This window comes from Myotis yumanensis, unplaced genomic scaffold, assembly GCF_028538775.1.
Source record: "Myotis yumanensis isolate MYYU_CA2020_CCGP unplaced genomic scaffold, mMyoYum1.0.hap1 SCAF_17, whole genome shotgun sequence".
Lineage (NCBI taxonomy): Eukaryota > Metazoa > Chordata > Mammalia > Chiroptera > Vespertilionidae > Myotis > Myotis yumanensis.
The window spans coordinates 30,636,671-30,778,095 of NW_027223768.1; the positions used below are offsets into that span (position 1 = coordinate 30,636,671).

Below are 141,425 nucleotides of genomic sequence, written 5' to 3' on the forward strand. Positions count from 1 at the left end.
GCTTTGCCTCAAAGAAAAGTATTGAAACAAGAATTGAACAGATTTTCCCCTCCCACAAAGAGACTCCAGTGATTCAGTGTTCTCTGTGTAAGAGTTAAGAAGTCTTTTCCATCAAAGTTATAGCTTAGATATTAACTCCCCCTGTCTCCTGGCAGGTAATTAACAATCTAATAAGTAACCAGAAGTGTAAACATTCCTGAAGAAGAGGTCGTTTGTCCCACTCCCCTACAGACATCCAGTCTCCTTCCTTATAGCCTGCCTTTCTCTGCTTAGACATTGGCGCCAGACTGTGAAGCCATGCCCTTCAGACAATCGGGGTGCAGTAACTCCTCAGGGAATAGATCAGTGATGGCAAACCTTTTGAGCTCGGCGTGTCAGCATTTTGAAAAACCCTAACTAAACTCTGGTGCCATGTCACATATAGAAATTTTTAAAAAAATATATTTTATTGATTTTTTACAGAGAGGAAGGGAGAGGGATAGAGAGTTAGAAACATGGATGAGAGAGAAACATCGATCAGCTGCCTCCTGCACACCCCCTATTTGGGATGTGCCCGCAACCAAGGTACATGCCCTTGACCAGAATCGAACCTGGGACCCTTGAGTCCGCAGGCCGACGCTCTATCCACTGAGCCAAACCAGTTAGGGCTATAGAAATTTTTTGATTTTTGCAACCATAGTAAAACAAAGACTTATATTTTTGATATTTATTTTATATATTTAAATGCCATTTAACAAAGAAAAATCAACCAAAAAAATGAGTTCGCGTGCACCTCTGACATGCATGTCATAGGTTCACCATCACTGGAATAGATAAAAATAGGAGTGGAATCCTCATTGTGTGTGCCTGCCCGCCCTATTGTTGCTAATGGCAGCGCACCCTTTTGCGCAAAAGTAAGTCTGCCTTGCTGACCCATTTTCGAGTGTTTGTCTCATTCCCCCAACACCATTGAAGAGCATTTCTACACATTTCTCAATTATAAACCCCTTAAGCAATAACCTAGGTGACTTATAAACCATTAGGGTGATCTCATCAACAGGAGCATGGATGGTAGAGGGGAGACAGGCACCTGCAAGAGGATCCAGGTAGGAACAATAATTCCAGCCTGATTTACACCGATTAGTGATGGAGCATCATACCCAATTCAGAGGCTTTCATTCTTTTGGACTAAGGCAGTGGTCGGCAAACTAAGGCTCTCGAGCCACATGCGGCTCTTTGGCCCCTTGAGTGTGGCTCTTCCACAAAATACCGCGTGTGGGCGCGCACGTACAGTGCGATTGAAACTTCGTGGCCCATGCGCAGAGGTCGGTTTTCAGCCTGGGTGAGTCTATTTTGAAGAAGTGGCGTTAGAAGAAGTGGGGGGTGTTGGTCAGTCCGGCGACTGGAGACGTGGCGCAGGCGGGCCGCGGGATACGCAGCGCGGGGGAGGAACATTGTTTTGAGGTACGTTCACTGAGGTCGACCCCTTCCAACTCTCCCATCCACACTCATCTATCTGAAACAAGTATACAAGACGAGTGTGGATGGGAGAGTTGGAAGGGGTCGACCTCAGCAAACGTACCTCAATCAGATTGAGGACGTTTTTAGCAAAGGCCAGCTTAGGAGTACCCTAATTAAGTTAATAACAATGTACCTACCTATATAGTTTAAGTTTAAAAAATTTGGCTCTCAAAAGAAATTTCAATCGTTGTACTGTTGATATTTGGCTCTGTTGACTAATGAGTTTGCTGACCACTGGACTAAGGCATAGATAACAGTGTGTCAACAAAGAGGTCATTCTCTTCATCCATTTATGTATTCACCATTCAACAAAGAGTTGATGAGCACCTAGTCCATGCCAGGCACTGGCATAGGAGCCGGGAATAGAGTGATGAGCCAAACTAAGCATAGCTCTGCCTTGACGGTGAGTATAATTGATGTGGTTGCACACTGGTCTCTCTGAGATTTGGGGACTTCAATGCAGAGGAAGGGTTGAAGTTGTTGGGTGCTAATGTCTCCTTTGGAGCAGCATCACTGGACAGACTTTAGATGGTCATCTTTCTGTTTCTTAGTCAAAAAGGGACATTGGTTCTTCCAATGACCCTTCTGCTCATACAGACAGTCCTCGGGTTATGTTGGTCGGTCCGTGGTTATGTTGCCATCTTTCATTTATTTATAGAAAAAAAAAGTTCCGTCATTTCGACGTATGTACATATGTGCTTTATGTTTTTTATTATTTATTTATTTAGCACAAGTAAAGGTCGGGAATTGTTATCTTTCTTTTAATTTTTTTTTTTTTTACTGTTTCACTGCATTACTGCTGTGTATGTGCTCCATGTGAGTGATGTAGGTGCTTATGTAGGTGGGTTCTGACTTAGGGCGAAAATCTCGTTATGTCGCACCGTAGGAACGGATCTCCGACGTAACCCGAGGACCTACTGTATTATCTACAAGTGTATTTACCTATAGACTTCCAATTCTCAGAGGATAGACCTTCTAGTCTTGTTTTCTTTTCAGAAGCCAGTTGTCTTTTCTGGAGATTTCTAGCTCATTTACTTTCTGAGGCTCTCTGAAAATGTCCACCCACATATTGAATATTTTCTAAACAGTTCATTTTGGATTTCAGTTATTTTTTTCTCATTAAATCCTTTTATTCATTTTGAGCCCATAAGAATAAAAAGGAAAAAAACCAACAAAACAAAGCAATAATGAAAAAGAAAAGCCTCCTTAACTTCAACTATTGTTCTACTCCAGAATATTCTTTTAAAATTTCTTGAAATTTGTTTTTATTTTTATTTAGTTTATGATTTTGAATCTTTATTCAATGTAACTTTTTAAAAAAGGCTTCTGGAAGTGTCTTTTGTACTGTATTTTAATTTTTTTCTTGCTCTCTGAAGACCCTGTTTTCTTCATTTGACACAGATGAGTTATCACAATGTTTTTTTTCTTACCCTTCTGGCTTTATTTTTTTTCTCCAGTTGAAGGACTAACAACTGAACTTGTACTAATCTGTAGTTCAGAACAATAATTATCTAATAAAATCTTGAGTTATGTAACAGATTTCTACCTGGCTTCCTGCGGATTAGGAAAATCCTTAATTATAACTCTTAATATGGCTCTATCTAGACCAAGGTTTAAATTTAACTTCTTTTTTAAAAACAATTCTATTTATTTGGACTAAAAACATCAGTAACAGCAAAACAAACAAACAAACAAAAACCAAAGAATGGTTCATTCAACTTCTTTAGAGCTGCCTTCTGATTTTGCAATTTTATATTGTGATTGTTCCCCCCCCCCCCCACCCCCACCCCCAGTAAAACTCTGAAAAATGAGTGGCTCACATCAAAGGTCAGGTAAAGATGAGTGGAAAGAGAGAGAAATTAAATTAGGGTTGGTTTCAGAGTCTTTGAAAAGACCATGCTGGAGTTCAAATTTTGTTTTTTAAACCTCAGCATACTAGCTAAAGAAGCAAACTTGACTTTTTAGATTTCTGGGGTTCCTCTTAAATGTATTCATTTATTCTGGGGTTCCTTATAAATGAATTAATTTGTTGATTTTGACATGCCAAAAGTTCTCCATAATGGCCATTGTTATTCTAAATAAAATGCTTTTTATCAAAGTAAGTGCAAGAGTTAGGCTTACAGTGAGACTTTATATGGAAATCAGGAGTTTTTCCAAGAGGAAGTTGGGGTTGTGACACAGGAGAACCCAAGAGAGGCAATTTAGTGAGAGTGTGTGCCTGCAAATGGTATCTTGGGTTCCCTTTATAAGCAAAAGTTAGGAGTGGGCCATGCAGTTAATGACCTGACAATCTGACCCTGGCATGCAGACTAAAAGTAATCTGCCACACATGGACCAGACAGTGCCCACATGAGTGTTCTGTAGAACCTAAAGCCAAGTTTGACCAATTGCCCTTTCCCAAACTGTAATGGACCTCCTGCCATTACACCTTAGGACCAGTTTGGACTAGATCGGTGACTTATTGGGCCATTCCATATGAAATACGCCCTTATTCATCTATGAGAAACAATGTATTCCAGAACAAAACAAAAACACATATAATGAGACTTTTTAATATAGACAAATAAAAGCAAAAGAAAAGTGAGCACCAGGAGAAGAAGCAGTTGAATGGCAAAAATAGTTGTCAAATGGTACACCTCCAAAACAAAAGGTCTAATATACAGAATTACATCTATTCATTCAATGATCTACTTTCCACACCAAATATCAAATGACCTTATACGAACACCTAGGTATAATGAACCAGAATGCACATCTGAAACTAAAATTTCCAATTACTTTATACAAAGATTAAGGGCTAAGAATTTTATACAATGACCTGCTTGGTTAAAAATCATCGAAATGGTGAGAACTCAATGAAATTAGCTGGAACTCAGTAAGTACATTGCTGATTTTTGGGAAGCATGGAGTTCAGGGAGTGGTGTCCTTCCTGAGACCTAAGTGGGCTGACATCATTTATGGAAGCATTTACTTGTTGATGGCTGGTACTCTGAAATTTATTTATGTGTGAGTTAGTTCCTGGTTGGCTGACCCTCAGGGATATCACTGATTGATTGGCTTATAAAAGTGTCTTAACTGAGGTGAGCTGTCATTGATTGAGCCAAGGGGTTTAAAACTAATTCTGGGTACAATGATTATAGAGCAATCAAACTTTCCCCAAGAATGTGGTAACTTTTTAATATTCTCACAGTTGATTCTTACTATTTGTTTTCACTAGAACATAGTGCAAATTGGCATCTGATAAAACATAAAATAATATGTTTATTTATGTTCATAGATAAGAGTTCCGTGGAGTTTTGTACTGAGCAAGGTGACCAATAAGTGTTTCATTATGACAAAGTTTGAGAACCATTAGGTTCAGCCACTAGGTTTAGGCATTTTCTAAGAGGCAAGAGTATTAGTTAGATAAATTTAATCAGGAAATAGTTTATTTGGGGGATTAAATTCATTACTTTTAATAGTCATCTAGCAAGAAGGAAAATCTTTGTCAGCATGCTGAGAAAAAGAGCAAAGAGGCATTGGAAACAGAGAAGAAGGGATGGTGGGTTCTAGAGAAGCAACCCTTATTTGGTGGTTGTTCTAAACAGAATCCTAGCATCTTATAATTGGATGGGACCTCAGAGGCCATATGACGAACATCCCTCCAAGTTCAGAAATTTCCTCTCCATGTTATACCATCCCTGGCACATGATGTTTAACTTCTGCTTGGGTGCCTTTAGTAATGAGGCTCTTACTATACATCACAAGACAAGCTGTTGTTTGGAAATGCTCTGATTTCTCAATGACCTAAGATCTGTTTCCTTGCTAGTCCTAGTTCAAGCCACATATAATAAGTCCATTTGATTGTATTTCATTGGACCAATAGGGCAGCCCTTCAACTATTTGAACGCAATTGCTAAGTGACACTACTGTCACTTATTCTCTTCTCTAATGATTTGATTCTTCTGTATGTAAGAGGGGTTCTGGACTGTTATCTGTCCAGGTCACTCTAATCAAAGCATTTTTGTCTTAAATTATAGCAACAACAACAATTACAATAACTGTCATTGGTTGAAAGATTACTACAGTTGACCCTTGAACAATATGGATTTGAACTGCATGGATCTAGTGAGAGAGAGAGCAACATCATTGTGAGAGAAACATCATTCGGTTGTCTTCTATATGTGCCCAAACCAGGGTTGGAACCGGCAATCTAGGTATGTGCCCTGACTGGGAATCGAACCCGCAACTTTTTTTGGTGTACAGGATGATGCTCCAATTAATTTAGCCACCTGTCCAGGGCCGAGAACGTCTTCAATAAATACTTATACATTTTCCAATCCGTGGTTGGGAGTCCACAGACTTGGAGGGCCTACTGTATGCATTTATCTACGCTATTTTATATAGGGGGGTTGAACATTCCCAGATTTTGGCATTCACTAGGGGAGGAGGGTAGCTGGAACCAATCCCCCATGGATAATGAAAGTAGTTAAGTTTTGGGGAAGTCAAAAATTACACGTGGATTTTCGACTGTAACAGAAGTCAGTGCCTCTAACATTGTTCAAGGGTTCGCTGTATATGCCAGGTACTCTCTAAGCACTTCACTCATTTAATTTGCAAAATTATGCCACGAGGAAGGAACTATTTTATAGGTGAGAAAATAGTTTACGTAACTTGAGGTAGGCAGTTAATAAGTAACTTACTTGTTCCAGGCCTTAGAGCTCACAAGTAGGGAGTCAGATTGCAAATCCAAGCGCTCAGGCAGTGGGACTTAACTTCTCTTGTTTCCCACCTGCGGACTGCCAAGTGAAACAAAACCACCTCCTCTTCCCTCTTCCTGGACAGTCTGCTTTCACCAATAAGGTGTTGCCTTGTTTTGGCAGCCCTGGCACCAGCTCTTGTTGGCTCATACTGGACTTGTAATTGGTGAAGATACCTATGTCTTTTTCCACATGATCTGCTGCTAGAATAAGCCTTCACAATTCCGTGAGCATGCAACTGGTTTTTCTGGACCGAAATTCTGCGCTGAATCTCCTTCCCTATTTAGCTTCAATCAGTTAGGTTCACTGCATGAAGAAAGAACAGTCTGGCAGCGGATCAGTTTGGGGGGAATGTCCTAAGGGGTGGTTTCAGCTGCTGAGAGCTGGACACAGTGGTGGCTAAATGGGAGGAGGAATAATTAACATAAAAGGAGAGGCACTTGGGTAGACCAACTGGGAGAATAAGATTGGACGTTTAAGGTGAGGCTATGTCTTAATATAGGGATGAGGTTCCCAATTTGGAAACGGAGAGAACAGGGGTGCCACTGATATTCTTTTCTTCCTTTAAACATATCTCTTTCCCCTCGATTATTCTCACCGCGTTCTGGTTGTTCTTTTGTTTGGCGCGATAAGGATACATTTCAGGGAGAGATGACATTTGATCAGGGCCAGGAACCCTGGGTAGAATTTGAGCTGGCAGAAATACAATGGTGGGGTGTGTGAGAGGGGTGGTGGTGGAGAGGGTCTGATCAGAGGCAAAGACAGGAGCCATTGGGATGTTTGGCAAAAACGCATCGCTATTGATGGCGAGTGACGTGTCTGTACCTGGCTCAGGCAGGAGACACATTAAAATCGCAAGGAGAGTGGCATCAAGCCCATGTCCCTCATTACTTCTTTAAGAGTCATTGTTCAAAATTTCCTTTGCTGAGCCCTATAGACAGACACACGGAATTAATTATTACCACAAAGCAAGCTTGGTCCCAGAGGAAGAGGACTCAGATCTGTGACAACGGGTCTTTTGTCCTTCTAACCGCAGGGTCTCTTACTGCAATTTGCGTTTCTAGGGAGGAAGGCTGGGTAGAACTAGACATCCAATTAGGGGTTCTTGGGAGCTTGCCTTCCCTGGTTTCCTACCAGCTGGCTGGTTCCCCCTCCCCTCCCCCTCTCCTTCCTTCTCTCCCTCTTTCTCTTGCTAACATATGGTTAGGAAGAAAGAGGTATCAACCATAGGAGCCTGTGGTGCACAGGTGAGAAATGGCAAATGCACTTTCTGTCCCAGAACTGATCAGTATCTCCCATTCATGTCCCCTAGCTCAGAAGCTGATCTTCTGCTCTTAAAATGCCAAGTCTGGTGGGACTTAGGGAAGTTTCTCGCTTCCCACTGCCAACGTGAGACAAAACCAAATCCTCAACCGACTGAGAAGCATGGGACGTGAATACCAGAGTTCCCAGCAGGGCAGGGAGGGTAGCCTGAACTGCAGGACGCTGGGCTCTGCAGGGCTCACTCTGGGAGACCCCTCACCTGCATGCCCACCCCCCTCTGCTGCCCGCCCACCCAGGGAACCATGCCCCCCCCCCCCCCCAGGAATCAGACACAGATATAGTACAAAATGTTTTCATTTTCAAAATGCAAAATAATGGTCATTGTAAAAATAATAACAATAACAATAATAATATAAAAAGCATCTCTCCTCCTTCGGCCCCAGTGCAAAATGACAGGTGCACTCAGCTCAAAGACACGTGGCTTTGGACATGCCATCCCTCCGCAGTGCTGCACGGCAGCAAACCCACCCCAAACTCCTTTTGGTGAAATCTGTGAGCTCCTTCAGTTCTAGCAGGCAGCGGCTTCTCCGAGGTCCACACAGCTCAGGACTCCTGCGCTCCCCTGCTGGAATCAGCGTCGGTCTCCGTCTCCGTCTCCGTCTCTCTCTTTCTCGCTCGCTCTCTTTCTTTCTCCTCTCGCCCACCCTCTGCGGGGCTCCCACAGTTTCTAGGAGGCGTGCTGCCGGTTGGAGAGGGCCCGGCTGCAGAGGGTGGCTTCGTGCTGCTTGCCTTTCTCGGGCAGGGCCTGTGTCTGCAGGGCCTGGCGCTCCCGGGCGGCCCGCAGCTCGGCCACGGCGGCCTCCTCGTCCCGCAGGCGGCTGGCGGCCGTGAAGGGGCTGCACACAGTCTCCACCAGGACCAGCACCACGCCGAACAGGGCCAGCACGCCGCCCAGCACGTACACCTTCACCAGCCTCCGGCTGGGCTTCTGGGCGATCATCTCCTTGACCAGAGGAATCAGCTCCTGCATCGTCTCCATGCCGGCTCTCCGGGACAGAAGGGACCTGGGGAGGAGCGGAGCAGAAGGGGGGCCGTTAGTCCCCGAGGGATGGCTCGCTCCGGTGGCCGCAGCATCCTCCCCGAGCCCCAGAGGGAGGCCCCCGCGCCCCGCCGCGCCCAGCCCAGCCGGCTCACCTGATCCGCACAGCGAGCTCCTAGGAGGCAGCGCGAGCTGGGCAGTGAGCGCGTCCGTCCGCCCGTCCGGCCGGCTCCGCGTTCTCCTCCTCTGTGGCCGCTGCGGCTCGTCCAGCTGGAGACTCCACAGCTGACACCTCGTCGGTGTCCCGCGGTCGCTTAAATCTTCCTCCTGGACCCGCCTCCAGGGCTCCCTGGGTTGGGGCCAGCGCCGGGGCGCGCGCTTGCCAGAGAGGCGGAGGAGGGGCGGGGAGAGCCGGAAGGGGGGCCGGGGGGAGGAGCGGGGCAGGGAGGGGGTGGGGCGGCCACGAGCTGTGCACGCCGGGGCCGTGTGAACCGGGGCCTGGGAGGGGGAGACGGCGCCAGGGTGCAGGGGAGGGCAGACCTGCACGTGGGAGGTCCTGCTCCAGGTGCGTGCAAGGGTGAGAACCCGAGCCCCGAGGTAACTGCGTGCACTTGCCACCCGACTCTCTCTGGGCGGTGTGGGTGGGTGCACAGCGTCCCTGGTCCCTGGCAGCCTGAGAAGGACCCCTAAGGAGGACATCTGGGGTTCTACCTGAGAGGAAAAAGCACTCGTTTTTATCCAGAAGGGTTGTCATCTTCCCACAGTTGGGGGGATTGTAGGGGAAAAGGCAAGGGGGAGGGATGGGGTACAGAACAGAGCAGGTGTCCAGGCTCTGCCTAAGGCCTTGTGCGCGGATACCACCGTTTCTGTCTGGCCTGACTGGTTTTATTCACAGGTGCTTGCATTGTGAGGGTCACCTGAGAGGTAACTTACTCATTGAGGGTGCCCTGTTAGCACAGGTGGTGTCTGTGTGTGTGTGTGTGTGTGTGCCTGCAGGTGTTTGTGTATGTATTTCTGTGTATCAGGGAACTGCCATTTAAATCCAAATCGTCCCCTTTCCCCAGTGAGAAGTGAAGTTGGGGGTTGGGGGAGAGGGAGATGGAAGAGGGGTTTGTGTAAAAGTTAGCCTGCAGGTCTGGAATGTTAGCATTTCATGCTGTCCTCGAAAGTTATTTGCCACTTCCCTGGATCTGTGGGTGCAACTACCGTGCCAGCTCAGCTCACCATAGTTTAGGGGAGAAGAGTGAGAGTAGAGTTTGGTAAGAAGGTCAAGAATGGAGAGTACTCTTGGAAGTGTGAGGATGGTTGGACTGATTGTGACTAGGATTAAACATCATCGTGTGTGTGTGTGTGTGTGTGTGTGTGTGTGGCGGGGAGGGGGTGGAGGGGTGAGGGAGTAGGGGTACATAGGGGGGTTCTGATTTAGCTTTGTTCTCCATATGCCAGAGTCAGCAAGTGAGGAAAAGGAGAAACTGGTAGGCCAAAGGGCTTTAAACTAGGAAAGGGAGAGGGCAGGGGGAGGAAGGGGGAAATCGGAGTGGCCAGAAAATTGCAAAGGTCAGTGATGCAATCTTGCAACAGCCTGTCACAATCATTCAAGCTAAGCCCCACAGGGAGGGATAGGAGGAAGAGCTGTTTCTGGGATAAAAAATTTGAGTCTCTGAAAAATTTAACAGTAATCTCTCTTGGAGGAGAGGATAAGGCAGTTTCCCAGACAATTTAGTTAAAAATAACTACTTTTTGCCTGGGCTATTCATAGTTCAGGAGATATATTGGTTTGTGCAGATTGGTCAAGGTTACCTAAATAGCTAATTTAACATTATACCTTTTTGTCTGTACACAGTGGTCAAGGTGACAATGGTCCTAATTGGGATTATTTCTGGGAAGATTGTATCCCCTGCTTATTATCCTTTTAACCTTGTCAGGCAGGAAAATTCTAGAACAAGGAGAGATTGATATCATTCTTGGCATTTTCTTTGAATCTCTAATAACTGGCAGAAATGATTTGTAGGCTTTCCCAAGATCTGTGAGTGTCACAAACATGGTGGCTTTTGGGAGAACGTGTTACGTGCATCTTAATATCAGGGCCTTTACCTGGTTTCTGCTCTGAAGGTGAGTCAGCCCAGCGATGAACCCAAAACTCTGAAATTAACATGTCAGTATTTCCGGTGTTTCTGTAACTCGAAGGACGCAAACCACATGTCCTTCAAGGTCAGCAGACTGTAATTTATCTGGGGTTCCCCTTTCTTGTGATTTCTGGTGGCAGGGCACATCGTCACCTCACATGAGTTCTTTTCCTCTCTGATAATCTGACTTCAACCCCCAGACCTCACCAGCTTGCTGGCCAGGGCTGGGCAGAGAGGGCGGCAGGTGGCATGCTATGGGGTTGCCCGTGGAGTTGGTGTTCTGATTTAGGTGTTAGCTGGGGCTGAGAGAGAGAGATGAAGGGAATACAAGGCCGAGGAATCCACGATCACCCCCTAGCTAGGAATTGCTGACACAGCTCCTCTGTCCGGGTGGGGAAAGAGAACCCAGCCTCTAGGGTGGGGGATTAGGTAGGGCTTAGGAAACTAAGCCCATGCGTTAAAGCACTGATGTCACTTTAGAGGTGGAAAGTCTTGTGTTGCAACACGCAGGTCAGTCACAGGTTATTGCTGTGAAGGTCTGAGCAGCCTTGGTGACCAACTGTCCCTCTTTGCCCAGGACTGAGGGGTTTCCCCAAGATGCATGACGTACAGTGCTGAAACTGGGGCTGTTCCGGGCTGTCAGGAACAGCTGGTCACCCTACCCTTGAGTCTACCCCAATATTTAATTCTTGACATTTCTAGGAAGACAAAGAAGGCTAGTTTAAAATTTATTTTGCTTTCCAAATCCCTTTCTTCCAAACATTATGGTACCCAGAGCCACCTGCAGAGAAATCAATAAAAAGGGGTAACGTGTAGTCCAAGGGGGAAGTAGGGAAGAGAAGAGAGCTGTCCCTACAACTGTGCCTTGGAGACTGAAGGAGCAGGGGACAGAGGTCTTTTGGGTGGTTGGTTACGTATGGACCTCAATCATTAGTAGCATTATTTTGTTATCCCATCATCCCATCACCCAATGCCCTGCTTTATTCTTCTCAGTAGCCCTTAGTACTGACTTTATATAGATATGATGATTGATTTGCTTTTTGTATTGTCTTCCATATCCTTTGGAAAATGAGCTTCATAAGGACCAGGACTTTGTTTATTTCTTCCCTGGGTCTCCAGGGCCCAGTATATTTCTTGGTACAAAGTAGATGCTTAATAGGTAACTATGGGATTAATGAATGTCATTCCCACTGGACTGTGAAGCCTGGTGTGTGGGGAACCATGTTTTTTAAGTTTGCATGCAGTAAGGTTTTTAGCGGATGTTCAAAGAAGCATTCAGCCATTTTTTTTTTTGGCGGGCGGGGGGGGGGGGGGGTGCGGGGGGGGGGGGCCGAGTTTGTTGTTAGTCCCCTCCTCTCAAATCGATCTCAAACATGACCACCAAATAAATCTTCCTAAATTACATTTTATTCTTCATTGCCTGTGTAAAGCCTGGGGTGATTTCTCACGCACATGATGAATTTCTGGATTCTGCATGTTGAATTTCTTGGAATCCAGGACTTCTATGATCTGATCTTCTCTACCCATCTAACTTTCTCCCCTGCTCATCTCCAACAAGAACCCTTAGCTCCACAGGTGGGCTTGTCACAGCCAAAGAAGTAACTCGTTTGCATTGTTGCTGCCTCACCTTGGCTTATACTCTTCTTCCTCCCTGGAATGCTGTTCCTTTTCTATTCTGTCTTCCCTCTTTCAATTCATTTGCTCCAAGAAGCCACCACCGCCTGTGCCAGCACACCCTGACCACTCCTTTCTGTGAACTGTAGCTGCCTTTGTGTCTTGTACTGCACAGGTTGGCACTTCGTTGTGAACTGTGCCATGCAGTTCTCCATTGTTTCCCATGGGCTTGCCCTGGATCTGTGTAAAACCAGATCTTTGTACCCTTCATGGTGCTAACATATAATAGGGGCCCAATCAATGCTAGTTTCCCAGACCTGGAAGTCAGTACTGGGATAGAGACTGCAAAATGATCAGTGAAGACTCTCTTGGGAAGTTATTTTGGGCACATTGGCTTGTCCTTAGGGTTATAATTACCCAAGCCCTGGCAACTTGGCTTAGTTCCCTCCACTCTGGGTTCCTCACCTTTCACTTGCACTCCCAGCTTAGTGTCTGACGTGGCAGCGATTGGCTCACTCTCGGGCACCCCTCCAACCTGCTCCTGGGACACCAGGGCCTTGTTAAATCAACTCTGAGGAACAGACCCTTCATAGACATTTTGCTTTGTCCCTCATGACTTCTGGTCACGCAGAGCCACCAGCTGCCAGTGCATGCAGATGTGCTGGGAGCCGTGGGTAGCCATGGGCACCGTGCTGCCCACATACCACATCTGAATTGCAGCGCTATACTTTACAGATTGCAACCAGCACAGGGGACTTCCCCCAAGCTCCAATATTAGCTGGACTTGAGAGTACAGGGATCTGGAGCCAAACAGACTTGGTTTCGTTTAAGTCTTGGCTCCTCTTCCCAGGGTCTGACCTTGGAAAAGTGACTTCACTTCTCTAGCCTCCATTTTCCTATCTGTAAAGTGAGAGTGATGGTAGCCCCTATAAGATGGGGTGTGGTGAGGCTTGAGTGAGCTAGACCACTGTAAAGGGCTTAGTGGTCTGGCACCAATGAAGCAATCAATACGTTATTGATTCAGTTATTATTCTTTTATTATTTGGTTGTCTTTACCTCCTGCTCCATGTCAGCAGTTCCCATGGTCCTTTAAGGTCCAAAAACCTTTGTTGAAGCTAGCTATGTATTCAATACTGTGTTAAGTATAGTTACAAAAACAGAATACAAAATTGTCCTTGCCCCAAAGTAGCTCATATTCCTGTTGAGGACACAGACATTAGATAAGTTGGTACATTATACCAGGATAAGCACAATAATGGAAATATATACCAGGTACACAAAGAATAGAGTGAGAAATACATTGATTCAATTCAGGAAGGAGGTAATCAAAGAAGGCCTAAGAGTGGATGATGACTGAGCAGCTTAGGGTATTAAAGGATGGATAGTGTTCACCAGGGAACTCTAGGGTAGAGTGGGGGCCAGGGTTGGGAGGTTGGAATGAGAAAGGACTGCATATGAAAATGGGAGGATGCGTGAGAAAGCATTGCATGGTCCAGGAGAAGTGAGGCAAGATTGGTGTTAGAGCATAAAGTATGGGTTTCGAGAAATGGGGGAAATGAAGCAGTGGTAGGCAGGAGCCAAATATTGAACAATTACATGAATGATCAACTGCCTATGCCATACCTAGCAACTGCTGACCACTCCCTTTGCCTAGGAACACCTTCTCCTTTGCTTCCAGGATATCATAGTCTCCTAGTTTCCCTCCTGCCCTATTCTGGACACTCAGTTCTTTTTCTCACTTTTGCTTTTTATACAACTTATAAATGTCAGCATTTCTCAGGACTCAGTGTTGGGGCCTCTTTTCTTACTCTACACGCTCCTTTAGGTGATTTAGTTTTCTCCCAAGGCTCCCATTACTGCCTCAATGCAGATGACATACAAACCTGAGCTCTAGCCCTGTGTCCCCTGTCTGTGCTGCATCTCCACTTGGATATCTTGCAGGTATCAAGCTTACCTTGTCTAAAGCCAAATTCAACATTTCTACCCCTTAAACTTGCACCGCCATCTTTTTATTTTAGGCTTCATTGTCTTCCTAGTAGCTCAGGCCCTAAGCCTGGGAGTCATCCTTTATTCTTCTCCCTCTCTGTCACCTGTCAGGTAAACAATCACCAAGACTTGTCATTCTACCTCTTAAGTATCTCTCGATTTTATTTCCTTTCTATGCCAGTAAGGAAGTGAATTATTCTGCAACGACATCAGCTTGAAGGAAGACCCCAAGAACCAGATGAGGATGCAACTCACCAGACAACTTGATTTATTAGCTTCATGAGACCCCGAGGCGCTGTGCCAGACGTCTGACTACAGAAGTGTGAGTTAATGAGTGCATTTTGTTCTATTGTTTGTAGTAATTTGCTACATAGCGATTGAGAACTAATATAAGCTGCATGCTAGGAGCTCCTGCTGGGTTGACAGGAAAAAACCCATTCGAACTTGACAAAGCCCTTGCTGGTTTGGCTCAGTAGATAGAGCGTCAGCCTGTGGACCAAAGGGTCCCGGGTTCGATTCCAGTCATGGTCATGTACCTTGGTTGCAGGCTCCTCCCTGGCCCAGGCCCTGGTTAGGGCTTGTGCAGGAGGCAATCAATCAGTATATTTCTCTCACATCGACGTTTCTCTCTGACTTTCCTTCTCTCTTCCACTCTCGCTACAAATCAATGGGAAAATATCCTTGGATGAGGATTAACAAAACAACAACAACAACAACAAAAACTTGACAAAGACTAGGAAGACTAACCAGGATGGGAAGAACCTGGCTTAGATTCTGTGGTCCATCGTCACCTTGAACTCTCTTGACTTTCTCTGTTTCTTTTGTTTTTACCCAGAAAGACTTAACCATGGTTGGAGTCAGTCAGCTATCTGTTCTATATCAATCTATACCCAAGAAGTTTATTATTGCTGGAGTAAATTACCCATTCAGGCTGACTGTATTTTCTGTGAATTTAAGACCACAAATCTCAAATGGGCAATCTGCTATAATTTATTGTGTTACCCAAGTCACTTATCTTTATTCCTCTCTGAAAAGACAGCTCATGACCTAGTGAAATAGAAAGAATCAGACAGGAGCTACTTAATTTTCCAACCACCAAATCTATCTGCTCTCCTTTCTGTCACATTACCAGGGAGGAAGCATTCCTGATTATTTCTATAAAGAACTGCCCCTCCATCTAATCCAGGCTCATCTAATTAAGGTTTTGGGAGTCCATGAATAACTCAGGTTGCTTTAGGCTACAAGTAAGAAAATCTAATTCAAAATGATTAAATAATAAGAAAAATATATGATTTCACTTAAGCAGGGATTTCAGGATCAATTAATTCGGTAGTGTAACATTATCAAGAACCTGGGTTCTTTCCATCTTTGCAATCTTATATCCCCAGCATGGAGATTTATTATAGTCTTCACATTCTGATTCCAAGATAGTTGCCACAGTGCCAGGCATTTCATTCAATATGACAACATCCAGTGAAAGGAGAGAGGATGTTCTTTCTCTTTTATTGCCAAAGAAAGCTTGCCTAGAATCCTTCCAGAGACTTCCTTTCATGGCCAGAACTGGGATGAATGCCCATCCCTAAGACTACTTGAAGGAAAGGATTACTATCTTAAGCTTAGACCAGTAGTCTCGAAGGTTGTCCTTGGGAATAGCGGCAGCAACATCATCTGAGAACTTGGGAGAAATGGAGACTTTGGGTATGGATTTTGGGTAGGGAGTGAACGTCCTGCCATATCTCTCCCCTTTCCTAAGTAATTATTTTCTCTTTTCATTATAGTATTCTGTTAGCATACAAACATACTCTAATATATAAATTTTTAAAATATATTTTTACTGATTTCAGAAAGGGGAGAGGGAGAGAGAGAGAGAAACATCAATGATGAGAGAGAATCATTGATCGGCTGACTCCTGCACACCCCCTACTGGGGATTGAGCCTGCAACTTGGGCATGTGCCCTTGACCGGAATTGAATCCAGGACCCTTCAGTCCTCAGGCCGACACTCTATCCATTGAGCCAAAACAGGGAGGGCATACTCTAATATCTTAAAAAGTCTAGTCCACGAAAAAAAAAAAAGTCTAGTCCATGACCCCAAATCACTATCCAGCTGTTGCATGGTTTTTTGCTCCTCTTCATAACTAAAACTATTTATTATCAGTTGTCTACAATCACTGTAACAGTTTCTTCATCAGCCATTCACTCTTTTACCCATTGCCATATGGTTTCCATTCCCACCACCCCACCAAAATCTAATAGGCTGCAGGCTGTCTATTGATTGAAGTGATTTTTCGCATCCAACAGATATAACCCTTTCTTCCTTTTTATTTTTGCTTATTGCTTTAGGGACACTGCACTCCACTATTTTTCATCCTACCATATTAGTTTCTTCTCTCTAGGTCTCCTTTGTTACAACTTACCCTCTTTCAGTCAGTGGTTCTCAGCCTTGAAAGCACATTAGAATCATTGGGGAGCTTTTTAAATTTCTGAAAACCAGGTAATACTAAGAGCAGTGAAATCAGAAAGCCCTCTAAGCAGGATGCAGACATCAGTAATATTTATTTTATTTTTTTCATTATTTTTTAAAATAATGTTTCCATTGATTTTTAGAGAGAGTAGCAGAGAGAGGGAAAGACAGAGAGAAAGAACGATGTGAGAGAAACACATCGATTGGTTGCCTCCTGCACGAAGCCTGACCAGGGTCCGGGCCGGGAGGGACCTGCAACCGAGGCATGTGCCCTTGATCAGAATCAAACGTAGAACCCTTCGATCTGCAGGCTGACGCTCTATACACGGAGCCAAATTGGCTAGGGCAATATTTAAAAGTCTAAAGGTGATTCCAATGTGCAGCCAAGTTTGAGAATCACTGCTCTTAGTGTTGGGGCACCCTGGGTCTACCATGATCCCTCCCCTCTGACTACATTATTTCCCTAGGTCAGTGGTTCTCAGCCCTGCTCCACTTCAGTCATCCGGGGAGCTTTTATAAAAGACTGTTTTATAAATTCATCTTGGGAGTTCCCCAAGATGAACCGGCTCTGAATCCCTGGGGTGATTCTAATGTGTAGCCAGAATGGTGAACCACTTCCTAGATGATTTCCTGCAGTCCCATGGTGTGAGGCTCAGTGCTGTCCTATAGAAATCTCAGCAATGCCGAAACCGGTTTGGCTCAGTGGATAGAGCGTCGGCCTGCGGACTGAAAGGTCCCAGGTTCGATTCCAGTCAAGGGCATGTACCTGGGTTGCGGACACATCCCCAGTGGGAGGTGTGCAGGAGGCAGGTGATCGATGTTTCTCTCTCATCGATGTTTCTAACTCTCTATCTCTCTCCCTTCCTCTCTGTAAGAAATCAATAAAATATATTTAAAAAAAGAAGAAATCTCAGCAATGATGAAAACGTTATATACCTGCATTGTCCAATATGGGAGCCACTAGCTACCTGTGGCTATTGAACATTTGAAATGTAGCTTACGTGACTGATAAATTGAATTGATAATTTAATTAATTTTAATAAATCTAAATTTAAATTAAATCACCCTATAATTGTGGCTAGTGGCTACTGTATTAGACAGCACAGCTCTATACGATAATGACTCTGAAGTTTGTTTCTTTCTCATGAGCTTCAGGCTTACATATTAAGCTGCCTAATAGGTAGCTCTTCTTAGATAGCTAATGGCTGTCTTTAACTTAATACATACAAAAAAAGTCTTTAATTTTTTTCCTTTACAAAAATTCTTATTCCTTTCTTAGTCTTATCCCTCTTGGTAAATGGCATCACTTCCCATCCAATTCAGAAAGTCCCAATCATGGAAACCATCTTTTATTCCATTAAAAAAAAAATTCTCACCCGAGGACATGCTTAGAGAGAGGAAGGGAGAGAAAGAGAAACATTTCTATACATTCCCCAACTGGTATTTGCCCTGACCGGGAATCTAACCAGCAACCTTGTGGTGCCAGGACAATGCTCAACCAACTGAGCTACTGCGGCCGGGTTTATTCCCTTCTTTTCTTCACCTTTCTCAGCCAATTTGTCAGAAAGTCCTGTTTGTTCTACTTCCAAATATATAATTTAACTTTATCCATTTCTCTCCATTTTCATTGCATCCAACCTGGGCCAAGCTGTCATCATTGCTCACATAGAATGGTCAAAGCTAAAGCCATTGCATCCCTAGTGCTTTCTAATGTATGTATTAATTTCTTAATCTTATGAACAACTCTACCCAGTGGGTAAATTATTATTTCTGGTTTTCAGATGGGAAAACTGAGGAATAGAAAGCTTAAGTAATGTGTCTCAGATCACACCACTAGTCAGTGGTTGTGTGATCTGTTAGTTTTCCCTTGCCCTAACGATCTATACTAAAAAATCAATATCTATTTATTGAGCACTTACTATGTGCAAACACTGGGTTATGCACTTCATTAGGGAATAAAAAGAGTGAGCAAGAGTTGTCCTTATTGTCAAAGAGTTTGCAATCCAGGTTTGGGGACAAATCACAAATTAACTAAAAGTTGCAAAACTTTTTTGTCAAGTTGAGACAGAAGGGATTCACACAGCAAAACTGAACTGATTGCTAATTGAATGGTAAAGGTAAGTTCTGCTGCTGGTGTTTGGGAAGAATTGACAGAGAACAGCAGAGTAGCAGCACTGGCCCAGGAACCTGAAGCAAGTCTTGGATTTAGGACTTAGCCAAGGACACCGAGGTGAAGAGGGCAGCGCAGACAGAGCCAGATGACTCAATTCCAAGTGTGGTCAAGGGGACGGCATAGCTGGATCAGAGCACTTGAGTGAAGGAGGCTGTGTGTTAGGGCCAGAAACACAGCTTTCCTCAGCAGGATTATGGGTGCCTGGCTGTGGACTCTGGACTTTAATCATCTGGAGATAATGGAGTGTGTACAGGTCAAAGTGCATTCTTTTTAAAAAATATATATTTTACTGATTTTTTACAGAGAGGAAGGGAGAGGGATAGAGAGCTAGAAACATCGATGAGAGAGAAACAGCGATCAGCTGCCTCCTGCACACCCCCTACTGGGGATGTGCCCGCAACCAAGGTACATGCCCTTGACCAGAATCGAATCTGGGACCCTTCAGTCCGCAGGCTGACGCTCTATCCACTGAGCCAAACCGGTTAGGGCTCAAAGTGCATTCTGAATGCAACTTAGCTAATGGAGCAGCAGGCCAAAGCTAACAAGACAATACGTCATACGTAAAAGTGCAAGGGATTTGAGTGTTTCTACATGTGTGCCTGTGTGTAAGGGTGCATGTGCATGTCCGCCTTAAGAATAGCTCCAAGTTAAGAAGGGGCAACCTGTTTTAGCAGTATTTGACTCAAAAAAGACAGAGGTGTTAATGCATCTATAAGCTCAGGATGGGTCTGTGGTGTGCTCTGGCTGGGAAAAGCCTCCTGTCATCAGTCCACAGCAGCAGGAATAGAGTCTCCAGAACAAAAGTCCTCTTGGCTACTATTTCCTTCCCTCAAGTCCACAAAAAGGACTGCTTTAGCCCGGCTGGTGTGGCTCAGTGGTTGAGCTTAGATCTATGAACCAGGAGGTTACGGTTTGAATCCAGCCAGGGCATATACCCAGGGTTGTCGGCTCAATCCCCAGTAGGGGGTGTGCAGGAGGCAGCCGATCAATGATTCTCTCTAATCATTGATGTTTCTATCGCTCTCTCCCTTCCTCTCTGAAATCAATAATAACATATTAATAATAATAAAAAAGAGGACTGCTTTACTAAGATGGCTAACATTCATACAGGAGCTTCCTGAGTTCCTGCCTATGGGAGAGTTCTATTCTCATGTGCTGTTTCCATCCAGGTTTTTCTTGGACTCGGAGCCAGCTTCACTTTCTCAAATCATTATGCATCTTCACGCAGAGCTTGCTGAGCCATTTGGGGTGACACTTTTAAAACTCGCCTGGGAGAAAAAAGTATCGGTGACCAACCAAGTGACCGAGCATTCGTCTGGGACTGAAGGGTGTCCTGGGACATGGAACTTTCAGAGCTTAAACAAGGAGAGTCCTGGCAAACTAGAATGGTTGGTCACCCTGCAACAAACCGGAATTGTCTCCTTGAAGATTTGCCCTGACCCCGCAGTGGTTTTTCCCTTAAAACTGGAGTGGCATGTATGTCTCATAGATATTTACCCTCCGGGTGCAACTTGCAGAGATCTCATTGTCTCTGTTTCCAAAGTTTTCCAGAAGGGCAAACTTGTGATGTTTCAGGTTTTGCAAACTAAACCCTTCACCATGGCCCCAGGAAAAGAAAGTGCCTTCTCTCTGTAGCCCTCACTTCACATTTGCTGGACAACGGCCCCAAGTTAAGTAACAAACCTGCAACCAAAGAAGAGCTTTGACTCTTATCTTAAGCAGGTGTGGACTCCCGAAGCCATAAAACTATGTCCCTCTTATGCTTGAAGCCAGCTCGCTCCTCTGTCCTCTGTTTGTAAACAGCCCCTACCCCCACCTTCTGTCCTTCCCTGTTCAGAAAGGCCAGAAGCATGGCCTTTCTTTGGCAGCTCAGTCTTCCCCTCGAGTTCCCTGTTTTTCTTTCTGGCCCAGGTCATGGCTCCTGGGAGTCTGCAGCTTTATGGGACAGAGTGGAATGCAGAAAGCACAGATTCTCAGGTTGGGATCTGGGGCCCCCTGAGGGGAGTTGGAGAGGAGCAGCCCAGCTGCTCACTGCCCGGTGAGTGAGCTATAAAACATCTGTGATACTTGCTTTTTGTTAGAACAACTGTAAAGGCTGCTGATCATGGCCCCAAACACCTTTGTGTGGCACACACACTTGGGGACAGGCACCCATTATAGAGCAGCACCTGGCCAGGCATTTGCTGAGAGGTTTACACGCGTTGTTTCCTTTCATCTTTACAAGGACCCATGAGGTCGATGGTTAACTGTTCCCAGTAGAGGCAACTTGCTTTGCTCCTCCACGGTCAGACGGTCAGAACTGGTGAGTGTAAAACCAGACTTGAAGCTTCACCTCTCTCACGGTAAAGTCCAGGCTTTTAACTGCTGTCCTAAACCCCTAGTCCCTGAGAACAGCATCCTAGAGCTGGAGGGGGCTTTAGGGCAGCTTGGCAAACATTGAATGTCCTGCCCCTCTGCAGGCCAATTCAATCCCTGGGTGGGGCCTGGCCTGCAGATATGATCTTACAGGTTCTGTAAGTAATTCTAAGGGGTGGCCTGGTTGAGAACCAGGAAAATCCAACACCTTTATTTATGAATCATGAGACTGAGGCCTGGAGAGGGACTTGCCTAAGTTCATGCTTCTATGGAGCAGCAGAGTTGAAGCTAGGTCTCGGATTTTAAGAGAGGTTCAAGTTCAAGCACAGACCCCATGTGACCACAGGCATTGCAGGGACATGCTGATGAAAGGTCACAATGATGGACTTAGATCTGGAGAGCCTAATTCCCAGAGGGCACAGGCTAGACAGTAGAGGTGGTTGGGGGTGGAGGAGGGGGCGTGGTCATGAGCTGGCCTGTCTGCCAGTGGAAGGTAGGGCAGTGGGTAGGGCAGTGACGGTGGTAGAAATGCCAAGATACTCCTCCCTCTTCTCTGGGAAGCCAGCCAGCCATGCGCCAGCATTTGACTCCTGTTGCAGGCTGCCCTGGGCTATAACCCTCTGGAGGGAGGGGGTAGGACATTTTGGGGGTGTACCCTGGGAGATAGAACAGAAGAAGCTGAACCTCCCCGCTGCCCCCCCCCCCCCCCCCCAGGTGACTCAAGGGCCTGACCTCAGGGGCAGGGATCTCCCTTCCTGAGGTGAGGAGGAAGTTGTGTTATCCGTCATCACGCCCTTTGTGGTCATCACGCTCACCGCGATGTTTGCCTGGTCACCTTCGTGTCTTCTCACTCCTTCTAGGGTGCTGTTGTCCTCACTCACAGTGGCTTCCTGTTGGTATGAGCGGGAAACCCGGATGGTATGTACCAGAGTCTCCAGGATAAGGGATCTGGGGGCCAGCACTTTCTCCATCGGAGCCCACATAAGAGGGGCGGTCAGTATGGAAAGCAAACAAAATGTGGTATCTGTTCTAGATGTTTCTGCAGTGTCTCCCCAGGAGCCCTCAATCAACATCAGTGCTCCAAGAGAGGGATCAAGGTCTCAAAGAGACATTTTTAGATTGTCTTGGTTAGGTTTGGGAAACAGGAAGTTCAGAGTCTGGACTCTGGTCAAGGGTTCCCAAGGGTGGAGTCAGGTAATTACAGGTGTAATTATAGGTAAGGGTCTGGGACCACTTGCTAGCTGGGAGCAAGCTATTAAAAATGTGCCTCATTTTCTCCATTTGTAAAGGGAGGAGAATTGAGTGTCTACCTCCAAAGAGATGTAGTGGGTGTTAACTGAGTTCATAGATATAATGCCTGGCTTGCTGTGAGCACCCGGTTAAATGTTAGCTGTTGTTAATTTAGGCGGACTGCCTGATTTCTCCCAGACCTCAGGCCTAGGCCAATGTGCACCGTTGTCCATTGGGCAGACATTCAGGTTGGGGAGGTGAGAGTGGGGGTAGAGAGAAGGGTCTGGAATAGAGTCACCCCATGACAGGCAGCCCAGGCTCTTCCTGTGCTTGCTGCTGGCCTCTGCCCGAGGCTGGTGGCTGTCTGCTCAGTAACACAGCAGACCCACTCTCTCTGGTTCCTGGGGAGGAAACAGAAGAGTGACTGATTGTCTGGGCACTTGAGCGGTTGTGCTGGAGTGAGGGCCACGCCAGCTTGAGTCACGTGGCGAATCCCAGCACCACTCCTGGAGCCCACCCTGTCCCACAGACAAGGACTCAGCCATGACTCACTGTATGCAGGTGAGGCCTGAGCCTTAGTCACTGGCGCCCCTTCCTCCAACACCTGAGCATCAGCATGCACAGCCTGGACCAGGCTCTCTTATCCTTCCTAACCTCTTTTCTCCTTTCCCTCCCCCTTTCCTCCTTTCCTCGCTCCTTATCCTTTGACATCTCATTGATCAGATCTTGACTGATCTCCTTAGCAACTGGGACAGATGGATAACGGAGACAGTAGCTTCCAATGCCACTCCGTTCTCTGTCAGAGACACTGCCAGGAACGCTGATGAGCAGGCCGAGGAGGAGCCTGCCTACATTAGGGCAGTTCTGTCATCTGAGGGAAGCTGCCTCAAAAGAGGGCCCCCACCCCCCGCAGCTGACTGATGTATGAATTACTACTATTAGCTATTCATTCTAGTGACCAAAAGCCCAGACTGTGCCCTCTGAGAGGCAACTACACCGACAAGGGCATGGAGACTCATTAACCACATCAGTGATTTACTCTTCATTGTGAATCCATTCATTCTACATCTATCAAACACCTAATATGTGCCAGGAATTATTTCTAGGCTGTTGAAAAATCGTAGTGAACAAAATGGACAAAAATCTCTGCCTTCTTGGACACCACATTCTGGCGAGGGAGACAGAAAATAAACATGATAGGTAGGTAAGTTAAAGAGTTAGTTAGAAGGAAGTAAGTGTTGAAAATAAAACCCCACAAAACCCCACCCCCAAATTCCAACCTACCAATAATGTAGGGTAGGTGGGCTTGGGAGTATTGGGGTGGGGGACAGGGATGGGGCAGGGAGCTTGGCTGTCATTTTATTTTATTATTTTCCAACGACAGTTGACTTTTAATATTATATTAGTTTCAGGTGTACAGGTGGTTAGACATTTATATACCTTACAAAGTGATCCCCCCCGATTCGTCTTAGTGGTCATTTTAAAGAAGGTCATCAGAGTCGGCCTCCTTGAGGAGTTACTATTTGAACAAAGAGTTATAAGAGGTGGGAGAGTTAGCTTTGCAGACATGGGAGGAAGAGTGGTCCAGATGGAGAGAGCAGCTGGGGCAACCCCCTCAGACAAAGCAGCCAGCTCATTCAGAAGCACAGCAAGGAGGCCATGTGGCTGGAATGGAAGGAGAAAGGGGGAGAGCAGCAGTTATGTAGAAGAGTGATGGGAAGGGGGGTTGTATCATGTGGGGTCTCTTTAAGGGCTTTGGCTTTGACCTTGATTGCAATGGGGAGCTGGTACAGGGCTCTGAGCAAGGGAGGCCGTGACCTGGTATGTTGGGGCTGGACTGCAGACCGGTTGGGAGGCCACTGGAGAAGTCTGGGGAGAGAGGCTCAGCTGGGAGGGTAGCCGTGGTCCCATTTGCCTTTGGAAGGGGAGCCAGCAGATTGCCTGATGGGTTGATGTGGGGGCGAGGGAGTCAGGAGTCAAGGATGACTTGGCAGCCACTTTCCTGAGGGGTAAGTTCACATGAGCCAAGGCTGGGTGGGCACTGAGTGCTGAGGGCTCCAGTGCACACAGTGGGAGGCAAGGGGAGAGGAGGCTGCAGTGTTGGAGCCACGCCCCTGCCTCCCCTGTAGCCCTGGCTGGGTCCCAGCCCAGCCTCTGGCTCTGTATTACGCTTCTTGTGTCTGAACAAATTGGGTTCTGAAGTTCAAAGCCTGGGGCCCTGCAGGCCTGGGGGCACTAGATCTACGGGAGGAGGGCTCAGTGTCCCTAAGGAGTGAGGCTGCCTGGGCTGCTCTTGGCTACTGCAGAAATAACGTCCTGTTCCCTGTTCCGGACTTGGCAGGAGCGCGTGGGAGGCCCAAGCAGAACAATTGCCATTTCCCTCCTGCAAAGCCCAACCACTCCCTGGACTTGCCCCAGCCTGTGATGTCTGAGCCACTCAAGGCTTGTTTACCTGGCTCCTGCCTCAGAACAGGGGAGTCGGAGGGGATTGAAAGGTGAGGCCCACCACCCGCCCGCCCACCTCGGCTGAGCATCTGGAGTTGCCACAGGGCTCTTCTGCTGAGCTAACTGTTAATGAGCGGTTTGTCACGTCCTCCTGCCTGGTGGTGGGCAGAGGCCAGGCAGCTCCGGAAGTGGGAGCTTCCTGGAAGTCTTCCGTTTAGGGAATCGGAGAAGTGGAGAGAAAGCAGCCAGGCAGGTGGCCTCAAAACCCAGGGTGTCAGCACCTCTGGGAACCCCATGAGGGTCTCTGTGTTCTTGTCGGGCCCACGAAGGGAGGCTGCTGGTACCGACTCAGGCGTGTTGGGCTGAGCCAGATTTCACTGGAATGCTTATAGGGGTCAAGGTCAAGATGCTCACGTTTATCGTTTATCGGAATGTCCATTATGCATGGAAACAACTTACTACCCATTGGCTCATGATTCCTCCTGCCCACCTAGATTTCTTGGGCTGAATTAGAAACGGAGGGTTAAAGTGCCCAGCTCAATCCAAGAAATGCTACATTTTCTCCTAAAGGGTTCTCAAACTGATTTCTTGGACTGAACCCTCCATTGTAGAGAGAACTTCCTGCTCAGGAGAGACTGACCGGCCAGGATTCCAAGTTAAGAGTCTCCTTTAAATAGAAACTTGGAGGCAGTACTGTTCCCGAACAATGCCAGTGCGAGCTCTCGGGGCCAAGCTGAGCACCGGTGACCTTCCAGATATCTCTAAAGGCCTCAGACGCCAACCTGGGGGAAGAGTGTCCTCTTGATCTGGCCTGTTATGCCATTTACAGTGGCTCGGCCCCCGTGGCCCTGAGCCAGGAGCCGGCCCAGGGTCCCACAAAGGAAGCTGTGTTCCCCAGCCTGGCGGGGGGCCAGGGCTCGTCGGTCCAGTTAGGCAGCAGCCTGGCCCTCCACCACTTGTGGTCAGGCCTGTGTTCGGGCCCTCCAGGCTGGCATTCCTGTCCAGCAGGGAGAGGCTAGACCAGCCCTCCTCCTAAGCTGGGGGCAGTGACTCACAGGTAGTTACCTGCCCTAGGGCTCCCTGCCAACCCAGGGAGGGAACCGGAGGGGAGGCATTTAGAGTTTAGTCCTGCTTACTCCTCTTAAGCTTCCTCGGGTGAGTTGGGCCTTGACCCCTTCCTGATGAGCTGGAGCCTTTTCAGGCTCTCCCAAATTCCCCGAGAAGCAGGGATTTTCCACCATTTCTGTTTTCCGTGGGGAAGGGGCAGAGCTGGTGCTTTCCGGGGTCCTGGGTGTTTGGGTCTCCTCACCTCCCAGCCCGTGCCAGGTCCGGGCGCTAACACCCTATCGCCAAGCCCTGATCTTGTGTCCCCTGCTTGGTCTCCTGTCCAGGTGGTCTAGGACACGAGAGGAAGCGGACCCCTCCGAGCCTTGAGAAACGCCGAACACAGCGCCTGCCACAGATGCCGGCGCCCTGCCTGCCCCCCGAATTCTGGTCTGGAATGCCCCTGAATACTTGCCTGGTGCTTTCAGCAATGCTCCCTCCCCTCCACCCCCAAGGCACCCACGGGCAGGCGGGTACTGCCAGGCTTGCTGCGAGGCCTCTGGGACCGACCCACTTGCCCAGTCCTGTCCTGGGGCTGTGGGGCTGTGGGGCTGCAGTGACGGCAGATGGGCGTGCCAGCTGCCAGATTCCTGAGACCCGCCCTGCAGTGGGCTACGCCCAGCCTGGGAGTCTCCAGAGGTGAGGCCGTTGTTTAAAAACTGGGAGCCAGCAGCGGAGACCCCCACATTCAAGGGGTGCTCGCAGAGAGACGATCTGGAGAAAGGACAGTGGCAGCAGGGAGCCAGGTATGTGTCCTGCCCTTGCCTGCCCAGTGGGGGCGGGCGGGGAGGAGAGCTCTGTTCTGGGCGGCTGGGGCCTGGCTGCAGGGCCCCGTCCTTTCTCTTCCTGCCGCCTCACCTGAATGAGCCACCTGCAAAGGCTCCATTGAATGTCTGCCTCTGTTTGAATTGCCTTTTCACATCTGATAAGCGGCTCAGTGACTTGGGAGAAAGCAAGTCCAGACGGGGGGCTGAGCACAAAGAGGAGTGGGAAGGGTGGGCTGGCGGGGCCAGGGCTCTTCTGAGGCGGCTCCCAATGCCTTGTTCTGGGAGTGAGGGGCAGAGACAGCTCTGGAGCTAAACCAGAAGATGGGTCTTCCTCTTGGGCCATGATTAGCTGCATGACCTCAGGTCACCTGTCTCCTCCCCGGACCCCTGACACTTCTGGGGATGGATTGGAAGGAAGGATTCCAAAGCATTAGGATGTATAACTAAAGATGCCAGGAGAGCCCCAGTTCCCTCTCTAGTCCTGCCTTGCCAACCTCCCTCCCCCAGCCAGCGGAGCTGTGGCTGACAGGAGCAGAGGGAGCATCCAGGCCCAGGCAGAGGCGGGTGCTGCATGAGCTGGGCAGGTCTGCCTGCCTCTCGGACCCTTCCGGCATCCATCCCCGGCCTCCTTCAATCCTCCCTCTGTAGCCTCCAAGCCCACCCTTCCCGCACAGCCCTGGCCCATCATTAGAGACATTTAGGATTGCTTCCGGTTTAGATCAAATCCTCTGGGCCTCCCCATCACATTCCAGCTAACTGCCTAGGCTGGAGTCGTGGCCACCACAGCCTTACCCTCGAGGTGGCCCTCCGTGGTATCGAGGCCGTGCCCATGGAGGGACAGGGCTCCCTCCAGACTTTCAGCCAATTTGACCCACTCGCCTTTGGACCTGTGGGCCGGGCCGGGCTCTGAGAAAGGCAGTCCTCTTTCTTGGGCAGCGACAAGGCCTCAGACCTCTCTGCAAAGGGCCCAGCTGTTTATTGCTCCTCATGTTGTCCTTATGACTGTCTGGGGCAGGGGAGGAAGCTGAAGTCTGGGAGGAGATGGCATTCCCCCAGGACACCCCATGAGTCATATGCCAGCTGGGACAGCAGTCTAGGGCTCTGGCATTTTCCAAGCTTTTGGCTCCAAATGTACCTGCTGCTCAGAGGTGTCCTAGGTCAAGACCCCAGGTAAAGACTTCTGAAAAAACCTGAGCCCAGAAACAGGAAAGGGGCTAGTGTGCCCTAGCGGTTTGTGTGGCTTTACCCAGGCTGCTTTGCTCTGTCTCAGGTGAGGTCCTCTCTGGGGATCACCCCATTGGCTGAAGATGAGGCCAGTCCTTCTCCTGTGTTTCAGTAAGTATCCCTCCCCATCCTCCTGGGATCTGTCCTATAGCAGGGTGGTGATAGCTCTGGGCAGAAGGACAGCTAACCAAAACGTGAGCATTACCTGTCACCCTTTAGTCCTAGGGTTTGGCGCACTTGTCTATTGGGGACACCCATGAGGTTTCTCTGCTCCTTCAGGCCTTCAGGAAGATGACTTGCTGCCTCTCTTGAGGTGTCTTCCTATTCCCACCTGGGGGTGGTTTCTGCTCCCCAACTTCCCTGCACAGTTTCTTTCCCACCCTTCCACCCCCAGGCTGGCTCCAGACCCATCGTTCATGGCTCGAGTTCTCGATTTTCCAGTGAACTGGAGCGAGGCACTCACCAAATGTGGGTCAGCTTTGCAGATAAGGGGGCAGCAGGAATGCAGGTGTCTCCCATTGCCCCACAAGTGGCCAGCAGCCAGCCCTCCTCTGGGCTGTTGACAGAGGCCATGCTGCCAGCGAGGAGAGTTGTGGACTGTGACCTGGTGGCCAAGCGTGCGTCTGAAGCTTGACCTGAAAGCTACATTTCAGGGTCATCCATGAATGTTGGTTGCCAGTTTCTCCTCCTTTTTTTCTTTTTTAAGTTGGGGTTACAGAACATGAAATCAGCTTTTTTACAGAATAGCCCCAGGATTATAATAATTATTATAATAATTACCTTCACCAGCGAGTGTGAGCAGGAGAGAAGGAGAGGGTCTAGTCCTGTCGATGTCTGCTTCCGCTGCTCTTCAGGCTGACCCCCAGCACCCTTGTGATTTCAGTCTTGCCCGGCTTCCTGTGCACCCAGCAAGCCTGCTCCCGTGGGGCCTGCTATCCTCCTGTTGGGGACCTGCTCATTGGAAGGACCCAGCACCTCCGAGCTTCATCCACCTGCGGACTGACCAGGCCTGAGACCTACTGCACGCAGTATGGCGAGGTAGGCCCGAGCTCCGTGGCCTCCAGGGCTGGAGGAAGGAGAGGTGGGTGGGGTGGGGAGCCTGCCATTGTTCACTGAATATTTACAGTGCACTTGGTATAGGCCCAGCCCCATGCACTATGGGGGGTGCAAGAAAGTATAAGGCTGGGCAAGAGGAAAGGTACTCAGAAGCAGCTGAATAGCTCTTCTCTCTCTTTTGCTCCATAAAACTGGAGCGTGGGTAGGACAGTCATTTAAGTCTTGGGGACAGGCAATCAGATAAGTAGTGATGCTTTATATGTAGGGTCTGATGTGCCATGTTTGGTGGACAAAGTCAAAGCTTGTGGAGCACAGGCGCTGGGATGTGTGCACTGGCTTGTGTCTTGCCAGGGGGTGAACTGAGTGGCACCATGGTCACTCTATTGCCATCATCTCTTTGGCCAGCGTTGGGGGATGGCTGTGGACAGAGCTAGCAGGAGGATATATGGTCGTAGGCTGGAGTTTACCTTTTGTGCTTTGTAGTTATCATGCATGAAGATCCAACTTTCTTACCTCTCGGCCTCCTTGGTCCAAATGCTTTGTTCCCCGAGGCAGAAGGGGAAACATCCAAACTGTTGTTAAAGGACATAGATCAGTGACATAAATGAGGAAGTGATGTGAGGTTAGCCAGGAGGTGCAGGGGCTCAGTGGATATGTGAGAAAATGAGCTGAGCGAATCCAGGAGCGCCAACACTTAAAGCTACGCCAATTAACGTCGCCTGTAAAGTAACGGATTTATTCAAAGAGCAATTGTGAGTTTTCTTCTAGATTTTTCTTTTGTATTGCCTCTGGAGCTTTTTTGGTAGGAACTTCAAAAAGGTCGGGGCTTTTCTTTGCTTTCATGTTCACTAAGGTTAAAACCACTCAGCGTTTTCTTGTTTCCCAGCTGCTTATCTCATTGGACCATTTTTTCTGCCCTCAAAATACAGGTTTGGGTGAAGGAGTTGGTGAGGGTGTAGTTTGCCTTGAGTCTCTGCAGCCTTTTGGGGGAGGGAGAAAGAGAGAGACAGAGAGAGCAAGGGAGTGAGAGAGATTGATTGCCGGGAAGGAGACGTGTGTTATCTGTGGTTTCCAGAATGTTCTTGTCCTCAGGACCATGGCGATGTATCTGATACTGCATCTGGGCCTCACGGCCCTCCTAGTCCCCGGTGTTCTTTTGGCAACTTTAAATCACAGATGGTATTGAGTTGTCCTTTGAATGTGCTGAGCCAAGATGGCTGTGGTTTCTGCATCTCACCCACTTGGAAATGGGAGAACCGTCTGACAGCGTTGGGTAAGATGGCCAGCATCAGGCGAGGCCTCCCCGTGGGCCCAGATTACTCCACAAGCATCCGGGGACCTGGCCGTATTGAGCTTTCTGGGCAATAGAATGACTGTAGCTGTCCCTTCTCAAAATCCCATGCCACTGAGCCACATCTAGAAATTTCAGGGAGACCTCTGCCTCTCTTCCTTAGGCTGACCCACCTCTGGGAGAGGAAGCAAGGAGAGATCAGAGGCCCTGTCTGGACAGCCTCCCTCCCTCTGGGCCTGGGGCTTTGGGTTCACCCTGGCTCACCCTCTGAGTCTCGTGGATGCCCCAGGAAGCCAACTGCTTTCCCTGCTTTTAAGGCGCCCCTCGAGAGCGAAACAGGGTGCTTGCAAAAGAGAAGTCTAGACTTACAACCCTGGGGATAGATAAATCTCAGCTGTTTTGTAGCTATGAATGTCGAGAGGCATCGGCCCTTTTTCTTTTTTCTAAGGGGAGTAGATCCATGGGCGCTCTTGGAAAGAGTAGCAGACAGGGCATCTGGAGTGCAGGGTGCAACCCCAGGTCTGCCACTCACCTGTGATGTGGTCAGATGCTACCCCTCTCCAAATCTCAATTTTCTCTTCCGAGAATGAGTGTCAGATGAAATGGTCTTCAAGGTCGCTCCTTGCTCCAGCCCTCTTTGCGAATGAGCTAACTTCCAGCCAGCTTCTCTCCTACCCACTCTGTGTCTTGTCTGATTTGGCCTTCCCTCTCCCTTACCTGCCTAATCTCACAGAGGCCACGGGTTGCCAGTGGTGAACCCACACACTGAAGGCGCAGATACTCCCTTCCTGTGATGTACCCCAAGTCCTCACCGGGTGCAGAGGTGGCTGGGTGATGAAAATTAGAAATCCCCCTGCTGAGTTCCAATTTCAGTTCTTCAGTTTATTTTATTAGTAGATATTATAGCAGCTATAATTTACTAAGCACGTACCATTCATCCCAGGCACCATACGAAGAGGCTTATATAAATTATCGCAATAAATTTTTCACAAAACTCCATGAGGTGGCTCTTGTTATCCCCATGAGCTCCTGGGAGGGTGTGTGCTGGGACCCCAAGCCTCTGATGGAAACACATCGGGGTTGAGTTTTCTGAGCAGCCCCAGCTGGAAAGAGGGTGGCATGATACAGAGATGCGTTGCTAATGCCTTCCTCTCCCCCCACCCCCTGTCCCCTCTCTACCAGCTCCCACTCCCATATACACACCTTCCTTAAGTCAAAGCCTCTGGTTAGTGCCTCTGTCCTATTTCCATCCAGGGGTGACATTGTGAGCCCGGAGCTCAGTACAAGATCACCCGGCACCTGCTGCCTGCCCACTGCCCTGGCACGGATGCAAGTGCCATGGGGATTGGTGACCTTGGACATTTCTGCAATGCTCACTCCCCACCCCCCAGCCGCATGGGGACTCAGTGGAATAGGAGTTGTGGAAGCCGGTGGGACCCCTTCCAGTTCCAAAATGGTCTGTCCCAGCTCCAAATATCAGAGTGTGCCTCTTTTTGTGTGGGCCAGCTTAGCCTGTTGGCATGCTACCTCTGCCCAATTTTATCTCAGTGGCTAAATCCTATTGGCTTCGAAGGCTAGCTTTGGTGGGTTTGGGGTCCATATTGCAACCCTCCCGATGGACATAGAACTTGCCCGGCTTTGCCTGTGGCACTCCTCCCCACCCACTTCCAGGCTGCCTATCTTGACTACCCATTAGCTGTCTGGGCTGGGCCCAGGCAGTGTTTACCTAAATGGCCTGAGGCTGCAGTACCATCCTGTCCCCTTGTTCTCTTTCTTCCAGCTTCTAGATAACCTCTGGGTAACCTCACTGCACCATTGTCCCCTGAAGCTCAAGCATGAATGAAAAGGTCTGTGACTGTCCCTGCTCCTGTTCTCTTCTGTGCTTTCCCGGAGCCTCAGTTCCTCATTTGAAAAAAATGGGAGTAAGGACAGTATCCACTTCAATAAGTTGTTGTGAGGACCATATAAAAGAATGAGCCACCTGGCCACTGGCGTGGTGTCTGGAAGATGCTAAATGTTTCATCCGGTTTCCTACCCACCTCTGGGACCTGTGTCTACACGGAGACCACTCTGTCTGTGAATCACACTCCTGAGCATTTCTTCCCTGATCAGGATAAATATTCGCATACTTGTTGAAATGAACCCATCCTTGGGCCATCTGCTCTCTGCCGCCACGGTGACAGCTACTGATCTGATTTGCAGTGGGTGTTAGAGGATCTGGAGGAGGCATGGTCAGTGAAGTCGCCTGCCTGGTCCTGGTTGTTGCTCTGGTTCTGGCTCTGACACTTAGAATAGAAATGTGACCTTACAAAGGCCATGGCTCATCTCTAGACCCCACTTCCCCATTTATGAAGTGAAAGAGTTGGGTTAGTCAACCTTTACATTAGTTCAGCTTTAATATCTCCGCCAGCTTCTTGGAGTTGGCTGGGCTGTGTGTGTCTATGTGTGACCTTGAGGGTCTGCCGTGTTCTTTCTCAGGTGAGCACTGGCAAGGCCGGAGCCATGCCCTTTGGTTGTCTCTGGGCTGGTGCACGCTCCTCAGGAACCAGTGGGCTTCACCTGGAAGCTCTCCAGCCCCATTTCTGCTCCTGACAGTGTCTCCAATGTTGTGTCTTCTCCCCCAGATGCTTTATTTACCCCCCACTCCCTCCTTGGTGGGGGAAAACTTAATTACCCAGCTGCCTTAATAGCAGTCTTATGCAGTGCATTCCTCAGGTTAATTAGCTGTGTACACCAAACAGCTGTCTTCTTCTTCTTTTCTTTTTAAAAAAAATCCTCACCTGAGGATATTTTCCCTTTAATTTTTAGAAAGCGTGGAAGGGAGGAGGACAGCAAGAGAGAAACATTGATGTGCCCTTGACTGGAATCAAACCTGGGACCCTTCAGTCTGTGAGCTGATACTCTACCTACTGAGCCAAACCAGCCAGGGCCAGCTGTCATTTTTATCACCTGGGAGCAAGCTGAGGGGGCAGTAGCCAGTTGACTTCCCTTCCTCCCTAATACACACACACACACACACACGTGAGTACACCCACACCCACATGCACACACACAACAACCACTGTCTTTCTTTAGTGATTGTTTTCTTGACCTTTGACATGGCTAATGTGTAGACAGAGGATGGTGTTCATGTAGGTCTTGAGGGCCTCATCCTCCCTGCTCTCAGAGGACTTGGAGACTGTCTCTGAGTCAAATATCTGCTCTCCTGTTTTCCAGAAGCTGTCAGCAGGTCTGAAACTCTCAAAGCAAAGCTCTAACCACTGGGGATGAAGCATCGTTGAGTTCCTTGTTTAAAATGCAAATACCCTTGGGAAAGGCACCATATGAGTCTATTATCAACCGTTTATAACTCAGCAAGGGTTTGCTTGTGAGAAAATTAGCTCTGGATTTTGCAAAAGGTCCCAAGAGAGTAAGACCCAGGATGGGTGACGTTTGAGGGGACAGAAGAAAATGGAAAGGGAACGTTGAGGAAAAGAGTTGCTGTCAGAGGGAAGCAAAACTTGGGTTGGTGGAATGTGAGATTCTTGGGTCCCAGTTGTTATGGGCTGAGGAGTGTGGCTAATGGAGCTAAACGGAGAGATGAGAGGGGAAGGTGAGATGGGAAGGCCTGGACACAAACCTGGGTGAGCTCACAGCGTTGCTGGCCTGACCTTTCACCCCATTGCTCTAGGGATTCAGGTCACGAGAAGTTTCTGGGCAATTTCTTGCAGACCTACTTTGTGTTTTTGTTATCAGGAACTGTAGGAACCATTGTCACTGGTAGAGTCTGCAGAGGTCCAGGACAACTCTCTGCACTCAGGTGTGAGGGGACCCCTCCTTCTGTGGGCGTCTGGGCTGGTCTGCCCTTCCCAGGACAGAGGGGGAAAGCCTCTTGACAACCAGTTTTAGTCCCTGCGGTTTTCCATGGTTGCCCACCTGCCACTGTATCCCTTGACTTAGAACAAGACAAGAAGGTTTGGAGGCAGGTAGCCGGGAGCAGAAATCCCTGCTTCCTCTCTTCCTAGCTCTATGGACTTGGACACATTTCTTAACTTCTCTGAGATTTGCTCTCCTAATCTGTGAAGTGAGGATACCTACCATTTAATATAGTACATCTACCTCAGAGGTTTGGGAAGGATGAAATGAGGTAACACAGAAGAGAGCACGGTGCAGTGCAATTTCTGGATGTGTGATATACATCATTTTTATAATCAGCTTTAGAAAGTGACCTTTCTGAACTTAGTTTGGATGGAGATGAGGGTGGTATAGAATTAAGGCTTTGGTCAAAATGTACCTCAGAGCATTGGGGCACTCTTACCCGCACCCCAGCAGGCCCTGACTTTTGATCTTTGCTGGCAACATCCATTGACATAGAAGTGGTGAGGCTGGTGGATCTCATTGGGGTCTAAATGAGGCCTTGCTGACCAAAGGCCTTTAGGGACCTTTCTTTCCCTGTCCACTTTGCCGGAAGAGTGTTTCTGCAGTATGGGGTCTGGCCAATGGCTTATATTTCTCTTGCTTCCTTCCCATTCTTTCAAAAAATTTTAAAAATATATATCTTATTGAGTTCAGAGAGGAAGGGAGAGGGAGAGAGAGATAGAAACAGCAATGATGAGAGAGAATCATTGATTGGCTGCCTCCTGCACGCCCCCTACTGGGGATTGAGCCCACAACCCGGGCACGTGCCCTTGACCGGAATCGAACCTGGGACCCTCTCAGTCCACAGGCCAATGCTCTATCCACTGAGCCAAACCAGCTAGGGCTCCTTTGCTTTCTTGTTTGGAGTCTCTAACTTCTGAGCTAATAAGCTGGACAGAGTAAGGGAGAATTCTAATAGAATGTTAAAGCAAGGAGGAACTTCATTATCTCATCCCACCCCTGCATTTAACCAATGAGGAAGCTGAAGTGGAGGGAATGTTTTTTTTCTTGCAGAGAGCTGGATTTTTAAAAATTTTATTATTTTTTGTGTGTCCTGTTTTTTTTTCTTTTGGCCTTGGCTGCCAGCCAAGACCCTGACTGTAGCTCCTTATATAGACACAGGTGGCCTCTGGTTGCTCTTGGGAGGGAGCTGGGCCATGTCTAATCAGGGCCTGTTTTTCTATTCCCCCCCCACTGCTAGCCCCCCCACCCCTACCCCGAATTAGCTGTGTTCTGCAAAGACACAGAGCTTTGCTTGCATTGCCGTCCTTTCCCCAGCCCTCTCCACTGTGTTTGGCTCCTGCTGGCTCCTGCTCTCTCCTTTGCCCTCCCTGAGCTCTCTGGGAGGGCTTGTCTTCTGGCCAGACTGAGCTGAGCTTCTAGAAGGCTCCAGGATAAGGAAAGAGGCTCAACCTTGCCAGATGGAGAGCAAGCAGGAGCCAAACTGGCTGGAGGCCTGACAGGCTGGATTGATATTAACTCTGTGTCTCCGAGGCAGCGCTGCCAGGAGAATGCAGCCAAGTGACCCCAGAGAGAGCAGCTGCAGCTGTGAGCTTCTATCACTCAGAGAGACAGAGGCACGTACACGTAGCACACACCAGGGGACGAGCCCCACCAGGACACACACACACACACACACACACACACTACATAGAGACATACAAGAATGAAGTAGAAAGGGACACTGAGGCCCAAGGGGGAAGAAGAAATCAGCAGCTTGTCCTCATGTGGGCTTCTGCCATGAGCAGTTCTATTTCGGGCCGCCATCCCGCTAGCTAGTGGGCAGGCAGAGCTACTTAAAATACCTGTCGCAAGCCGGCTGGCTCAGCCTGTCTCTAAGGATTGAGATTAACCGCTCCTTTAGCCGTGTTACTATGATAAGCAGCACATAGTGTTAGGAGTACGAGCCATCTGATCCCTCCATCAGTGCCTGCACACGTGGAGGGAAGGTGGAGGAGGCATAGGTACCCTAGACTGTGAGGACTGAGGGAGGCGGCAGGGTAACCAGTCCACACTGAACACCTGGGACATTTTACAAGAATGTCTGTTTTCCTGAGTATAAAAGTTAATATATATCCAAAGTATGAAAGGTTTAAATTATTAAAAAATTACAAAGACGGAGGAAAAGTTACCTATAATCCATTTCCCAGAGATATTAGATTAAACTACATGCAGTTGTCATTTCTGTGGGTCAAAATGGCTGAATATCAGTGATTTTATAATATTGGTGTATTTCCTTCCAAACATTTTTCTGTTCCTTTTATATATAAGGAGATCATGATGTATATTCAAGTCTATGCCCAACTTTTTTCATAAAACATTATAATGTAAGCATTTTCCTCATATGTCAACGGTTTTTAGTAGTTACATAATAGTCCATCATTTGGGAATATCAAGGGCATTTCCAGAGTCCTGGGTTGAGCTGCTCTAGCACCCATTCCCGTGGCCCCAGGAAAGAAAGAGCCTGCTTCTGCCGCTCTCTTGGCCAGGGAGCAGCTGGGATCAGCTCCCAGCAGAGCGGGGAGACAGCTCTGGTGACAGGCCACCGGAAGACAGCCGCTCTTGTCTCTGTGGGACGTGTGCGGAGTGCAGAGGGTGGGGAGTAGGAACGTTTGCCCCTGAGAAGCTGGGCAGAGTGGGGAGAAGGGCGTGCTCTCTGCCAGGGACCAAAATAGGGACCTGGAGGAGAGTCAGATCCCAGCAGGAGGCTGCTCTTGCCCAGAAAGGATCATTTGAGGTGGCACACCGCTATTTCAGCCACGGACTCATCTGCAGTCTCCGTGCTAACTGAGCTGGGTCAGCCAGGGAAGCCGGCTTTCTTCCCAAGGTGCTGTCTCTGCCTTAGCCTCCCCCAGGGTCAGCTTCAGGGTCAGAAATGACCTTTGGGTGAGACAGACATTGTCCCTCTTCTTGACCATGCTTCCCAGGATGGCTGTGCACTGAGAGAGAGAGAGAGAGAGAGAGAGAGAGAGAGAGAGAGGAGGGAGGAGGCAAGAGGGAAGGGGCCCTCTCTAGTTCTGATGCTGATACTGCCCATCAGTCAATAGGAAAGTCACGTAACCTCTCTGAGCCTCAGCATTCTCACATGTAAAATGGGAATCATACTACTTACCAGGAGAGGAAGACAATAAAATACTGTAAGCAAATAAATAGATGGCGAATGCACAGCTGTCCAGTGGAGATATGTACTGTGAAGAAAAATGTGGCAGGGCAAGGAATGGACAGGGACAGAGAGGGGCGGGGGATGGTGGGTGCTGTGTCTTGCAGGCCACATGTGCCAGCCATAATGGGCGCATTAAATGTCCAAATATTATTATTTTAAAAAGCACTTTTGGACATGATGAATCAGGATGGTGACAATTCTCTTGCAGATGGGAGGTGAGAGCTGGAAAGGGGTGGGAGGCAGAGGCTCCGAGAGCCAGGACACCTGGCAGCCCTTCTGCGGTCACCATTCCAAGCTGTCAGCTAAGGAGTTTATAACTAAGTCACAGGCCTGACATACTAATTAACTGGGTGTCCCTTTGGGACGGAGCTGTGGGGTTAATCAGTTCAGCAGACATGACCTCAGTAGCTCATCACCTTTCCTGGCAGGGCAGAGGGTCAGCAGCTGGAGGGCCTCAGAGGAGGAGGCCCAGGGGGAAGTAGAGGCACGTGGGGGGGGGGTGTGTGGAGGGACAGTGGTTTCTACCCAGGAGGACCAGCAGGCCAGGGAGGTTCTTGTCCAAGCCTTGCTTCTACTTCTGGGTAATTTGGAGCCCTCGGCACAGTGATCTTTGCTCTGGACACAAGGTGTGGGCCCATGGTTACTCTGAGAAAACAATTTTATGTGTGTTGAAGGGGCAGCTGGGACAAGGTGATGCTCGCTCTGAGAGGTGTGCTCACACACAATAACTAAAAGAACAAGGACCGTGTTCTTTTTCTTGGCCATCCCTGTCCTCCTGTGGAGCCCATGGCATCAGCTCTGTCTCTTGTCTCACTCCAGCGCACAGGCTAGGGAAGGAGTGGTTCTGGGACCTCCCCGTGAGGCTGTTTCCTTCTTGGCTGCCCACTTCAGTCCCATCTTCAAGGGCAAGAGCCACTGTCCTCAGCCCAGGGCTGCATGCCTAGAGTCCTATTTGGTTGGCGCCACCAGGATTCTCTCCTGGGGTGGGGGAAGGCCAAACCTAGGAAAGAGCCTCGGGTCCCAGACATCAGTGTTGGAAGGCCCTAGGGATCCCCTAAATGTTACCAGAATGTGGGCTCCCTGATGGCAGGGTCTTTGTGTTGTTCGTTATTATAACTCCCAAGGCCAGAGCAGGGTCTAACACATAGTACATGCTAACACATAAGTATGTGTTGAGTGATTCAATGGCTCTTCCAACCTCCCCTCAATTTACAGAGGAGAACACTGAGCTCAGAAAGTGAGCTCCCAGAGCAAGGGCTGGAACCCCAGATTCCCTGGTCCCTCTCCTTGATCCTCAGACATGCAATCCCCCCAGGCTGCCAGCATTAAGTGAGATGCGATATAAAACTCTGTAGCCTGCATTTAGCACATAGTAGGTGCTACATTAATGTGTCCCCCCCCCACCCCTTGGCATCATTTTTAAGTTTCTCTTGGAGGCAAGGTCATATACCAATGATTTTCTACCACCTCACACTTCTTTCCCAACCCTAACTTTAATTTATTATTCATTTAGCGATGTCTTAGGATGGACACAAAGGAATTAAGTTTAAAGATGACCAACATCCTTGGTTTAAGAGGTTAACCCTTTCAAGTGTATCCATGGGGAGGATGTCCATGGAGGGAGTGCTCTGGGCTCTCAGGATCCAAGGGGAGACGTCCGTCTGGACCCCACCCCTGAGTCTGCTGTCTCCCTGTCCCCACAGTGGCAGATGAAATGCTGCAAGTGCGACTCCAGGCTGCCTCACAATTACAACAGTCATCGAGTGGAGAATGTGGCTTCGTCTTCAGGCCCCGTGCGCTGGTGGCAGTCACAGAAAGGTAAAGGCCGCCGCCTCTAGGGGACCGAGCTTGAGAAGGGTCCCACAGGTGGGGTGGCCAAAGGGTGCCTGGGAACTCTTTGGGCTTCGCGGGCATTTGTTAGGGCTCTGGGACGTGGTGATTGACAAGCAGACTACTTCCTCCAGGCGTGAGGTCTTGCAGATGTTACAGGTATTTTATCCCACTAACCCGCATGGGCTTGTTGGAGGAACTGAGGTTTGGAAACGGGTCTGTGTTGAATAGACAAGTTGAAACCCCTTTAACGTCTCAGGGGCAACAAGTCATGGTGAGCAGGGAGTTTGGCCAAAAGCATACGGGATGCTGAAGAGATAATATAAGTAGAAACGTGTTGGTGCCATTCCTCACCGAGAGGGACATCGGAGATTCAGGGTCAGCGAGTTCTCACTGCCTAGAGCTGGGGCGGTCCAGAGCCTTCTTCAGGCTGCGAAGGTGGAGATTCCCTGGCCTGAAGTCCCTCCTTTTCGTCCTTGCAGACGTGAACCCTGTCTCTCTGCAGCTGGACCTGGACAGGAGATTCCAGCTCCAAGACATCATGATGGATTTTAAGGTGCGCTTCCCGGGATGGCACGGAATAGGAGAGGGGGCCCTGGGTGATGCGAGCTGACTCACGGGGAGCTGGGTTGATGGCACCACGTGCTGGGTAGGCCTCCCTCCCCTAGGCTGGACGACACTTGCCCTGAGCCTAGGTCGTGGTGACAGCAGAGGCCCCATTCCAGGGAGAACTCCAGGCTCCCCGTCTCTGCCGTGCAGGGGTTATCAATCCACTTCCTCACTCCCCCCTGCCCCCCCCCACCCAGCACATCTAACTGATTCAGCACTGCCAAGTACCAAGTCCACTGGGCCCGTCGCTTATATAGTTGTGCCCTCTTGATTACTCTGCTCTCACAAGTTTGCTGATGAGGTTGAGTTAACAAACAGCCAGGAGCTGGCCCATCCATCCACGGGAAGGTGCACTCTCGGAGCTGCCCTTCTGGTGAGCTGACTGCTCACCAGCATGGTGTCCTCTCAGAGTCCACTCGGCTTCTGCTGTGGGACTAGCCTCCTGAGATACTCCTTTCGGAGGGGACATTTGTATTCCTTTGTGATGGGTCATTTTTTTGTTTGTTTGTTTCAGAGAAGATTTGATTTTATATTTCTACAGAAATGGTGAAATATTTAAGGATCAAGATTGGTGATTAAGATTAGATGGCCAGGAAGGGGGATACCAATTTCGGGAGTTAAAATGAGCTGAGAATAAAAAGCAATGGAACCGAATTTCTTGTGTGACTGAGGAAATGAAGAGCCTCACCCCAAGAAAAGGCCAAAAGTGTTTTGAGAAATGCCAGTGTCGTTGAGTAAATGCCCCGTCTCCAAGGGCACCTTCCTTGGGTTGGATATGGTTGTTTCGTTGTTTTATTATCACTCACCCGTTCATATATATGTCCATCCTTGCTACAGACACATAGGACACTGATTATGTTGGGTTTGGTGCCAGCTGTCAGGGATAAAAGATGAATAAAGCTAAGTCATGCTCCTCACGTTGGCTTAGTACATGCAGGAAAGCAGCGAACCAGTGGCGAGAGAGTGTGCTGTGATATTGCTAAGTAGGAGTTCTGGGGAGCATGGGAGGGGACCTCTAGCTTGCTGTGTCTTGTAGGGAAGGTGTTAGAGAATGCAACCACAGGAAGATAAACCTTCCTAGACCACTAATAGCCAGGGGAGGGGCAAAGTTCTTTCTAGGCAAAGGGAATAGTAAAGAGCAAAGATCAGGAGACAAGAGGCTAGAAGGTATATCATTGGGGAGGGGGCAAGGGAGTGGACGTGGGGTCCAGAGGGAAAAGTGTGTGTTGGTGGTGAGAGATGGGGACATGGAAGGCAGAAAACTGGAGAGAGATGAGTTTACAGATATAAATGGGGAGGCGAAAAGCAGACTGAAGACTCACCCATTCATTCAACAAATGTGTTCTAAGCACCTACTATGCGCTGGATGTTGGAAGTACAACTGTGGATAAGACAGACAAAGGGGTGTGTGGTGTACGGTAGTGGTACTCAATCAATCGGGATATCTGGCAATCTCTGGAGGCATTTCCGGTTGTCATACTGTGGGCATTGATGTCTGGTGAGTAGAGGCCCGGGTAGAGGTCAGTAGAGGCCAGGGATGCTGCTAAGCATCCTGCAGTGACCAGAACAGCAGCCACCAGCACATCTCTAGGAGCCTGTTTCTGTGACTGTGTCCCCAAGGTCCTCCCCTTCCTCCAGGCACTCAGGCCTCACCCTGTCTGTGTCTCCGCAGGGGCCCATGCCCGCCGGGATGCTGATCGAGCGCTCCTCGGACTTCGGGAAGACCTGGCACGTGTACCAGTACCTGGCTGCCGACTGCAGGTCTGCCTTCCCCCGCGTCCGCCAGGGCCAGCCTCAGAGCTGGCAGGACCCTCGGTGCCAGTCTCTGCCCCAGAGGCCTCATGCGCACCTAGACGGGGGCAGGGTAAGTAGACGGGACCCTGGACATGTAGCCCGGAGGGGTCTCTGACATGGCATTGCTCACACCTTCACCCAGACTCTTGAGAAGAGATGAGAGCCCCCTCGGGCAGTGCGCCTCAATGTCTCTCCTGAGCTCTCCACCCTCAAAATATTCGTTGCTTGTCCTCTTTGTGCCAGGAAGGGTACTTCAGAAACATGTTGAGCGCACTGCTGACCCAGCCCTGCCCTCTGCCATGGCCCCTTACCCCACAGCTCACCGGCCTGTCCCCATAGTGGAGAGGGCACAACCGACTCTGCTCCAGTGTGAGGATTTTGAGATGGCTGCTCAGAGTCAAGTGAGCAAAGACACACATTTCATCTGATCTCCGCTTTCACCTCAGTAGGGTATAACACGAGAATTAACTTTCCCATTGAAGCCATTCACGGAGCCCCATCGTTGCCTTGGAGGGAATCCCGGTCTAAGCCACAGTCCCCTAAGCCTAAACCCTGGGCTGGAAATGAGAACCTGCCCCTGGAAACAATCCAGTGCCTCTCCTCCGAATCCTCCCACCCGGGTCAAATCCCCTCATTTCTTCCATCACTGCTTCCCCCGCCACCAGCGGGAGGCTGTTTGTCCTTTCTCTGGCCCAGGCTCAGGGGAGCCCTCTGCGCTGCTCTGACCTGCTGATGTGCACGGGGTGCTTGGGTGGCACCTTCCCTTCGCTGTAACAGCTGCTCCCTGGTTATCACATCCAGATCCTCAGTGACCACCGTCTCCAGACCCCAGATCAAAATACAGGGCTTTTTCCTGATTTGTGGAGGGTTGATGTGAAAGCTCTCCTTAGGGTATGAGATGAAGTCACATCCAATAAGTGACTTTTATGAAGAAGACAAAGCATAGTTAAAATTGGGGTGTAGAGAGTGATAGCCACCACATCCATGTACCCCTGGGCTCCAGATCCTCTCGTTCATCCTGGGTTTTGGAAAATTAGTATCCCCTAAGCCCGTGCATGTGCAGTCCATCTTTTACTGTAATTTCTGGTCCCAGGAAATCAGGAGGTTCTTGGAATCACTATATTTTCAATGGAGTGGAGAGACTGTACACACACACACACACACACACACACACACACGCTTATTTAGGGCCCAGCGATCATCTCGCTCTCCGAGGGCAGTTGGCAGGCCTCACGTTCATGGTGGTCTTGGGTCCCAGGTTAGAAGGACCTCAGCGTAGCGTGAGGAGGGTGGGACATTGAGTGGAAAGGAGACTTCTGAGCCTGGGGACACATTCTACCTCCTCCTCAGTGCCTCTCTCTTTCCTCTCTTAGGTCCAACTTAACGTTATGGATTTAGCCTCTGGGATTCCAGCAACTCAAAGTCAAAAAATTCAAGGTCAGTGTGGCTGCCCCTCAAGCCTGTGGGACTGTGGGTGGAGAACGAAACAGGGGTGGGACTCAGGTCACGGAGCATCCCTGCTCTTTCCTGTTTCTGACAACATGGCTGGATTGAACGCTTGCCCTGCTTACCCTGTGGGGTTACTGTGGTAGCCCAGAGCTGCAAAAGGCCTGAATGTGTGTGTATGTCTTTTCTGCCTCGGAGGGTTGAGGATGGGGAGGATGACCCTTGGGATAACCTTATAAAGGCAGGGAAGAGGGTGGGTAAAACCAGAATTTCCTTCTTTTCCCACCTTGCCCATGGAGACACTCATGGCCTCTAACTTCCTTTCCTTATTGTCTTTTCCTACCCCCCTCCCTCCCTCCCTGTGTTTGCCCCTCTCAGAGCTGGGAGGGATCACAAACCTGAGAGTCAACTTCACCAGGCTGGCCCCGGTGCCCCAGAGGGGCCACTATCCCCCCAGCGCCTACTACGCGGTGTCCCAGCTGCGCCTGCGAGGGAGCTGCTTCTGCCACGGCCATGCTGACCGCTGCGCTCCCGAGCCCGGAGCCCCCACTGGCTCCTCCACCGCCGTGCAGGTGACAGTCCAGGGTGGGAAGGACGAGGGGCAGGGGCAAGAACAGAACAATTAGGGACACTTATGAGCCTCCCGTAAAGCAGGGTGGGCACTCCATTTAAGTCCTGAATATTTCACATTTTAGCAATGGTGAGAAAAGTGTAAGTGATTATCATTTCAAAGACCAGGATTTCATAGCCATGCCTGAGATCTACAGTTTGGTGTTTTCAGTTACACGCAAGCACGCGTGTGGGCGTGGGGGAGTTTAAGGCAGTGCTTCTCAGCCCTAGCCACACACCATCAGTTCCTGGAAATATTGCCAGGCCCTTGTCTTCTAAAGCTTTGAGGTGTTCTAATATCCTGCCAGGGCTGAGCAGTCCTGACCTGGAAACTCTGAAGTCCCATTTAGTGGTGAGCGATGGGTAGGGTGAGAGAGAGAACATCTAACACGGATGTCACGTGTGTCCCAGACCAGTTGAATCGGATGCATCAGGGATGGGGTTGGAGGCTCCAATGTATCCAGCCACCCAGGGGCTATTGCTGGGAAACCAAACAGAGAACCACCAGTGGAGGGGAACCCTGGGCCAGGAAGGAGGGAGCTGTCATTTCGCTTTCAGGGCTTCCATTCTACTCATATAGGCAGCCTGCTATTTGCCCTGTCCACAGGTGGGCACCAGGCAATCGTGTGACCTGGCCCGAGAGGGAAATACAGGCGAAATGAACATCGGTCAGCGTTATTCTTTCTGCTTCCGGGCCAGCTCTTGCCCCGGCTGCAGAGGAGGCCAGAAGGCCCATTGACTAAGGACCAGAGCATGGGTTTGCCAACATGGGGAATACAGCGTGCTGTGGGCTGGAGCTCAGGGAGAGGGCTCGCCTAGCCCCAGTGGTTCGCAAATCTGGCTGTACAAGGAAATCGCCACTCTAAAAAGTACTGATGCTTGGCCTTTGTCCCTGAGATTCTGATTGAATTGGGCCTGTTGGTATTTAAAAAAAACACCTCCCCATATAATTCTGGAGCACATTCAGGGTTGAAATCCACGGAACTGGAGGGGCCAGGGAGGCCTGCGAAGGAGGTGCCATTGGAGCTAGCAGGGTTTCATGGGTGCACGGGGAGAGAAAGGTATTCCAGGCAGAAAGGAGAACACCAGTAAAAACCAAAAGGTGAGGGAATAAGGGCCTGTGGAGGGTGCCACTCCGGAGCTCAGCTCGGCTGTGCTGTCAGGAGGGAGTGATGAGAGTGGAATAAACATACAGGTCCTTGAATGCCAGGCTGGGGGTGTTGGGCTGAATTTGGAAGACAATTAGCACATAATAGCTATTCTATTTTTATACCTTAATGAGTCGAGTAACGATTCATCATGCGGTCCATTAGCCAAACAACCTCAGTCATAGATTGTTGCAACAGAAAGCTCTACAGGGCCCACAAACTTCTCGAATCACAGTTTACCAGTGAGGGTAGGGTATCTGGGTAACTTCCGGGTGCTGCTTTGGACTGGGCATCATGGGGTGTCCAGGTGCAAGGAATGGGTTTGCAGAAGCCCAGCTAGAGGAGCAGAGCAGACACACACACACACACATGCACACACAGGCACCCCGGAGGAGCTGGGGTCTGAGCTGGATGCTGAGTGGTGGAGGAGCTGGGGTCTGAGCTGGATGCTGAGTGGTGGACCTAGAAGAAGGTCAGAGGGAAAGGGCAGGTCCATCCTGGGCCATTCCTTTGAGAATCCTTCCTGATGACTGACGGCCCCTCTCCTAGGTCCATGATGCCTGTGTCTGCCAGCACAACACTGCCGGCTCCAATTGTGAGCGCTGCGCGCCCTTCTACAACAACCGGCCCTGGAGACCTGCGGATGATCAGGACCCCCACGAATGCCAAAGTATGACTGAGTGGGGTGCTGGCCCCTCTGGGCCTCAGGGACCTTTCCTGGGACACAGGGAGGATGGATTCTTTATTATTTAAATTTAGTCTTAATTGCGCCCCTGCAATTGAAGGTCTCCTCGCTCTGTGGGGATGGAGAGAGTATTTGGGTTGCTACCTCTGTGTGCTTCCCCCTCCTTCTCCTCAGCCAGGCTGGGAGAGATCCTTGCTCTCTGGCCTCTTCACTTGCCCTCTCCTGTGTAGGATGTGTCTGGGTTCCTGCTTCAGCTGATCCCCTAGACCAGTGGTTCTCAACCTGTGGGTCGCGACCCCTTTGGCGGTCGAACGACCCTTTCACAGGGGTCGCCTAAGACCATCCTGCATATCAGATATTTACATTATGATTCATAACAGTAGCAACATTACAGCTATGAAGTAGCAATGAAAATAATTTTATGGTTGGGTCACCACATGAGGAACTGTATTTAAAGGGCCAGAAGGTTGAGAACCACTGCCCTAGACTCTAGGGCAGGGGTGGGCAAACTTTTTGACTCGAGGGCCACAATGGGTTCTTAAACTGGACCGGAGGGCCGGAACAAAAGCATGGATGGAGTGTTTGTGTGAACTAATATAAATTCAAAGTAAACATCATTACATAAAAGGGTACGGTCTTTTTTTTTTAGTTTTATTCATTTCAAACGGGCCTGATCCGGCCCGTGGGCCGTAGTTTGCCTACGGCTGCTCTAGGGTCTAGAGTCAGGGCCTTTCCCTGCATAACTGAGGGGACGGAATAGGGGTCCCCAGTCCAGGAAGAGGCAGTGACTCAGCAGGAGACCCACGGTGGCAATGGGGGAGGGTTGGGATGGACCATTCAAGGAACTCTCTCTTTGGTCCAACACGGACATGATTGTTGGGTGAGTCCCCACGCTGGGAGTCAGGAGGCTGAGTTCTCCCTCTAGTTTGCTCTGTGACTGACCATATAACCTTCAATGAATTACACAAATTTCCCTGGGCCTCAGCGTCCTCATTTCTCAGACCTGAGCATGTTGTCGAGTTGTGAGAGATGCCAGCGAGGCAGCAGGGGATGTGCTCTGCAGATGGCGAAGGCACTGGCCCACCATCGGCCCTGGGAACTCCTTTTTCAGGGTGTGACTGCAACGGCCACTCAGAGACGTGTCACTTCGACCCAGCCGTGTTCACCTCCAGCCAGGGGGCACACGGAGGGGTGTGTGACAACTGCCGGGACCACACCGAGGGCAAGAACTGCGAGCGGTGTCAGCTCCATTACTTCCGGAACCGGCGCCCTGGTGCCCCCATTGAGGAGACCTGCATCCGTGAGTAGGGGCTCCCTGGGTACCGTCTGTCCACGATGCTCCATCTGTGCCGGACACAATAGAGCCCATGTCCCTGGGACACACAAACCCACAGGAAGACTTGGTTGTATGTCAGGATGGTGGGCCGTTGTTTTAACTTAGCTGTGCGCTTGCTTCTAAGCAAGTGACCTGGACCACTAGTCAATTGGTCAATCAATCATATGTAATCCTTATTTGGGCCCAGGAGAAAAAAATGTAAATATCAGATACAGTTCCTGCTGTCGAGAAGCACATACACGGTTTGGTAATATAAACCATACACACAGGAAAAGGAAGGGCACAGCCCTTTGTCTTTATATAGGTCACTGCCTTTACAGGCTATAAGGTGGTTTGCTCCATATTTTTCCATTTCCCCCAAACAGTGAGAATTCCTCCATGGCAGGGATTATATCTTGTATCCTCGGAACCTCGCACAATGACAAGCAAATAACTGAGGCTCAAAGAATGTTTAGTGAATAAAGAAATGAGTGGCATGTTATGGGATGGATGCCCAGGATGACTTGACTCGGCCATAGGTCCAGGGGTTCCTACGAGAGAGAGCAGGCTGGACGGAAGCCATCCGACTCAGGTGGGGTTAATCAGGAAAGCCGTTCTAGATGCAGGGAGTCTGTGTACTGAAACACAGGCAAGAGGTCTCAGTGTGGTGGTGGGTCACTTCCTGTTGATATCATTAATTCATGGAGAGAGGAAAACTTGAGTTTGACTTCTGTTTCCAGCACTTTCTTGCTGTGTGACCCGAGTACATTGTTTACCATCAGTGAGCCTCAGTTTCCTCCATCTGCACAGTAGGGATGCTCATAACCTTTCATAGTTGTCATGAGGATGACCTAGGGCAGCATGCCAGAGTGCCTGGCTCAGTGCTTGGTGTATAGTAGGTGTTCAGTAAATAATGTGACAGAACGTGTATAGTGCATAACACCTGCCCAGCCCTGGTCCCTGTGATATTACTCATTTATTCCTCAAAAGAAGCCTCTGAAGAAATAGGCACAGAGGATTTAAATAGCCCTACTAAGGTTTTCACCACGAAGCCTGGCTCCTACAATGGGCTCATCACTCTATGCTCTTCCTTATTCCTCCTGTGGTGGCCGCTTTTGTCTCTCAGCCTGCGAGTGTGACCCGGACGGGGCAGTGCCGGGGGCTCCCTGCGACCCAATGACTGGGCAGTGTGTGTGCAAGGAGCATGTGCAGGGGGAGCGCTGCGACCTGTGCAAGCCGGGCTTTACAGGACTCACCTACACCAACCCGCAGGGCTGCCACCGTGAGTAGGGGGGCCCAGCCTGGCATGGCCTGGGGCAGGCTGCATGGAGACACCAGATCCATGACTTAACCTGCTCACTGTGCTATGCCATCCAGCAGGTGGCAGCACAGGCCCAGTTTGGAAGGTGGGACTGAGTCAACCAGTGGGAGGCAGGGCGGGCAGCCCAGTGGGCAGCTGCTGGGACTGGTGGGAACCCCGGTGGCTTCTGAGTCAGCCAGGTTATCTGGAGCGATCGGCCCTGCCTGTTTCTTCTCCAGGCTGGGCCCCTCCTGCTGCATGTTCTCTGGGGGTGAGCTTTTGGTGGGCTGACCCCCAAGCTCAGCAGCCTTCCCTCCTGCAGGCTGTGACTGCAGCATCCTGGGGTCCCGACGGGACATGCCATGTGAAGAGGAGAGCGGGCGCTGCCTGTGCCTGCCCAATGTGGTGGGCCCCAAATGTGACCAGTGCGCTCCCTACCACTGGAAGCTGGCCAGTGGCCGGGGCTGCGAGCCGTGTGCCTGCGACCCAAACAACTCCCTCAGCCCCCAGTGCAACCCGGTATGTGGTGGGGGTGACCCCGTGGGTCCCCGGACAGGAGAGGGGACCTGTCCACCAACACGTCCATATCTCCTCCCACTGCCCTTCTGGGCCTTTCCAGAGTCAGGCTGGGCTGCTCTGTCGCCAGCGCCTTTGGGAGGCCACCCACTCTTAGTGAGCTTTGGCTCTGGAAGCTTCTATAATTAGTTTCCATCCCCAGAGTCCTCACCGACGTCAGTGGCCAGGCTGTCCAGGTGTGTGACTGACCTAACTCTCACAATTGAGCAGTGAGCTCCCTCTGTGGCTGGGAGCATTGGCATTACCCATGCGCCACCCCTTCTGCGGGGCCATCCTGGGCTGAGACTGAAGAGCTTGTCTCTGAGTGGAAGCCCTTGTGTGGGGCCACACCAGGGGGGTTCTCCGAGGCTGGGGCTCCAGGGAGGCTCCCTCATGGTCTCCCCCTCCCCACAGTTCACAGGGCAGTGCCCTTGTCGGGAAGGGTTTGGTGGCCTGAAGTGCAACGCTGCAGCCATCCGCCAGTGTCCCGACCAGACCTACGGCGACGCGGCCGGGGGATGCCGAGGTTCGTGCCCACGGAGCAGGGGGACTGGAGGCTATGGCGGGATGAGCATGTGGGTGGGCCCGTGGTGGGGGCACGTGGTCTGGGATCTGGGAGGATGCCATGTGCTTCATGTGGTGGACCCTGAGGGCCTTGGGAGAGCTCAGGCTCCCCACTGCTCCAGCAGCCGGCTTGGCTTCCCAGCCCTGGGCCAGGGACATGGGGTCCTCCCCACGTCCCCATGACAGGAGGGTGCTTTGCTCCCCACCTCCCTGAGCAAGCATTTCTCAGAGCCATCTCCAGGGCTGCAGCTGGGAGGGGCGATGTTTCGTCCCTCTTCTTAGATGGAGACAGTGAGTCCTGAGGGAAAGGACTACTTTGCTCAGAAAGTTCATTTGACAAGTGGCCAGGCTCGCTCGGCCCCTCTGCAGGCCTCAGTCTTCTCCTTTGGGGAAGGGGCACTCCGTACCTAACCTCTCTGGGCCTCAGTTGCCTCATCTATAAAAATGAGAGCAGGAGGGTGGCCAGCTGTCGTGGAGCAGCTGTGAAGGTTAAGCGAGTTCCTGTGTGTGTGGTGACTTTGAACAGTGCCTGGGACGTAGTAGGTGCTAAGACAGTGCTGGCTTTGGTTGCTGGCGTCACCATGATTTTATTCTGGTCTCTTATTCTGAGTCAGAAAGAGCTTCTCTTCAGACTCTGCCTACTAGACCCCTCTGTCTCCCTGACCCCGGCCTCCTTCCTCCTCCCCAGCCTGTGACTGTGACTTCCGGGGGACGGAGGGCCCAGGCTGTGACAAGGCCTCGGGCCGCTGCCTCTGCCGCCCTGGCTTGACCGGGCCCCGCTGTGACCAGTGCCAGCGAGGCTACTGTGACCGCTACCCGCTGTGTGTGGCCTGCCATCCCTGCTTCCAGTCCTATGACGCCAACCTCCAGGAGCAGGCCCGGCGCCTCAGCGGCCTCCGCAATGCCACCGCCAGCCTGTGGCCCGGGTCCGGCCTGGAGGACCCCCGCCTCGCCTCCCGGATCCTGGATGCAAAGACCAAGATAGAGCAGATCCAGGCAATTCTTGGCGGCGCCCCGGCCACCGAGCGGGAGGTGGCTGAGGTGGCCAATGCCATCTCCTCTCTCAGGTAATCCTCTCCCTGCCAAGCCCTGAGAAGAACTGGGCCACAGGGCCTCACACCAGGGTGCCCCCGTCTTTCATCACATGGGTAGAGCCCTTTGCCGTTTACAAAGCATTTCCACAGACTCTCTCTTTTAACTGTCACAACGGTCCTTGTGGTTGGTGTGATGAGTGTCATCACTTCCATTTTTCAGGTGAGGAAACAAGCCCAGGTAAATGAGGTGACAGAGCCCTGCGGCCACAGGGGGAACTCTGAGCCCAGGCCCGAGCCCAAGCCGGGTTCTTTCCAGGGCCGGGCCTGCCTGAGAGAGGGACTCAGCTCTGGATTAGTCACCCGGCGGGCGGAGGGCATCCGAGAGGCAGGGGATCTAAGAATAACTTGTCTTTTTCTTTGGAATGGGAGCGGTCCCACCCACACCCCTCCTACCAGCAGAGGCGCCTTCTTAGTGAGATTTATCTCTGGAAGCTTCTATAATTAGTTTCCATTCCCAGAGTCCGCAGGGACGTCAGGGCCCAGAGCTGTCCAGGTGTGTGACTGACCTAACTCACAATTGAGCAGCGAGTCCCTAGGCGTTTGGTAGACACAGACAGGCAGTCCGTGGATGGGCAGCCCAGGCCTGAGCACAGCCTGGAGGTGGAGCACTCGAGGCTTGGAGAGAGGCCTATCTCTGAAAGCTCTATGGCTTGGGTCTGGGCAGGTGACCTCCTTCAGGTGCAGCCAGCCAGCAGGAAGCAGCTGTGGGAGCTCAGTGGGCAAGTGTGGCTACCGAGGAGAGCCTCAGTTACACAGGTGGTGGCTGAGGTCAACCTGTAGGGACCCCAGGAGGAGCGTCGGGGTGCCCCTTAAGGGAGCCAGCTGTGGGCAGGTGCAGGAGAGTTGGCAATGTCAGGGTCACAATCAAGGTTCAGGGGAGTCAGGAATGTTGGGGTCACAATCAAGGTGCAGAGGAGTCAGGAATGTCGGGGTCACAGTCAAGGTGCAGGGGAGTCGGGGATGTCAGGGTCACAGTCAAGGTGCAGGGGAGTCGGGGATGTCGGGGGCATGGTAGTCACGGAAGGAGAGTTTTTTCTGGACCTGCTGGCAGAGGGAGGGAGGGAGGTTAGGCTGCCCTCCCAGCCTTTGCCCAGCAGAATCCTCGGCCTGTGACATCTCTGTCCCATTACCTTCGCTGAAGGCCTCTCTGTCCTTCCTGACTTGGTAGCCGTTTCTTGAAAGGGAGGGCTGTTTCTGGGGAGTCAACCCCTCCTGTATGTCAGTGCACACTCCTCTCGCATCTCAGGCGGACCCTGCAGGACCTGCAGCCCGCTCTGCCCCTGGAGGAGGAGACCTTGTCCCTCCCCGGAGACCTGGAGACTCTGGACAGAAGCTTCAATCACCTCCTCGTTCTGTACCAGAATAAGAGGGAGCAGTTTGAAAAGATCAGTGGTGCTGACCCTTCAGGTGAGGAGGGGGAGCTTAGCCCCGTGCACAACCACACCACACCTCGCCTCCTGCTCCTCCATCTCCAGACCTCCGGGTCCAGGGTGACTCAATTTCCCTCTCCTCTTTCCACAGGAGCCTTCCGGATGCTGACGGAAGCCTACCAGCGGTCATCCCAGGCTACCCAGCAGGTCTCCGACAGCTCCCACCGGCTGCTCCAAGTCAGGGACAGCCGGAGAGAGGCTGAGAAGCTGGAGCAGCAGGCGGGAGGCGGCGGAGGAGCCGGGGGCCCCCAGCTCGCAGCCCTGAAGCTGGAGATGGCTTCCTTGCCTGATCTGACGCCCACCATCAACAAGGTGAGGCGAGGCATGGCATGGAGCCCCACTTCCCTGAGGCCCGGTCCCAGCTTGTCACACACCCCAGCTTGTCACACACCAACTACTTGAATGCATTTCCTGTTAGGGCAGTGTGAATCTACCCCACTTCCCCACCCATCCTGACCCTTGGCCCCTCACGGTGTGCTCAACGGTTGCCAAGGAAACAGATTTCTGGTGCCCAGTTGCCATGGAGATGCCTGGCTCTTTGTGTGGGATGGGAGTGGTTGTTGAGGAGCCTTGGGTACCTCTGATGGCCCCTCTCTGCACAGCTCTGTGGGGGCTCCAGGCAGACACCTTGCACCCCAGGAGCGTGCCCTGGTGAGCTCTGTCCCCGAGACAACGGCACAGCCTGCGGCTCCCACTGCAGAGGCATCCTCCCCAAGGCCGGTGGGGCCTTCCGGACAGCGGGGCAGGTGGCCGCGCAGCTACAGGGCTTCAACACCCAGCTCCAGCAGACCAGACAGATGGTAGGTGCGACCAAGGTGAGGTGGGCACCCGAAGGAGGAGGCAGAGAGGACAGAGTTCCCGGGAGAGGTCAATTCCCATTTTACAGACCAGAGATGTCCCCTGACTAGCCCCGGGCCCCACAGCAAGTCAGAAGTAGACTTTGGTGCCAACGTTTTGGGCTTTTTAAAAAAAAAATCTGACTCCACATCACTTTTCTCTGGGACCAAATGTTTCAAATGTTTCCCAGGGAGCTCTTGGGTAGTGGGTGTCCTCAGAACCCTGGGGTCTGCAGGGAGGCCCTCCTGGGGTTCTGGTGATCGCTGACCTGTAGCGCGTGTCTGCAGATCAGGGCGGCCGAGGAGGCCGCCTCCCAGGTGCAGTCAGATGCTCAGCGCCTGGAGACCCAGGTGAGCACCAGCCGCTCCCAGATGGAGGAAGACGTCAGGCGCACGCGGCTCCTCATCCAGCAGGTCCGGGACTTCCTCTCAGGTGAGCCTGGCCTTTGCCCACCTCTGGGCTGATGTTTCCACTCCTGCTGTCCTGGCAGGTCAGCCAGCCACCTCCTTCCCTTGCCTCCAGGCCACCTGGACCAGGCCCTGTCACTCCCCTAGCTGGCTGCTCCCACCTCCCCTCCTGCTCCCTCAGGTCCGTCCTCAGCAAAACTGCCAAAAACAACTTTAAAAAATGTGTGTGTGGGATGCCACTCATGCCTAAAATCCTCCCCTGGCTTCCCCTTGTTCTTGCAATAAACTCCCAGCTCCTTATCGTGGCCTCTGCTCACCTCTGGGGTAGGCGGCCCTGTGTCTTCCTGCTTTGCTCACTGATGACCTTGAACAGGCCAGGCTCCTGCCTGTCTCGAGACTTTTGCTTGGTCTTTCTCTGCTTGGCGTGCTCTCGCCAAGGCTTCGGATTCTTGCCCTCCAGGTCTCAGCTTAAATATCATCTCCCATGCGGGGGAAGGGGGAGGGCTTCCATGACTGTCCTACCTGGTCCACCCCTCCTTCCCACTCCCCTTTGGCGTCTGACCTTCATCACGTTGCTCCGAGCCTGTGTTCTAGAATCCATTCATCCAGGAGTGAATTGTTTATCTCCCCACTAGACTGTAAATTCCAAAGGGCAGGGATGGCTGTCTGTCTTGTTCTCTGTGTCACTGGCACCTAGGATAAGGCCAGACACCCAAAGCTGGTTGAATGAATAAATGAACCAGAGCCCCTCCCACGCCCCCCGCAGGAACCTGGTGACTTTGGGCAAGTCGCTCTTCGAGTTGCCTCATCTTTTGCTTCTGCAAACTGGGATGGTAGTATTTCACAAGTGTATTCCGGGGATCGAGTCACTGATGTAAAATGTGTTTTGAAAAATTAAAGGTGCCTCAGGAATGAGTTGATATTAGATTTCTGGTCCCCGCCAGGGAATTTGCTTGGCTGGGAGCCTCGTTAAAAGGAGCTGAGGGCTTGGTGTGACGACAGTGGTTCTTCTTGCTACTATTGAACTGCCTTTGCTCCAAACAGGCGGAAGCCCCTCCTGAGAGTTGATAGCAGGTCAGAGAGGAGCAGAAAGGATCCCTTGAGGTCCCCTGGCTTCTCTGTGGTCATGCTGGAGCCGCCCTCCCAGGGAGCCCCAGTGGGGAGAGAATTACCTGGGGATGCAGGGAGATGGTGCCCGATAGACATGGACAGAGGGGCAGGGCAACGTTTGGGGCCCAGACTCAGACCAAGTCTGTTCTCAGGGTGCAAGGCTCCCATGAACAGCAGGGAGTTGCGGGCTGGGGGGCCACTTTTGTCCTCTCAGTTATACTTGTGTCTCAGGTCAAGTCCTATTACAGAGCCAGGGGCAGAGAGAAGGAGGGACCCAGGACAGTTCTCAGTCTCCATGGCAGGGTCTGGTCTCCGGGGTCCTGGTGCTGGCACTCAGGGTCACAGCGTGGGGGCGGAGACCTTGGGGAAGCGGGGGTGTCACCTTTCCTGGCTCTTCAAATGGGAACTGACAAAACAATAGTTCAGGTTTACTGAGTTCTTACTAAGTGCCTGGCGTTGTTCTAAGTCAGTGGTTCTCAACCTTGGTTCACATTAGAATCACCTGGGAATCTTTTTAAAATCCTGATATCTGGGCCTCGTCCTCCGGAAATTCTGTTTCTTTGTTACTAATGTTGTGGCCCCACCCCATAACCAAGAAACAGAATTTCCGGAGGACGAGGCCCAGAAATTAGGATTTAAAAAAGATTCCCAGGTGATTCTAATGTGCAGCCAAGGTTGAGAACCACTGTTCTAAGTGCTTCTCATGTACAGTGGGGCCTTGACTTACGTGTCCCGACTAACAAGTTTTTCGAGATACGAGCTGTCTCTCGGCCTATTTTTTGCTTTGAGTTGCGAGCTAAAATTCGGGTTATGAGCCAGCTTCAGATACCCCACCGCTAGTTGGTGCAGCGAACGTCACAGTGAACGCCACAACATCAGCCCAGCATCACGTGTCTCACTCGTTCACTTTTGATTTGACATACGAGTAATTTGAGTTACGAGCTCCGTCACGGACCAAATTAAACTCGTAAGTCAAGGCCCCACTGTATTACATCATTCTGTCCCCACCGCCTACCTCTTTGCAGATGAAGGAGGCTAAGTAACTTGCCTATGTGCATCCAGCTTGGAGTGAGTGCAGAGGACTCATCTTACTCTGTAGTTCACATGGACACACGAGCATGAGCACACACACTAGCATGAGCGCGCACACATATTAGTACACACACACACACACACACACACACTCTTGCCTCCTTGCCTTTGCTAATGTTTTTCCTCTCCCTGGATTGTCTTCCCTGCCTCACCTCTCCTTACCTGCTGATTCCTCCTCATCCTCTAGGAACTCTCCAGGTATCTTACTCTCTAGGAAGCCTATCCCGGACCCTTTAGATTGGGTCCTAGGGCCCCAGAGGAGTTCAAGGTCAGGGCAAACCATCTGGGTAGGTGGGCTCCCCCTTCCCTTCACTACTGCATCAATAGCAGTGGAATCTGTAAAAAGTGAACAGGGAGAGATGTGGAGGAGATGCTCTCTCTGGGCTTCTGAGCTTAATCTCTGATCCAGAGATGGTTTGTAAAATTCTTGCTACTTGATTGTGTCATTTCATCCCTTCAGGTTGAGGATGGTTATTCTCATTTCACAGATCAGGAAACTGAGCTGAGAGAGGCCATTTGCCTTGCCCCAGGTGGCTCGACTAGCAGTGGGGAGGCCTGGGTCTGGAACCCTTGCAGTCATTCAGTCACTCTGCAAACACTGAGTGTCTCTACGTGCTGGGCACTCTGCTAGGGGCTAGGAATAGAGCTGTGGATGAAACAGACCCTGCCCTCATGGAGCTCAGATTCTAGTAGGAAAAGAGACAGAAAACAGATAAATGAGCTACGTGTTGGCATGTGGGTGGTGATAAAGCAGGGAAAGATAAGCAGAGAAGAAGGTAAGGAGGGTCAGTGTAGAGTGGAGGTTGTGATCTGAGATTGGATGGCCAGGGTTGGCCTCTCTGAGAAGGTGACCTTTGAGCAAAGACCTGATCATTTTCATCTGCCTTTGCCAAAAGGAGCACTCTGGTCTGAGGGGGAGCACGCGGAAGGGGTCGTATTGCCAAGGGAGCAGTTCCAGTTCCTGGCCGCCCTCCCCAATTTAGGGCTGATTATGTTTGTGCTCCAGCATTGTGCAGGACCAGCTGTCTGGCACCGCCTCCTTCTCCCCAGCCTGCAGTTTCCTGTGCCACCAGACACTCAGTTGTCACAGCTGTGCCGACAGTCATCTTCCCACATCCCGGAAACCCTCAGAGAATGGGCCGCTGAGTGTGCCTGAGAGGGGGCAGCAGGGCCTTGGGGCACCAGGCGAGATGCCACAGTGGTGCCGCCCCCGTCCCCCCCCCCCCCCTCCCGGTTGCCGCTCAGCCCAGAGAGGCCTCTGACCTTGGGGGAGGCGGCGGGGCTCTCCCAGTCTGACCGCCGGCTGTCTTCTAGACCCTGACACTGACGCAGCCACCATCCAGGAGGTCAGCGAGGCGGTGCTGGCCCTGTGGCTGCCCACAGACTCGGCCACGGTCCTGCGGAAGATGAACGAGATCCAGGCCATCGCAGCCAGGCTCCCCAACGTGGACCTGGTGCTGTCCCAGACCAAGCAGGACATTGCCCGGGCCCGCAGGCTCCAGGCCGAGGCCGAGCAGGCCAGGTAGGGCCCTGGGCTTGAACTCCTCCTCCCTGCCCAGGATTGGGCTGGCGTCCTGCTCCCCAAGTCTGTTGCTGGAAGTGAGAGAAGAAGTTCTCTGAGCCAGAGGGGTGCAGGGGGGCTGGGAGACAGGAGGGGGTGCTCACTGTGGTGGGGGATGGTGACGTGAGACACAACGGAACTTTATTCAAGGTGACCCTTGCCTTCCACTTGGGAAACCGTGCCCACAGGGTGTCTCTGACATAACCTCCCATTCATCATATCTGCTGGGTGGGGGGCCTGGCATGGAAAAGCTACTGAGTTAGTTCTGCCTTGTCTTGGCTGAGAAGAACATTCTCTTGGACTGGTGAGTGGGTGGAACCACTTGCCTCTTCATTCCTGCCCACCCATTCTCTTGTCTCTGCCCTGTCGGCCCCAGGAGCCGGGCGCACGCAGTGGAGGGCCAGGTGGAGGACGTGGTGGGGAACCTGCGCCAGGGCAGCGTGGCGCTGCAGGAAGCACAGGACACCATGCAGGGCACCAGCCGCTCCCTTCAGCTCATCCAGGGCAGGGTTGCCGAGGTGAGGTGGCCTCCTCCCCTCAGTTTGGGAATGAGCAAACAGATTCAGGCACAAGGCATAGAAGATGCCAGAAAGTGACCTGGATGGGAACCGAGCTGGGGCCCCGAAGACGGAGGGTTGTAGCCTTGAACCTGGCCTTAGGCCTTGGAGCCAGGTGCAGAAAGGAGTGGGGTCGCTGAGCTGGAGAGGGGGGAGGCCGGGATGCCCTGGACAGGCCGGGGATTGGGATGTTCTGGTTGGAGAAAGCTGTAGCTGCCTGGTGCGTTGGAGAGAGGAGGGGTCAAGACCACTGCCTGTGAGGCCCACCACTGAACCAGGTCTCCCTCTTTCCACAAAGGTCCAGCAGGTGCTGGGGCCAGCGGAAAGGCTGGTGACGAGCATGACGGAGCAGCTGGGTGGCTTCCAAGCACGGATGGAGGAGCTCCGCCGCCAGGCCAGGCAGCAGCGGGCACAGGCAGCCCAGGCTCAGCAGCTCGCGGAGGGCGCCAGCCAGCAGGCGCTGAGTGCCAACGAGGTACCGAGAGGTCATAGTTGGCCTGAGGAAGCACAGCGGTGGGGGGCTCGAGAGCAGGAGAGGGCCCTTTATAGGAGATACTTGTACACTTTGTAGGACGAGGGGCTCAAGAGCAAGTAGAATGACAGTTATTCTAGAATAACCAGAAGGGGCTTCAGGATTCACCCAAAACTGGCCAGACATCTGAATTCTACTTCTGGCTGCCTTGTTCGTAGCTGACTCAGACATGTTGGACACGATCTAGTCCAATCCTTTTCCTTTTGCAAATAAAATGGTAATTTTGTCCAAAGCAAAGCTCATCTACAAAGCAGATGTCTTTTCTTTTTTAAATTCTTTATTGTTGAAAACATTCCATATGTCCTTTCCCCCCCATTAACCTCCTCCAGCCCCCCACCTCCACCCCAGGCCTTCAGCACCCTACTGTCTGTGTCCATCGGTTATGCATATATGTGTGGAGAGCGGCTACAGTGTTTGGACAGGTTCAAGCCGCGGACTAATGAGAGGGCACAGTCCTCTCATGGTCACGTGCAAGTCCCAGCTTGGAGGGCAGAGCCCTCCCAGCACAATTATGGCCAACAGCTATCGTTGTAAGCTTGAACCTATGGTCCGAACACGTGGCCCCACGTGCCTGAGTGATGTAGGGTTGATAGAGTTCAGGTGCATGTAGTTGAGTAGGATTGAAACCCACTAGAATGCTGTAAACATCTTGACCACGCCCTTACTTTGCCTCGTGGCATCCGCTATGAAATAAAGACACGGCTTGTAGTCCGTGGCGCTGTCTCTCCATCCGGGAGCGCATCCCACCCAGACTCAGCTTTTTCTCTTGTCTGTCTTTTCTCAATCCTTCACCGCCCCCTCTCAGGGTCACTGAACCTGGCTGAGCTGGCGAGGCACATACGGCGCCCTGGGGCTGAGCATGCCATGGCCGTGCCGGCTCCCCACATATATGCATACAAAGTCTTTGGCTGATGACCTTCCACCCACCCACCCTCCCCTGCCTTCCCTCTGAGACTCTGCACTCTTTCCATGCACAAAGCAAGTCTCTTGACACCCGATCCAGAGCTTGTCCCTGTCATGGCTGCCCAGCCCAGAAACACTCTTGACTTAGCCTAACCTGAGAGCTCCCTCTCTCTCTCTCTGGCCAGTATTAGACCAGAGAGAAGATCAAAGAGCTATTCTCAATGTTGTCAGTGTACCAGGGACCTTAGTACTTAGTCCTGGTACAATGGCCAAGCTGTCAAATACTGCTAAGGGACAGTGATATGCCCGACACTGTGCTGGAGGTGAGTGGGAAATGACAGGGACTATAGATGAAGGGAGGGACATGCAGAAGAAGTTTAAGATCGTTTATGGCCTAGATTGGTTTTTTTTAATAGGCAAAACCAATCCACTGGGGATATTAGGTGATGCCGTATCCCTCGGTGTTGATTTGGGTGACATCACGTGCTCTAGCCAAAGGTCTTTTGGACTTTGGATGATGATGATGGTGACAGAGACTGTTCTACCTTTTTCAGGGATTTGAGAGAATAAAGAGAAAATATGCGGAGCTGAAGGAACGGTTGGGTCAGAGCCCTGCTCTGGGGGAGCAGGGCAACCGCATCCTGAAAGTCAAGACGGACGCAGAGGAGCTGTTTGGGGAAACCATGAAGATGATGGACAGGATGAGAGGTGAGGGCTGGTCCCACCCCAGGGCTTCTGAGGCTCAGTCTTGTTGGAGCTCTCGGTGCTAAGGGAGCGGGGCCATTCTCAAGTTCCTGAGCCTATAGCAAGTATGGGCCACAACAGTGGGGCTGTGGGGAATGTAGATATTCACACAGTGTGGCCTGTTTTCAAGAAGCTTGCAATCCAGATGTAACTGTTTTTCCTATTATTCACGAGGTGCATGGCACTGTATTAAATAGCATAAGGGGGTCTATGACAGGATCCCAAGTAATAAGAGGTCTGGGGATTCAGAGACTAAACAATGTCAGAGAAATGTTCAGTAAGGGATGTTCAGAGAAGATAAGATTAGACATGGGCCTGAAAGATGTGTAAACATGGGAGAGGCTGTGAGGAAGGGAGGGATCTCAAGACAGGGTGGGCGGGAAGAATGAGGCATGTTCTGAAGATGGGGCAGGAGCACCCAGCAGGAGAGGAGGGCCGATGAGGCTCAGGGTGGGATGGAGAGAAGTAGCAGGGTCTGTGCACCTGGCCTCCACGCCAGGATGGAGGCAGACTCAGCCCTGGAGGCTGCAGGGGCCCTTTCAAGGGTTTCAAATACGGCAGAGGCGTAATGAAAGGAGCTTCCGAAAGGGTTTGAGTGTCTCAAAAAGGAGGACTGGGATTTCCAGGGAGCAGGCTCTGTCCGTAAGATGTGATGCTGATGGGGTCGCTGCACTGGTGTGCCAGCGCACGCCTCAAACAGTTCCTCTGAATTTCAGAGCAACAGGCAAAAATCTGTCTGGCTAACCAGGTGGATTCTATGGAGAAGGTTGGGCTGTTGGGTCAACAGTAAGTAGATGTGATCGGTCAGATCTTAGGCTGAGGTGAGAGGAATTGACCTTGATGGAGGAGCCAGGGGCTGGGTCAGTGGGTGCCTGGTCTTGCCCATTGATGTTTCATAGGAAGATAAAGAATATGCTAATCAAATCTGTGTACAACAGGTAGTTAATACACTGGATAAGAGAACCAGTATCTTAGGATATCTCAGACGTCTAAAAGGATGGGCTGAAACACTATGAAATTAAATAAGGAGAAAAGTTATCTTCCCCTCTGGCCTCATTTGGGCCTAAACCCACAAGTCCAGCGCAGGTGAGGCCTGGCTTCTCAGTGGCTAATGTAGTGAAAACACTCTATTAACCAGTAAGTGACAAGCAAGTGTGAGTTGTTACTCACCTGAAAATGACTTGAGTGTTGAGTAGCTGTAACCTTGATATAAGTCAGCCATGCATTGTTACTGGCAAAGAGCGAATACATATAAAACAGCCAAAATAAATACTGGCTCAGGGATGATATTAAAAATATTTAGAAACTATGTAAGTGTGTCATGCAGTTACCAATCAGTAAAAGCTCAGGTTGTAGCCTTGGGACAGCCATTTAGCTGGAATTTACCTTTAATTACAAGATCATAGGATGATCATGCATAGGGGCCCTAAGGATGGGGACCGGGAATAGGACAGCAGCTGTTAAAATTTCAGTATTTTATCAGCCCATAGGCCCACATGAGTGCTCCCCAACTGAATGTCGGCCCAGGAACAGCCTTGTCACACTCTGCTGATAGGATCTCACCTGGGGGTGCTGTGCAGTGGTGGCTGCTACACCTTCAGAAAGGATAGTGACAAACCAAACATCAGGGGGAGAGTGGCCAGGGTTGGGAGGTAGGGAAGGGCTCTATGATGACATCAAATGAGGAATGGATGAAGGAATTAAGGAGGTTTAATCTAGAGAAGAGGAGCCTCAGACATTTGAAGGACTGCACTGTGGGAGGCAGAGCAAATATATCCCTATCCCCCCCAGGAGATAGACCCGGGACGAGGGGTATAAGCAAGAAGTGGTCAGATTCTGGCTTAACCAGTCTTTTTTTAAATTTTTATTGATTTTTATTTTTTAAAAATATATTTTTATTGACTTCAGAGAGAAAGGGAGAGGGAGAGAGAGACAGAAACGTCAATGATGAGAGAGAATCATTGATCAGCTGCCTTCTGTACGCCCCCCACTGGGGATCACGCCCACAACCTGGGCATGTGCCCTTGACCAGAATCAAACCCAGGACCTTTTAGTCTTCAGGCCGACGCTCTATCCACTGACCCAAACCAGCTAGGGCAACTAGTCTTTTGTTAAACAACTAGAGATGCCTAACGTTGGAGCCTAGGGAGGCAGTGCACTCCCTCCCTATTCCTGGAAAAGTCCAGCTGCCGGGTCCCAGCTCTCATGAATGTGGTAGAGGGTCTTCTGCCTAGGGTGACAGGAGGGACAGGCCGGACTAGGCCACTTTGGAGTCCTTCAGATCCTCCATGCACAGTCTGGTGGTGGTGTGCAGAATGGACTGCAGGGAGAGGACTAGATTTATCTGGAGTGGCATTCTGGGGAGAAATTCTGCTTACTCGGCCAGCTCTTCACCATGGGGCCCACTTAAGGATCATTGGTGGGATGGCAGGTCTCTGGGTCCAATCGCAGCAGGTGCTAATCTTGGTGCCAGTGGCCTCCCCCATTAGCTGGGACAACGGAGGGAGCCTGGAGCAGAGGAGAAGGGTAGGGGCCATGGGATAAGTGGGGCAGGGGCTTCCTGGGTCTGGCCTCTGCCATGTTTGTTTCTCCAACAGTGGGACAGGGTTGGAGGGGCATGGAGCTCCCCAGAGGTGATTCCTCCTGCAGGTGCTGCCTCTAGGTGGGTGGGAGGGGAAGGAAGGGTTGGGAGTCTTTGGGGAGTCTCCCAGCCCCACCTCCTCCCCCTGCTGTTTCATCTGCCCTCAGTCATGGAGTCGGAGCTGCTGCAGGGGAGCCAGGCCATCATGCTTCGCTCCGCGGACCTGACGGGGCTGGAGAAGCACGTGGAGCAGATCCGCGACCACATCAATGAGCGGGTGCTCTACTACGCCACCTGCAAGTGATGCTCCAGCTGCCAGCCCGGGACCCACGCATCTGCCCTCTTTTTTTTTGGTGGGGGGAGCAGTCTGGTTTGGAATGCTTTCCAGTTCCTTTTATGCTGCTGAAAGCACCGCCTGGACCACCCCTGGTGTGCAGCTAATACTACTCTGGGCCGCCGCTGAGGCTGAGCGGATGGACAGCCACATGTGAGGGACAGGAATGGCAGAGATGAGCCATACCCTTGTGACCAGGAGCTCTCAAATGGAGGGAGCTAGGCTGGGAAGTGTCCTCGCTCTTCATTCTCCATTGAGGCTGAATCCTGGGCCCACACAGAAACTTAACCCAAATGATGTACACGTGAAAAGGCCCAATAAAATCTTTGGAAAGGAGCCTGGAGGTTCCAAGAAGGAAAATAGTCTGTCTCCCATAAAGTGACGCTTTATCACGTGTGTCTGCCTCCCCAGGCCTGGTGGTGTAGGAGGTGTCGGCTGCGCCACGCTGCTCCTCCAGCTTGCTCATCACCCAACCGTAGGGGGACCCAGCCCCTTTGTGCCAGGGCCTGGCAGATTCCATCCTCTAGAGACCCAAGGAGCCCTTTCATCTTTAAACAATGACCTGATTTTACGTTTATAGACGAGGAATAGAAATCCAGAGAAGGGAAGCAAGGTGTCCAAATTCACACGGCTTCTAGAAGTAGCACTACGACCAGAACCTCTGTGTTTTGGGATCTCAAAGAGAAGTTGTAATGGACGTGTATGTGTGTGTGTGTGTGTGTGTGTGTGTGTGTGTGTATGGGGCATGGATATGGAAATGGCCTGAGGGTTTGTGTGCTGCCATAGCCCAGGCACCGTGCTAGACATTTATCTATAGGAACATATTGATCGTTATTAGGCATATTATTTATTGACACTGGGCTGGACACATGGTCTGCACTATTTCGTGATGTAGGTGGCGCTGTTGTTCTCATCTGACAAATGAGGAAACCAAAGTGACACGGAGGGTTCCATCACTTCCCCAGGGTCATGGATGTGGCAGGGCAGGGCTGGGCCTCAACTTCATGCTCTTCTCATACAGCCATTAGGAGCATGGAGACTGCAGCTGGACCACCTGGGCTCCAAGGGGTCCTTGTGAGGAGTCAATGGGTCAGTATGTTAACTCCCATTGCCAGGTGCCTGGCACACCGAGTGCTCCCGGTCCATGTTCGCTAGGTCCTTCCTGACCTCAACCTCTCCATGCACTTTCCTCTCCACACATGCTCACAAGTCCCCGAGCTGCTTCTGACTTTAGAAGAACCCAAGGAGCCTGCCCAGCATGGCTCAGTGATTGAGGGTCCATCTATGGACCAGGAGGTCATGGTTTGATTCCCGGTCAGGGCACATGCCTGGGTTGCGGGCTCCATCCCCAGTAGAGGGCATGCAGGAGGCAGTCTATCAATGATTCTCTCTCACCATTGATGTTTATATCTCTCTCCCTCTCCCTTCCTCTCTGAAATCAATAAAAATGTGTGTGTGTTTTTTTTTAAAAAAGAACCAAAGGAAGCCTCATAGAGAAAAATATGTCCATTTTATTGAGCACAACACTGAGCATGAAGCCGAAAGGGGGTCGGATGGCAAGAAAAGTGGGGAGCGATAAGAACGCCTGACTCTCAGGGAGAGAGAAGGGAGCAGAGGCAGAGTTAGACTTACTGGCTGCAATGAAAACAGTCAACTTCCAGTTTTCACTTAATTGGGTGTGTGCGGAGGGCATCTGGCCAGGATATTGCTCCTTACAGTACTTAGTCATGGTTTTCTTCCTGTATCATCTTGGAGGGTGTGGCATTGCCTTTGGACTGGGGAGGGGAGGGAGGTGGCTCAGAAGTGGGCTGGGGTAGGCTGGGGGTCTCGGCACAGTGAGGAGCCAATCCTGGAGTTAGAAATTCCCTGGAGAGCACACAGGCAGACCGCCCAGCTGCCTGTCATTCATGCGGATGGGATGGGCAGGCGACTACACTGGTGAGCCCATCCTGGCCACAGGGATGGAGGCCTGAGAGGCAGGAGCGAGTGAGTGCTGAGTGGGGAGTCTGGGTAGATGCTCCTTATGGCTTTGCTCTGAGGGTGACACAGCCTGGCCAGCCTGTTAAGCTTTTCAAGACAGACAACACAGACCTGGGCAAGAGCTACCTACGCACACTGCACAGAGCCACAGCACGTGGGGAGCGGGCCACAGAGCAGCAGGCCAGGGAGACCTGGAAGCCGGCGGGTGCCGTTCCTCCTGCCCACAGCTTCAGAGGCCTTGTCACCGGGAGGCTCACGTCTGGGCCTGCGGTGAGGGGCTGCCCCAGGCGGAAGCAGTTGGCTGCTTCTGACCAGAAATTGCTCCTGCCACGCCTTGCCCCGCTTGCTCCCCTCCTCCTGCTGCAGAGTAGACCCAGGTTCGGAAGGGCAGAGAAGAGTTGGCCATCTCTCCTGCAGAGGAAAGGGTGCAGGGTGGAGTGGGGGTGCCCTGCTGGCACCCCTCAGACCCCATTATTCAGACTCTGGGTTGGGGCTTTCCTCCTGGGATAGAAGCTCCCCCACCAGGCTCCCCGCCCAGCCCTCCTGCCTCTAGTCCCCTCACCTGAAAGCTGCAGTGACACAGGGATCACATAATGTGACAGACTCCAGTCTGCCCCGCCCGGCAGTGGGAGCTGCCGCTGGCTTTGACGGGCACCAGGACCTCAGACTTGAAGTTCCTGGAGAGGAAGTGGGGCAGCAGGCTATGATGTCATTGATGCAGGAAGAAGAGCCCAGATAGTTTTCAGTGCCTGTGGCATCCACTCAGCCCTTTCTCTAGGCCAGTGGTCGGCAAACTCATTAGTCAACAGAGCCAAATATCAACAGTACAACTATTGAAATTTCTTTTGAGAGCCAATTTTTTTAAACTTAAACTATATAGGTAGGTACATTGTTATTAACTTAATTAGGGTACTCCTAAGGCTTAGAAAGAGCCACACTCAAGGGACCAAAGAGCCACATGTGGCTCGAGAGCCGCAGTTTGCCGACCACTGCTCTAGGCCAAGCATTTCAAACTCCTGGCCCGCATGCCTCCTTTATTTGGCCTGTGTTAGCCTTTGAGTTTGACATGCCTGCTCTGGGCGGTTCAGAAAATACAAGCACTTGCAGAAAAGACAAATGACAAGCAAGCCCCCTTCCTCCCCACAAAACACCAAGGCCCTAGAAACTCAAGGAATGTAATGCTCATTCGTTCACATGCACCCAGGTTTCTGCAGGCATTTATAATTCCTGTTGCTTCACCAAACTTTTATAGTGCCTCTGTGAGGCAGGCTGAGCAGGTAAATATAATTCAATGAACCCATTTTACAGATGAGCAAAATAGAGGCTGAGGCATTGATTTGTTAATGGCCACACAGCTGGTGGGTGGGAAGGACAGCATTTCCCTTGACCCCTGATCCAGAGCTCTTCCCACCCTACGGAGCTGCCTTGAGTGGGAGAGATCCTTTCGTCAATTTATTTTAGCTCGTTGCCTGAGTTCTTTCAGACCCAGGCTGAGTAGGGCAAGACCTCTGTCTTTGGGTGAAAATACATACTTTTGCCTGGCTGGTGTGGCTCAGTGGTTGAGCATTGACCCAGGAACCAAGAGGTCACCAGTTCAATACCCTGCAAGGGCACATGTCTGGTTTGCCGGCTCAATCCCCAGCAGGGGGCGTGCAGGAGGCAGCTGAACAATGATGTTTCTCACTCATCAATGTTTCTATCTCTCTATCCCTCTCCCTTCCTCTCTCTCTAAGCACCAATAAAACCATATTTAAAGAAAAATAAAACACGTACTTTTTGTTGGCCTTTTTGAAGAGTGAGGGTTCAGAGCAGTAGGAGGACTTCCCTTTGCTCCCGATGCTCAAGCAGCTGGCGCAGCAGCCACAGGGCCCCACCGCCAGGGGCCCGTGCTGCATGGGCACCAGGCTGCTGCTGATGCGGAGGGAGCCGTTGATCAGGCAGTTGAGGGACCTGCCGCCAGGAGCTGTGGGCTGGAGGCTATGCTGGCAGGGCAGCCGGGTCAGGGCAGGGAGGGCCACGCTCTGGTCCAGGGCGGGGGCTTCAATAATGGTGATCTCAGGGGAGCTGGGTCTCGAAGCTTCTGAGGCTTTCGTGACGGGAGGCCTGTTCTCCATCTCGGGGCGGACGCCGGGACTGTGCAGGTTCATGTGCAGCTTCCTCATGTGGTGCACCACGGTGGCTGCGTTGAAGGCTTGCTAAGGAGACAAGACTGGCCTTGGCCATCTCCAGTCTCGGAGGGCCGCAGGGCTCACTTTCCCTCTGCCCTGTGGCCTCTTGAAACCAAAATGCCCACTTCTCAGTTCAGAGAGGGTCCAGTGAGTACCAGTATCTGCTGGGAACCCTCAAGAAAAGCCCTCCACCAGCCCTGCCCCAGCCCAGCCTCCAGGGGCCCAGAGCAGCCTGCGGCCTCCTGGGAGGACCACTTACCCTCCACTTGCTCTTGGCAAAGTTCTTCTGGATCTGAAGGCTGACTGAGGGGTAGATGTCCCGGTGGAGGGCTGTGTTCCCGTTAATCCTGTGGATGCAGAGGGGACACCTGGATAGTGGACGCCTAAGGGAACTCAGCCAGGAGACTGTGCATGTAGGTCCAGGTTAAACCAAGAGGAGCCCAAGGAGAGGGTGGCCCACAGCAGGGAAGGCTGGAATCCGAGCTCCTCTGTCCCCTGGGAAAGTCTGCAGGGGTCTGTGCTTTGGCAAAACCAAAACTTGCTTTAGATGGAGTAGGATCAGCAAACTCCAGTGTGTAGGTCAAATCTACCTATTGTCGCTTTTGTGAAAAAAAAAAAAAAAAAAAAAGTCTTACCGGGACATGGACATGCCCCTTCATTCAGGGATGGGCTATGGCTGCTTCCGTGCTAGTAAGGCAGATTGACGAGCTGCCACAGAGGTGGCATGGCCAGCAAAGCCTAAACTATTTGCTATCTGGCTTTTTATATAAAAAGTTTACTGACCCCTGGGTCAGAGGCACTTGGGTTGTCACCATCCCTTAGCTCAAAATTTGCTCAGAACCCACCTCCTGCTGGAAACCTTCCCCAGTGAGGCCACCCACATAGGCAGTCCTTTTCCTGTCCCCTCAGCCTCTATTCACGCGTCTCTCAGTGTTCCTTAGACACTAGCCATGTGCACAGTCCTTGCTGGGTACTAAGCAACCCAGCGAAGGAACAGACGTGGTCCTGATCCCTGGGGGCTTGCTTCACGCCAGGGACTGAGGAACCATGGCTTCAGGAAGGGCTGAGACCACTCTGGATCCTGAAGGATGCTACATGCAAGGCCAGAGGCAGCACCTTCCAGGTGGGGAAAATGGTCCAGTGGTCTGCAAACTGCGGCTCGTGAGCCACATGTGGCTCTTTGGCCACTTGAGTGTGGCTCTTCCACAAAAGACCACATGCAGGCGTGCATGTACAGTGCGATTGAAACTTTGTGGCCCATGCGCAGAAGTTGGTATTTTGTAGAAGAGCCACACTCAAGGGGCCAAAGAGCCGCATGTGGCTTGCGAGCCGCAGTTTGCCGACCACTGGTATAACCCAAGGTGCAATTTGGAAAAAGCTTGGTATATGGGTCTGGGGAAGGCAGGGACAGAAGTATAGCTCATAGGCCTTTCTGGAACAGAGAAGGCGTGTTGGGAATCCCGGGAAGAAAAGTGGGAGGTCAGGCCAGATTAGGGAAAACCTGGAAAGAAAAAGGATTCTGGGATTGCTGCGGTAGGAAACAGGGAGCTGTTGTAAATTCTTGAGCAGGGGTGTAGCAAGAAGAAAAGGAGGTGTTCCAAGATGTTATTGACCTCCTTCATGAATTGTGATCGTACTCAGATCACCTCATATGGAACAGGTTTTGACCGCAGAGTAGAGTTAAATGATGCTCTGAGGGATAGACAGTGCTGCCTCTTGGGTAACTAGGACTGAGTGTTGCCCCCCCAGTGCTGACACAGAGCCTAGCTGCTGCCCTCAGCACTTGACTAGATGGCCCAGCCGCCACCCTGGGGTCTGAGCCCACTTAATGAAATGCTGTGTGCGTTCTGGCTGGACCCGATGAACACGCCTATGCTCCTCGGATGCCACAATAGTAGACAGCTCAGGGCAAGCAGACTCCAGGGACACACTCCATGTGGACCAGTCAGCGTGGAATCTGGGGAGCCACGGGTTGGAGATTGAGCCCACCCCAGTCCTCACTCACCAGGGGTGCCTCAGGGCCTTCTCACAGGTGTACCGCTCACTCGGGTCTTTCTCCAGCAAGTGGCAAATAAAGTCCTTGGCTAAGAGGAGCAATCAAAGACACAGCGGCTAAGGAGCAGGTTTCATGACTGATGGAAATTCACTTCCGGCTGGTGGGTGGCAGTGAATGCATCTTTTAGCTAATCTTCCAAAGAGGCAATTTTAAGAGTCTTAAAAAGAGATTCAAAAAAAATTCCAAACCACCTAACAACAACCCACCATAAAGCACCAAAGAGAGGCTCTCCTCAGCCTCACTCACGTCGCAGTGCACGTCCGCCTCTCGTCACGAGGCCCCAGCATGTGTATTTACACCATTCAGGGGCCAGCACCCACACGTGGGCACGCATGTGAGCGCTGGCTCTTCCCAGCTCTGATCTCTATGTAATGGGTCCAACAACATGCAATGATTGCCTTTCACACACAGGGACGCGGCATGGTCTTGATCTCGGTGTGTAAAAGGCAAAACTTGGCCTTGGTTTTGCCAGTCCTGCTGGAAGACTCTCCTGGCTGTACCTCCTGGCCCCTCACATGGACTACCTCCGTGCTTTTCCCAGGCAGGCTGTGGTTCTGTCTCCGGGGAAAGCGAAAGCATGAACCTTAGATGTGCAGAATATATTTGGCTTTTGAACCAGATAAAGATTTCTCCACCGTCCCTGGCAGCCCGTTTTCCATAAGATTCCCCAGGGACTTTCAAGAGCTTGCTGTCATCCTTTGTTAAGCTCTTTTCTCTCGGCAGCCTCTGCCTTGAGCCTGTTATCTTGTCATTCACACCCACCGGCCTTACCTGACTCAGAAATGTCATCCCAGAATGGAGACTCAAACTCATAGTAGCCTTCTTTGATCTTCTCAAAAAGCTTAGACTCAGTTTCTTCATAGAAAGGAGGATACCCACACAACCTGCAGTGGAACAGGAGGGCCACGCTGCTGAACAACCCTTCCTTCCTGGGCCAGCCTCTCCCCACGGGCCAGCCTCCCACCGGCCACACAGGCAGGCAACAAGGGTCCCCCCAGCAGCGTGACCAGGACGGGGGTCTGCCTCTGACTCAGGAACAGTGCAGGTCCCATCAAGTGTTTTTGCAGCAGCCAAAGCTTGGAACAGGCAGCCCTGGAAGGCCCCTTTGGACATTCTTCCCCCAAATCCTTGCCACCTCTCCTGTACCTCCCCTGACTCCCAGATGATATAAAATATCTTTCTTTTCCCCCTCCATTTTTAAAAAATCCTCACCCGAGGATATTTTTTGCATTGATTCTTGGAGAGAGTGGAAGAGACAGGGAAAGACAGAGAGAAACATTGATGTGAGAGAAACACATCAATTGGTTGCCTCCTGCATGAACCATGACCAAGGCCCAGGCCTGGGAGGAGCCTGCAACCAAGGTATATGCCCTTGACTGGAATTGAACCCAGGACCCTTCAGTGCACAGGCCGACGTTCTATCCACTGAGCCAAACCGGCTAGGGCGATATAAAATCTCTTTAAGAAGGATGGTAGAATGTCCATCCTTGAGTGTAAGCTTCATGAGGGATTTTAAAGGCTGTTTGTTTTTTATTATTTAATACCTAAACCAGTGATTGGCACAGGGCAGGCAGGCAGTGAATATTTGTTGAGTAAATGAATGAATGAGAGTCATTATTCATCATAAGCTAAGGAAATAGAGAACTGAATCCACATTAAGTGGTAAATAACTAACAAACAGTAGGTTATTTTTTCTAAGAGCAAAGTTCGCTACAGGTGAGGAGGACTGGGGGGGAGGGATGGCGAGCAGGTTTGGAAAGGAGAGCCTGGGAATGTGTGGGGAGGAGCAATGACCAGGCTCATCCAGGCCGTCGCTTGGCCTTGGGCTGACATCACCAGGAGGAAAATCTTAGATGTGAACATTGTGCCCACGTGGCTTCTGAGCTTCGCTTGGCCTCTCCCCTTTTCGCTGCTCATTCCACAGAGCAGGACTCAGCACATGCAGTAAAGGGGGCAGGAAGACCGACTACCAGGTGGCTGAACAGTGCATTCCTACTGAGCTGTTTTTATTACCTGGTAGACACCAGGGCAGGTGGAGCTGTGTGAGCAAGCATGTGTGTGTGTGTGTGTGTGTGTGTGTGCACATGTATATGCACATGCTTTGGAGGTGGATGCCACTTGAGGAGCTGAGACAGAGGACAGGAGAAGAGGGGGTGAGCAGGATCTGAGAATTCCCAGGAACTGAGCCAATGACAGCTTCTACTCACAATATGTAAGTGATGACGCCAATGGACCAGCAATCCACAGCTTTGCTGTAGGGTTTCTGGGCCAACACTTCCGGAGCTGCAAACCAAAGGCAGAGTCAAGGCTGGGCATGACGAGAGGGCTGTGGGTTGGGGGCTGAAGGTCAGGAAGAGGCTTAGAGAAGAGGATAAATTTATTTATTTATCCTTTGAGTTCTTTGTCCACAACTAAGAACTCCTGACTCAATCTTCCCACCCTTCTGCCTACTCTTAGCCATTTGGGCCCATGAGGCTGCAAACTCCCCTAGGGCAGGGACTGTCTTTCCCATCAGACTAATCTTCTTCCATTGAACTAGGAGGTCCCCAGGACAGGGCCTATGACTCTGTTCAGACTGAAGATCTCAGGGCTATGTGTCACCCATTGGACTGAGTGCTTTCTGAAGGCAGGCCCTGTATCTCCCCACTTAGATTGGGGATCCCCAGGGCAAGGGCTATGGAAAAACCTGCATGTTAAGGAATGTCTCTCTCTGACTAGATCAGGATCTCAATGAAGGTAGAAACTGAGTCTCCCCTGTCAAGTGAGGAACTCCCCGAGGGCCGGCTGTACCTGTCCCATCAGTCTGTGGTGCCTTCTGAGGTCTGGGCTTAGTCTGCCTGATCAGATCGTGAGCTCCATGAGGGAATGAGCCATGTCTTCCACTGATTGGGCGCTCTGGGGCATTTATCTGTCGTCTGTATTGATCACAGACACCAGGGCTTTGTGCCCAGTGGGACTAAATACCTAATGGTAAGTACCAACCTCTCTTTTAGGGCAAGTGCCCATTCTCTCTGTTGAGTCAGGGTTGCACTTCCCACTTCCTAACTCCATCCCGGTGAGGACTGGCTCAGAGGGAAGGGGCAGGAGTGGATGCTCTGAGTCTGGGCTTTCTCCTCCAGGAATCTCAGGATTGCTCTCACCTGGTATCTTGCCTGCTCTTACTTTTTGGGGGGCTCTGGAAGCCTCCTACTTAGGCAGGAGGCCCCACTTCTGCCAGTTTCCTAGGGCACGATTTGGGGGTTCCTTAGATACAAACTCAGCACTATGCCCCCAGGATATCAACAACTGGGAGGCTGAGGTTTCCTTTCGAGTGGGTGAAAAGAAAGGGGGCTAGTGGACAGCCCTTCGCTGTCTAAAGGTTTCTGAGTTTGTGACTGTGTCTCTCTCCCTTGTATAGCCTGAAAGACAAAGGCAGAAGTTGGGGTAGGCTGTGTAGGCTTGGGAGCAGCAGGGGTAGTTTAGAGATCAATGGATTGGCTGGCCCTGAACCTCATAAGTGATTGTTCTACTTGGACCATCCCTGAAATTGAACCCTGACTCCTCACAACTGTGACTCACGTCCCTCTCGGTGAATAACATCTATGTGGTCAAATGTAGCCAATTGGTCATCCTCCCTACTGTTCCCAGACTCACCAACATAGCCTGGGGTCCCACAGGCAGTGGACATGACACCACTCTGTTCCATCTTGGACAGACCAAAGTCTGTGATCATGATCTTAGAATTCTCTTCAGGGGTGAGGTACAGCAGGTTTTCAGGCTGTGGGTGAGGAGAAATGGCATGTAGTACAGGATATCACAATGTGAAACACACATCTCTTCTCCTCCCCTGATATATAATTTCTTAGGAAGTTGTACCCTGGGCCCCTGACTTCAAGGCCAGACTCATCTCTCCCCCATTCTCTCCTGCCTCCTACCCGCACCCTCAACTCCTATACCCCATCATTCTGTATTTTGCTTATGGCCTTGACTTTGCTTAGCTTTACAGCCTTGAAGGTACTAATCCCTCTCTCCCCTCATTCCCGAGTACGCTGACTATTTTTTTGAAGGAATTAACCTTTGGTTAACTATCTCTGACCTCTCCAAATTTTGGCACATGCCTAGTGCAATGCTGACCCTCAGTAAGTATTTGTTACATTTGAGTACGACTGTGGCTGGGTCCCAGAAACTGTGGATTATCTCCGTAGCCAAATAAGGTAAGGACTGGTGAAAGGTGCAGAAAAGGCTGAGGTACAAATTGACAATGATTGCTCATTCATCCAAGATTTGTTCAATCTAAGGGCAGAAAGGGCCTTAGGAGTGAGCCAGTCCAGCTTTCTCCATTTTACAGAGCTCAGACTGCCCATGACCCTGGCCCCTTCCTAAAGGATCATTTCTCTGTCTCTCCTCCCCTTCCCCCCCCACCCCCAAAATGAGGGCCCGCCCTGGCACCTTTAAGTCTCTGTGGACGATTCCATTCTCGTGGAGGTATTTCACAGCTGACAAGACCTGCTGGATCACCAGGCTGGCGTCCTTCTCTGTGTAGACACCCCGCTCCAGGATCCGGTCAAAGAGCTCCCCACCGGAAACACTGTGGGCACAGGGCAAAGGCAGGAATCCAGCTCTTATTTCAGGTCATCTGAATGGGTTGGCTCTGTAGTCATGGGGACACAGCTGTGGCGAAACAGACAGGTACCCCTGACTGTGCAAGGAGGACCTGCCACCCCAATCTCAGAATGCCTCCTTCAGGTGCCTGGGATGATATCGCTAGGGAGTCATTTCTTTGGGCCAACCATTGACCTCTCCCTGGAAACATCCTTTGAAATGCAAAACGCCCCTAATCCGGGTTTCCCAAGAAGCCAATAATTCCTTTCTGGGAATTATTTCTTATCTGCCTTCTCTTCAGGCCTAGGACACAGGGAAGAAGAAATGATGAAAGAGAGAAGTGAAACTGAAATTAGGCAGAGAGGTGTGCAAATGAGAATTCTGTGCTTATGTCGGGAATTCTTTCCTCATTTTGTCAAATTGGGCCACCTAAAGGTGAAAGCATGGGGTGGAGTTGTAGGGGTAGTTTGAGGCTCACATGGTATATGGCATCTTAGGATTTAGGGGAGTGTTAAGATCAAGTCTGACCCCCATCTCTTGAGTACCATCTAGACTATTTTTGCCTAGAAGTTTTCTAGTAAGTATTGGGCACATCGGTGGCAGAGAACTCACTACCTTTTAAGACAGACGGTCTCATCTTTTATCACCTCAATATTTCTAGCTCTATGATGAACCGACACCCTATAGTTTCTACCGGCAGACATTAATGCCCCCATTGGGCCCATGAGGGCCACACAGAACAAAAACAACATCCTATCACATGAATCTTTTCAGGTATGTGCACTGGAATACTTTTCTAAGTCCTTCTCTGGGATAAATATCCCAGACTACTTCAACCACGAGTCAGGGGCTCCAATCCCCTTCTACTGCTCATGACATAAGATGTGGCTGTGCACCCATGTGAAGACCATGCAGTACTAAAGATGTAGAATTTCTCCAATAAAAATGCACAACATCCTACTCCTTCTGCTTCTGTCCTGACGCTCTGGACTCTGTTATGGGAGCTGGAGGCCCATGAGAGAAAGTTACTCTTTGTCCACAACTAAGAACTCCTGACTCAAAGTATCCTGGGTCCTGGGGCTGGTGCTCTGGGAGGCTTGGTGGTTCTTCAGTGACTTCTGAATTTTCCCACCCTCATGCCTTCCTTAGCCATCTGAATGACTGTGTGATAATCCTGGCTTCACTGAGGTGCCACATGGTCCCTGCTCACTTGTTATGATGTTCTGGGCCCTCCCCCAACCTTTCTCCCTTGACTTCTTGCTATTGCTATTCGCTGGGCCTCAGGTGAGCCCAGGGGTTAATAGGCTGCTGAGGCCAGAGTTAGTTCATTAGAGTTTCTGAGGAATTAGCCTAGCCGTGGGCAAACTACTGCCCGCGGGATCCGGCCCGTTTGCAATGAATAAAACTAAAAAAAAAAAAAAAGACCGTACCCTTTTATGTAATGATGTTTACTTTGAATTTATATTAGTTCACACAAACACTCCATCCATGCTTTTGTTCCGGCCCTCTGGTCCAGTTTAAGAACCCATTGTGGCCCTCGAGTCAAAAAGTTTGCCCACCCCTGAATTAGCCTGTCAGCCAAAAACATTGCATCCAGTTATGCTGAAATTGCAGTGATGAGTGTGTGTGTGTGTGTGAGTGTGTGTGTACTTTATAACTAGTGTCTCTGAGCCCAATGCTGAGTCTTTGGGAGCACTGACCAACCCTACAGCAGTCCCCTCAGGCAGAACTCTTATTTGGATATGACAGTGATGGGGAGACCTTCCTAATGAGGCAACATTTCAGTCCTACACATGAACGCACTCACAATCACAGCCTGTTTTTAACTTTGGGTGACTCCCTTTCGAGCAAGTCTTTCTTTATATTGAATTAAAATCTATCTACCTGTGGCTTCTACTCCCATAGTAATTTTACCCTGGAGTGATGTTAAAACATTTATTATCTACTTTGCTCATCATGACTGGTCAAAATGGACACAAGCCATGGGGCCAGAGAAGGGTTTTGGAGGCCCCAGCTTTGCCAGGCATTACCCCTTCAATTGTACTGTTGTGGGGAGGTCCAGAGGGAAGGGACTGGGCCAGGAGGGAGGATGGATAGGTTAGGATCACAGCTACTCGCTGACTGGTAGAAAATATTTTTAACAACTAGTAAGGCTGTGCTGGTATGTACCAACTCAATAATCAACCCTAGCTTTATCCCCGGATCCATAAAGAACAGGTCCACACCCAGAGGCATACTGATCCTAAAAGGGCTCTTGGCATTTCAGATCCTCTTGATCTAATTCTTGACATTTAATCACCATCCTTCCCTCATCACCAACCAGCCTCCTCCAGGCCTCTGAGGCCCCAGGTCACCTTTACTTACAGCTGCATGACCAGGTAGTAGTGAGTGGCGCTCTCATAGATGTCCTCCAGGGTCACGATGTTTTCATGCTTGATCCTGGGGAAAGTAAGGTCATGGTGAAAGGCATGTGGGTTAGGTCATCTAGACAAAGGATGCTGACCCAGCCCAACTAGAGACTCTTATTTCTGTTGGAGACCTTTGATGACAATATTTAGGAAAAGAGGGTCCTTATGAAACCTTTCTAACACATAGGCCATCACAAAGAAATCCCAGGAAAAAGATTCCCAGAGTGGTGCTCAGTCCATATTTTTGAATGGATAATTGATCATCCTGCCTTTAGGGAACAAACGTTTCATTTGTTACTTTAAGGATCTATTCCAACTTATTAAAAGAGAAAGTTTAAAAGACCTGAGGAAGGTTAAGGGAGCATTGACCACTAGGCTAGTCTACAACATGGGTATCCAGGTCTCTTTCAGAAACATTGCATGAAGAAAGGCTACTACAACAGGAGGGACTTAGGTTAGCGAGGCCTCCTCATGGGTAACCCTGGAGAAAGTGTTGCAAACTTTTTGTTCCAGGATATTGTGAGAAGGTAGATGCTCATTTGGGGGTTCATTTCTATGGGATGTCTTAGACCAATGATTCTCAATCAGGGGCTGTTTTGTCCCTCAGAGGACATCTGGCGATAGCTAAAGACATTTATGATTATTATGACTGGTGATGGGAGAGATGTTGCAGGCATTCAGTGGTTAGAAGCAGAAATGCTGCTAAACATCCTACAATGCACAGGGCAGCCCCAACACAACAAAGAATGATCTGGTCGAAAATGTCAATAGAGCTGAGGTGGGGAAATCTTGCCCCAGATGACCTTTGCTGGGATTACTCAGAGGTGGGGGCAAGCAGAACAATCATATTATCTACAGGCTTGGCTTTCCAATCAGCAATTCAGTGCATGGCTGTCCAGGAAGAAAATTTCTAGGAAGTATGACTCATGGTTGTGCAACACAGGGATTAAGAACTTAGACTCTAAGTCAGAGTTCAGATCTAGCTCAGGCATTTATTAATTGAGTAACTTTGACTGGCTTATTCAACTCTTCTAAGCCTCACTTTCCTCATCTTCAAAGATCTGTCTTATAGGGTTATATAAGTATTAAAAAATGCATGTCAAATGCTTAGTACAGTGCCTGGGGAATAGTAAACACCTCTCTATATATAAAAGGCTAATATGCAAAGTGTCCCTACAGGAGTTCCACCAGGAGACCGGGAGTTCTATCGCTCTCTATGACCTGCGCTGACCACCAGGGGGTGGTGTGGAATGAAGGGAGGCCCCCAATTGGTGTAGGGACCCTAGCTGTGCACAATTTTCGTGCACCGGGCTTCTAGTACTTAATAATATCTATCATCTTTTAGACATTTCTAAAAATATAGATCATTTCTAAAAATATAGATCACTTCTTGCAGCAGTGATCTGATGGATTCAATTATACATACAAGCTGACAAAACTAACATCAATTTGTTGATGATTCACTTACTGAACAAGTGTTTATGGCTGTTTATGTATCTATGCTGTTAGGGACTGATGATACAATATAATAATATCAAAGACCACCTTGCTTTCAATGAGTCTAGAGTCCCTCTCTGCTTTAAACAAATATTTTTATTGATTTCAGAGAGAGGAAGAAAGAGAAACATCAATGATGGGAGAGAATCATTGATCGGCTGCCTCCTGCACACCTCCTACTGGGGATCAAGCCTGCAACCCAGGCATGGGCCCTGACCAGGAATCAAACCCTAACCTCCTGGTTCATGGGTCAATACTCAACCACTGAGCCACACCAGCCTGGCTCTCTGCTTTAATCTCCCTGAAGCCCAGAGCTATAACTCTAACATCCTACCAGATACCTTCATGTAGAGATAAGTGGATACGTATATTCATCGTGCTCCAATCAATCTCTTTCTATTTCCTCCAAGCCTAGACGTCCTTTTTGCTTTCTTTCCCAAGGATGATGTAACTGTCCACTTAATCACTCAATCTCAGAGTCATTTTTAATGCTTTTTTCTTTTATGATCTTACCAGTCAACCCCAACTCAATCACTTCTCTCTCTGAAATGCCTCCTAACCTTGGTCTTCTGGCCATTACATGATCCTGCCACTACTTTGCTTGTATCCTCTTCACTTGAGAAAGTCATGTAATTGATCTCCCATCCTCTAGGCTGGCATTCTCCATTCCATGCTTAAGACGATTTCTGAATAGAAATCTGATTATGTGGCTTCTTACATAAAATCATTTGATGACTTTTCTTTGCCCACAGAATAAAGTCAACAGTTTTTATCATGACAGCCAAGACCCTTTATAATCAGGTCCCACTTGACTATTTGGTTTCATCTCCTGTCCTTTAATAGCAAGTTCAGGGGCTTCCAATACTTAACTCTTCCCCAACACCCCTTGCAGCTCCATGATTCTACCTTAAAGCTTATGTTATTCTCCGTCTGAATTCCCTTTCTGCATTGCCCCTCCTGCCTCCATTAAATTTTACTCATCCTTCAAGATTCCTCTTCTTTGAAAATGTACCTAATAGTCCTTACTCACAAAAAAACACATGCAGGCAAAATGAATCCCTATCTCCTTCAAACTCTGCCTTCTGCTAGTGTGAGTCACATCTAACGGGAATAGAGTTTGTTATGAATACCTCTGTCTCTGCCTAGAAAATGTGAGTTCCTGAGGGTAAGGAATTTTGTTGGCTTCATCCTTCTAGTCCTGATGCCTACTACACTTTTTGCACACCAAAGGAATCCCACACGGGTTTGTGGCAATAGTCCTGCTGTAAACATTATGATTTATTAGTATAGCCGCCATCATGATGCTTAGGGTATTAACCCTACATTTGATTTGGAACAAATTGAGGTTAATTTCCAAGTTTTACACTGCTTCTTTAATTATCAATTCTTCCTAGGGTTGGCCTTCAATTGAAGTTTGTTCCTTTGAGATAATTACCCTCTGGTCTGTGTGCACAAACCAGCTCTGCTACTAGTTGGTTCACTAGACAATTGGCTGGGAGAAAAAAATCAGCCAAGACAGATTTTTGGCTAAACTTAGCTGGTTAATCAAACTGACCCATTAGCTCAATCAAAGGGAGCAATGCCTTTTGGGAGCAACCCAGCCCCAGACCTTCTTGAAGGTACTTTATGAAGGAAATGTTGTGACCCCACAGTTGTACTCAGCCAACCCTAAGACCCACTCACTTTTTCAGCACAGCAATCTCATTCTCGAGGCTGCTGTCCCGGAATGCCGGTGACTTCTTGATGCACTTCAGGGCGAAGAGCTTCCCAGTCACCCTTTGCTTCACCAGGAAAACTTCCGAAAAAGCTCCTCTGAGTAGAAGACACAGGGAAATAAAAATTAGTACTGGCTGGCTAGAGAGCATTGTTGGAGGCAAAACCGAAGTGTCAATGGGGGAAGATGTGGCAGGTCATTAGTTTCATTGTCATCATGGGCACCTGATGAACTGTTGATGGCAGAACCTATCTGACATGCCATTGTGCCCTCTCTTTCATCCACCGCGTGGGAAAGAAAAGATTCTATTACAGACTCAGGGACTATACGGTGCTATTTCCTGGATCTATGATTTGGGAAGAAATCCCAGAGACTCTGCTTTGCTTTGGAGAGATTTTTTCACTTGGGAAACTCATTAAAGAGAGGTCACTGCAGCCCAGCCGGTGTGGCTCAGTGGTTGAGCATCGACCTATGAACCAGGAGGTCACGGTTCAATTCCTGGTCAGGGCACATGCCTGGGTTGGGGGCTCAATCCCTAGTAGGGGGCCTGCAGAGGCAGCTGATCAATGATTCTCTCTCAACACTGATATTTCTATCTTTCTCTCTCTAGCTTAGAATCTAGGGTGAGAGACAGACACTTGCAGATAAGCAGGAGGTGTTATGAGATCACTGAAAATGGAGACTTCAGACATGGCCCCTACTATGGTTGGGCTGGCTGCGTGCTGCCAGTTCCAGCAGATGCCATTTACCTTGGAGCCACTGTATGCTTTATATAATAATTATTACGACATCCCCCCCGCGCCCCCCCCCCCCCCCCCCCCCAGCAGACAGGAGGCTAGAGAAAAGGGCGATTTTTCCTAATGTGTACAGTAACCATTTGGGATAGCCGAGGAGGACGCAATTCACGGCTGTCTGACTTAAGAACACCCTGGCTCAAGTTTAAAGGAATGGATGAGAGTTAGTCCAGTCGGGGAGTGGAGGGAGAGAAACATTTGAAAATGATGTTTCAGCTGGGGGTGGGGAAGAAGCATGAGAAAGAGCATGGAGGTGGGGAGCAGCAGATAGGGGTGAGATGCCACTTTCCTTATTCATAAAAGGAGAGAGTTGAGAAACGTGGCCTTCACAGCCGTGACTTTGTAGGGTCTACCCTGAGTGCTTCTTTCACCTTTACCTCTACAACCACACATGAATGATCCCCCAATTTCAGAGCTGACACCCGCTCTGGGTCCTCTTGTGCAATGAGATCAAATTGAGGCCTTCCTGGGGTGTCATTTACATCAAAGTGTGTGTCCGTGGCACCAGTCATGGCAATCTGAAGTGATGTTATTGCTCTTCTGCCTCAGGCTGCTTTCTACTGTATGTGTGTGTGTGTATGTGTGTGTGTGTGTGTGTGAGAGAGAGAGAGAGAGAGAGAGAGAGAGAGAGAGTGTGTGTGTTTGTGTGTGTGTGTGTGAGAGAGAGAGAGAGTGTGTGTGTGTGTGTGTGTGTGTGTGAGACAGAGGAGAGGGATTGGGAGACTTAATTGTGCCATCTGTCAGACTGTCAGATAGGGGAGCAGAGAGCTAGTTTCGAGCAGTCAAGGTTGTTCGGGTCAAGAGGCAAGACAGGCAGCGCCTTCGGAGCCAGGAGTAATGGCTTCAAGAGTTCTGGTTGCATTTCCTGCTCTGAGTAGCTCTCCACTCCTGCTGGGAGCCCGGGTGCTGCCAGAGGTGGGGGCAGGAGCCAAGGAGAAAAAATGTTTTCCTGGGCAGTGAAAGGAGGCAGCCTGGACCTTGGGTGACAGACTTCCTGTTACAGACTAGCTGTGCCCAGGGCCCCTACAGTTGTCCCAGGATCCTGGAATTGTGGGTGGTGTCTGGGCAGATTTAGCAAAAGACTATTCTCCCTGGTGGGCTGTTGCAGAGGAGCCAAAGATTGGAGAGAAGAGGCCTTTGGCCTGGGATTCTGGTGCATCCCCTATGGGGAAGTCTGCTCTGCTTCCTGCTCCCCTCCCCACAGCGCCTCCCCTGGGTCAGTCGTGGGGTCTGCAGCCCAGGCTGCCTGTCCCCCTCCTGAGCACCAAGAGGTGCTTTCCCTTAGCTTCTCCTCAGCCCTAGCTGCTAAGCAGTGACTTGAACCTGTCTTGTCCTCCTGGTTGCCCCCAATCAGTACGGGGGCTGGATACGTGAGAGCCACTGGGAGCACTTAAAATATAGATTCCTGGCTGCTGGGTTTCTGTCTTCCCAAATCGCTGGGTCCAGGAATCTGTATTTTTTTTCTTTTCTTTTCAAAAAATTGCCTGGGCTAAAATAATAGCAAATTATTTTTTGAGGGTGAACATGATATTGTGGATATGGAAGAAAATGCCTTTATTCTTAGGAGATGCAGGCAGAAGGATTCGGAAGCGATGTGTGGTGATGTTTGCAACCAGTGTACGTGTGTGTGTGTATGTGTGTGTGTGTGTGTAAAAGAAATATAGTGAAATGTTAACAACTGTTGAACGTAGGAGGAGGGTATGTTGATGTTGAGCTGAACGATTATGTCGCCTTTCCTTAAGCATTTTCCAGTTATCAGTTAGGGATAAGCTCCCGTGGCTCTGATGTGCCGGGTTTAGAAGCTGCTGCGGCAGGTCTCCCTGAGCGCCACGTGGCAGCGTGTCTGTCTTCTGATAGTCCTACCGCCCAAGTCTGGCCAGACGGTGAATAAGCTCTGTCCACCCAGGCATCCTTCTCCCTCCTTCTCTTGATTTTTGGGCTGCTTGGCAAACCGTTTCAGATTCACTCACGAGTCTTGTTCCTCTCTCTTCTGCCAAAAATCCCCTCTCCAGCCACCCCCATCTTGGCAAAGGCCCTTGATGGAGGGCCCATGCTTTGATGACCGGCACCGTCGCTGGGACCCTTCTGTGTGCACAGAGCCCAGCCCTGGCCTGGGCGGGAGGGCCAGAGGCCTGCTCTCAGGACCCAGCCAGCTCCTCTGTGTCTACGGTGAGTGTGGCCAGCCCTCGCTGCCCGAGGTCACTGCCTCCTAGCCAAGGCAGAGGGAGCTAAACTTAGCCCAGGCTGGCCAAAGGCAGGGCTTGCTTACACGAACAGCCCACTCACTGCCCCTCACTGCCCCAGGCCCCGGGGCCCATTAGCCCAAACTAATTAGCTGACCAGCTGGGGTTCTGAGGCGATAGGGCTGGTGGCCCGGAGGTGCTCCCAGCCCGTGTCAGAGACTGAGCCCTCCCGGAGGAGAGGCAGGGCCAAGTGGAGAGTCAGCTGCAGCTGAGCCGGCTCTGCTCCACCAGCCGTGTAATCATTGTCAAGGGGCAGAGGCATAGACACCCCAGGGGCTGGCGGGAGTGTGGGCTGCAGCGTGACTTTATTTTCCCAACACAGCACTTAGCCAGGGAGCAGAGACGATGGCGGGGTGCGGAGCTGATCCAGGTGTGTGAACCCATCCGTGCTTAGCCTGCAAAGCACGTTTCCTTCCATCTCCAGCAAACAGTGGGGTTGCCCTTTCACTGCTGGGGAGGTGAAGAAGCTGGGTGAGGAGGCCCAGGGAGGTGCTAGGGTCACTGAACCCCCAGAAGTGCTCCAGAAAGTCTCTTTCCTCCGACCAGGATGAGGACCCAAGGGCTGTGGCAGCTATGGACATAGGCAGGCTCCCTGGGAGCAGGGCAGGAGACAGAAGCTGGGGAGGGGTCTTTTCCCTGGGGGCTCCAGTGTACAAACCGCCCTCTGTATTATCCCAAGGGAACTTCCCTACTCTCCGCCACAGGCCCCTACTCCACCTCCCTCGGTCCCTTGGAGCTGCTGAGATGATGTCCTGATTGATCAGTCCCTGCTGGCCTGGAACAACTCCTTCCCAGGCCCCCCAGGAGGTGCCCCAGCCACTCCCTCATCCCCCAGCCCCGCACTCACGATCCCAGCACCTCCATGAAGATGAAGGTTTTCCGGATGTTGGTCGTCTGTTTCTTCCAGGAGCTGCAGTCATCTTCTTCCTTCCGACCCATCGCCTCCAGAGTTGAAGCTTCCGGGGATGCTTTGTTTGAGGAGGGGAAGAAAGGGTCAGCTCAGCTAGTTTCTCAAATAAAATGGGAGAAGTTGTAAAAAGAATTTATATTTTTATTGATTTCAGAGAGGAAGGGAGAGGGAGATAGAAACATCAAGGATGAGAGAGAATCATAGATCGGCTGCCTCCTGTTCACTCACCCCCCCGCCTCCCCAATTGGGGATGGATCCCCCCACCTGGGCATATGCCCTGACCTGGACTCAGACCATGACCTCCTGGTTCACAGGTTGACACTCAACTGCTGAACCATGCTGGCTGGGCTCTGAGTGTCTACTACATGCCCACTGTGCTTGCCACACGCTCAAGTTCAGAGTCTAGTCTGTGGTGGGAACTCTTATTTTGTGTATACGCCTAGATGAACTTGGCTTTATCCACCTGGGCTGAGCTAAGGCATTTCCTGTGTTACCAGGTGATCCCCAAGGTGTTTATTCACATTGCTGAGTCAGCCCAACTTCCTTTTCTATTATCCCAACTCTGTCACCTTCCCCAACCCCCAACCATCCCCATTCCCACATCCACAACCAACCCCATTCCCACATCCACAACCATCCCCATTCCCACATCCACAACCATCCCCATTCCCCATCCACAACCATCCCATTCCCACAACCATCCCCATTCCCACATCCACAACCATCCCCATTCCCACAACCATCCCCATTCCCCATCCACAACCATCCCCATTCCCACAACCATCCCCATCCACAACCATCCCCATTCCCACAACCATCCCCATCTACAACCATCCCCATTCCCACAACCATCCCCATCCACAACCATCCCCATTCCCACAACCATCCCCATCCACAACCATCCCCATTCCCACAACCATCCCCATCCACAACCATCCCCATTCCCACAACCATCCCCATTCCCACAACCATCTCCATTCCCATTCCCACATCCACAACCATTCCCATTCCCCATCCACAACCATTCCCATTCCTACCTGTTATGGGTGAAACACATGGATGCTCCATGAATGAGCACTGTGTTCCCTCCGCAACATCTAGCACAGTGCTGGAAAATAGCTATTCATTAGAATCTGAACTGAATCAGGTCCTAACTTTAATATCAGAGTTCTGGAGTTACCACAGGCATTCAACGGCCGACACCTATGCCTCGTCAGGGGCTGGCTATGTCCTGATGAAAAACACAGCTTCCCTGGGGCTGGCAGGCTTGAGACGGGCAACGAGCAAGTGAACTAACGTGTGCACAGTGTGGGAAAACCACAGAAGAACAAAACCCTGGCTTGGCATAGAGACCAACAGAGCAGGTCTTCTTTAGAGAAAGGTCAGGGGAGGCCTCTCTGAGCAGGTCATATTTCAGGTGAGATCAGAAGTTTGTGAAGAAGCCAGTCAAACACAGAGTGTGGGAAGGGGCGTTTGGTAGAAGGACTGAAATGTGAAAGTCCTCAGTGGGGAAAGAGCCCTAAGGACTGAAGAGACATGTAGCTGGAGTAGACTGAACTCAGCATGGCATGGCGCAGTGGTGGGCAGGGAGAGGCGGGCATAGGGCAGACCTTAGAAGGCCTTACAGATTTCGTTAGATATTGGAGTTTCTTCTTAGTGAGACTGGGAGATATTGAAGGGTTTTTAGCAAGAGAGCTAAATTAGACCACTGAGGTTTTAAGAGCTCACTCTAGCTGCTCTATGGAGAATGGAGTGGAGGGGCAGGGATTGACCCACAGAGAATAGGCACGGGCAGAAACCTACGAGAGAGATGAGAGTGGCTGGGACCATGGTGGTAGGGAAGGAGGGAAGTGGGTGGACCTGGGATATATTCCGAGGGTCCAGTTTTCTACGATACCAGGTGATGTGTCTATGGTGGGGTAAGAGGAGTCTAGGCTGACTCTTATGCTTCTGGTAGGAACATCCCAGGGTGATGGTACCCTTTCTGAGGTCATGATTATTAGAGAGAATCATGTTCTTGGAGTGTGATTGGGGGAGCGGGGTCGGGACTCTGTTCCTTTGGGTACTCTGCCCTAGCTATCCTAGTACAGCTGCACAAAGCGGTCCTGAGTTTCTGTGGGTGGTGGCTGAGACACATTTCTGCCAGCACCCTTCTCCCACAAACTTCTTGGGCCTGACAGAGAAAGAGGAAAGTATGTCTAGTGGCTGTGTGTCTCAGGCAATGTCCCTCCTTCCTCATTAAAAAAAATGCCAGTCAAATCCATGGGGTCTTCTAATAACTGTAGAAGAAAGATAAAGTTTGTGCCTACACAGTTGAGCATTAGATAAAGAGCATAGGTTTGGAGGTCAACCTGAGTTTAAATCCTATCTCCACTAGTTACTAGTTAAATTGCCTTAAGCAGGTTAATGACCTTGTTGAGACCATTAACTCATCTGTAAAATGGGGACAACACCCCTTCTGGTTATGGTGAAGAATACATCAAATGGTGTACATAGAGACTTAGCATATTGTCTCACCTGTATTAAACAGTTGTAACAGAGATATTATTTGGGGGATATTAAGTTGATAGTTTTTCGTTCCTGGTCATCCCCATCTGGAGGATTTATGTCATAAAATAGGTTCTATAGCATAGAAGGAAACCCCTTGAGCCATTAGACATAACTGTGAGGCGTAGACCCTGGGAATAAGAAGAATGAGACAAAGTGAGGTCCTTGCCAGAGAGGACAAGGCATGGAAAGACTGCTACTTTGGGCCCGAGTGGATCCTGGGAAGGACATGGGGAGACAGAGGGTGTAGTTGTCAGAAGCACACATTTTTGCTAACATCCAACCAGGAACAGATGGGTGGGCTTCCCAGGGCCCCCCTGGTGGGAGACCATAAGCCTAGGGGCAACTCTGGCTGCAGCCACATCTGAGAGGTCAGAACGTACTTATGGGGCAGACCTAGAGGGAGAAGCTGAGCAAGTCAGAGTCATATGATCTGCAGAAGTAGCCCCAGGGCCAGCTTGTACCACCTCATGACAGCTGACTGTGCATGTCTGTTCTCGGCCCCATGCTTAGTAGCCTCATGTTGTTAGCCATCCTGGGAGTGTTTGCACCATGGAAACAGGCAAATGCTACAATCAGGGTTTCCCCCCACTCTTCCCCTCACCCTCCAAGAACCAGATGTTAAGCATTTATCAAAACACAAAGAAGCAAACAAACAAACAAAACATTTATCAGCTCCCCTCTGCCCATGGCCCTGGTGAGGGGATATATTGGTGCTAGAGGGGATGTCACCTGGGGTCTGGATGAAGAGACTGACTATAATCAGGGAGTCCCAGGTGACAGCAAATGGCTAGGATCAGGGCCTTTAGGGGAGGGTGTCAGCATGACATTCCCTGGGCCAGATGTGACCAGTCACACCTCAGAGACCACTAGCCAGCTTCTGAGAAGATCCCAGAGAGCTGGGATGCCCCCCTCTCCCATACTAAAACTAGATCGAGTGCCGAATATCGGAAATGCCACCTTGAACTAGAACAGGGGGAGGAAAGGCCATCCAAGGCTGTGTTTTCCTGAGAGACGCTTTATAAAGGGCTACATGAGACTCTTTATTAAATCTGAGATGTCATAATGGACAAGTTCAAATGTGAAGTTTCCTATTTCCTTTTTGCTGCCTGGCGAGGTAGGATTTTTTTTCTTTAAAATATATTTTTTATTGATTTCAGAGAGGAAGAGAGAGGGAGAGAGAGACAGAAACATCAACGATGCGAGAGAATCATTGATCGGCTGCCTCCTGCATGCCCCACACTGGGAACCGAGCCCGAACCTGGGCATGTGCCCTGACCAGAATCAAACTGTGACCTCCTGGTTCATAGGTTGATGTTCAACCACTGAGCCACACCGGCTGGGCATAAGATTTTATAAGAAATAGAGAATCTATAATTTCTTTGCACATTTTAATATAGTGTGTAAATTTGCAACCTGGCTATATAATTATGAAAAAACACATTTGAAACAGCCGAGTGTAGATCTGGTGGCTCATGCTGGCAACTTTGGGCTCATTTGTTGATTTGCTCATTTTGGCTTGTGGCAGCCCAGAGGGACCACAGAACTGGCCAGGGGAGGCCTCACCCTGGACTTTGAGGGCAGTCTGCAAGATGGAGACAAAGGGACCCTGATTGGCAAAGACTACTTTGATCGAGATGAAATATTACAAGAGGGCTATCTTTAGCCAGATATGATTCTATAGATTCTTAGCCCCAGATCTAGCAGCTTCCACTTATCAGAGCGGTTGGCATCTGGGCTTGGGCCAAACGCTTCCTACCGTGTAGACATACTGTAGCTGAGAAGTCTGGAAACATGTGGGAACATAGGGTGGGCGTTAAAAGGAACCGGATCAACAGGGCCAGTGTGTGTGTGCCTCTTTCTCTGTCTCTTTCCCCTTCCAAAGAACAGGGCTGCAGACACTGTTTTTCCAGGTAAGGAGCCAATCAAAAGCCTTCTTTCCACTTGAGGCCTTCAGGTGGGCGGCCGTCACTCCCCCTGGTGGATCCCCCATGGAATGACGGCCTGCTTGCTCTCCAGGAGGCATCACCACCTCATTAGCAGATCGGTACTCGCTGTTCCTTCTTTCCCATCTCTTTTAAATAGCTTCTTAAAACATAGTATGCTTAGCCTAAGTTAGGCTATAAAGAAAACATCTTTCCCGCCCACCCCTCCTCCCATACACTCAATGCTAACAATTTAGTTCCATCTTCAGAGCTACATGAAAAAGTCCAGGCCAGATCTGAACCCCTGCTTCATTCCCGTCCCTGCTTAGCCGCAGAGAAACCTCAAGGCCTTTCAGAGGGAAATAAAACAAATTCTGAAAAGGTCGAAGCTCCACTATTGCTCTCATTTGTTTCCAAAGTACTCCCCACCTCTCTGTTTCTGCAATAATTTCTATTGGGCTCGGAAGCTCCACAACAGCCACTGGAGGCTTCTCTGAGATTTAGAGCTGATTTCCCCGTGCAGATCAGGAGATGCGGACGCTGGCATTCGGGGCTGGTTCGGGCCCCTCACTCCCCAACAGGGCCAGGCCCTTCAGAATGTTCTGCAAAATGGTCCTGGCAAAGGAAATGACCTCATTACATGGGACCATTTTTGACCCCTTCATTCGACATGCATTTATGGAGTGCCTCCTGTATACCCACTGGACTAAATATAGACATTTTTTATGACATGAGGTTACCCTGGAAAGTGCTGACAATCAAGTTGAAAAGACCAAGCAGAGGCATATAAATACCTAAGAACACAGACTAGTGGATGGGAATTGGCAAATGAATAAGCACGTTGGGTTAGGGCTAAAATGGTTCAGAGGTTGACTGTAGGCTGACTGCTCACATGTGGGTTTCCCTCACCAGCATGCGAGTGCTTAAAGGGCAGGGGCCATGCATTCCTCATCTTGGAATCTCCTGTGCCTGGTACTGAGACTGGGACATACTAAGGGTCTGGCCCATATTTGTTACATGAGTGAGTGAGGAGCAGAGCCCGGAGGTGGGGCTGGGGTGGGGAGGGGGGCTTGATCAGGGGTCGCTTTGCACAGGAATTGGACTTCAGACAGATATTGAAGGGGGTGGGGATGTAGTCTTGATATTGCTCTAGTGAGGAACAGCAGCAGGGAGCCCTGCACCCCAGGAAGGGCAGGCGGTGAGACCCCCTTTCTAAGCTCTCGCTGTGAGACCCTGCCTAAGGCATAGCAGCAAAGAGGGCAGAATTGACTTGCCTTCTTTGCCATCATCATCACTTCTGGGACAGATAGCTGGGCTCTAGGTCCAGTTCTTGGTCAGCAGAACCCCCTGGGTCATTTGAAGAGGCCTACCCCCCTGACCATTCTATCTAGAGTCATCTTCCCTCCCCCCCCCCCCTCAAAGTTCCTCTATAGCAGTAATGGCGAACCTATGACACGTGAACTCATTTTTTTGGTTGATTTTTCTTTGTTCAATGGCATTTAAATATATAAAATAAATATCAAAAATGTAAGTCTTTGTTTTACTATGGTTGCAAATATCAAAAAATTTCTATATGTGACACGGCACCAGAGTTAAGTTAGGGTTTTTCAAAATGCTGACACGCCGAGCTCAAAAGGTTCGCCATCACTGCTCTATAGTGTCAGCTTTAGCCAGTCTTCTGTAACACATCTGGCAATAGGAAATTCTCCTGTTTGTTTGTTTGAGCTCATAGCCTCACTAGAAATCAACTCCATACGAACAAAGACCTGGTCCATCTTCCTGTCTCCCTTGGGCCTAGCTCAGCACCTGGCTCCAGCTACTTAGTACTCAGTCGTATGTTTTGGATGGTCTTCTTGATTTCTGGGGGGAAGAGTTCACAGCTGGGAGGAGACTCCAGAGGGAAAAGTTCTTCCTGAAGGGCAGGACACACGATCTTGGGGGTGGACACTGCCTCTGAGCAGGCCTTTCTGAGCTTCTGGGAACAGGCTGTGCCATCCAGCCCGGCTATGTATGAGGTGCTGGTGAGAGATCTTGGGCTGGGAGCCCAGGAGGCAGGCGTCCTTCACACGTTTTTTTCCGTGGGTCGCCCCTGCCCTTCTCTCCTTCCCAGGCTCCCAGATAAAACTAAAGCAGATAAGCTTATCTTTGGTGGCTGCCTCATTGTCATCACCATCTTCCGAAGGTGCCAGGCCACCTGTGGCCCCACATGGCCCTGGAGCCTCTCTCTGGACCCTCACTCCTGCCTGCCTTGCTCCATGTAACCTCCTTATCAAAAGTTTCCTATTTTGAGTCACAGCCACTTAGGACTCTGCTTATTAAATCAATCAGCTGAGTTCATTGCTTATGAGTGTCACCCCTCCGGACAAGATATCCCAGAGTCTTGGGGGCATCCGGTTTTAATCCAGAGGCATTCAATTTAATTCAACTCAACGCAATGTGTTACCAGATCCACAGTCCAGTTCCCAGACTGGACACAACACACTCAGAGATGGCGACAAGGAAGGAGAGGATCTTTGAGCAGCACCTCCGCAGCCTTCCACCCAGAGGTCACGGCGCTCAGCTCCACCTACAGGAAGAGGCAGCCCACCTTCCTCGGTGCTCTCCTGGGGGCATGGTGAGCAGGCCTCGGAGCCTTCCCAAGGGACCATATGGCCCTTTCACTCACCTCAGAGGAGACAGGCCACCCTAAGGCTGCCTTGTGTTTCCACGGTTTTCCATTTCTTTGGATCATGACTCAGAAAGGCCTGCAGGTCTTGAGGGGGAGGTTATCAGTTGGATCATCTGTCATAAGAATGTGCTGTCGGCCCTGACTGGTGTGGCTCTGTGATCAGAATGTCGGCCCACACATGCTCTGTGTGGGTTCAGCTCCCGGTCAAGGGCACATGCCTGGATTGCAGGTTCGATCCCAGCCCTGGTCTGGGCTTGTGGGGGAGCCAACCAATCTATGTGTCTCTCTCACATTAATGTTTCTCTCTCTCTGTTTCTCTCTCCCCCTCCCACCCTCCCCTCCATCTAAAAATCAATGGAAAAAATATCTTCTGGTAAGGATTAACAAAAACAAAGCAAAATGAAACAAAACAAAAAATGTGCTGTCTGCCTCCAGGCTGGGGCACTCTGGTTATAAAGGGCCTGCAAGGCTAAAGCTGGGCTGTTTTCTTGTCCAGGCCCCACCATTTCCTGGACTCGAGCCCATACTAGACTTTCCATCATACTCTGGATTGAGAGGCACTAGACAGAACTCAAGCTCTGGCTGCAGTCTTGACTTGGCACCGAGGAGCTGTGCAGCCCCAGGCAGATCACTGTACATCTCTGGGCTTCCACCTCTCCTCTTGGTGAAAAGAGATAGGAGTAGATTAAGTTTCCCTGAAGTTTGCTTTTTGGAATGTTATTAGTCCCAGGAGATTCTGAGCAAAGTGGATGTTCTGCCTCTTCAGCAGGTGTCTTTAATGATGCACATTAGCTTATTAAAGAGGTTCTGGGGACTATTAAAGATACCTGCTTCATGCTATTTATCCTGGCACCCCCCAAATTATTAGGCTGCGAAAGTCTTTCCTTTTGCAATACCTACTAGCCTCCAAGGGACTTTGGAATTGCTCAGAGCTGACTTTGGAAAACGGGGACTAGGCCATCTCTACTGTGATCCTCCCTTTGTTTGAGCAATATGTGGATTTTCCAGTAGCCTGCTGTCATCCCTCAAAGACCTGTCCCCTCACCGAGTCACAGGCACGTGGCTGGGTGTGTGTGAGCTGTCAGCACCTGCTTCCCATTCATGGGCTGCCACTTCAGTGGTTGGTCAGCTGGCCAGAGCGCAGATCCCAGACCCTACAGCCTCCTGGGGCCTTCGGGCTGGACAGCACTTCGCAGCAGCACGGACTCCATCCCCAGCCCTCCCACGAACCCTGCCATCTCAAAGGCCAACTCTGCTTGCCAGTTTCTGTTTGCAAAATCACTGAGGAAGGACCTTTCTCAATTGCCTCCTGCAGTTTATTTCAGGCTCAAACCCACATTTAAGTGTAACCAGATTCCTTCTGCTGCGGTGACAAGCCAGAATCCATGTGTTGCTTAAGGTGTACTGTGTGCCTCGCATCTAGGAAGCGAGGAACATTCCCCAGGGCTTCGTTGGGTGACACATAGGAGTCACTGGAGAGAGCAGGGGGTGCTACTTATTATTATAAGGAAGGGAGAGGGAGGGGAAGAGAGAGAGAGATGGATCTGAGAGTGAGACATTGATTGGCTGCCTGCTACATGACCCCCACTGGGGATTGAGCCTGAAACCTGGGCATGTGCCCTGACTGGGAATCAAACTGGCAACCCCTTGGTCTCCAGAATGATGCCCAACCAACTGAGTCACAATGACCAGGGCAGCTACTGGTTCTTAATGTGCTTCTAACCACAGTGGGTCTCCGTGTCCTCATCTGCCGAAGGGAATAAGGACCTCTGTCTATTTCTTGGCTTTCCTGCCATGCGCAGTCCATCAGCGGGCTTGAAAGCACCCGCACCCTCTCACGGGCTAGGCCGTGGGCCCACACCACAGGCACACGGAGAGAGAGAGGGAAACAAATAAAAATTTAAATAGGGGCGAGCGAGGACAGGAGCTGAGAATGCTATTCCCTCAGCTGGTCTTGGCTCCCAGATGCCTCTCACAGCGTGAGCATCTCTTCTCACCGTGATTCCGAAGTGTTTCAAGATATATACATCCTCATACATCACGGCCCTGAAATGCAAACCAACTACTTCATCTGGTACTCAACCAAGAAAACAGCGATCTGTTGCAACACTGTACGAAACACTGCTGGTGTTGGAATTTTTTTTTATTTTTTTTTATGGGCAATATGCTCATCTCCACCCTGGCCCCTTTCTAAGGAGTTTTCAAGGGTAGTAGTTTTGCCTGTGTCTGCCACACGCTGCTTTTGAGCTTAACTCCCATGCAAGACGCGCCTCCTTTGAACAGCCGTGGGGCTATTGACTGTACACCGCCCCAGCCAGGCCTTCTCCTGCACCTCCACCTTCTGGAAGGTGAGAGAAGGGATCTCCCCCTGGGGAGGGGGGTGCAGAGGCAAGAAGCTCTGTGTTACCAGCCTTCCCTCTGAGGACACCGGTTTGACAATCATCACAGCCCCTGCGGCCCCGCTGGCCCCCACGGACTTGCGTTCCTTCTGGCAGCCGCCCAGCCCCAGCCCCTGACATTGACCGTGCAGGCAGGCGCGCCTGCAGTTGTAGTGCCGCACGCAGCCGCTCCACCTCTCTCATTCATCCTGCAGCTCATTCACTCCGGGCTCGGGCAGGCTGCGGCGGGGCCCCAGCCCTCGCTGGCACTCCGTGTGGCAATTTATTTATGGCCATGTGCGTGCGTGCATGCGTGGGAGAGAGGGGGCGAGGGAGGCGCGCTCCTCTTAGAGAGGGATTCTTTTCAGTCCCACCCACAACTGCTCCAGTCCCGCCCGCGGATCGCCTGGGTGGGGCACTGCGCTAGGCACTTCAGCCTTATCTCCTTGAATGCACAGGGCAGCCTTGCAAGGTAGGTGTCATTAACCCCATCGCTGGAATCCTGATGGGTAGACACGTTCAGCAAAATGCCCCAAATCAAGCAGATGGTAAATGACAGTCCGTCAGAGGCCAACAGCAGCCGCCTAGTCCCCCCACCACGCAACCTGTTGCCTCTTTCGTGGTGGTGACTGTTGGGTGTCACACCACCCTCATTCTTAGGATGCTTGCTTGCACTCCCAAACCTGACGGCTCCCCCCCCCCCCCCCCCCCCCCTACAGGGCTTGGATGATCTGGGAAAGGCTGCATCCTCGGAAAACTCAGAGTTCTTAGCACTGAGGCTGGGGCCCGAGGCATCTACTGTGCAGCCAGTGTCTGATCTGGCCCAAACCTGTTCTCTAACCTGAAGCTTCTTCCCCAAAGTTTTGCCCCCTTTGCTAAAGAGTGCCCCCCTCCCCTCGCCCCTCCCCACCCTCCTCCCCCACACCTAGCTATCTGCAGCATCATGGAAAGGTCACTGATTATATCAGAAGATCTAGGTTCAAATGCTACTCTCATCAAGCTTTGCAACCCAGGCAAACCGCTTAACCTCTCTGAGTCTCAGTGATCTCCCTATAAAAGGAGAAATCATACTTCCTTCACCAGCCCGCTGGACTCGCCCTAAAGATAATTAAGAGAAAGCACACCATCCCCCGTGAAGTGGGGTCCCACACCCGGTATTACTAAGCACTCTGTGTGATGGCCTGTTGGGTCTCCTCTTCGGCCCTGGCTAAGCTTGGGTCAGTAGCCCTGCCGGGGCCAGGCTCTGTCTCCAGCCTCTGGTCTGGGAAAGATCATCTCCTTACCCAAGACGGAACCTGCTTGACCCTCTGGACTCTCCTCAGCGATTTTTCTCATCATCAATTTCTCTGGCTCCAGAGCAAGCAGCCGGCCAGCCATGCACAGCAGCCAGACCAGCGCGAGCCCTGGCAGCGCCTCCCTCCGGGAGCCTCAGGGTTAAGGTTTGTGCGTCAAAGTTACGTGCAGCAAAGGGGCCACAGCGGGGATGGGGGTGGTGGGGGTGCATCCAGACCTCCTTTTAGCATCTTTACCTGAGGACTGAACTGGGGAAGTTTAAAGACAGGAGGGAGGTGGGTGCACCCCGCCCCTCCCACCCCCCGCCCCGGGGGGAAGGTGAAGGAGAGCAATTCCTCACGCCTGCCCGCCTCGGGTGGCTGAGTTCTGCATCCTATGCCGCCAAGGACACGAGCTGGAGCCGGTCCCTGGACCCGGCCGGGGGCGCCCAGGCTGGTTTCCCTTCCTTGGCTTTGCAGAGCCACAGGCTGTTCACAAACCTCCTTTTAACCCACTGGTTGCTCTAATCCTCACCACAACCCAGACAGGTAGGCAGACTGGCCATTGCCCGGCTTGACAGCTGGGGTCAGAGAGGTGAAGAGGTGAAGGCTGTGCAGGAGGCAGGGGTGCCGCATGCTGGGGGTCCCGACACCCTGCAGATGGACTGCCCCTCCCAGGCACAGAGCCCTGAGGGTTGCCCCCCGGAATGCAGCCTGCAGCAGGCAGTGAGGAGAGGAGGGGCATAGACAGACACGGGGCTCCCCTTTTCCTGCCCAGAGTGCAAAAGGTTCTCCCACTCCAGCCAGCCCTGAAGTGGTGTCCAGAGGCCCCCCACCGGGGTCCCACCCGGACCTCATTCAGACTTCTTTTCCAAGGCAGCCACAACTTACCCTGGGCACCACAAGAATCAGGCAACACTGGACCTGAGGCTGAAATCAACGCCCAAGTTGCTCACGGAAGTGGCTCTTCAAACCCACCCTCTAGGAGCCACCTGCCTCCCACTAAGCAAGGAACCTCCTAAGATCAAGAAAAGAAGCAGGCTCATCTTACCCAGGGACTCAGAAAGAAGTCGTGCTCCTGGTGCTCCCACTCCAGCTCCTACAGGTCTGTGAGGATTAGCTGCTCCGGGCGGGTTAACAATAAGCCGAATTAAAGGGGAGGAATGCAGGGGTTTTCTTTCCCAGGACCGTAACCAGGCAGCCTTAAAGGGGAGGAAAAGTAGCTAGGTGGCTTCTATCTCTCCTTCCTTTCCCCTGTTCTCCCTCCCTCTGAGCAGCATTTAGTCTGGTCCAGAAAAATGCTTTTGCAAAGAGGCTCTTTTATATTCTCTCTCTCTCTCTCTCTCTCTCTCTCTCTCTCTCTCTCTCCACATGCCCGTGTAATTGTGTTTGCATTGATGAGTGTGACGGAAAGAGAGAGAGAGGAAAAATAAAAGCATCATCAGAACATCAGATTAGAGGTTTCCATTGCCATGGATGGGGTGACAACAGAAAATCCAAGAAGCTTTCTAGGTCTGCCTGCCTCAGTTTCCCTCTTAACCACTCAGCTGCTGGGGTGTGTTGTCTAAAAACACCTACCTGAGCAGAAGGGCTTTGACACTGGCTGAAATGTAGAGAAACGAGCCCTCAGTATTTGTCTGGCTTGACACCTCTTACAGAGAAGTCCCGGGATGTCCTGCAGGGGGACCCTATGTTGAATGGTTCCATCGTCTCTATGTCTCCTTTCCTCTGTTTCTAGAAGCACAGCATTCTGATCCCCAAACCTACCACTCTCTTCTCGGTGCTAACTCATTAGACCCTAGAGGACCATTCCCCTCCTTTGGAAAGTCTGCTCCCTCACACTCACCTCCTCGTCCTGCCCTTGACCAGGCTTCCTGGTCTCCATCTCAGCTTCTCTTTGCTGCTTCTTAGTGGAGAGTCCTTGAACTTCTGCCCTCTTACTTCTTCTCTACTCTCCCCTTAATGGGAATGCAGGGTCTCCAGGTGAATGTCCCAAATCAATACCCCCATCTGGGTCATCCACCTTAATCTCAACATCAAAATGTCCACAGCCATCCACAAACAAAGCTGAATGTGCTATAGTCTCCTTCAAACCCACCCTCCTCCCATTCCTCCCAGCTAGGCCACCTGGCTGCCATCTTCCCAGGCATGCAAGTGCTTCCTTTGGCCACGTTGTCCCTTTCGTTGCCCTTCAGATATAATCAGCTGTTATGCACTTTCAATTGCTCCTTTGAATGAGCTTCGGACTTGTGCCTTTTTATTTTACATCATTTATGTGTTTTTTGAATAAGGATATTCCCCAAACTCTCCTTGGTTCTTAATATTTTTTCTGCCTTGAATTCTAGTTTGCCTTTTCATTGCTTAGATTCTGCTCAGGTATAGCATCCCAACCAGCAGCTGTCCTCCTCCTGTTTGAACCCTGGACAGCAGAGTTTAATTACAGCCCGAGGTGGCCCAGCAATGCCTATGGACATCAAGAAACATTAGAAAGTTTATCTGCAGGGTGCTGAATTCTGCCTCTGACGTCTTCTCCAGCACACACACACACACACACACACACACACACACACACTATTCCTTAAATATTTATCAAACACTGACTAGGTATTGGGGATATGAAACCAGACCCAGACTCTATACTCACAGAACTTCTACTGTCCAAGCACACAAGTCAGTCCATTCTGTGCTTTGTCACGTGCCCTGGTACTAGTTTGAATCGGGCAAGGAACTGCCTGTCAACACCAGCTCACCAGAATCCCCTGTCCTCATCCCCTTCCCTCCAATCCGCCTGCACACTGCTGGCCTTGGCGAGCCACAGGCCAGGGATGCATTCTCAGCCGGGGAAACAGAAACAGGTCCTGCAGATGTCGGGCGCCATAGCAGAAAGCGCTGCCTCTTTAGGCTGAGCTCAGAAGGCTGATGTCCTGGTAGGTACTGACCAGGCCACATGCCAGACCTCAGAGGCCGGAGTGGGGGCAGAGCATCCATTGCTTGAGTATTGGCACAGGTGACCAGAGAACAGAAGGGGCATTCGGGAATGTCTCTCAAGGAGTTGGGAGAGAGCTTTTGGTATGATAACACATGTACAGCATACATATACACACATGCCCACATGCACATACCCATGCTTGCAGTGTTGTCTGGTTCAGAGTCTGTTACGGGCCTTAACTATATGTTTTCCCCAATCACCCATTCAACCAAATATTTATTAAATACTCCGTGCCTTGTAGACAAGATAAGACTGAAATACAGAAAACTCTCAAAGATCCATCACTAGTTAAGTGGGGTGCTATTAGCTCACATGGTCACCATAGATGGGGCCATGCAGTCGGCCTGCTGTGGGCTGGAGACATCAGGAAAGTTTTCATGGAAGACTGCCATGCGAGTCAGCCTGGGCCTTAGGGATGAGTAGGGCCAGATTGGGAGGTGCGGTGGGTGGGTGGGATTAGGAGCAACACAGAGGTTGGAGCACACAGGATGCATGCTGGCAATGACAAGATGGGCCTGCCATGCGGTGGGGTGAGGCTGGTGGGCAGGGTGTCTGAGCAGCCGGGCAGGGGGCTTTGGACATGGCTGCAAAGTCAGTAGACTGTCACTCACTGTAGGTTCCTAAGCGAGGGTGCTGGTGGGAAACCCCTGTGTGCCTGAGGTTGGGAGGTGGAGACTGCAAGTCCCAGGGCAGGAAGGCTCTGCAGTCCCTGAGCTGGGGGGTAGCAGGAGTAGAGAGAAGGGTAAGACCTGAAGGAGGTGTGGGTGCCTGTCAGGCAGCTTCCTTCTCTCACCCCAAAAGACTGGTGGGCCAGAGCTTACCCAGGTGACGCCGGCACAGGGAGGTGTGGCCAAGTTTACCCTCAGGTTCTCACCTCCGCTGCTCCCGCGTGGTCACGCTGATCCCTGAAATACACAAAATAAGGGGCCCTCTTATGGTTTGATGTAAGCAAGAGAACAGAGGAGTGTGCTCATGGGGACAGAACAGTTCTTTCTCACCTCACTTTGGTCTGCGTTGTCTTTTATATTTAATTAGATCTTGAGATTGAGTTGTTTTCAGTAGCCAAATGACAAGATGTAATGAGGTGCCAGGGTTGAAAAGGGAAGGGAAAGTGATCTTCATCATTCATTCATTCATTCATGCATACAGCACATAGTTATTAAGCACCTACCCTGTCCTAGGCAATATGCTAGACTCTGAACATACAGTAATAAACAAGATAGGCACAGTCTTGCTCTAATGACTCTTACGTTCTAGCAGTGATGTCAGATTTAAACAAATACAGATAATTATAACTGTGATAAGTGCTATGAAGAGGGCATTATGAAAGTGCATGCTATGGGGACCTTACCTAGCCCCGAGGAAGTGACTTTCAAATGGAATCAGAAGGAAAAAGAATTAGGTACAAGAAAAGTCAGAGAAACAAAAGAACAGCATGTGTAAAGGTCCTGGGGTAGAAAGAGGCCACACCTCTTAGAGAGACAGAGAGAAATGCACTGTGGTTAGACAGTGAGAGCATCGGGGAGAGAAGCCCCAAATGCAACTGGTGAGCTGGGAAAGGAACGGATTGTGCACAGCCTTGAAAGGATGACAGGAAGGCTAGTGAGAGGGGCCACCGAAAAACAAATAGCACTTATTTCATAACACATTCCAATTTGAAGCTGGATAACAGGATGGAGTAGGCACAGGCGGTGGCGGTAGGAGGGAGGGGATCAAAATTACGGGACAATAGAGACAGGCTGGCACACAGGCATGAATCAATGTATAACTTGCTACTTTAGCATTTATTTGTTTTAAAAATAAGGCACCAGATTTCTAGTACTTCCAAGAATAGACACTGCTGTGTCTTGGGGTACATTGTTCCTGCAGCTTGCGATGTGCTCATCTTTTTATCTGAGCTGGGCCTGGAAGCATTCTCCTCCCCTGAGTATCCTTTCCTGGGTCCACAGGCAGATGAACGACCCTCTTTTTCTCCCAAAGCCCATCGCTGCAACGGTACCACCCTGCTCCCCTGGGGTGGAAATTGGTCTGATACCTGTCAGGGTTGCCTGAGAGTGACAAGCTCTCTAAGGTAGAAACCACGCCCCTATCGCCTGGATACTACCCTCTCACCAGACAGAGAGCAGGGTCCCCAAAGATCTACAAGATTAAAGGGCTGACTCAAACCTAAAAAGGAGAACTTACTGGTGTGTCCTGATTTTGACACCATAGATAGCAGAAGGAGGAGGAGTTCAGAGCGTTAATAATGGGCCGCCCCCTATACATATGCAGCATCCAGAAGAATAGGTAACAGCCCATTTCTCCTGATTCGTGTTGCATCTTCCAGTTTCTTTAGAGCCTGCAGAGAGTTGGGTGTCAGGTGGGCCATTCAGTCAGGCTCTCTGGCAGCTTCCCAATGGACCCACCTCCTAGGGAGGAAGATATCAGCCCGTCCCACCTGGACCTTCTCTTCCTGCTCTTTCCTATGATTCCTTCATCCTATGCATCCTTTCCTCAGCCCCCCCCGCCCCCGCCCCCGCACCCCACCCTCCGCCTCTGCCAAGGTTTAGCAAACATCGGCTACCTCTAGCTCTCTCCTGGGTGGGGTGGGGGTAGCATTGGATCTTGTAGGTAAGATGTCTACAAGGTGAGTAGATTTTCACCTGATCCCGTCTTCCTGTGTTTGCTGTATGCCCATGTGCTAAAAGAATTCCACCATTGTTGCCCGAGCCACATTTCCAAATGAGCCCAGCAACAGGAAGCAGTGTGGGGTGGGATAAACCCGTTACCACGGACTTGGGGGTTTGGGGTGATGGCCTAGTCAGTTCTGAAGTGGGAACCTGCTCCAGTCCTCGGCAGAGGCTGCCGTACCTTTCTCCTCAGAGTCCATCATTATCTGCATCTATTTCTGTATCCATAGCTGGAGGAATACATCATGACTCTCCAAGGTCACCAGAGTGTGACCTTGAAGGACAGCAGGAATGGAGTTCAAGGGCAGTGGGTGGGCAGTCATGAGTATCACTTGCCTCATCCAAGCTTTTTATCAAGGTTACTTACAAAGTAACTGATGGTCCAATTTGATTTTAATCTCCTTTTTCTGTTACTTCCTAACCCTGCAGGGAATGAACAAACAACAAAGGGAATGGCCTATAAAGGAAAAACCATGATGGTGAGAATTTCCCTAAAGCATTTAGCCCACATCACCATGTACAAACAGGTCTTGGATTTGGCCCTGGACTGGGGTTGAGGGGACCTAGCAATTGTCCTCACAGCATCTTTATTAGCCAAGCAACCTGGGATGCGTCTAAAATACGAGGCTCTTTCTGTTTTTACCTGTCAAATTGGGTTAACGATGTCGGCCTGCCTCTCGAGTCTACTGTCGGGGTCCAATGAAACATGAAGGTAGTGTTGCATTTATTCCCAGCTGAAGTCACGTGCCCACCTCCAGGTCCTCCCCGCATGGACAGAGTTATAAAGCAGCAGGATTGCTCTTGGCTTCTCCGGAATGATGGCCTATCCGGGCTCCCTCATTCCCAAGAGCAAGCTGCCACTGCCCTCTAGTGACAGCGTTCTGCCCAGACCTGGTGCCTGTGTCCACCCCCCTGGCTGATCTTTTCCTTGGCAGGACTGTTTCTGAATAACCCTCCTTCCGAATGCCTCGCCTCATAGTTCTCCATATTCCTGATGTGGGTGGAGACGACTGTTCCTTTTCTATATTATTAGAACCAAAAAGTGCTTGTCAGGCGTCTGCTATTGGTGGGGACACTGTGCCAGTCATTGAGGTGACACTCCTTCCCCTGCTCCCTGTTTCCCTCTGCTCCCCATTCCCTTAGAAGGGGCAGGTCTCAGAGCAGTCATCCCCACGATGTCAACCTTCTGGAAAATGTCCAGGGATGATTACTGAGCCCACCAACCTCTGGGGCAAGGACCTCATGGGACACCAGGGACTGCCTGCTAATCTTCTCTGTGCCCACGTGCCCAGCCCAGAGCAGGCACGGAGCAGGCATCCCGGAAGGACTCATCTACTGAAGAATTTGTCTACTGAGTGAATAGCTGACCTTCAGGGGTGTTTTCCCAGACAGACCCTAACTTTCTGTAATATGCACACTCCTCCTTGAGAGTTACAGTGAAGAAGCTAAGAGTCAGACTCAGGAGTAGAGTCTGGATTGAACTGGGAGCCCTGTTACTAGCGGTATGATCCTAGGCAATTTTCTTCTCATTTCTGAGTCTGTTTCTCAGGCATAAATTGGGCATAAAGGACACATTTCTCAACAAGAGGGTCATAAGAATTAAATGAGATAATGGTTAGAAAGTGCTTGGAAGATGCAAAACACTCAGGAAGAGGACCCGTTGGGGCCATGACTCAGTTTGAGACACTGCTGGGGCCTATAAAGAGAGTAAGGCAGCCCAGGAGAGCTGGTGAGGGCAGCAGACAGGGCTAGGGAAGGGGCAGTGTCAGCACTGGTGTGTGTGTGTGTGTGTGTGTGTGTGTGCGCGCGCATGGGCGCGTGCACTCCTGTAACCAGATGTCTGGGACAGGGGACTTCTATGTATAGTGAGGTCTCATTTTAAGACCCCAAGGTACGGAGATGACAGGTCCTCTCCCCTCCTGGGTAACCGTCTTTTCCAGGAAGAGGAGCCATCCTGAGCCCCCGAGCACCCTAGTGCCAGCAAAGTCCAAAGTGGGTCCAGGGAAAGACTAACTTTTCCTTAGTAATGGGCATGGGAGGCTGCGGTTCTCAACCTGTGGGTCGCAACCCTTTCACAGGGGTCGCCTAAGACCATCGGAAAACACACATATAATTACATATTGTTTTTGTGATTCATCACTAGGCTTTATTTATGTTCAATTTGTAACAATGAAATTGGGGGTCACCACAACATGAGGAACTGTATTAAAGGGTCGCGGCATTAGGAAGGTTGAGAACCACTGTAGGCCCTAGGACCTCAACTCCCCACTTCTCCCCATCCCCCTCCTAGGCCTTCAGGAGGAGGGCTCCTGAGGCTGCTAGCAGCTCACCATCTCCATGTTCTTGTCTGCTCTTGTTGCTGACTTGGAACATTTACATAACAGAACTGACGATAAGTAGAAATCAGCAGAAGTAATTCACTCCTGAGAAAGGAAACAATTGCTTGATGGAGACAACAGATCTCTTGCCTGACTGTTGCCAGTGCTATAGTCCAAAGATGACCTTCAGGGATGGGCTGAAAGCTCCGTGTGGAAGGAGAGAATGCAGGCACCAAGCCTCCGGGGCAAGGTCTGTGGGCAGAGAACAATGGCCTGGCTCCCTCTCTGGGCAGCAGCGCCTTGGAACAGGCACAATGTGCTCCCAACCCAAGGCCAGTGCCTGCACTTTATACCGGAGGCAAGTCCTCAGCAGGCGGGTGGGGAGCAGGCTGGCCTTGACACTCTGTGTTATGGATTGTTTTGATCTCAACTTTCAGCATTTCTACAAGGCCCCGCTCCCGCCTGCCCCCCAACAGGTGGGAGGAAGCAGAGCGAAAATGGTCTGCCCTAGCTTTCCAAAACCTTGGGGAAAGCAACCGGAATAAAGGATTGCAAAGAAGACATGGATTATCTTCTTGCAGTGTGTGTGTGTGTGGTGGGGTGACCAGCGTACTAGGGAGCACTGGAAAATTATCGATTGACCCTGGGTTCTACATTTCAATTATTAAATTTTTTCACACATTAGCATATTGACAGGGTCGTGTTTGGGAGTCAGGCCTGCAAGATGGGGTGTGGCAGAGAGAAGGGAAGGAGACATCTCGTCTAGTTATCTCCTGGATGAGGGCATAGCAGATTCCAGAAGCCCAGGAAAGAGCAGCACCAAAGGCAGTCCCTGCTCCGTTCACAATCCTGGGACACTGTGGAAGTATCGGCCTTTAAAGCAAGTCATTCTGGACCTGCTTTAGGAGCTCATTTCCTCTAGTTCTGTCCCTCTCCCATTCCCATTCACTAGCCCTGATAGCGTGACTGACCGGCAGTGCACATCCGAGCATGCAGGCTTGTTGAATCTGCCCATGGCTTCCCATTGCTTACAGGATCAAATCTATGCTGCGTGGCTGTATGATCTTCATGCTTCATGGACTTTCTCATGTCCATGCTCTCCTTTTGCTTAGGACGCCCATCCTGTATTTTTTTTCTATAAAACCCATTTAAAACTTCAGCTAACCCCAGGACCCCAGAATGTGACCTTGTTTGGAAACAGGGTAATTGCAGATGCAATTAGATAAGATGAGGTCATCAGGAAGGGTTCTAATCCAATGCGAGTGGTGTCCTTATAAAAAGAGGAAAGTTGGAAGCAGATAAGCTCACAGGGAGACCACCATGTGAGATAAAGGGGGAGATCAGGGTGATGCTTCTACAAGCTCAGGAATGCCGAGGAGTGCGGGCACACCAGGAGGAGAGGGGCCTGGGGCAGATCCTCTCTCGGGGCTCCCCGAAGGAACCAACTCCACCAACACTTGATTTGGGTCATGGAGCCTCCAGGACTGGGAGACAATACATTTCTGTTGTTTAAGCCACCCAGTTTGTGACACTTTGTTACAGCAGCTCTAACAAACTAATACACCTCCATCGGGGTGGTCGGGCTGACTCGGGGTAGGATCCTATGCAGTTGGACAGGGTACAGTGAGGAAGGCTCGGGGTCAGCCGGCCTCCCCTGCACACAGCTGGAATGAGAGCTGTGGGAGATCCTAAGTCTGCCTTTACTGGCCTCTCAAGACATGGATTTGCTAACAGTGTGACATCCTCAATCCCCATTTCTTCACCCCCAGTCCGGAGGCAGAGACCATCGGTGCCCTCCAGGAGCGGTGTACACAGCATGCGTGACATGTCACAATCAGCTGAGAAGTGAGCTGTTAGTGCCTGTTTTTCAAAGCACAATTCCCACTGCTGGGCCATCTGACAGGTACTGTCAGAAAGAAAAGATAAGTTTCCGTGCCTGTTACCGCCTGAAGACTCGGCTGGAAAGACTTGCTTTAGTCACCACTCAATTGGTAATTAATGCTAAGCACACTCCTAAACAGGTTGGAGAGCCTTTACAATACAGGCCTTCAGTGCAGAATAACGTATTTGATCACTCAGTTAATTCCCAGTCATCTGTCTTCTCAGTCGGATCCCATGTTGTAGATGTGGGATTGAGCTGCCAGCAGAAACTGTGAATGTTGAGTGAATGTGTGTGTGTGTGTGTGTGTGTGTGTGTGTGCGCGTGTATGTGTGTGTGTAGGAGAGAGAAAGAGGCATAGAGAGAAAGACCGAATATCTGGCCACATATCCTTGATAGCTGTCTAAACAAAATAGCCAGTATTTTCAGATTGCCCAGAAAACGTAGTGCTTCAAAATCATTGCCAAGGAGATTTTGAGCTTTTATGAAGAAAAACAGGAAGCAGGAGGATTATAAGTCTCAGCGAAGACATCTAACTTTTTGAGGCCAAAGACTGGCTCCCTCTGGTGCACTGACAAGGACCATTTGGGTTAAACAGATCCCTCTTGAGGGTATAACGCTCTCCCAAAAAGGCCATGGAGTGACAAGAGCGGGCAGGCTGAAGTTCCTGATTCAAAGCTCTCTCAGGCATTAGACTAGCGCCCTCTACTGGCCCTTTAAACAAACTCATCAAATCCAGTGTGTCCAGGTGGGATTTTCCTTCCCTCTCCCAGCTACATGTTTTCCTAGCTCCTCCTTTCCCAATTTCTTGTGGAGTGGGGGTCTTTGGTAAGACAGAAAAAGGGGACAGTTTTACTACCATAGCATATCACCATCGCTGGGAGAAAAGCTTATTTTGCATATGGATGACCCACCCTGAGGAACTGTTTTAGTCACTACTAAATGGGACTGCACCTCAGCAACACTAAGACTTAAAGCCTCTTCCTGTGATATTAAGTAAGAACCTGCCACTCGACCACCAAAGTAGAGGGAGAGAAGATGTTCCCTCGGGGTGGGAACATGCAGCTTGATGTGTTTTTCTGGATGAAGTAGGGCCAAGGGGAGGGATTGGGGGGAGGAGGGAGGAAGTGAGAGTAAGGAGATTTCTGGGTCTTCATTAAAGGAGGACCTGTATGATAGGGGAAGCAATCCTATGAGAAAAATCGAGAAATGTCTTGTCTCGTCCTCTTGATCCCTGACCAATTACTAGGAAGATTGGGGGAGCAGACACTATCTGCATGGCCTTCTAGCCTTTGGGGGGCCTCAGTGAGTGCCCTTAAATACACCCAGAACTGGATCCATTTTAACCTATTCAGCTGAGCCAACTCCTTTGGATATCATCAATAGAGCTACTTGTACGAGGATGCTGTCTCTGTAGAACTGTTTATATTCCGATCATTTAGATTTGAACTATTTGATTATCCAGAAACCAGCCCTTCCCACGATGGTCTCCCCTACGCTCTCTACAGAAATAGGTCAACTGCACAGTGATGGAGCAGAAGAGTGACTAAAAACATGGGCTCTATTGTCAGACCTGCTGGGCTACAATCCCAGCTGTCTCACTAGCTGTGTGACCTGGGAAAACTACAGAACCACACTTTGCCTCATTTATAAAACGAGGATGTAGATGATAGTTATCACATAGGGTTGTTATGTGGCTGATTTAATACACAAAAAGCAGTAGGAACAGTTCCTGGCACATAGTAAACACTCCGTGGTGGTGTGGTCATCATCATCATCATCATCATCATCATCATCATCTTTACTCTATGGCCAACATTTAAAAGGACAAAACTGTGTCCCCACTAACCTGTTTTGATTGATTGCACATGTTCCTGAGAGTGAAAAGAGAGATGCTTGGTGGCATAATCGACAGTATTTGTGTTCACCAACATCCAGTTCACCACTTCCTCTAGGGTCATAGCAGACATCTACCTGGAACATGGGCAGGGCAGGTGAGTAGTTCCGGTCAATGAAATGGGTGGATGTGATCTGTGTCATCACTTCTGGGCTGAGATGGTTAAAAACCCAACCATGACACTTCAGTTCTTTTCCTTTGTTAACCAAGGAGGTCAGATGTTCCAGAAGCTGCAGCTATAAGATGGCAGGGCATCTGTTGGTGTGGGTCCTCCAGTGACCTGCACTGACTCTCACTCCATAGGCAGCATGAACAAAAAACAATCTTTTATATGGTGCGAATCCACTGAGGTTCAGGAGCTAGTACCATAGCACAGCCTGGCCCAGTAGTTCTCAATGTGATCTGCTTACCTGAGAACTTGTTAGAGATGCACATGATCAGGTTCCACTGCAGACACACTGAATCAGAGGCTGATGCTGGGGCCAGCGATCTTGGTTTTAACCACTCCCTCAGGCGATGCTGACACGGCTCAAGTTTGAGAACCACCACTCTAACCTCTCCTGACTAAAACAGGTCCAATGCCCAGGGGAGACCCTGCTCCCCAGGCTTCCAGTGGCCCAGGGACTTCTCCCCTCCAGGTGGCCACTGTTAGGATGATCCCTTCTGCTTTACCCCCTTCCCATTGGTAGTGTTATTTAAGCACCAGCTGCCTCAGACTGACCTCAAACAGATCAAGGCCCAGGGTATATACCTGATGTCAACAAACCACCTGCACATGGGGTCACTGTTGATCTAGGAAGACGGATGCTTTCTAGTTCTTTACAGGTATGTCTGAAACACCAAGTTTGTTGCAATTTTTCTTTGCTTTACCCCAGGGAAGAAAGAGTCTGATGATCTCCATTTCTCTGAGGAGGAAAATGAGGCTCCGAGTGATCAAGTCATTTACTGAGGGCACGAGACACAGCTTTGCACTGCCCACTGCGCCTCACACCAGCAGATCCTCAGTAAATGGCTGTAGAAACATGAAGACAAAGACATTGGCTGACCTAACACATGGCTCAATTGTCTGAGCTTAGCTGGTCCAGTCCTGGTGCCCACCGCTGTGCCTGGGTGAGTCCCACCAGCACTAAGTGGGGGCCTCGGAGAAGGGCAGACACAGGAGGGACCAGGCAAGGGCCGGGTGGGAACAATCTGACCAGCTCTTTCCGAGCCCTTTACCAACCAGAGCTCCTGGGGAAATGAGGACTCGTGGCCAGCAGAGGGCAGCATTGCACTAACAACTACTTTGGTGAGAAGGATGCTCTCTCATGTCTGCTTTGGCAATACTGATGGAATGGATGGGAGTCAAAGTCTGGCCCATTGGAAGAACAAAAATAGCAACAAAGATGGACCCTTACACACCCACCACCTATAGTCAACAATTAGCATCTCCCATATAATTCTTTCAACTTTTCCATCTGAAAAATGTCATATTAAAATGTTAGAAGAAGAAAGAGAATAAAGCCATAAGCTATGCCACTTTAGCCCTAGTGGGTGGCTCACCCACCTGGACCAGCCCCATAGCCACTGGAGGCAGTGACATCAGTCTTCATTAGGCATATTATTCCTTTTTTTTTTTTTAAAGAATAGTTTATTGATTTTTAGAGAGAGAGGAAGGGAGAAGAGAGAAACATTGACATGAGAGCATAACATCAATTGGCTGCCTCCTGCACGCTCCCTACAGTGGATCGAGCCCACAACCCGGGCATGTACCCTAACAGGAATCAAACCAGCCACCTTTTGGTACACGGGACAAACCCAACAACTGAGCCATACAGGCCAGTGCAATCATCTTATTCTTAATATTCACCATATTCTCACTGTTCAGAGAGGCACCTCCAACCAGCTCCCTTCCTCATTTGCTCTCTTTCCTTTCCTGTCTTTCCTTCCTCTTTCTCTTTCCCTCATGCTCTCTCCTTTATCCTGTGCTTAGTTGTGAATCTAGGTGGTCGATGGCTGATGGGCTAGCAGGGCCGGGCCCTGGTGGCCAGAGTGTGAAAGGCACAGCAGATCCTTTCCTTTAAGAATATATAGTCTGCTTGGCTGGTGTGGCCCAGTGGTTGAGCGTCAACCTATAAACCAGGAGCTCACGGTTTAATTCTGGGTCAGGGCACATGCCCAGGTTTTGGATTCAGTCCCCAGTAGGGGGCATGCAGGAGGCAGCTGATCAATGATTCTCTCTCATCATTGATGTTTCTCTCTCTCTCTCTCTCTCTCTCTCTCTCTCTCTCTCTCTCTTCCTCTCTAAAATCTATCTATCTATCTATCTATCTATCTTAAAAGAATGTATAGTCTCAGAAGGACAAGCCACAGAAGCAGAACTTAGAGGAGAAAGGCAGGAAAACATTAAAGTCACATTCTTGGAGCCAAAGGATAAATACTAGTTTGAGCCTCTGACTCAAACCATGGCCAAAAGCTCTCAAGTTCTTCAGACTTCATCATTAGCTTTCTAGAAGGCACCTCATCCATGTTTCCAAACACCCTGCAAGGTTTCCCAAGGTAGAGCCCATCCCTATGCCTGAGAGAAAAAAAGGACAGATTCTATTATTTGGCTGAACGAGTGCAATTCAGCTCACCCAAAGGGTCTCGGATAGCCGTCCCCCTGGGATTCATAAACAAGGCTTAACCAGGTTCTAAGTCAGCCTGGCTCCCTGTGCCTGGGCACCAAATTAGCCAAAGAAGAAGGTTGTTCCTATTGCTTTGCTGACAGAGGAGCCAGGATGCCCCACGGGGCTCTGGGTGTAGGGAGGTGAGAGCACCATTAGCACTCGTGGCTACACTGGCATTAGGAGATTAATGAGCCTTTTTGAATAACGAATGGAGCTACAGCCAACTGTTGGCAATTAGTTAGAGCAAAGCCATGCTGTGCTCTGGATCTGTCAGCTGGGAACCCCAAAGGAGCTGACAGCAGGAAGGGCTAGACCCAAAGGAAGGAAGAGTTGAAATTGCACCTCCCCTCTGCTAGGCCAGCACTCTATCTGCAATGCCCCTGAGCTAAGCCTTCCATAACTGTATTAGTCTGATTTCACTGAGTGAGACACATGTAAGAGATCATCTTGTCTACCGTCCTGCCTCCTTAGACCACATAGCAGCATTTCTCAAAGTTTATAGGTCTGGGTATAGGTCATATAGGTCACCTGGCAACCAGGAAACCCTGCCCCCAGGTGATTGCCGAGGCTTCTGGTCAGGGGACTGCACTTTGAATGGCAAGGTCCACAGGGGGAGAGAGAGAGAGAGAGAGAGAGAGAGAGAGAGAGAGAGAGAGAGAAGAGAGAGATAGATATTTCATTACATTGAGACCTCAGTGTTTATAAATCATTCATCATTTATGTGTTCATCCATTCATTCAACATTATCTACCTTGTGCTAGGCAGCTGGATTCAATGTATTGACACAGAGATGGCTAAAAATAGCCTGGAGTAACCAGAGAGATTCCCTGGGGCTAGGAGGAGGCAACAGAGGGTGGGTGCCGGGCGGGGTCACAGCAGGGTGGGCTGCTGTGGGCTGCCTGTGTGTGCCTGCCTTCAAGAATTCCCTTCTAAAGCCATCTTGACTGCAGCTGCTGGCCAAGGCAGGTGGGAGAGAGAAGCAATGCTCACACACATCACCTTCTCTTTAAGAGAGAAAATGCATCTTAAAAGCAGTGGGAGCTAATTTGCTCGTCTGTAATCCATCACCTAGTCAGAAAACAAAAACACACTACAGTGAGCCCGGAACAGCTAGGAGGGGATGCAAGGCTGGCAGGCGGGAGGGGGTTCTGGAGAGAGAATATTTTTCCTTTAATGGGTTTAAAATAAAACAAACCTACAGACATATGGCATATGTATGTGTATGTGTGCGTGTGTGTGCATGCATGTGTGTATGTGTGTGTGTGTGTGTGTGTGTGAGAGAGAGAGAGAGAGAGAGAGAGACTGGGTCATGTCTAAAGTGATGCCAGTCTTTTCCAGGATTCCCCTGTCATGCTGCCTCTTTTTAATTGAATTTATTGGGGTGACATTGTTTAACAAATATTTAAGCTTTCAGGTGTACAATTCTATAATACATCATCTGTATATTGTATTGGGTGTTCACTATCTAAAGTCAACTCTCCTTCCATCACCATTTATCCCTCCCTTGACCCTCTCCTACCTCCCCCCACCCCCTTTCCCTCTGGTAATCACTGTACTGTTTTCTGTGCCTAAGAATTCGTGTGTGTGTGTGTGTGTGTGTGTGTGTGTGTTTGCTTAAATCCTGTCACCATTTTTCATGCCTAAAGTGATGCCAACCTTGTCCAGGCTTCCCCTGTCATCCTGCCTCCTTTCTGATGCCTACTTGAGCCGCAGAAAAGAACTTCAGCTAGGGCTTCTCTGTACTCCTCCCTCTGGAAAAGGTACCCTGGACGCACAGAGCTCTTCCTTTAGCTCATCACTGGAAAGCTTCTGTTCTCTTCTGAGCCTCAGTCTTTTTCTCTGTAGAATGGGAGCTTCACTCTCTTTTCTCTGCCCACATTGCTGGAGTGAGGAAAAGTGGGGGAATTATTAAAATGGTGTAAGATAAACCCCGGAGAGCTGGTGCTCTGGCTGTTTCCACCTGGGTCGTAGGCTTGGGATGCGGAGAACAGCCGGAGCTAGCCTTCAGTGGTAGCTCTGGGCAAAGTACCCTCTGAGGAATACTCCGTGGCACAGGGTGCTGTCTGCAGCTGCCCCCAACTCGCTGCTCAGAGAAGTGCCCAAGCAGGTCCTTTCTTTTTTTTTTCTTTTTTTTTTGACCAATACAAAAGTTTATTTAACAAAAATTCAATGTGAAAATGGACTGAACTCTATTTTTACATTGTAGTAAAACAGGTGCTATGGAGAGGGGACACGTGGAAGCAGATGATTTCTCTGGTAACTATAGCCATTCTTCATACTCGTTCCAAGGCTTCTAACATGATGATACTATTTCCTCGTATTACCACCATTCCAATATTGCTCTGTTGCCCACCAGTTGCCATCTCCACACATTCATCTATCACAAGATTCATAAAGGGATCAAATCCCCGTAATATTCCTTGGACATGTCTGCCCCCATTTAATTTCAATGACAACTTCTTGTCCATAAATTTTTTTAACTCGGGAGGGTGAGCTTTGCTCATGGTGGCCAAGCGAGCTCAAAGATACTTCCAAACGGAGCAGGTCCTTTCCTCACCTGCTGTCTCTCCTTCCCTGTCTCCTTTCTCTTTCTCTCCCGTATCCCATGTACTCTCTCCTTTATTCATGTGTCTAGAATAACCATATTTTTCAAAGTAAAGATTGGGACATAGTCTGACAATGGGCCGGAGTATTTGAAATCGGAACATTTCTGGGCATTCTCGAAAGTATGATCACGCGAACACCCTTACTTATACCTCCTTCTTGGCTCTACTGCTGCTCTGGAATATAACTACATGGCCATAAGCTAGCCAGTTGGGGTCAACACGATGCAAACTATCCAGATGTTTAGAAAAGTCCAGATGGTAGATTTAATTTTTGCAGATTTGCTTATTCTGAGTGCCCTGTGGACACAATTCAGTAAAAATAAATAGACGAATAAATAAAATAGCCTCTACAACCCAAGCAGTGAGTTGTTGAGCATCTTGTTTTCAAAACAACCAGACAAATTGGGTTTTTTTCTTCCTGCTGGCATTGCTTTGATGCTGTGCTATGCAGACTTTGTGTAAGCTGTCTCTGACCACGCCCTCCGGGGGACCCTCCCAGGAGAGAGACTTGGCCAATGAAAGAACAGCCTGAGGAAGGGACACCATGGTTTGGTTTTCTGGAGCCATGGGGTCTGTGTAATAGTGAGTAGAGTCCATCATCCAAATCCTTATAATCCATTCACTCATCTACCTGCCCACTCACCCATCCATCCACCCACTCACCCAGTCACCCAGCCACCCAGCCACATACCCATCTACCCATCCACCCACCCAGCCACTCATCCATCTTTCCACCCATCCTCATCTACCCACCTGCCCTTCCTTCCTTCCTTCCTTCCTTCCTCTTCCTGCCTTCCCACCTTCCTGCCTTCCTATGTCCCTCCTTCAAAATGTATATGTCTACTACGTGCCTAGCACTGTGCCAGATAGCAGTCCCTTGCCTGCTAGGACTCACAGTTTATTGGGTGAGACAGATGTGCACACAGCTGTTAAAACAGTTGTAGAACACACACACATGCATTTCTTCCCCAGACCCATCTCTGGATATTCCCACCCTCCTCTCCTGGTTTTACCCCCCTGCCATCTCTCTCTCTCTCTCTCTCTCTCTCTCTCTCTCTCTCTCTCACACACACACACACACACACACACACACACACACTCCCCAGGGTGGGACCTTGTCTCTAGGAGTTTACAGAATCCTGGAGAAGGGCAGCCCCTTTGTGGCGGGGAGATTTCCTTCCCAATAAGTTTGAATGGCTGGGAGCAGGAGTGACTTACATGTAAAAGTCTGAATAACATCTTTCTCTTACCTTTCCCTCCAGCACTCTAATTCATGTTTCTCCACAGTATAGCAGCTGCCCCCTCCCCCGCCCCGGGCATAGTTCTGGCTGGTGTCTGGCCTGGTGGGAGAGGATCAACAAGAGGAGAAGGCTTGTGGCTTTGGGAGCTTAATTAAACGTGTTTGCAGAATCCAGAGCTGGTTAGCTAGAAAGGCACAACGAGACAGAGGCTGGTATTGCGTTGAAAGAGTAATAAACCCACGAGATAGAGATGCAGTGGCCTGGCAGCCCCACTGGGGCAGGAGGCGAGGTTGACAGCTGCTCTTTTCTGATGATTGTCACAAATGTTAGAAGAAAAGACAGCTTGGGCTTCCCCCATTCCAGGAGAGAATGCCCCAGGCTGTTGTCCTGTCTAATCGCTCAACTGCTAGTGGTTGTTTTTCAAGTCTGTAGGTCGGATGTCATGTTTAGCCAACTGGGAAAAAGGAAAACAAAAGCTATTTCTTCTCCTCTAATCCCTTAGAAAAAGAAAAGCACCCGTATGGGACTGTTTGCTTCTCTCTCTGGTGCACCCATCCTGGGAGCAGTGGCTCGGGACAGACAGGGGAATTCTGGGAGTCCCAGCAGCAAACCCAGACGAGGCTCCGGTTGGAGGCCCGCCTCCCGCTAGTCCACCTCTTGTCCCCTTTATCAGTGTTAGCATGCTCCTCCACAGCCCTGGCTCTCTCAGAATCACATCTCTGTATTTTTTGCAGGCTATATTGGGTTTAAATGACTCAGGTCCATCCCACCATTGCCTGGGGGCGTAATTAATAAAAACAGGCCTTTGGCACAGTCCAATGAAGAACCTTCCTTTCTGAGCAACAAAGTAAGTACCGGTATTCAGGGAGTGGCAGTGAGGGGTGAGCCCCACACACCCCTCCTTCTGCAAGACCTGCAAGCACGCCCCTTCCTCTGCTCCCAGGCCACGAGGAAGACTGTGGACAGACAGGTCCCATCCTGGTGGGCGGTGCCAGCTAGGAGCCCTCACTTTTGGTGATAGCCAAAAGCTGGAGAGCGTGTATTAACACTTCCCTCCCCCCAGCTCAGCTGTGTGAGCCCTGTGTGCATTGGGGCCCTGGTGTTGGGTCAGCAGCCTCCCCTTAGTTTTCACAGCTGTCAGATGCGCTCTCCTCAGGGGTTTGGAGAATGCTGATGGGGCGGGGCAAGTCTCAGGAAGGATTCTGGGCAGTTTTAGTTTCCGCCTTTGCAAAAGGGTGGTAATTCTAGAATTAAAATAAAATAATTGGTATAATAAAATCAATTCTGTCCACTTTATAAAGCTGGCAAAGAAGCAAGGCGAATACATACTTGGAGAATTCTAGATAAACATGAATATTGTAGTTGTCAGGCAGTGCCTCAATTCCTCCCTGCAACAGAGTAGGAAATGAATGAATCAGATGGACCTGAGACTTAGTAGTTGCCACCTTCCCAAGCTGTTTGAACTCTGCGAGATTCATTTTAACTGGGCATGACACTTGAGGTCGAAAGTGTGGGCTTTGGCGTCATGATCAGGCTTTGCCACCTACTGTCTGTTTAACTTTGAAAGATGTATTTCGACCTCATTTTCCTCATCTGTAAAATGGGAACAATCATAATTCTTACCTCATAGGATCATTGTAAGAATTGATAACGATCACTCACTATGTACAGTTTACAGCTCAGTGTCTGCTATGTGATTAAGTGCTCAGTATAATAATGATAACCATATATAATAAGCTTCATTATTCTTATTAATAAAGTAGAGGCCTGGTGCATGAAATTTGTGCATGGGTGGGCGGGTCCCTCAGCCCGGCCTGCACCCTCTTGCAATCTGGGACCACTGGCTCCTAACTGCATACCTGCCTGCCTGATTGCCCCTAACCACTCTCCTGCCTGCCTGATTTCACCCCTAAAACTCAAGCTTCTTTTTTTTAAATTTTTAATATTTATATTTCTTCTTTATTTTTTATTTTAAAATTCAAATTTCTTAAGAACATAAGGCGTTTAACAGTATTCCATATTCCTTACAGAGAGCTAAGCATGGCAAACACAGCAAATACTTAATACTTATGGGCTTCTATACAAACACTTTCCAACCAGGGATGTTTTAATAGGCCGTCTCCAAAAACGTGCACTGGAAAACCTAAAAGTAGAGTGCTCAGATTTCAGGCATCAGGCGCTATTAGCAGGATTTCTATCCCAATTAAACTCTAATTCTGAGCTCTCACCAGTCTGGACAAACTGCCCTTCACGATCTTCAAAGTTTCTTCTTCGTCACTATCCCATTTTCCTCCGCTTCAAACCAAGGTAACAAACGAAACCTTTCATTCTGATCTTCCTCGCCGCAAGGGAACAGCAAACCTCAATCGAAATAATTTCCCGCCAGAAGTCACGACCAAATATTGCCAGACTGAGGACTACAGGGCTGGCCATGCACATGCGCAATAACAGGCTCACGGTCTAGCGGTAGGCGCCCAGGCGTCCTCCACCATCCCACAACCCTCTGGTCACATATTTCCGGTTTTTCTAGCTCCTCCTTAAGTGGCGTTTCCTTCAGTCACGTTGCAAGTCCAGGGCCTCTTGTTGGAGAGGATTTTTCTGTTCTTTGACGTTGCTAGCTGTTTACTATTTGGAATCAGTGAAGTTTTGGGAGAATTGCCGCTGCCACGAACATGTCGGTCCCAAGCGCTCTCATGAGACAACCGCCTATTGAGTCCCCGGCTGGCGCCGTCCTGGTTCGCAGTGAGAAAGGTACTGTGCTGAGCCGTTTTCCCATCGGATCTTCCCCTTCCTTCCCCAGCACACTCCACACCTACTCCGGCCGACCACCCCCACCCCGCAGACCTCAATGTCAGAGGTTCTCAAATAAGGCACTGGACAGTATTAGTTTTGTGCAATATTGAAAGATCCTCTATGTGTCTGTGCTTGACTATATATTGTTGTGGGAAGGGAGTGGGGGGAGAGCCAGGTTCTGAATGCCAAGTTAAACAAAGTGAGCAGGTTTCTCTCTTATGAACCTTCATTATGGGCAAGTGTGCAATGGGAGTCCTGGCAGACCAGGTAGAGAATTACCCTGTGATATGCAGTATTATTTGAAAGGGGGATTGTTTTTGTCCATAGAATGTCCGTATTAGAGGTCAAAGAATCTGCAGTGTGTTGTTTAAACAAAGTGGGGTTTTAGCTTTTTTTCAGATGAAAGAAAACCAGAAATAAGCAGTCCAGGCGATTGTGACACCATGATATGATCTGAGACCCAGGCTCCTTTTTATCTCTTTCTTCTAATGTCCTCAGCTCCTTACGTCCATCCTCAAGGTCACTACACAGTTCCAGATGGCCAATGAAATCTGGCCATCGCACTCTGTTCCAAGCGGGAAATTGGAAGGGGTGAAGGGCATAAAGTATGCTCCCCCTTAGTGAATATCTTTCTTAAGGCGAGTTTCTGGAAGTCCCATCCATGACTGCTGTTTGCATCTCATTGATCACATTTAGCTGCCATGGAGGCTGGGAAATGCAGGCCAAGAGCTGGGCACATTTCTGTCCTGACTTAGATCAGAGGTTTATAACTAAAGAGGAATGGAAGAAAGAATGTTGAGCAGGCCAGTAGCCTCTTCCAATTGAACATTCCTCAGGCCAAGTTTGGGAAGTATTGATCTATGTTATTTTCCCACTGATCTCCAATGTTTTGCTTATTCACATTCCACTTGGACTTGGTTTCTCTCTCTCTTTCTCAGTCTCCCTGTGTATCTTTGTCTTTCTGTTATATACATATAAACAGAAATATACATATATGCACAAATAAATGTCCTAGATTATCTATCCTATGTAATAAAAGGCTAATATGCAAATCGACTGAACGGTGGAATGACTGGTCGCTATGATGCTCACTGACCACCAGGGGGCAGACACTCAATGCAGAAGCCAGGTTCATGGCTGGCGAGCGCAGTGGCGATGACAGGAGCCTCCCCCGCCTCCATGGCAGTCGAACATCCCCGAAGGGCTTCTGGACTGCAAGAGGGCACAGGCTGGGCTGAGGGACCCCCAAGTGCACGAATTTCATGCACTGGGCCTCTAGTAGAATATAAAAGACTAATAGAATGTCTGAGCATAAAGAGACATTCACTGGTTCTAAGCTCTGATTACACATTTGAATCACTTGCGAGAACTTGTAAAAATATCTGTGCCCGAGCCCCCAGTGTGAATTGTAATTTTTGGAGATAATGCCCAGATAGCTCCCCTAAAACTTCCCAGTTGATTCTAAGATGGGAAAACTTCCTGTGTAGACAAACATCATCATTTTATAGGCAAATTGTCTGTGAAGTCATTTCTTTCATGTCTGTTGTCTCCATTAGACTGTAAAACATATGACAGCAGGGATAGTATCTATAGGGTGTCCCAAAATTCACACAAGATTTGCAATTGAATTGAATTGCAAATCTGGCGTGAATTTTGGGACACCCTATATAATGTTATCACTGTGACTACAGAACCAGCTCAGGACGGAAAAAGGGGAGGGTAGAGCTTGAGGCCTTTGTTCCCTATTTTACCTTTCCTGCCTCACTGCAACTAAAACTTGCCCCCACCAGCACTTCTGCATACCTCTTCCTCAACCCCTTAAAACCCTTGACCTAGTCCAGCGAGCAAGATGGATTTGAAGCATCATTAGGTCTCCTATCTTCTTGATTGGTGCCATCTTGACCAATAAAACTTTCCTTACTCCAAACCCTGATGTTTTAAGCTTTGGCCTTCTGAAGCATTGGGCACAGGGATTTTGGTCTAGTAGTATCACCATATTCATCCCAAAAACTTGGCACAGTGCTGGCACAAAGTTAAGAAGGGGAAGGGGAAGGGGAAGGGGAGGAGGAGGAAGAGGAGAAGGGAGAAGGGAAGGGGAAGGGACTCATGCAAAGTCACACAGCAAGTATGCACCGAAGCCAGGTCTCTTGACTTCCTGCTCAGGGCTCCTTCAGTTGTCCCACTGCTTCCATATGGTCAGATGGCCAGACCTTGGACCGCTTTATTCCAGTGCTGATAGGTGTGCTCCCGTGTTCCTACAGCGCTAACTGCATGCTGTGGTAATTGTTTATGAGTCCCAGGGAAGGAACCATACCTTATTTCTTCAAGCATCACCAACCACATACCCTGCCTGGCTCACCATAAATGACTGATAATAGATAACTGGTAGGTGGTGGTGGTGGGGAACCTATGCAAATTCAGTTTAGAATGCCATCCTTTCAGGGTCTTTCTTATCAAAGGCCACTTTTCTGTCTTCAACCTTCCCTTGCTATGCCTCAAACCTGGACTTTACATCTTCTCTAGCCAATGCTCAATTTTAATTACTTGTTTGGTTGAAAAGTTCTGAAAACTAACAGTTAGGTACTAATGATTGACAAGGTTCAATGGAATACATCTTTTTGGTGTCCTGACTCAAAAGAAAGTCTAATGGCCAGATTTTAAGTATAGAACCATAGAACTCATGGGGAGCATCCAGGGGAGTAAGCAGGGTGGCCTTCCTGGAGGAGACATCAAATCAGTCAGGAAGGCAGCCAGGTGCTCATCTTTGAGTAAGGCTCCTGGGAAGCACTCTTGGGAGTCAAATTTTCAAGTCGGCTTTTAGAGGTCTACTTTGAGCATGGGGTTTCCACTTAGCCCCACTGGGAGTGGTATAAGAGACCAGGAACTTCCCTGGGATGTTGTGGGGACTTGGCCACAGGGGCTCAGGCCACTCAGGTCAAGGGGGAAGAGAATGCACATTCAGCGCCTGAGGCAGAGCTCTTAAACGTTAACTCATTCTTCTTTCTGTAGGGATTGCTCAGCCAGCAGCCCCAGAGGGAACAATTAGGATGTTTATCCAAACTTCAGCCTCTTTGCTCTGTAATTGATTTTTCATTGAGTGTATTTAGGAAATGGTTATTTACATGAATATAGCCACACCAGGGACATGGCAGCATCTGATCACAGGAAGTGGGAGGGAATCTAGATCAAAGCGGGGAATCCAGTGGGAGGGAGCGTGGGCTTGGAGGCTGACAACCTAGGCTGAGAGTCCCACTCTGCTCCTGACAGTGTATATTGGGGGAAATTATTAACCTTCTTTGCCTTCATCTCCTCATTTGAAAAAAAGGGGTAAATTTACTTCCTCTGAGGATTAAATTAAATAACGCTTACAAAATGCGGAGAGCTGGGCATGCTACATCCTATACATTCACTAGGCTGTTGTTGTTGTTACTATTATTACTATTGTTACTGCTATTTTTCATGCTGGGGAAGCTTTTTGGTCCTCTGCTTAGCCTACCTCACTCTAACCATATCTCAGTGCTTGGGCCTACGTCTCACCTCTTCCCCAAAGCCTTCTGCTATGTATTGTTTCACAGGATTTCAAATCCAGTTGTTTCTGATAAAACTGAAGTGTTTTTTCTAAAAATATATTTTTATTGATTCCAGAGAGGAAGGGAGAGGGAGAGATAGAAACATCAATGATGAGAGAGAATCATTGACCAGCTGCCTCTTGCACGCCCCCTACTGGGGATCAGGACCTCAACCCGGGCATGCACCCTGACCAGGAATCCAACTGTGACCTCCTGGTTCATAGGTCCACACTCCACCACTGAGCCACACCAGCTGGGCTGAAGGTGTTTTTATAAGAAAAGTTATTTTGATGTAAGCGTGAAGTTGTGTCAGGTTGTCATCATGGGCATTTGTGCTTGTCGATAAGCACCTGGTAGCTCATCTACTGAGGGCTTATGGATAAGAACATGGGGAGAAGCAACTATAGTAGCTATGGGTACAGGACATTCAGACCAGGGGTACCCAGAGTATATGAGGACCACCCGCTCAGTTCAGGCAAGGAGACTCTTAGCCATCTGAAAAGCTCTCGGAAGAGCTTGGGGCTCCTGCCGTGGTAAGGCCACTCTTAAACAGCAGCAGCTCCGGACATAGTCTATGGGCTGGCCAGTCGGGCCCTTCTCTTTTCTTTAAAAGTTTTTTTTTGAACATTTTTATTGATTTCAAAGAGGAAGGGAGAGGGAGAGAGAGAGAAACATCAATGATGAGAGAGAATCATTGCTTGGCTGCCTCCTGCACACCCCACACTGAGGATCAAGGCCACATCCCAGGCATGTGCCCTTGACCAGAATTGAACCTAGGACCTTTCAGTCCGCAGGCTGACGCTCTATCCACTGAGCCAAATTGGCTAAGGCTTCTCTTTTCTTTAAACTTGCACCAGTCATGCAGTGGCCGAATGAGAGACATTAATTAAAGTACGACAGAAACAACTTAATTAGCTCCTAATGGTCACATGCTGCCAATTAAACACCTTGATGACTAGTTGACTCTGGAGCTTAATTAGGGATTTCTAAATAAATCTAGCCCCGTGCCACTACCTGTCAGCTTAGGAGCCAAATCTTTTCTTGGATGTGCCTGCTCTCACTTGGGGGGAAGCAGGATGGCTGGTTTGGGTGGAGAAGTGACATCAGATATTGGCGACTCTCAAGATTATTTCAAGGTCATCTCGTGTAGTTTAGACTTGGTGACTATCACTATACAGGTAATATCTCACTCCCTGCCTGTGCTACTTCCACAACCCTGGGAACAGGAATCTTTAGCTAAAGGGCCTTGAGAGAGGAAAACTGTCATGCGCACTGTGATTCTTCCCTTCTGTGGGGAATGCGCAATCCCACCCTCTGGGTCCAGCTGTTGGCTGCCTGCGCTCAGGCTTCCCTCTGAACAACTTGGGATCGAATTGTTATGAATGAGGGGCCAGAGTTTAGCGGCATCACAGGAGGGAAGGCTTCAGGCTCCTGCACACCCGGTATGTGTTAGCAGAACCGAGAAACTGCTGAAGATGCCAGACTGTTAGTCCATGGAGAGGTGAGGCCACACGGTACTTGCAGGGATGCCGAGGAACTTGGCTTCTGTGGAGCTCAGTGGAAAAACCAGTGTCCTCTACACCCACGTCCCCACGTGCCCTGGTCCTGCTCCTAAGCCCTGTCCCCACCACTCCTTTCTCCTACCAGGGGCTAAGACTGACCACAGTGAGTGCTAACAGAGGCCTTGTTGCCCCCATAGAGCCCGGTGAGCTTTCTGAGAAATGAAGGGCCCACGACTCAGCAGAAGAACATGAGGAAATGAGTGGGCCCTCTGGGGGCAACAGGCCGGGGCTGGCAGTGGGACGGCCTTGCCACAGTGAGGGCAGGGCAGGGGAGGAAGGTTCTTCCCAGGTGGACAGTAGCCCCCTCAGGAAAGGCGTGGGGCAGAGACCCTCTGAGCTGTGATGCATGGGGAAGCTGAGCCCGCAGCAAATCTAAATGAAAGGTATTTGGGTGTGAACACGGGTTTGGAAGAAAAATGTGAGGTCCGAAGGGACAGCTTGGCACAACCCACTTTTCTGGGCTACTGGACAAGGGAGGCTGGCCCAGGAGTTGACTTGGGGTGGAGACTGAGGTGAGGGAATGTGGACAGGAGCTGAGAAATGGGGTCAGAGGGCGGAAGATTGGAGAGGGACCGGATGAAAAGGTTGGAGAGGGACCAGATAGGACCGGCTGGGGCTGAAGGGACGGCGGGGGAAGGAGGCTGGCACAGGGCAGCTGATGAAAGCCTGTTCCCATGGGAAGGGACTGGAGGATAGACACCTGGGAAGGAACACTTGGGAGGACTCCAGTGAGGGCGCCAGACTTCCTGAAGGTTCTGCGGAAACTACTGGGGGTCCTGAGGCCCAGGCCTGAAGGATGGTTATATCTATAGAAAGTTGATGTGTAGGAAGAATGTGGTCTAGGAGCTCTGATTTTGCCACCAGCAGGTCATTTCAGTTTCCTGCGCCTTTCCTTTCCTTCTCTATAGCCTAGGAGTGTTGAGTGATTGCCAAGCCCTTTTCAGTGCTAGAAAGTGTGTGATGTGCTTCCATCCGCATTTGTGGGTCAGGCACAGCGCCGGCACTGAGAGGCAGGTGGACCAGATGCCGGTCAGTGAAGGGCTCGCACTGTCTCGGGGAAATGGGCATTTGCACAGGCAGCTGGGCTACGATGTGAAGGGGGAAGAAAGCACCGATTCTGTTACTAGACCTGGTTAAAAGTTAGGGTGGAGTCGTAAAGAGGAGCAGAAAACCCCAAAAGTGGGAGCTGAAGGAAGAACTGATTGATTTGGAGGTTAAAAAACACACACACAAAAAACAGAAGGGTGTGCTCAGGACTTCCAAGCAGAGTTAAGAAGCAAGGGGAAGCACGCCCTGTGGGCTTGGCTCGAGCTGCACCACTGGCCTCCCTGGTGACCGGGGCCCCATGCTGAACAAAAGGTCCTGGGGCGGCAGTGCCCAGGGCCTCTCCTCCCGGGATGTGGAAGAGAAGCCCGCAAATCCACTTTATTCCTTTAAAATATATATTTATTTTAAAAATTATTTGCTTTTATTTAGAAAATTAAAAACCCAAATGATGTATAAGGTTAGCATCCAATTAACAGTATATATCCCAGATCGATCTCTCTCTCTCTCTCTCTCTCTCTCTCTCTCATTCTCCCTTTCTCAATCAACACACACTCGGGGCTCCAAGATGGCATCAGCCATACCAGTGATGGAGAAGAAACTCACACATGTAAAAATAAGGGTGATGCCACACTGGATACTGAGCAGGCTTTCGTCCCTAAGGGCATGTCAGAGCATTTCAAGGAGGTTGCTACCAGTATTACAAAACGTTTGTCAATGTGAAGAAAGGAGCATTGTGGGTTTCTGTGGGCTGGCAGTTTTTGTGTTTTCAGCTACTGCCTTTCTTACAAGGAACTCAAATACAAATGACCCTACAAATACCACCAAAGAGGCCCCAGCGTGGAGGCCATACTCTGCATCCCTGACCATGAATCTCCTTTGCCTGGCACTCCTGTCTCCTTTTATATATTAACTGAGAATGAACATTCAGGAAAAGATGACTAGTTAAAAAAATTTATCTATCTATCTATCTACCTATCTATGCTCAAAAATAGGTTTACAGTTGTTTGGATGGAAATACAAAGATTAGTAAATAATAATACCAGTGTGTTTCATGTACTTACAACTGTAGACCTACGTTTGCCAAACCCTGTATATAAAAAATATATATAAATAAGAATATATTAAAAAATATATATAGACATATATAGCAACATCATTTTTAATGGCTTCATAATTTTATTGTGGGAACATAACAAATTATTTAACAATTCCCTATTGTTTGAACTTTAAATTTCCTTTTTTGTTTTGCTAAATAAAGAATGCTTGAATGAAAATGGTGTTATGCATAGATCTCTGCACCCTCACCTAATTATTTCCTTGAATATGATGAGATTTACAGCGTCTGATGTGCATTACCATATTACGCTCCAGAAGATTTGTTCCCACCTATTCCCAGTAGCAACATATAGATGTCCGTTTCCCACCTCCTTGCCCACAGCAGGCGTTATAATTCTTTTTAATCTTTGCCATCTGAAGAGTAAAAGGGCACACCATTGTTTTAAGTGACACTTCTTTCATTACCCCTGAGGTTGAACACTGTTTACATATTTTATTGTATTTGCATTTCTTCTTTCGTGATTTGCTTTTTGGTAGCATGTTGCCTTTTTACCTCCACAGTGTGTGTCTTAGTTTCCTAGGGCGGCCATAAGAAATTACTACAATCTAGGTGGCTTAAAACAACAGGCATTTATGCTTTCATGGTTTTGGAAGCTAGAAGTCAGAAATTAAAGTGGCGGCAGGGCTGTGCTCCCTCTGAAGGCTCTAAGAAAGAATCCTTCCTTCCCTCTTCTTAGCTCTTGGTGGTTACCAGCAATCCTTGGTATTCCTTGGTTCATAGCTGCACTACTTTATATATATATAATTTTTGAGAAGAAGGGAGAGAGAGATAGAAACATCAATGATGAGAGAGAATCTGCCTCCTGCACGCCCCCTACTAGGGATCGAGCTCTCAACCCCTGGCATGTGCCCTTGACCGGAATCGAACCCGGGACCCTTCAATCCACAGACTGACGCTCTATCCGCGGACCCAAACCAGCTAGGGCTTTTTTTTTTTTTTTTTTTTTTAAGGAAAAGTTACATTTATTTTCATGTGGTCTGATGTCAGTATATCATGGACCTAGCAGGCCTGTAGGACACGGTCAGGGTGACTTTGCTATGGAAAGTGGAGGAGGAGAGCTATGGTTCAGCTCAGCTCTGGGAGAGCAGGCCTGAGTGGCCTCCTGTGGAGTTACAGTGGATCTAATCTCTGTTCCAGGCAAATGGGAATCTGCGGGTCCTGGGAGATTTGGGGAGAGTATGAAGATGAGGGCATTTCCAGCCTACAGGTGAGGAACATGGGACTGAGAGGGTCATCTTGGGAAGCAGCTGAACCCCAAGTCCAGGCAGACTATTGAAACAGGTTATCAATTTGATAGGGCTAGTCAGAAAGGAGGAGTCCAGGAGGGAAGAGCAGGCGACAACATCTAGGGAAGCCAGCGGTGAAGGTTAAAGCAAGGGTGGACAGAGGAGACTGTGCTATGTCTTGAGACAGTAGCTGCACAGGTGTTTCAAAGTGCACCTGCAGCCTTGGACAGGAGCAATGATGGCTGGATTGAACTACTAGGACTTACCCTGCCATCCAAAATCTGCCTTGAATCCCCACTTCCCTGATCAGTTCTAATCACTTTTCTTGACTCTCATCCTAAGAGCAAGAAAACGACTCCTAACTGGAGGCTCCAATCCCAGTTCCTTCTTCCTTCTTCTTTATTTTAGTCCTCACCGAGGACATTTTTTCCATTGATTTTTTAGAGAGAGTGGAGGGGCGAGGGAGAGATAGAGAGAAACACCGATGTGAGAGAGACACATCGATTGGTTGCCTCCGGCATGCCCCAGACCAGGGCTAGGAATCTGCAACCGAGGTACATGCCCTTGAACAGAATTGAACCCAACCTGGGACCCTTCAGTCTGCAGGCCAATGCTCTATCCACTGAGCAAAACCAGCTAGGGCCCTTCTTCCTTCTTTGAAGCATCACTGAAGGATCCACCATCAGAGAGCAAGGAATGAAAGCCAGTTTAGTGAGCGTAGATTAATGCTTCCAGAAACCACCCCATTGCTTTGGAGTAACTTTACGGTATTGCAGTAGATGGGAGACATACTCAGAGCAGCTGAGACACTTTGGCCTCAAGGCTGAGCTCCCTGGAGTGTTGGCCCCCTCAAGAATCAGTCTTTTGAAGGATGAGGCATTTTCATCATGGGGCGTGGGCATGAGATACCACGAAGACTACTTTAGTCTTTATCTCATAACTAGGGGCCTGGTGCACGAAGATTCGTGCACTGAGGGTGGGTCCTTCAGCCCGACCTGCACCCTCTCCAATCTGGGAGCCCTTAGGGGAGCCCTGTCTAATCTGGATGTTTCTGTCTGTCTTTGCAATCAAATGAGTTAATTGTCTGAGACCCCCAACCCAGTTTGGTTTGTTGCTCACAGAATAATAGAGGAATTTTTTTTCTTTGCTTCATTGGTGGAGATTTCCTGGAAGTTTTAGGATATCTTCCCTTTAATTTTTCCTAGACACTTTGATTTTACTTATGTCTCTCACCTTTGCTTTCCCTCCATCCCCCACCGAAACAGTAACTTGCACGAGCCTCACTTTGCTCTAGTGTCTAGGAGATCCGTCTGCCACCAGAACTACGATTCTCAGAATTTCTGGTGCTCCCTGTGTTCCTGGTTTTTTCACTGTCCCGCCCCAGCCACTCCGCACATGTGCACTGCCCACAGGCCCGCCATGGTGACGCAGAGGGCGTTCCTGCCCTGCTCCCGGCCGCTCCAGGCCTATGCACAGGCCTACAGGCTCAGAGCGGCCTAGGTCCCGAGGACGCCCGTCCCCGGGACCCAGGCTGCTTGGCACCAGCACCAGTGCAAGCAGCCACCCCACCCCCAGCCGCTCTGTGCCTGTGTATGCAAATTAACCCACCATCTTTGTTGGGTTAATTTACATACTCACTCCTGATTGGCTGGTGAGTGTAGCGGAGGGATGGTCAATTTACATGCTTTCCTTCTATCATATAGGATTCCATAGACTAAGAACCTGGGCAGGGACATTAGACTCTGTATGATTAAATGTGGGTTTCATTTGACACTGAGAATAAAACCAGGTGCAATAAGGAGAAAATACAAGCCTCAGAGGATCTGAGGAAAAGCCTTGAAATCACTGTCGAATGACAAATTAACACCCACAATGAGAGTAGAAATTTACCCTGAATTTAGGACACTCTGTTTTTTATTTTTTTTCCCACTGAGTTTAAATGCGTCTCATAAATCCCAAATATTTGGGGGCTGTAAAGATGATTAAACACCTGAAATGTAGTTCCCTGGGACATAAGAAGAAAAATATTAAGCACTTTCCTCAAGTCCATGAGTGAGGACTGAGTTATGGTTTCTTGGAATAGCGAGACTTGTACTTTCTCTACTTAGGTCAAAAGGAAATGAAGAGAAAGGAAATCAATAAGAAAATGACTCTCATGCTTGAATCATTATTTTATTTTTCCACCAGGGACCATCTATGGGTTTGTTGATGGAATAGTAAAGTGATTAAAAACATACTAAAACCTGGAAACAGAATGTGGGGCAGTGGCCCGAACAGAAAGATTCTTGCTCCTTCATCGTTCTGCCCCGTTGGTGCCCCTGTCCCCATCCTCTTCATCCATCTTTTGACTCATGCCTTAATGCTGTTATGACATTACATATTTATATGATGGTTTGTCTTTTGACAAGAATGGTCTACCAGTGTGCATTCCATCAGCTCTTCCTCTGAAAACTGACCTATGGCATCCCTGGTGCTGGTAATCCTCCCACTTGTTATAAATGGGTCATTGCCTGCAGCTTGATGTCAAATGGTCAAGTCAATAAGTCTGCACTGATCACCAATTCTCGGATCCTATTATTTGATGTGTGAGGCAGATGTTGGCCAGTTGGCACCAGGATTGGGGGCAGAGGGCTCTTACCCACAGGATTTATTGTCTCCATCTTTTGGGGAGATGGATTAACTTACCCAAGGTCCCAGGCTAGTAGGTGGCCGATTTGATTTCAGGTCTCTTGTTCTTAAGGGGAGAGTAGGGAGGAACTGAGGATAACTGGGAAGTTTAGATGGATTCTGAAGCTGGCCTGCCATCTCTAGTGGGAATTTGTCACACCCTCCAGGTGTGCACTGGCTCTGGTGAGCTGAGTTTATTCCAGGTACTGTGGGCTTTAGGAGTGCCAACTAGGACCTTACTTCTACAGCCTCTGCCACTGCAGACTTGAGTCAAAGGGGGACAAAGTTGCAGTCTCGGATGATGAAATCTTGGGAATGAAGAAATAACTCACAGGGTTCGGCAGATGGCTGGGACCAGCTACAAAGAGAAGAACTGGCCAGAGATCTCAGGTCGGGAGAGAGAGGGAGTCACCTCTGAATCCTGGAGAAGTTTCCAGGCTTAGGAATGCCAAGGGTAGCTGGCAATCACCAGAAGCTAAGAAGAGGCAAGGAAGGATTCTTCTCTAGAGGCTTCTGAGAGAACATGGCCCTGCCGACAGCTTGATTTCAGATCTCTAGCCTCCAGAACTGTAGGAGAATATGTTGTTTTAAAGCCACCCAGTCTGTGGTAACTCGTTACATCAGTCCCAGGAAGCAAACACATTTACCACTAGTTTCCAGCATCCTTCCTTTCCGCTTCCACAGCTGTGTTTTCTTTTTTTTAATATTTTATTTTATTTTTATTTTTTTAAATTAAATCTTTATTGTTCAGATTATTACATTCGTTACTCTTTTTTTCCCACCATAACTCCCCTCCACCCAGTTCCCACCCCACCCTCCACCCTCACTCCCCACCCACTGTCCAAATCCATAGGTGCACAATTATTGTCTAATCTCTTCATTCACCCCCACACCCCTTCCCCCCCCCCTCCAAGAATAGTCAGTCCATTCCCTTTCTATGTCCCTGATTCTATTACAATCACCAGTTCATACTGTTCATCAGATTATTTATTCCCTTGATTTTTAGATTCACTTCTTGATAGATATGTATTTGTTGTTCATAATTTGTATCTTTACCTTTTTCTTCTTCTTCCTCTTCTTAAAGGATACCTTTCAGCATTTCATATAATACTGGTTTGGTGGTGATGAACTCCTTTAACTTTTTCTTATCTATGAAGCTCTTTATCTGGCCTTCACTTCTGAATGATAGCTTTGCTGAATAAAGTAGTCTTGGTTGTAGGTTCTTGGTATTCATCATTTTGAATATTTCTTGCCACTCCCTTCTGGCCTGCAAAGTTTCTGTTGAGAAATCAGCTGACAGTCGTATGGGTACTCCCTTGTAGGTAACTGATTTTCTTTCTCTTGCTGAATTTTAGGATTCTCTCTTTGTCTTTTGCTCTTGGCATTTTAATTATGATGTGTCTTGGTGTGGTCCTCTTTGGATTCCTTTTGTTTGGGGTTCTCTGCGCTTCCTGGACTTGGAAGTCTATTCCTTTCACCAGGTAGGGGAAGTTTTCTGTCATTATTTCTTAAAATAGGTTTTCAATATCTTGCTCTCTCTCATCTTCTGGCACCCCTATAATTCGGATGTTGGTATGCTTGAAGCTGTCCCAGAGGCTCCTTACACTATCTTCGTATTTTTGGATTCTTTTTTCATTTTGTTTTTCCGGTTGGGTGTTTTTTGCTTCTTCGTATTTCAAATATTTGACTTGATTCTTGCGACCCTCTGGTCTGCTGTTGGGAGTCTGTATAATATTCTTTATTTCAGTCAGTGTATGCTTACTTTCTAGTTGGTTCTTTATCACAACATCGAGGGTCTCATTAGATTTCTTGAGGACCTTACTACATTTATCGGTGGTCTCACCAGTCTTCTTGAAGATCTCACTACATTTATCGGCGGTCTCACCAGTCTTTTCGAGGGCCTTATTAAATTTATCAGCGGCTTCTAGACAGTTCTTTAAAGACCTTAAAAGTGTGGTTTTAAACTCTATATCCAACAGTTTGCTTTCCTCCAATTCTGTCGTTTGTGTCCTGTTTCTTTGTCTCGGCATTTTTTATGCTTTGCTGTGTTGATAGAATGACTTTCTGTGCTAAGTGTCCCAATTACCTGAGGTAGACACTCTTGGTGCACCCCCTTTTGGGCTTTGTGCACAGTCTTGTTGTAGTTAAGCCTTGATTGTTGTAGTTATCACTGTGAGGAATTGACCTCCAGGCCAATTGGCTGTGAAAATCAGCTGTGTCTGCAGTGGGAGAACTTCTGTGCTGAAGACACCCCTCTGGGGCTAGACTTGCTTCGATGGGGCTTTGGTGCTCACTGAGTCTGCCCCCTGAGTGTGTCTTTTATGGTTCCATGGAGCTGCAAACTGGATGGTCCCACTCTGACCTCTGGGCTTCCTGGCTCCTGGATCTCTAGGAAGGTGCTATTCTAGCCTTTGCCTGAGGCTATCCAGCAAAAGTCTCCCTGCAGGGCTTGGGCCGGGCGGGTCCCACGGGATCAACAGGGCGGGATTAGCAATTATGGCTGCTCTCAGTCTTGCCCTCAGAGGCTCTGCTTCTCAGTGTCCCAGTAATCACTGCAAGCCCCACGGAGAGAAAGCTGCCCTAGGGTTCTGAGCAATGCCAGACAGTCCCGCTTTTCTCGGAAGAGTCTGGGTCCCTAGAGACTCGCCCGAAACTGGAGCTCAGAGCCTGAGACTCCCTCCCGATTGAAAACGACAACCGTGCCCTCAGCCACCAGCCCTCTCCGCACCTTAGTATTTTACTTCAGCACTGCGCCTCCTCTGAGCCTCGGTATGCTTATCTCTTTCCTCCTAGTTGTAGAACTTCCACTCAGCCAGCCTTCCTGTGGTTCTGGATGATGTCCGTTCCGTCTTTTAGTTGTATTTTTGAAGTGGTTGTTCGAGGCAGCAAACTCCTGTGTTTACCTATGCCGCCATCTTGGTTTCTCGCTCGTGTTTTCTGATCCAAACCGTTAACCTCATCCATCGCATCTCAGCGTCAGGTGTCAGCCGGCTCTTTCTCTTTAAGGGCAAAGCTCACACCTGCTGGATTCACAGCTCAACAACTGTGTGGACTGTTTCTCTGCTCCTAAGTGTCAGGGTTGGTAAATATTTCATGAATGGAACCTCCTTTTGGCCCCGATCATCCCTAGTGAGGGTGCCTTCTGTGAAAAGCACAGAAAGACTCAAGGATCTGGGTTTTAAATCTCCACGTGGCCTTAGGTAACTCTCAACCCACCTGAGCGCCAATGTCTTCAGCGATAAAATGAGGAAACTGCTAGTCTTGCCAGCCTCCGGAGAACGTTGTTAATGGGACAGAACCTTCAAAAGCGGAGCGTAGGACCATGGGGACATTTTTCAGCTCATTATAATCCAGACATGGGAAGCTGGGATGAAACAAATGTTTGCTGAACACCCAGACGATGACAGGGACTTTTAGGAATATTGTTATATTCGATCTTCAAAGCAACCTGCTGGGTGGTGACTCCCATTTTTAAGTGAGGGAGAAATAAATTGAAGAGGAGTGAAGAAACATTACTTGCATAAGAAATGGTGAAAGACCTAACTAAACCCGATTTCCTGACTTCCAATCCAGAGGTTTTTCCGACTACATCACACTATGATCCTCTTATGCTTTAATTTATTCTTAATGACATACTTCCTGCCCACTTCAAAGTATTTCTCCCACCCCTCGAAAGATGATACTAACCCAGTAGAATCTGGTCCCTCGTTTAAGGTGAGGTTTAATTTTCAAGTATGAATTGTAACAAAATGCCCAGAAACCATAGAGGAAACATTTTGGTGGAATAGTTGATAAGACCCGCTGGGAGTCTTGAGGTGTTTGTAAAGTTGAAGTTTAAGCACACCTGGAGAGGACACAGAAAAGACTGCACCCAGCAAGGAGGAGGGGGCCAAATTCAGGAGTCCCAGCAGATTAGAGAATGTGCAAATCTGGGCCCACACTCTGCAGTTGGAGGGGCAGTTTGCAGGTGTAGAATATTACCTGCATAGTGTGTGTGTGATACAGGGAAAGAATTTTTTTATGTCCTCGGCATCTTCTGAAAAATATATACTCTTACTTGATTGGTGTGGCTTAGTGGTTGAGCATTGACCTATGAACCAGGAGGTCATGGTTCTATTCCTGGTCAGGATTGCGGGCTCAATTCCCAATGTGGGGCGTGCAGGAGGCAGCCAATCTATGATTCACTCTCATCGCTGATGTTCCTATCTCTCTCTCTCTCCCTCTCTCTTCCTCTTTGAAATCAAGAAAAATACATTTTAAAAAAATTACTCTTTTTTTTGTTTTTTATTAATCCTCACCTGAGGATATTTTTTCCATTGATTTTTAGAGAAAGCAGAAGGGAGGGAGGGAGGGAGAAAGAGAGAGAGAGGAGAAAGAGAGATGTGAAAGAGACACATCGATCGATTGCCTCCCACATGAGCCCTGTCCGGAGCCAGGATTGAACCTACAACCCAGGCACGTGCCCTTGACCAGGAATCTAACCCATGCCCGGGCAAATGCTCTTACCATTTAGCCACCATCCAGGGCTGAAAAATCCAAGTATATACTCTTGAGGAGTCACCACTTTCTACACAGATGACTTGCTGAGTTTTTCCTTTCCTTCTAGCAGTGGTTCTCAACCTTCCTAATGCCGCGACCCTTTAATACAGTTCCTCATGTTGTGGTGACCCCCAACCATAAAATTATTTTCGTTGCTCCTTCATAACTGTAATTTTGCTACTGTTATGAATCGTAATGTAAATATCTGATATGCAGGATGTATTTTCATTGTTCGCGACCCACAGGTTGAGAACCACTGTGAGCAACAGCAATGCCAGCTCCTTTTTCAGGGCTCTCTCTGACATCCCTCACAGCCGAGGAAGCAGAGCCCTTTTCTTCCCTTCTGTCCCAATTGTAGCTTCCATCTTCCCACCCTGAGTGTAATTAGGGCGAAAAGAAAAGCTCTTAAAAAAAAGAAAATCAAATGTCAGGTAATTATGGCCCGTAATTTGTTTGTCTTTACGAAGCCCATACGGAGGCACATCACTCACTCTGAGGATCCTGGCAAAGGCAGGTGCATCATTTATAGTGCGTATATTATCTGCTGTGATATTTATGGTGAAATGAGTTTGCCAGCCATCATTTATCAGGTCATAAACATCTTACTCAGGCTTGAAACATGGCTTTTAATACCGCCTTGATGCAGGATGGGGGTGGATGTACAATGGGTGACTCTCCCAGTTCTGCTGCTCCCAGGAACAGGGTGTGCAGAGCTGCGTCCCAGGGTGGGAAGCCACGTACCTCTGCCTCATTCACCCCCACCCCCTCCTCAGTCCAGTGACACCACGGGTCCTTAATGACAGAGTCCATATCTTGCTCTCATCTTTGTATCCTCTGTGTGTGGCACATAGTTGATGACAACAAATCAATAAAATGAACTGATTCACATATGAGGATAGTTAGATTCTAGGGTTATGGCCTGATGAATTCCTGGGGAAAACAGAAGAAATACTTAGCATCACTTGAGATCATTTATTTATTCATTCATTTATTCAATGATGCACTTGATCATTTGTTCAACATATACTCAAGAACTACTGTGTGCAAGGCACTGTACTGGGTGCTGTGTGGGCTAAAATGTTGACTAAGACATGGATTCTATCTTCAAGGAACTTATGGGCTAGCATTGAAGGTAAGAGAGAAATCAATGTTACAAAGAAGACAATGGAGTCTAAAAAATGCTATGGAGCCCGGCCAGTGTTGCTCAGTGATTGAGTGTCAACCCATGAACCAAAAGGTCATGTTTTGATTCCCAGGTTGGGGGCTTGATCCCCAGTATGCATGGCAGGAGGCAGCTGATTGATGATTCTCATCATTGATGTTTCTATCTCTCTCTCCCTCGACCTTCCTCTCTCTGAAATCAACAAAAAACATATTTTTAAAAAATGCTGTGGGTGTTCTGAGGATGAACAGATCCCTTGTAGCTGGAGGATGAACAGATCCCTTGAATCTAATTCAATAGGATTAGAGTGGACGGTGTATTTATCTTCTGTCTGCAAGTAAAATGAATCAAAGCTAACCTAGCTTTAGATGTTCAGAGGGAGCAGGTCTGTGGTATCTCTCAGACTTTAAGGAAGTATTCAATAAATAGGCCTCAGACGGGGCGGGAAGCAGAGATCCCCAGGGGCCCCGGTGGTGAATAGATGTCTCTTTCCTTGAGAGTTCCTCTGTCAACATGGTTCAGTGCCAATGATGCTGTCTTTCTCATCCAACCTTCAACTTCCGAGAGCTATAACATGATTAACCAAGATGAGTATCAGAGTTCAGCCCTCAACTAATTAGCTATGGCCAAGGGAACTATAGACCTAGAAACAGGCTTCTAAGACCTCCGTTGGGTGGTGGAAGCAGCTCCCTGAGAAGAGGGGCTGGCCAGCTCCTTTGGGAGCCGGGTAAGATCTGAATGTATGTAGACGTGATTGTGAGGGCCATTTCAGGTGAGGGAAGGACAGAGCTAAAGCCTTCTCACCAGGACTCTCTCCCTGGGTTCCCATCTGTTTTCCAAGCCTCAGCTTTGGTCATTAATTCCCTCTTCTTCCCTCCAGATGGGCTTAAGTATGAGTGTGTGTTTGTGTGTGTGTGTATGTCTGTGCGGCACCTGTGAACATGTGTGACTGTGATATATGAGTGTGAGTATGTGCACGTACATGCAAGTGTTCAAATGTGTCTGTGTGTGGGTCCATGTGTGAGAGTGTGGGTATGTGGGAGGGGGATTTTGTGTGTGTGCACCTCTGAATTCTGCCATGGGCAGGGCAGTGGGATGAGGTCACGATCAGCAGCCAATCTGAACCTTCTCCTGCCCAGTGGGATTCTCAGCATAGCTTTTATTATGTGAGATGAGTTTCTTTCCTGCACCTGAGAGAATTACTAAAATTACTAAATGCTCTCTTTTGTTCACCTGTCTTCTGAATGTGCCAGCCCAGACAGTGGAGCAGAGGTAGAGCAGGGGAGAATCATTATATTCTCCGACACAACAATTTCCTCAGGTCCAAATTCAGTAACTTCTTTCCTGCAGCATAAATGTGTTTCATCCTCTTGGACTTTATTGTCAATCCATGTACGAATGTCCGAACCTGCAGATAACTTTTATAAGAGTTTATTTGAGCCCAAATGATGACATACTGAAAAGCAAGATCTCAAATGCTCTAGAGAGCGAGAGTTTTACAGTTCCTTTTATACATTTGGATTTAAGGTTGGAACCCATAAGGGAGATTACATGAAGATGGGAGAAAGCAAGGGTGGGTGGATTCCTTATGATTGGATTACACGGTAGTTAACAAAATTACCTGCTCTCTTGAGGGTGGTTACACCTCTGAGGGGTCTGGAAAGGGAGATTACATCTAAGTTTCAAAGGTGTGTTAACCTAGATGCACAAGAACAATGGACAAGGGTTTGTGAGAGTAGCACTAGTGTGAAGAAGACCAAATTGCCTGACTTGGATTCCCGTTCCCGCCATGATGTTCCACCCTCATGCCCATGTTTATGCTGATCCTTCCCTTTGAAAGAACTTTTCACTTTCTACACCCAGTTAATTCTTGCTGAGCCTTCAAGGCTCAGCTCCAGGTTCAGGGGCAAATATCTAAATCAAATTCTGCAGAGTCCCCAGGATTCGCATAGTCCTCAAGGCAGACATACAAGTTGGTTTTGACAAATCACTCTGTTACATCAGAGGACACCTTGAATGTCATTGGGTTTTCCTCTCCCCTTCCCTCCCAGGCTCCTTCCAGGTCTTCTTCTGGGGCCAGCAGTTTCATACACTGCAAGCCTAAGAGTAGTGGCTTCAAACAGATGATTCCCTCCCAATGGGGTTCTGCATGGAGGTACCCAATGCCACCCCTCACCCTGCCTGGAGTTTCTCAGCCTCTCCACTGATCTGCATTGACTTGTAAGAAGTTAATCATAGGAGAACACTGCTGTTTGGGCCCAGAAGCTCTGGAATCAATACCTTTAAGTGTGGAAACTAAAGTGAAATAAAAATAGGAAGGAAGGCAAGAAGGAAGGAAGGAGAAGGGAAGGAGGAGGAAAGGAAGAAGAAAAGAGGAAATATTTATTGAGCTTTTACTATGCACCAGATTTTGCACCAAAAGCTGTTAATCCATAGATTCATTCAACGTTCACTTAACAAGCACCTACACTGTTCCAAATACACCAGGCACTGAGGATACAGAGGTGGATAAGCACTTGCTGGAGTTTTGCAAGCTTATAGTTCAGTGGGATAGACGAGCACCTACTGAATACATGTGGGATAATTGTTCTGTACAGTAGGTTGTGGAAGCACAGGGGAGAGAACAATTTCATCTGGGAAGAAAGGTGGGTTATGGGAGACTTCCTAAAGGGCTGCTAGGAGTTTCTAGGCAGAGATGGGATTGAAGAGTATCTTAAGCAAAGATCTTCAGGAAGGGAGCATGCGCACATACACACACACACACACACACACACACACACACATCCCTGCCTGTGTGTTTAGGGTTTATTGAGTACTTTGGTGCAAAGTGGCTCCTATTTTCTAGAATCCAATAGACCAGCTCCCTGAATATTTACTTTCTTTATTTGCTTTAATAATTAAGCACTAAGGAAGTGGCTTTGATTGTCAGTCCCACTCTTGGGGTTAATTATATATTTCCAACTAACTTGCCAAATGCTTGCTTTTATCCCAAGATTGCCACTGTGCACCCCGCCCCCTTTCTTTACCCTTCCCCAAACACTGATTTCTCTGGGGAGCTCCTTTTGGAGAATTGACTGGAGCTAATTATTTCAGATAATTAAGATTGCTAAACAAAGCAATTTAATTCTTTCTCTTTTTTTTGGAGAAATGCATGCCATCAATAAAACTCCTTTTAAAAGGTTAAGTTGGCTGACTGCACTATTGAATTGAGAAGGACTGAGATCAAATGAAATCCAGTAAAGTTACTTCGCAGAGTAATAAAGTTTATTTGGGAATAAATGGCTTTTTCTTGCCAGTTTCCTTTTACTTGTGGCAGTGTTGGAATGGGGAAGAACTGAGTCAGCCCCAACCAATCGTATTCAGAGAAGTTTGTTTTCTGGGACCTTCCACTTACCGTCTCTGCCAGCCCTGCACCATCCTCCTGCCTTTGCTCTCACACTGGCTCCCCCTTCCCCCCCTCCACGCATGGGTCCCCCCAAACCTGCAATTCCCTCAAATGTCCTATGCACCACAAACAGGTGACACAGAGGTCAGAACCCATGTGATAGTTTTTGGAGGAGGGTTGGAATATACAATATTGGGAAAAGCGACCTGAATTTGTTGCCAACATTTTAGCATTTGGAGGTCCAGCTTTTCAGCTTCCAGAGCCTGGCAATCCTGAATGGTAGCAGCTGCGTGGAACGGACCAGCTGCTGTCCCCTCTCGACCAGGCACGTGGGCTCTGGCTTTGCCAACGCCCCATTCAGCCTTCTTCATCTATTATCTGACCTGGTTGGCCCAGTAGGTGTGTCAGTTTGAAGCCCCTGGTGGAAATTACTCTTCCCTCTGTCTCTCTTCCCTATTGCACCCACACTAGCATTTTCTCTTTCCTCGAACAGATTTTAATTTTGTGATAAGGAAACAATCTGATTAAACAAATCCATTTGCTGAGAGTAAAAGACCGATAGTCTGCGTGTGCCCACCGGGGAGATTGCATTTTCAAATTATTTCACTTGGATCTCTATTAAAATGTTGGGCCATGTGACAAAGGAAAGTGAAGAATGTTAGGTGGCATAGGAGAAGTGTCGTTGGCTGGCCAGGCTTTCTTTCCAGGGTTGTCTTCAGATACTTTCTTTAGTGTCCTTTAGTCGCGAGAGAATGGGATTTGTACTCAGACAGACCTGGGCTCACATCTGGATCATCCCTTGTTGTCTCTGGTGAACTTCACACGGTTTCTGAGCCTCAGCCTGCACATCTGGAAATGCAGTTGGTTGCTAAGATTGTTCAGAGGCTGTGCTGGGCTGGCCAAGGTCAAGTGCTCACAACACGGTAGCTGCCCCAGGAATGCTCTCTTCTCACTGCCACCTGCCCTTTTGCTTGGGTTGGGGATAGATTTCTCTGAATGTGTCTGGGTGACAACAGTATCGCTGCCTCATTTTTCATTCAGAAAGAATTATATTCCATATTAATGTGAGAAAACACACTCACTGCTTTGAAAGCACATGCTTAAATTAGTGGATTTGGTGATGTACATACCCAGCCATCGTTCAAGCAGGAATTGCACATGGCACACTTCAATCCCTTCTCATTCTTTTATCAATGCATCCGATTATTCAACAAGCCTTTAGTGGGTGTTGCATTAATCAGCTCTCTCTAGGTTATAATGTGGGAAGAAACAAGCCCCAAACCTCAGTGGCTAACAACCAGATACTGATTTCTCCTTCGTGCTATGTACTGGTTGCAGGTCGGCAGTGGTTGTGCTCCTGTTCCAAGGTGTGTTTCAGCTTCTGGGAGCCAGGATAAAGGAGCAATCTCTGTCTGAGACGTGCTGTTCTCATGGCAGAGGGAGAAGGGGGGTGGTGAAATCATGCGATGCCTCTTGAAGCTTCTTTTGGGAACTGGCCCACTGTCACGTCTACCTACATGTCATTGGCCAACACAAGTCACGTGGTCACGCGGGATGCTGATGGGCAGGGAAACTGCTGTTCCCTTAGGAAAGCACTGCAAGTCATGGGCAATGGGGAGGGAAGAGAGAAGCAAGTGTTCAGGAACACTACACTTAGTGCTCAGCGTAGAGGAGTAGACAAGTAATGGACTGCTCCCTCATTAAGCTCACAGCTTCGAGAGGAAGATGGACTTGACAACAATTACAGGGAAATATAATAAATGGCTATAATAGCTCTCAATGAGCACTGCTCTCATTCATTTACATGTATTAAGAAATTCAATCCTCACACAACTCTATGAGGTAGGAACTGTTATTATCTGTATTCCATTTTAGAAGTGAGGGGTAGAGGTACCCAGGAGTCAAGAAACTCCTCCAAGATCACACAAGCAATAAATACACAGAGATTAGACCCAAGCCCGGGCTATCTGGCTCAGCACTGGACTGTTGCTTTGAGTAGGACGTAGTAGAGTGTCACAGAGGCTCCTCTGATCCAGGCTGGAAGTGGGACACTTGTGACAGCCGATGAAATGGTTCTCAAGGACTGAGAAGGTTTCAGCCAGGTGTAGGAAAAGGCACTCCTGATGGAGAGGAAAGAAGAGACAGAGGCCCAGAGTGGAGCAGTGTCCTGAGTGTGGCACCACGAGCGATTTGGTGCTGCTGAAGGCAGAGGTGTGTGTCTGCAGAGCTGGAGAGGGGCTAGGTTGGGCTGTACCTTTCTCTCTGGGGAACTATTTAGGGTGGATATGAGAGCACAGGCATGGAAGCAGGGAGACTAGTGTGAAGTGAGGTGACTGCAGTATGTCCCCCTGTCCCTCTCCCCAGGGATTTCCTATTAGGAAATTAATTTTCTCCTTTGCATGATCATCTTTTCCAAGCTGCCTGCCTCCATCTCCCTGGGTCAGGGGTGCTGAGGGTGGCGTAGGGGTCAGTGGGCCCTGCGTTAGTAATAGACACCCAGTCTGAATGGGCTGCAGTATTTCTTCCACATCACACAGTAGTCTACAGGTCTGCAGAAATACTGAGCATTTATTCTTGTTTTCCCTGAGAAGCAGAATGCCGCAACTTTATTTTTCTCAAGGGTGTAGCGCTGACTGTTATTTATTGTTCTGACTCTAAATTCAGTGGCATCTTTCTTCTGTTTCCTGCTGACAGGTGATTTGCTCTTGAACAATTAATAGACTGAAGGCTGTGTTCCACCTCCTCATGGGCCCCCCCGCCAGGCACCCTGGGGAGCCCAGAAGGAGAAAGGCTTTCTTCTTGATCCTATGACTGCTGCTTAGCATCGAGGAGGATTCATTAACCCACCAGGTTTTGCTTCATTACCAGGAAGAAAGGAAAGCTAGTGATAGTGGAATTCGAACATAGAGAGTGCGGAGCCGAGGCTGGGCTGGGACAGAGCGGCGAGTGGGGTGGCCCGGTGCAAATTACAAACCCTCAAACCCTGTGTCTTCATCCTCAGAAGTCACATTTCAGTTCCAGAAGTCTTCATTCTCTGAGCTGAGCCCCACAGGGGCCGATACGAAGCAATCTTGCCCCTCAGACGCTCACTGTCTAGAGGGGTGGGCAAACTTTTTGACTCGAGGGCCACAATGGGTTCTTAAACTGGACCGGAGGGCCGGAACAAAAGCATGGATGGAGTGTTTGTGTGAACTAATATAAATTCAAAGTAAACATCATTACATAAAAGGGTACGGTCTTTTTTTTTTTTTTTAGTTTTATTCATTTCAAACGGGCCGGATCCGGCCCACGGGCTGTAGTTTGCCCATGGCTGGTAGAAGGAGTTGGGAAGCATCATCATGCCCACCTCTCAGGGTTGTTGTGAGAATTAATTAAATGTGGCATCATGGGTGAAAGTACCTTGTAACTAAGCATTATGTAGGTGTTAGTTATCATCACGTTAACATTTGATACACGAACATTCGAACAACTATTGAGCACTTATTCGGGCCAAAGACTGTCCTAGAGCTAATGGTTATGTGAAAGAATTCAAAGACATTGGCTGTGCTGTTCAGGAAGGACTCATAGATGCAGGCATGTAAATGTCACTACACAGAGGGAATTTATCAGGGGTGTCTGTGCAGCCCGGGCCAGCCTGAGCCCAGAAGGAGGGCCCAGGCCTGGGAGCTGGGAGACCCACGTCCTAGATTTTTCTCTTCTGGGCTCCATTGTGTGATCGCAGGCAAGTGGTTTAACTTCTCTGGACTTTGTTCTTCAGAAATTTCAGTGGAGATGATGACCCACAGTCTTTCTCCTGGGAGATGCCAAGGAGAGAATTGCTGAGCCCAAGGCGAAGAGGGAAGAGGCACCCCATCCACGTAGTGTCGTGAATATAAACACTGTGTGGTTTAGTCTCCCTTATTGATTACTCAGGTTTCTATTCCCGGGGTTTTCAAAAGTCAGCTGGAGCCACTCAGCCTATTTCAGAGGTTGTGATTTGAGACAACCAGTGCTTAGTAACAGGCCACAAAGACTCCAACAGATTCTGAGTGAGTCAGAGCTCAGCGCCCGAGAATCCAGTTGGGAATGAAAAGCACTTGAGTTTCCAAATCCCTTTGACCCAGGCTTACCCATGAAGGCAGGCTGGAACCTGGAGGGTAAGCTGGAGGCGAATGTGGCAGATTAGACATAGGCAAAAATCATGTGGTCCATGAAACCTATCCCGAGTCGGACAGCATCTGGGAAAGTGAGTGATAACAGCTGGAAGTGATAGTCCCCAGAAGGGTATGTTAAGAGGGACCAAAGCTTTGTCCTAAAGGATTAGCTGGGAAGCACAGGAGGGATAGCTGGGAGTCACCCAACGTGCTGGAACTAGAACAGGGCCAGTGAGGCCACAAGCAGTGTTGCAGGCAACCAACAGGGCACAGGACTCCATGAGCTGCAGCTGGACACTTGGTATACACATTTGGAAGATGAAGTCCAAGCTTGTATTTTGCACCGTGAGGCCAAGTTTGCATCTTGCACTTTGGACCCATCTACCTGTTGTCTAGAATAGATCCACGACTGTAGTGAAGTATGAGTACCATTAGGTGGCGATGCATGAATGCTTTGTTTTTTCTTTTCTTTTCTGATCCTAAAGAGCACTGTGGGTTTGTCCCCAATCGAGGAACGCATCCATGCCCCCTGCATCTAAGCAAACAGCTCTAGCCCCCATGAGTGCCGGCTGCAGGGAAGATAGTGTGCATGTGTGTGTGTGTGTGTGTGTGTGTGTGTGTGTTTGTTCCTGTGCCCGTGTGCACACGTACCCATTGGTATGTACTTTTACTTTAATGTCAGTGATCAGCAAATGAGGCAGCAGGGACACATGACAACTGAAAACTTGGGGCCACACTCTGTGGACATGGACTGCTCTGTCTTCTCTGCTTGCTCTGTGCTGGGGGAATAGAGTTAAACTAGATTTCAGGGAGTGCTCCACGGCAGCCCTGCTCAAAACAAGCTCCCGTTTCCATAGAAGATGCCGAGTCTCCTCCTTGTCCCTTTGCCTTAGACAGATGGGACCCAATCCCACCTCCACTCCTTTGCCTCTGTGCTGTCTTTCTGTGGCCAGGAAAGCCTCCTCCCCATTCTGCTAGTCTTTCTCCGGGTTTGGCCACACTGTTCACCAGTTTTGGGCCTTAGTGCAGAATTCGTATGAGCTTCCTATACCCCATGGAGCACCCAGTGTCAAAGGAACAAAACCAGCCTTTCTCTGTTTATCCAGGATACCAGTATACTAGGGTTCACGCTGGGGTCACAGGAGTGGGGGCGTACACATTGTTATTAATAAGTCAAAACCAAGGCCATGTGTTGGTCCAAAGGCAAATGCCTCCTGGTGAAAGAAACACTTAAAACTCCATTTTGTCCTTGGTGGTCAGCAACTTTGCCTCGTCTTCTGTGGGTTGCAGTCTTAAACTGAGTGCTCAGTTCAAGGGAAGAACTTCACACATGCTCCTCGAATTCCTACCTAAGTAAGCACCGGGCCAGGGGCCACAGGGGAGACCCAGTGTGTAAAACTCAGTCACTGCTCTGCAGTAGATTTTTCCCAATTAGAGATATACTAGCCATGTACCTCCATGTACATGCACTGTGCTGAATGACATTCGTGTGTGCAGCACACTCCCCATGAGCGGCCCCAGGTCAGGCACAACTGCTTCCTGTGTGGGCTACAACACCATTGTTTTCTTCCCAGTGTAAAAAACACACGACAGAACACAAGCGTGCGTGATCTTGCAGGAATACTTTGGAATCTGCCCCATTTTACAACTTCACAACATCTGAGGCTCTTTTGTCTAATAGATAAAAATGGGACACAAATAACTAGTATAGAAAGCAGAATATGGGAAATGAGAAAAGAAACAACATCAGTGAATACTGGGTTTCAGAAGACGGAGCAACTGTGGCCAACTGGGAGCAGGAAGGTGGGCACTGGGAAAGGGCCAGTCTCTGCAATCATCTTGGATGGCCAAACTTTTTTTCAAGGTGTTTGTTCATATTTTTTGAGGTATATACTCGGCAAATAAAATTGTAGGATTTAAAATGGCAATTTGATATACATACACATTGTGAAAGGATTCCAACCATTAAATTAATTAACAACTCACATATTTATCTTTTTAATTTTTATTTATTTTTATGGTGAGAACATTTAACTTCTAATCGCTTAGCAAGTTTCAATTATATAACACAGTGTTATCAACTATAGTCACCACGTATTTCATTAGATCCTCAGACTTTATTCATCTTATAGTGAAAGTTTGTGTCCTGTTACCAATCTCTCCCTATTCCACCTCCCAGCCCCCAACCTCAAGACCCTGGCAACCACTTCTGTGCTCTGTTTCTGTGAGTTTGACCTTCTTGTTTTTTTGTTTTTCTTTTTAGATTCCACATATAAGTGTTAACATGCAGTATTTGTCTTTGTCTGCTTGGTTTATTTCACTGAACATAATGCCCCCAAGTCCATATGTATTATTACAAATGGCAG

The 141,425-nt window shown here is 49.5% G+C and overlaps 3 protein-coding genes and 1 pseudogene across 9 annotated transcripts; 1 reads left to right on the forward strand and 3 right to left on the reverse strand.

Annotated features, from left to right (window-relative positions):
* Window positions 1-7,838: 7,838 nt before the first annotated feature.
* Window positions 7,839-8,854, reverse strand: G0S2 (G0/G1 switch 2). The gene is made up of 2 exons (XM_070395719.1): window positions 8,697-8,854; window positions 7,839-8,566 (listed from the first exon to the last, which is right to left on the reverse strand). The coding sequence occupies exon 2, from the start codon at window positions 8,539-8,541 to the stop codon at window positions 8,230-8,232; it is 312 nt and encodes a 103-aa protein (XP_070251820.1). The 5' UTR covers window positions 8,542-8,566; window positions 8,697-8,854; the 3' UTR covers window positions 7,839-8,229.
* Window positions 8,855-9,090: 236 nt separating this feature from the next.
* On the forward strand, window positions 9,091-62,832 carry LAMB3 (laminin subunit beta 3). 5 transcript variants are annotated; one of them, XM_070397007.1, is made up of 28 exons: window positions 9,091-9,106; window positions 14,449-14,589; window positions 20,073-20,941; window positions 21,128-21,205; window positions 22,119-22,176; window positions 26,325-26,783; window positions 28,075-28,139; window positions 28,912-29,066; window positions 39,139-39,253; window positions 39,748-39,821; window positions 41,547-41,738; window positions 43,042-43,105; window positions 43,493-43,686; window positions 45,421-45,541; window positions 46,668-46,856; window positions 47,998-48,153; window positions 48,494-48,690; window positions 49,141-49,252; window positions 49,979-50,357; window positions 51,631-51,791; window positions 51,906-52,126; window positions 52,417-52,614; window positions 52,939-53,083; window positions 56,575-56,782; window positions 57,198-57,339; window positions 57,677-57,853; window positions 59,368-59,521; window positions 62,306-62,832. In XM_070397007.1, exons 7-28 carry the CDS (start codon window positions 28,112-28,114, stop codon window positions 62,440-62,442), a joined length of 3,519 nt encoding a protein of 1,172 aa, XP_070253108.1. In that variant the 5' UTR covers window positions 9,091-9,106; window positions 14,449-14,589; window positions 20,073-20,941; window positions 21,128-21,205; window positions 22,119-22,176; window positions 26,325-26,783; window positions 28,075-28,111; the 3' UTR covers window positions 62,443-62,832. The 5 variants fall into 5 exon arrangements, with proteins under 5 accessions (XP_070253108.1, XP_070253110.1, XP_070253109.1 ...); XM_070397009.1 differs by lacking the exon at window positions 9,091-9,106 and adding an exon at window positions 10,636-10,653; XM_070397008.1 differs by lacking the exon at window positions 9,091-9,106 and adding an exon at window positions 12,147-12,242.
* A 1,131-nt stretch (window positions 62,833-63,963) lies between these two features.
* CAMK1G (calcium/calmodulin dependent protein kinase IG) lies at window positions 63,964-94,865 on the reverse strand. Of its 3 annotated transcripts, none has more exons than XM_070397012.1 (13): window positions 94,664-94,865; window positions 82,761-82,881; window positions 78,846-78,974; window positions 75,622-75,696; window positions 73,105-73,243; window positions 72,310-72,433; window positions 70,884-70,959; window positions 69,448-69,560; window positions 68,626-68,704; window positions 66,880-66,967; window positions 66,226-66,647; window positions 65,015-65,129; window positions 63,964-64,863 (listed from the first exon to the last, which is right to left on the reverse strand). In XM_070397012.1, exons 2-12 carry the CDS (start codon window positions 82,850-82,852, stop codon window positions 65,039-65,041), a joined length of 1,428 nt encoding a protein of 475 aa, XP_070253113.1. In that variant the 5' UTR covers window positions 82,853-82,881; window positions 94,664-94,865; the 3' UTR covers window positions 63,964-64,863; window positions 65,015-65,038. The 3 variants fall into 3 exon arrangements, with proteins under 3 accessions (XP_070253113.1, XP_070253114.1, XP_070253115.1); XM_070397013.1 differs by lacking the exon at window positions 94,664-94,865 and adding an exon at window positions 94,504-94,548; XM_070397014.1 differs by lacking the exon at window positions 94,664-94,865 and adding an exon at window positions 93,625-93,658.
* Window positions 94,866-110,167: 15,302 nt separating this feature from the next.
* LOC138995639 (small nuclear ribonucleoprotein G pseudogene) lies at window positions 110,168-110,546 on the reverse strand (annotated as a pseudogene).
* Between the last annotated feature and the right edge of the window lie 30,879 nt (window positions 110,547-141,425).

Bases quoted from the DNA above. Each gene is read 5' to 3' on its own strand.
- G0S2 (XM_070395719.1), bottom strand. From the start codon at position 8,541: ATGGAGACGATGCAGGAGCTGATTCCTCTGGTCAAGGAGATGATCGCC.
- LAMB3 (XM_070397007.1), top strand. From the start codon at position 28,112: ATGAGGCCAGTCCTTCTCCTGTGTTTCA. The intron at 41,739-43,041 runs GTAAGTAGACGG...TTCCTCTCTTAG, and splicing joins CGCACCTAGACGGGGGCAGG to GTCCAACTTAACGTTATGGA. The intron at 51,792-51,905 runs GTGAGGAGGGGG...CTCTTTCCACAG, and splicing joins CAGTGGTGCTGACCCTTCAG to GAGCCTTCCGGATGCTGACG.
- CAMK1G (XM_070397012.1), bottom strand. From the start codon at position 82,852: ATGGGTCGGAAGGAAGAAGATGACTGCAGCTCCTGGAAGAAACAGACG. The intron at 78,975-82,760 runs GTGAGTGCGGGG...TCTTCTACTCAG, and splicing joins TTCATGGAGGTGCTGGGATC to AGGAGCTTTTTCGGAAGTTT. The intron at 68,705-69,447 runs GTAAGGCCGGTG...TGCTCCTCTTAG, and splicing joins GGATGACATTTCTGAGTCAG to CCAAGGACTTTATTTGCCAC.